Raw genomic sequence first — 144,179 nt, 5'->3', positions numbered from 1 at the left:
AGTTTTTCAGCGCTAATGCTGTGTTAACATTTTAAGCTTGCATTTTACTTTAAATATCTGAGTTAGCAGGTGGTAGAGAATTACTGAGGCCATGAAGTAGATAATCTATCAGTTAAGTATGGTGGTGATTGGAAACATCGCACAAATAAATCAAGCAAATTAACAGTCAATAAGGCTTTTTGGGCTATTTTCTTATTGTTGTCTGCAAAAATCTGAGAAACATTTCTTTGCCCTGTTTATTTTCCTAATCTTTTTGTCCTTAATTTCAAGAGAATTCAGTGTTCAGAAACTAGTAGACGTTTTCGAACAAGATATGTATAGCTGGTCTTCTTCTGAGGTTCTGTATCATCTAATGTTGGCTATAAGCTTCTTGTAGGAACTACAGTTGTTGCTCCATAGATGACATTGCGAGACTATCAACTATTTGTGTAAACATGTAATGTGTGTAAACTTTTGCAAGCATAAACTTCGTGTAGCAATGTTTTGTTACACAGTGACAAACCAGAAAAGAGCAGTCGCATGTCTAATAGGTCTAGAATCAATGTGGTCGAAGAGGTAGATAAACCCGTGACGCATTCAGTCATGCTCACATAAATTAACCAGGAATATCTTTACATCATTATTATTATTATTATTATTATTATAAGGTTAATAATACAGAATGCCCCAAAAGTCTCCATGCAAACTATATATTATATATTATTTCAGTAAGCTTTTAAAAATGCCTTTGACAAAATAAGCATGAAAACCATTCTCACAGCTCGATCAGAAAGCTGACGCAAGGTTGTGATGGACTTTTACAGGAATCATGGCAAGCATATCACACATGACACTTTTTCCAAAATGGGAAAGTCGGGCAAGATGTCTTTGTGTGTGTTTACAAAGGAATAGCAATCATGTAGGGGATTTTGCTAAAGCGCTTTAATTACCCCTATGTATGGAGACTTTTTGGGACACCCTGTAGTGCACTTTAACTCTCAAGCACCTAAGAACATTCTGTACTGCAGAGGACTGGTAGTGTAAATCATGTTTTTGGGAATATATTGTACGATAGTGATATGTCTAGGTGATTTAATCTTTGGCTACTTATTCAGAGCAATGTCTTTAAAACCTTCTAGGTCTAACTTTTCTTTCTCGTTTTCCTCTTATGCTCAGAAAACCCTCCCTTCTCAGAGGCCCCATACTTTGCTGACCAGACAGGCGTGTTCGAGTACTTCACAAACTTCTCAGATCCAGGGCCACACAATGTCACGTTACGTCAGGTGGTCAACCAGCGTCCAGTTTCGTGGGGTTACGACGCGGACCAGACCATCACTGTCATCGGAGACCACAGCTGGTTGGTTCCTAACACATTAAACATGGAGCATGTTAAAGCAGTAATCTGTATATTTAATAATTTGCTTTTTATGATTATTAACGGTCTCAAAGTAGTGCTGGTGTGTCATTTGTAGGACAAAATGTCATCAAAATATTTTCTGATATAAGGACAAATTTTTTTCAGCCTTTTTTCCATATCTTACTACCTCACAGTGTTAATGTTCTTCTATTTCATATGCTCAGTTTTCTGCTGATGTCTTCCTTTTTATTTGTTATTTGCTTGGATCTGCAAAGTTTGATCCATTGCTTACCATTTAAACAGGCAAGACATATCAGTCTCCTGTGACATCTACCTTGAAACTGAGAACGGTGGCGTCTTCGTCGCTGCCAGGGTGGATCAAAGCGGGGAATCGGTCCGAGGATCCAACGGCGTATTTTACTGGGTTTTTGCAAATGGCACATACAAAGTGACTAATGATATAGGTCAGTGACTAGTCCTGTATTTCTTACTTTTTCACCTACAGTTCAATGTGTTTAAGAGCCTGAAATACTGTAAGAGAGCTTTCTTCTTGTTTAAGGTGGAAAAAAAGTTCTTCTTGAAGGATTGTCAGGGACAAGGCCGGGTATATGGCACACCCTCACTCTCACAGTAAAGGTAAGAACTTTTATTTATGAGAAGATATACTAGAATAACTTAAATAAATAAATCTGCACTTTTTATATCCTACAATGTGATGTTTTTCTTTAACAGGGTAATAATGCCATTGGAATGCTGAACGGTTTTCCTTTATGGAAGAATGCTGTTGTTGTTCAACCCATGAACGGCTGGGCTGCGATTGGAACCTCCTCCTTTGAATTTGCACAGTTCGACAATTTTCTGGTGGATGCGAGCTGATTCTTTTTATCAAATACATATCCACCATGCTGCCTCAATACACATGCTGCCTCCATATCCTGTCAGACATGAATGCAGTATGAGTGCATGGTAAATATGTATTTGAATATAACCATATTACTACTTTGGGAAATCATATTTTCTAAGAACTAAAAGAAAATCATTGCTACCGACCGAATGATTGTGATGTTTTTAACAGATGGGAAGATTTGGGAACACTGTTTTTGTAGTATCTGTGAAAATTTTATTGATTTGCTGTTGTTTTTGATATATTGCATCTAAAAATATGAATAAACTGAATTTTCAAGCCTTTGGTGTGTGTATAAATGACTTGCAAATGCAGGGTTTTGTATAATTATTACTAATGTTATGTTAAATAATATATATTAAGTAATAGTGATCATTTGGACAATCTTGGAGTGTTATGATGATGATAGTAGTAGTAATAATAATAATAATAATAATAATAATAATAATAATAATAATAATGATAATTTTTTCATTGAAATGAAATGGGGGAAAAGTATTATTATTATTATTATTATTATTATTATTACAACAACAAATGGAAACCAATCACATGGTCCTCCAAGTGCACCACAGTCATAACCTAGCCATAACCTAGATATATTTTGATCTCTATCTAAAATTGTGTGAAATTTTAACTTTTATATATTCGTGCTTTATGAATTAATCGACTAAAAAATGAAGCTAAAAACCACCTAGCATTGAAACTAGCATTTTCTCTCATGAAGGAAGAGATTAGTTCCGCGTAGCAACCAGCACGCGAGGCTAACAACTTGCTTAGCAACGGGGAAAATATGGCAGACGAACGGAAGAAGTTTCAACGATCCAAGCGGATTTTTATCAACAAAATAGACTCGTACTCGTCAAAATACATCGCACAGGTAAGATAAGAAATAGTTCAAGTGTTTTTAAGTGAAGTTTTTTTTTAATATGAGGATGTTATTTGTCCTATTTTTCCACAGTATCTGTCTACTTGCGCTGCTGGAGAATCCTTAGAAGATCCCAGACCTGGAGAGCGCTTTCAGATTGTTGGCACTGTTATCAATAAAGATGAGAAAAGGAGAAGATTTGCTCTGGAGGAATACTCGGTACGATTTTAAACTGGAATAAAGCTGTTAAGAAGATATGGACTGGATCGTTTGTTGAATTTAAAATCTACACTGATCAGGCATAACATTATGAACACCTGCCTAATATTGTGTTGGTCTCCCTTTTGCTGCTAAAACAGCTCTAACACATCATGCACTGTCATGCATTATACACCTTTCTATCAGAACCAGCATTAACTTCTTCAGCAATTTGATCAACAGTAGCTCGTCTGTTGGATCGGATCACACGGGCCAGCCTTCACTCCCCACATGAATCATTGAGCCTTGGCCGCTCATGACCCTGTCACCGGTTCACCACTGTTCCTTCCTTGGACCACTTTTGATAGATACTGACCACTGCAGACCAGGAACACCCCACAAGAGCTGCAGTTTTCGAGATGCTCTGATCCAGTGGTCTAGCCATCACAATTTGGCTCTTTGTCAAACTCACTCAAATCCTTACACTTGCCCATTTTTCCTGCTTCTAACACATCAACTTTGAGGACTAAATGTTCACTTGCTGCCTAATATATCCCACCCACTAACAGGTACCATGATGAGGAGATCATCAGTCATATTCACTTTACTGGCCAGTGGTCATAATGTTATGCCTGATCGGTGTACTAAAAAGTCATTAACTAGTAAGAACTATGTCCTTAGGCCTTAATTAGGACTTGTTGTGATCAAGTCGAGAGTTGTCATTATGGATTGTCAGATTATGCATATGATTAATTAACTAAATATTCAAACATGTGCTAAAACTACAACAACAATATCTAGATTAGACAGAGGCATTTTGATAACAAGTGCTGTGGACTGATAAAAAAATAAATATAGACCTCTTTGGGAGCAATCACCATTAAAAAGTGGCAATCGTTTAATGAAATATAAACCTTGAAAGCTTGTAAGGATTATGCTTTGGGGTTGTGTTGCACAGAACGGATCCGAGTAAAAATCAACAAAATTCATAAAGGCTACCGTATGTGGCACAGTCAGTCAGAAAAGTCACGCAGAAAAGAGATCGGCTTTGACAGGGCGGTGATCCAAATCATACCTCAAATTCCCACCATTAACTACTTCAAGAAAAGCAAGGTGAAGCTTATGGAGTAGCCCTCACAGTCCTCAAATCAATTCCTGTAGCAGGAATAAAAAGACTATAGTTAGCTTGTTGCAAAAAGTATTTGTAAGCTGTGATAACTGATACAGGGGCTGTTACTAAGTACTGACTTTTCCAAACATTTGCAAATACCACAGGTGCTTGCAGGAAAATGTTATATTTATATAAATATTGACTGTACCGAAACCAGTAAATAAATGAAATGCTAGATATCATATATCTACTGGTTACACCACAGCCTCATAAGCCTGAAGGAAACGTTTGTTCAATACACACACAAAAATGTATAATGTTTGGTGAAATCGCTTTGTCCCTCTGGTGTCACATCCTAAAGTATGACAATCTGCTTTATAATTTTAATATATATTAATATATCTTACTTTATATGACCAAATATGGACAGTCGTAATAATGCTAATCTTGTGCAGGCATGTCACATCCATAACACAGCAGATAGCCATTATTTCACCCTTCCAACCTGCTCATTTCAGGCTTTAAAACGAGACGAGCTTCTTCAGCACCTGATGGATTGTGATATTATTGTGTATAACATCTCAGAAGATGCTGAAGCGATTGATGAAGCAACATGGGTTGTTTCAGGTGACATCTCCATATTTACAGGATTTATTAGAATGAGCTTTGGTTTATGTAGTGTGTAACGTTGCTGTCGTTTTTCTTTATCACAGCCCTCCACAGTGAAATCGAACACTTTACATTTCCCAAGATGTTTATTTTGGTGTCAACATTGATGACCTGGGCAAAGACTAAACCAGCTGATCCTGTAAGTTCTGTCACCACAAAAATCTGCATTATTTTATAGGTGAAGTATCAGTTACTTCTAACATTCTTTATTACAAGCAACAATCACAATCACAGATTTCATTCTTGCTCGAATTACTTCTATTAGGATAGTCCTGAAATTCCAGTCATGGAAGAAGACTATACACGGAAGAAGCCACATCCAAACTTCAGAGAGCATGCTAGTGCAGAGAAGCTCGTACTGAAGTTGGGGAAAACGGTTAGAAATGTGCCAGATTCATGGTAGAGTTTGTCACAGTTTAAGCTGTATGTTCATTTTTCTCACTTTTCTCGGTCAGGAAAAGACCAAGCTACGCACTTATGTTGTCGGTGCAGGGATGCAGTATGGCATGGGAGAAAGCATCTTCCACTTCTTTTTTAAGGTATTATAATTTTGCATGTGAATATACACTATATTGCCATCTGCCTTTAAATGCACATGAATGTAACAGAGTTAGCCCACCCTTTGCAGCTATAACAGCTTCAACTCTTCTGGGAAAGTTTTTCATAAGGATTAGGAGTGTGTTTATGGAAATTTCCGACCATTCCTCTAGAAGCGTATTTGTGAGGTCAGACACTGATGTTGGATGAGAAGGTCTGGCTAAATCTCCACTCTAATTCATCCCAAAGATGTTCTATCTGGTTGTGGTCAGGACTCTGTGCAGGACAGTCAAGTTCCTCCACACCAAACTCACTCATCTATGTCTTTATGGATCTTGCTTTGTGCACTGGTGTGCAGTCATGTTGGAACAGGAAAGGGTCATCCCCAAACTGGTCCCACAAAGCATGAAATTGTCCAAAATGTCTTGGTATGCTGAGGCATTAAGAGTTCCTTTCACTGGAACTAAGAGGCCGAGCCCAACCCCTGAAAAACAACACCTGAATTCAATGATTTGGAGGTGGCCCAAAACTTTTGGCAATATAGTGTATTCCTCCTTTCTACTTGGCAGCTCAGTATTAAAGTGTAGCAAAATTGTTAAAGGAAAATAATTTAATGCTGGAAAATTTAATTACTTCTTCTAATTGATTCTTTGTAAATATCATGTAAAACACACCCCCACACTAAAACCACAACAACAAATCACAAAGTTTATAGGGAAAGTGGGTCCTTGTTAAAGACAAAGAATTATACTTTGTCGGTCTGTTATCTAGCAAATATTTTACTTTCTTATGTTATTAGTGTGAGGAGTGATTGATTTATTGGTTGATTGAATGATTGGTTGATTGATTTCCACATTTCTCAGCCCTCACTTTTTATGGTCTCTCAGACTGACACACAACAAGCAGGCAATTTTCAATAAAGAACTATGCTTTACATTTTTCCATCAACTACATGAGCAAGTCTGTGGTAGTTTCAGAAAAGATTTTCGAAGAGACAGACGTCCAGTACTCTTGTTAAATTTATTGTTTGTATTTTTTTTTACCTTTTGAAACTGTTCCTTTAATGATAGTAATGCATTCTTTAGGCATGCTGGCTTGGTGAGTTGAGCAGCATCCCGATGCCAGAGCCAGGGACTAATATCATTCCTACCATCCACGTCCACGATCTGGCTGGGTTAGTGGAATAAATATAGTTCATGTTTATTAAAAACCTGAATAAAGATGTTTTGTATGTTGTAAATTTTGATCTGTAGCACATTCCTGGCTTTTATGTTGACTATGTAATCTGTTTCTCCAGCGTGGTGCAAAACATCATCGATCACAGACCCAAAATGCACTACTTAATTGCTGTGGATGACTCCCATAATTCTTTGGAGGAAATTGTAAAGGTAAAGGCCAAGTGTAAGTTGTGTCTTCTAAAATGAGCTAATTTTCTCTCAGTCACCATTACCCTCCATCCTCTAGGCCATCGCATATGTGCTGGGTCCTGGAGAGGTTCAGAATGTCCCTAATGACAGTGTGCACCTTACAAAGGAACTTACGGTACAACTTTATAGACAAGATTCACATAAGAGTAAGATTTATTTAACTGAATCTCGTACTTGACCGTTTTGTATCGTCCTGTCATTTCCCTAAGCGAGCCGATCTAGCTTGCCTAAGTGTAAACCTCCTCATTGAGACAGTTTTGCTGAAGAGGAGGCTGAACGTGCGCTGGGTGTGTGAATCTGGACTCGTTAAGAACATCGACCATGTCGTAGAGGAGTACAGACAGATCAGACAGCTCCAAGTAAGTATATGACATTTCACTTGTATATATTTCACATACACATTGGTGTAGATAATTTCATTAACTGCCTTCTTTCTAGCCAATCAAGATTTGTCTCCTCGGCCCACCGGCTGTTGGGAAGAGTTCAGTCGCAGCACAACTGTGTAAACATTACAAACTCCATTATATTGGCGTCAAGGAGGCAGTTGAAGAGAAAATAAAACATTTGGTAAGTGTGATTGTTTTTGTTTTAAAGTGTATTTTTATTTCAGCAATCAGGACTAATATTGTGTTACAAATGATGCTCACGTGCCCATTGTTGGCACTTTTGGTGGTGCACAGAGGTCAGCATGGGCACCCTGACTGGTTTGCGGCTATGCAGCCCCATATGCAACAAACTGTGATGCACTGTGTATTCTGACACCTTTCTGTCAGAACCAGCATTAACTTCTTTAGCAATTTGAGCAACAGTAGCTCGTCTGTTGGATCGGATCACACGGGCCAGCCTTCACTCCCCATGTGCATCAATGAGCCTTGGCCCTCGCCCATGACCCTGTCTCCGGTTCACCACTGTTCCTTCCTTGGACCACTTTTGATAGATACTGACCACTGCAGACCGGGAACACCCCACAAGAGCTGCAGTTTTGGAGATGCTCTGATCCAGTGGTCTAGTCATCACAATTTGGCCCTTCATCAAACTCGCTCAAACGAGTTTCCTCAATCCTTACGCTTGCCCATTTTTCCTGCTTCTAACACGTCAACTTTGATGACAAAATGTTCACTTGCTGCCTAATATATCCCACCCACTAACAGGTACCATGATGAGGAGATAATCAGTCTTACTATATGCCTGATCGGTGTATGTGTATTGTTCATCTAGGAGGAAACGCTTCATCAGAGTGAGGAGAATAATGACACTGAGGGATCTGTACAGGCGACTCAGGAGCAGCTCAACACTCTGAAGGATGCTCTTTCCCAGAATCAAGGTCTATTTTTTTCTCTTTATATAAAATAGATTTTTAGATCTTGTATTTCCGTTACTTAAACACTTAGAGTTTTTAGCCAAGCTAAAGACACGATTTGACCAATCCCTGCATGTTGGTACTCACCTCACACAGCAGGTCTCAAACCAAACTTAAAACTCCGGCCAGATTTTAAAAAAACACTTATTTTTATCATAAACATATGAATGCAAGTACGAATGTCAATCACCTGTAAATTATCAAGCATGTCCAAGCATGTCTACAGGAAAACAGAGCCTACGACTCTCACAGCTCACAGAAAATGTGAAAACCAAATACTCATATCAGGGAATTAGATGATATGAGCTGCCCTGTAATTACCCTAAAATAAAGAGTTTCCTCTACTCATGACCCACTCTGGACTTCTTTACCCACTCGCTAGGTCCCTTAAAGCTAGGCTTAAACGCTTTGAAGCACTCTAGATGAGAGAGGGATTGTGTTTGAGATAAATACATGTAGGGTTTAAGTTTACTTCCAGTGAAAGTGGAGTTAACAGTTTGAGGGAAAGTACAAAAGGATCACAGTTCTGACTTTACTGACTTATTTGTTCTCTTCTGAAGTAAGGTGAGTCATTTAAACCATGTTTAGCTTCTAGCTAAGTTTGTGTTGTCTAGCGAAAACGGAAATTCGGTCCCAAATATAACAAACACTACAGAACAATCATGATTGGATGCTCTTTGCTCATGGATGGATCTTATCAACTTATATCAAGTAGGATTAAATAGAATGTAGTGTGTGTGTGTGTGTGTGTGTGTGTGTGTGTGTGTAGGTCAGTTTGAAGACCACAATATTTCACTCATCATCAGAGAGAAGCTTCACTCAAAGCCGTGTAGAAATCAGGGCTTCGTTTTGGATGGCTATCCCTGTACACACGAGCAAGCTAACAAACTTTTCAATGGTAAGACACTGAAATACTTAGGCAGTGACATATCCTTTAGAAATTTCATTTTACATTAATTTAACACATTCACCATGTCTCAGATGAGGAGAAGGAAGCAGGGAACTCCAGATCTCATTTACTGCCACATGATGACAAGATATTACCAGGTTTGAAGCATCTCTTTACTGTTTAGATTCTTAAAGGAAGCCACTCAAGCCACAAAGCTAATCTGTCTAATATGTAATGGACGTTTATTGCTTCAGCATTGTTTAAGCTGCATTTCTCACATATGGAAAAACTTGACACCTTTCTTGTCAGCTATATTAGCCTTATTTCACTAGTGAAACCATGAGAAATGGCACTCTTTCTTCAAGTTTGTGATGCATCAACAATCTAAGTGGAATATCACAGCTTTATTTAAAACGAACCAGCTAATTATATCCTGCTGTGCATGTTCCTCCCAGAATATGTCTTTTCACTCGATGCCACTGATGAGTTTCTGAAAGAACGAGCCCGGGGCCTTCCACAGTCTGTGGCAGAGGAGATGCACTACACCCAGGATGAGTTTGTACAGCGATTGTCCATCTATAGGGATGCAAACATGGAGGAAGAAACAGTGCTCGACTATTTCGACGAGCTGGAGATCCACCCTGAACACATTGGTGAGAATATTGTCTGAGGATATTATCAGAGTAACAGATAACCTTTGATGGTTTTTAAAACCTGCTTTGTTTTCAGTAGATAATAGAAAGAAACTCTGAAAAATAAAGTATGTTTCTACAGTGAAACAGATAATAGCTAAAGCATAAGAAGTCAATCGCAAAAATAAACAAATAAGAAAATGAATGATACAAACGGCGGAAGGTGCTGCAGAGGTTAACAGGAAGTGTTGAATCTTCAGAGATCAGTAGCGTGAATGACCCTGAAAATGAAGCTGTGATTAAGAAAATAATCGAAGTAGTGGGAGGCCCGAGGAACTACGGTCCCACACCTGAGGAACAGGAGGAACAGGAGAGGAAACATGCTATGGAGAAGCAGCAACGCCTCATGCAGGATGCAGCCGAGCGTGCACTCAGGGAAGCTGAGGAGGAGACCAGGATGACTGCTCTGCTGGAGGAATGGGTAATTCACACACTGCTATGGGTGAAAGATCACTGGCATAAAACAGCAGATCTAATTCCATATCAATGGTGTGTTGAAGCTTTACGCAGTTTAACATTTTAATGAATTAATAAATTATTCAAAATGTCCATGCAGGCTGAAGCTGTTGTGTCCCTTATAGAACAGGAACATGATGGAGGTGAAAAAGCAGGAGCATGAGTTACTGGAGGCCCGCTCACTTCCACTGAGACACTACCTGATGAAGTATGTCATGCCAACTCTCAGAGAAGGGCTTGTGGCATGCTGTCAGGTGAAGCCTGATGATCCCATTGACTTTCTGGTATTTATTTATTTATTTTTCCCCTCTTTGTTAAACTTTTCTATATTCATAGAATCGTGCTTCATTATAAACTGTGTGTGTGTGTGTGTGTGTGCATTTCAGGCTGAATATCTTTTAAGGAACAACACAGAAGAGTAGTTTTCCCTTCACGGGACCTCCATTGTTTTTTAATCTAACACACTGCACAGTTGCTTTAATTCAACTCAATTTAATTCAACACAACTCAATTTATGTTACTTCTATTACAAAAATAAATACAAGTTTTCTCCCAGCTTGTGTACTTTGAATAGTTTTAGTGCAGGTAGCATGTCTACTCTGGAAAGTTAAATGAAAACTAGTGCAGTTTAGCCCAGTGGTGAGCTGGCATCCCATCCAAGGTGTATCCTCACCACACAACCAGTGCTACTGGAATAGGCTTTAGATCCACCCTGACCAGGATAAAGCAGTAACAGAAAGTGAGTGAGTAGCAGTAGTTTATGTCGATCAGTTGAAACTTCACAATTTGGATTAACGAGAAACTTTTTTATCCAATCTGTAATTTTCTTTCAACCCAAACGAATGGGTTATTTTATGGCTTATTTTATTTTATCTGTTTATTTCTGATATAAATCATTACATTGTATCCCACCTGTATTACAAGCCCTTGTTCACAACCACTGTAGTGGTGAATAGCGTTGTCTTACCTGACGAGGTGGCCGAGTGGTTAAGGCGATGGACTGCTAATCCATTGTGCTCTGCACGTGTGGGTTCGAATCCCATCCTCGTCGGATGAGATGCTTTATGCTCTCACAACAGCTTCCTTTCTGAGACATTCAGACATGAAGCTGATGTAATGTGATATAGTGCGAGTTTGTCCATGTTTATTTGTTGCCTGTCAGTTCTTGCAGTTCCAAGATATGATTTAGCCTTTAAACCATCGCTTCTGATTAGTATGGGACCATCCTAGAAACGCCTGAATCTCCACAGAGACAACAAATTAAGCTCAGGATTTAAGCAGGGACCCCTGATACCACTAATGCAAAATGAACAAGAACAAGACAAGGCTGAAAACTCCAGCATCATTTAGCACCTGCTGATAATGCAGAATGAACAAGAACAGGGCTACATTTAATTACAACTCCTGTTGACAAAACATGAACAACCTTGTAGTTTGTGTATGGCATATGGGGTTAAACTATATGTGATTCTGTTATGTTTTTGTTTTATAATCCATCCATCCATCCATTTTCTATGCCCGCTTTATTCCTAATTAGGGTCATGGGATCTGCTGGAGCCTATCCAAGCACACATTGGACGAAAGGCAGGGGTCTTTCACAGGGCCACACATATAGACAGACTGTTTCATAATCCTTTAATAATAATTATAATTATAATTATTATTGTGGTATCACAATGTTGCAAGCGCTCACCAGTAGGTGCCAACTGTGGACAAGGTGGCCGAGTGGTTAAGGCTCTGCACGCGTGGGTTCGAATCCCATCCTCGTCGGATGAGATGCTTTATGCTCTCACAACAGCTTCCTTTCTGAGACATGTAGACAATGTGATATAGCACGAGTTTGTTCATGTTTAGTTGTTGCAGTTCCTAGTTGTGATTTGGCTTTTAAACCATCACTTCAGATTAGTAGCTCCTAGAAACATCTGACACTCCAGGATTTAAGCAGGTACCACTGATACCACTAATTTTAATCCAGTTTACAATTTACAGCTTTCACACTCCTGTTGACAAAACATGAACAACCTTGTAGTTTGTGTATGGCATATGGGGTTAAACTATATGTGATTCTGTTACGTTTTTGTTTTATAATCTACCCATCCATCCATTTTCTATGCCCGCTTTATTCCTAATTAGGGTCACGGGGATCTGCTGGAGCCTATCCAAGCACACATTGGACAAAAGGCAGGGGTACACTACAGGGGTGGACAGGTCGCCAGTCCCTCACAGGGCCACACATATAGACAGACTGTTTCATAATCCTTTAATAATAATTATAATTATTATTGTCGTATCACAATGTTGCAAGAGTACCAGTAGGTGGCGCACGTGGACGAGGTGGCCGAGTGGTTAAGGCGATGGACTGCTAATCCATTGTGCTCTGCACGCGTGGGTTCGAATCCCATCCTCGTCGCTAGCTGCATTTTTAAATCCATCAGTTATATCCAGAAGTGATCAAACTCATTCTACAAACTCGGATTGCTGTTGTCATTTGCCTAAATGTGAGAAATGTGTTTGTTGGCAGGCTGTGTCAAATAAATAGTTTTTACTTTAATAGGAACACATACACCCACAAAGTGCTTTCAACTGTTACCTGATGTCAATGTCACATGGTTCCTCAAAGTTAGAAAAAAAGAGAAAATCTACAGCAGCAGCCACATGATCCACATGGACATGACACTGATGTTGATTAACTCTGAAATGCATGCATGAAAGCTATGTGCACTGGCACCAGGAAAACCGAAAGTATTGAAATATGTGGTTTTTGTTTTGTTTTGTTTTATAAAAAAAAAAAAAAAAAGGTTCTCGACGAGGATGGGATTCGAACCCACGCGTGCAGAGCACAATGGATTAGCAGTCCATCGCCTTAACCACTCGGCCACCTCGTCTTGTGAGCGCCTTATGCGGTCGTGGATCGCCATCTACAGGTGCGTCATAGCTACTTCACTAGTGTTTCTTTACGGTGGACAGAAACACTCAAAAAATAAACGAAACCAACCTGAAAAGTTTAGAAATATTTAAGCAATCGCCTCAAGAAATTAAGGACATTAAACACAAGCACTTATGATACAAAATACTTTGTATACTCTAAATTGCCCCTGGATATGTGTGTTTCTATGTGCTGGACTTGAATCCCAGAGGGGGCGCTCCCAATATACCTTATTGTTTGGTCAAAAACCACTGCGTTCCTGATCAGAGTAAAGCAGTTAGTTCAGTAGCCTTCTACTCATCACTGACTCAAACATTTTCAGCTTTTCTTCAACAATAGTTTCTACTTTGCGAATGAGTTCATCTTGTATATATATCTGACACTCATGCTGCTCCCCCAGCAGACCAAATAGAGTCTGCTTATCCCCTTATTGTACACAGCACTGGTGTTTGTCTTCCAGTCCAACCTGTTTTATAGAGAACTTACAGTGCTTGACAATTCATTCCTTCAGATCTTGTCCTTCTTATATATTCCACCATTTCCTGGTCTTATTTATGGAATATATGATTCCTGTTACATCACCCCACCAAGTTATCCACTAGTTACCTGTACTCCAAATCCTGCCCAACTCTAATAAACCCCTCCACTGCATTTATCAAATCATTACTGTGAGTGAAGACTGTGAAAGGCAGTTATTGCAGATATTTAAGTAGAGGGCAATATGTACCACATCCTAACCTTGACTAGTGGATGGACTGGAAATCTGTTCCTAACAAGTCCTAACGAGTGGTTAAGGAGGCTTGCAACAGAGTAGTGAAGCTTAATGTAGTCTACTATTCAGTTCGAATGCAATCTTACGAGAGTTTGTTCACTTTTAATCATTGAAAATAAACCCTGATATTGTGTCGTGGCCTTTAAATGACAAAAGAAAAGGAATATGTGGAATATGATCAGATTTAAAATACCATATCATGTAAGTTTACATAAAAATATAAAAAAAATCAGAAAGTGATTTAATTGATTATCCTAAATGTAACTTAAAAAGGTTTCTAATAGGATCTAGTTTTACATATGGTGTTGAAAATACACAATCGAATCATGTTGGATTTACGAAAACAATCCATATTAATGAAACTTTACTTATGTGGAACTGATGTATGTACTGAGTCAATTCAAGAAGCTTTTTTTCAGTGCACATATGCCTAATTTTTATGCCTAATCTCATTTTGAAATGCCGCCATCTAACGCTGACAAGTTGCCACTTCAGTAGTACATTAGGGTGTTAATGGTCAAATAAGTACACTATATTGCCAAAAGTTTTTGCACACCCATGCAAATCATTGAATTCAGGTGTTGTTGCAAGATCCATAAAAACATGCATGAGCGAGTTTGGTGTGGAGGAACCTGTTCAAACAGCTTTGGGATGAATTAGAGCAGAAACTGCGGGCCAGGCCAAAACTGGGACGTCTGCCTTTACATGCACATAAATTTAATATGAAGTTGGCCCATATTAAATTCATGTGGTGTTCTATCTGGTTGAGGTCAGGACTCAGTGAAGTTGTCTTTATGGACCTTGCTTTGTGCACTGGTGTGCAGTCATGTTGGAACAGGAAGGGGTCATCCCTAAACTGTTCCCACAAAGTTGGGAGCATGAAATTGTCCAAAATGTCTTGGTTTGCTGAAGCATTGAGAGTTCCTTTTACTGGAACTAGGGACCAAGCCAAACCCCTGAAACATAACACCTGAATTCAATCATTTGAAGGGGTGTCCCAAAACTTTTGGCAATATAGTTTAGCTAAATAAAAAGTGAACTACGACCTCGAGCCGCAACTGAATTTGCAATTGACTCTGGCTTTCTAATTGTCTGATATCACACTAAAAGATGGTACTGCTTATTTTTCTAAACCAAACACACCGTTTCCTCATAGTTGTTTCCCAAGCAGAATCAAGACAATCAATAAAGCTTGCTTTCCGACGAGGATGGGATTCGAACCCACGCGTGCAGAGCACAATGGATTAGCAGTCCATCGCCTTAACCACTCGGCCACCTCGTCTGACAATGGTTGCCCACTATTTATAAAACTGCTGAACAGCAGTTCAGGAAGGGGTCATCTCCAAACTGTTTCCCCAAAGTTGGGAGCATGAAATTGTCCAAAATGTCTTGGTATGCTGAAGCATTAAGAGTTCCTTTTACTGGAACTAAGGGACCAAGCCCAACCCCTGAAACACAATTGAAATTTAAATAACACCTTACAGTGCTATTCAAGTGACAATGTGTTGCCAGTAGATGACTATGTTTAGCAATTAGGTAACTGTTGTGCTCCGCATTAGCATTCGACTAGATACTTAATGTCTCCTGCAGGAAGCTGTTGTGAGGTCATCAGAACTGATATAGCTATGATTCGTCGCTAGATGGCAGTAGATATTTATTAAACGTTCAACGTGTGTGGACGAGGTGGCCGAGTGGTTAAGGCGATGGACTGCTAATCCATTGTGCTCTGCACGCGTGGGTTCGAATCCCATCCTCGTCGGAATACCTGGTTTTTGACCACATCACAGTCTCTAGCTTTCGATGCATAAAGATCAACAAACTTGCAATATGTTACATTCCATTTGAAATCCAGACTACAGGAAGCTCTACTTTACAAAGCACTAGCATAGCCAGGAATCACAATGTGCATCTTTTATCAAAATAAGCCATAACTACACCTGCTTGAATGCAAACCACCATTTAATCAGAGCATAAGCTTGTATGTCATTGTAAGCAATGTTAAGAACATAACAATAAGAACAGCATGAGCACGGCGGCAACACCATTATCAAATCAGCAGGGCAGTATGTAAACTGTCCTATATATGGCTCAACGGCCACATAAACCACATGAAATGAGCAACAATGACTATACAACTACATAGTAGGAAAATGTAGATTGGCTTACTTTTACACTGTTGTGTAGGGGAGGTACACACTGGAGAATAAAGTGCTGCTGGTGATGGAGTAAAAGGTGAAGGAACACTAGCAGAGCTCCTTACTACTCGAGCTTCATGGCTCCTGAACATCGGAGTTATCTTTCTCCTCCGGCTGCACACAACGTCTTTTTGACACAAACTTTAGTAAGTTGCTCTGTTTCATTTTAGTTTAATGTGTAACTAAACTTCGGTGACCCTCTGTGCTCGGTGTGGAGGGAGAGGGGCGGCATGAGCGTAGAGACGTTTCATTCTTCCTCAAAACCGGAGGGCGCTCTCATGCAGAAAGTGCAAAAATTGACTCATAGAAGTAACATATGACGTGCCAAAAACCTAATACGGACAAAGGCATGTATAAAGGCATCCAGCAATCACCGTAGTCAAAGCAATCTTTTCTGTAGCAAGCAACTGACTGGGTGGGCCTGACTGACAGGTGGGTGGGCCCAGGCCCACCCGTAGCTACGCTACTGGTACAAAGTAGGTTTGCTGAGCTTCTGAGAAATCCGTATGTAGTAAAAACATTTCAGATTCTGAAACCGACATGAACATCTGACATTAGTAACATGGGAGGAAAAGGACAGTTGATTGTACATGGTTACCCCAAGGTTTCAAGCTGTAGCCGAAGGGGAGATAAGGGAGTTGTTCAGAGATATTGTGAGATCCTGGGCTTGGGATGAATCATCTGGGATGACCAGCAGTTCAGTTCTCTAGCCTATAGCTCCTGGTGCTTTAGAAGCATAAGGGCAGCTTTATTTCAGCAGGTGGCTTTTCCTATCTGACTAAACCAAAGATCATCATGCAAACTGTAATTAAATGTAGCCTTGTTCTTGTTCATTTTGTATCAGTGGTCTCAGTGGTCCCTGCCTAAATCCTGAGCTCAGTTTACTGTCTCTGTGGAGTTTCAGATGTTTCTTCTGGATTAGGTGCCCCCCACCCCAAATAAAAAAACCCAAATTACCCATAAGAGTGAATGAGTATGTTTATATGATGTCCTGGTGTCCCATCCTGGATGTATTGGATTCAGTGGTCCCGGTATAGGCTGCAGATCCATTGCTGAGCTGAATAGGATACAGGATGAGGATGAGGTTCCCATTTGTGTCTGGTTCCTCTGAAGGTTTCTTCCTCTTACCATCTAAGGAAGTTTTTCCTTGCCACAGTCGCCCTCAGCTTGCTCATTAAGGTTTAGAGATTCATACAAATAATTTGAAATATAAGTCTAATATTAATCTTGAGCTTTTTGTCTGATATTAATCTTAAACTTTTTGTCTGATATTAATCTTGAGCTTTTTGTCTAATATTAATTTTGAGCATTCTGTCTAATATTAATCTTGAACTTTTTGTCTAATATTAATCTTGATCTTTTGAACTATATCTGTTATGTCCATTGTTAAAAGCGCTATACAAATAAAATTTAAATAAATTGAAATGAATTGAATCAACACAAATGTGTGTGTACCACTGTAAGGGTGTACTGGGACATGGCTCTCAGTGTGTGTGTGTGTGTGTGTGTGTACCACTGTAAGGGTGTACTGGGACATGGCTCTCAGTGTGTGTGTGTGTACCACTGTAAGGGTGTACTGGGACATGGCTCTCAGTGTGTGTGTGTGTGTGTGTGTGTGTGTGTACCACTGTAAGGGTGTACTGGGACATGGCTCTCAGTGTGTGTGTGTGTGTGTGTGTACCACTGTAAGGGTGTACTGGGACATGGCTCTCAGGTGAATGTGTGTGTGTGAGAGAGAGTGTGTGTGTACCACTGTAATGGCGTACTGTGACATGCCTCTCAGGTGAGTGTGTGTGTGAGAGAGAGAGAGAGAGAGTGTGTGTGTGTGTTCCACTGTAATGGCGTACTGTGACATGCCTCTCAGGTGAGTGTGTGTGTGTGTGTGTGAGAGAGAGAGAGAGAGAGAGAGAGAGTGTGTGTGTGTGTGTGTGTGTGTGTTCCACTGTAATGGCGTACTGTGACATGCCTCTCAGGTGAGTGTGTGTGTGTGTGTGAGAGAGAGAGAGAGAGAGAGAGAGAGAGAGTGTGTGCGTGTGTGTAAACCACTAATGGTGTACTGTGACATGGCTCTCAGGTGAGTGTGTGTGAGAGAGAGTGTGAGTGACCATATGGTGTACACTGTTGTAAGTGAATGTAATTAAAAATATTTGTTCTTGAACACACACTTGAATTAGCGTATTGTTAATTAGCGTATGATTTTTTTGTTTTTTTTAATGACGCCCGGCCATCAGAACATCATTGGCTAGTCAAAGAACGAGAATCACTCGTCGAATGAGTCAAATGATTCATTTGGGATTCGGCTCTTATTGATGAGCCACTTGAGCCGATGAAAAGAGCCGTAGCATACACGATTCACTGAATGGATCGTGAAGCTGAAAAAAACTCCCTGATCTGACTCCCAGCCAATCAGAGCGCACGCAGGGCGAGGCTTACGTAGCACGGGCGGGGCGTGTGTTCGTGTTGTTGCCGGAGCGCCATGTTCGCATAAACAAAAGAAATCGTTTCCACACACCTGTACAGCTGTGGGCTTTCACACACAGAACTGACCGCGACCGGACACACAAACAAAACGGAACAAAATGATTAGAATTAACCCAAGAGGCTGAGAATAAGACGAAGCCATTCACAATGCCTTTGTGAGTATTCGTGTCCGTCTTCAATATTAGAAAGTTGATAAACCCGGGATTGACGAGGCCTATGTTAACTTCGGTTAGCTTAGCTTAGCATAGCTTAGCTTAGCTTAGCTTTGTTTAGCTGCTACTACTACTCTAATCGACTGAAAACCAAAGCATGGTGCTAATATTCCCGCATTAAAATATATACGCGTTTTATCACGCGCGTGACATGCTATCGTGCACTCAATTGAAACCTAACGATAGTTTTTCTAGCTTAGCCTCCGAATGCTAACTAGATTTGGTGTTGACTAACTGGACGGTGTGTTAAAAATAACAACCTTTCAGGTATTTACTGCACCATGTTTAGCACAATAATGTTGTTTTCTCTGCTCTATATGGTGCAATCTTTTCCACAGTGAGCCTCAAGGGACAAAACTATAGTTAGCAAACATGGAATTAAGCTAGCTGTTCATTCAGAAGTGGATTTAATTGCATATGTAAACATTTCCTAATAGACACAGATACTGTTTCAGTCCCTGCAAGGGTACAGGTGATTAAAAATGAAGTGCAAAGAAAAGTCTAAGACATAAAAGAAACCAAACAAAAATAAAGACCTGTTATTAAGCGGTATTTAACTCCACAGCTTGTCTACACAGGGTAGGTCACTTTGGTTATTTTTAACCCCATGGTTTTCAGGCAGTGGAGAAAAAGTCTTCTAGGTTTGGATTGCAGTTTATTCACTTGTTCGTGAAATAAACATTGTCAGAGAGAAAACGGTTAAGTCGTACAATATAAATAAATCAAGTGATTCAGAAATGTCTTCTTCTTGAGACTAATATTAATAACCTCATTGTTATTATGATTATCATTTCTTCAGTCCAATTATGAATCAGGCACAACCAGCTCAGGAGACCCTGAAGCATTATGGGATCACGTCGCCCATCAGCCTGGCTCTGCCGAAAGAGTCGGACCTGGCGCAGACACAGAAACTGGTGCAGGCTCTGAAGCCTTTCGGTGTGTTTGAAGAGGAGCTGGAGCTGCAACGCAGGTGTGATTTAATCTGTAAACCTGCCTACCTAGGCGTGATGGGAATCTTTAGACCCCCTATATGATTCAATAAGATGTCTATTACATTGCAAATCTTGTATGATGGAGCTTTTAAATGACATGCTTGTTTTCCAGTTCTTTTGATTCTTCTAATCTGCATAGTGCTCCTATACACTATATTGACAAACGTTTTAGGACACCCCTCCAAATCATTGAATTCAGGGGTTGATTTTCAGCTGTTGGGCTTTGCCCCTTAGTTCCAGTGAAAGGAACTCTTAATGCTTCAGCATACCAAGACATTTTGGACAATTTCATGCTACCAACTTTGTGGGGACAGTTTGGGGATGACCCCTTCCTGTTCCAACATGACTGTGCACCAGTGCACAAAGCAAGGTCCATAAAGACATGGATGAGTGAGTTTGGTGTGGAGGATCTTGACTGGCCTGCACAGAGTCCTGACCTCAACCTGATAGAACACCTTTGGCATGGATTAGTGCGGAGCCTGTGAGCCAGACCTTCTCGTCCAACATCAGCGCCTGACTTCACAAATGCGCTTCAGGAGGTCAGGACTCTGTGCAGGCCAGTTCCCCCACACCAAACTCACTCATCCATTTATGGACCTTGATTTATGCCCTGGTGTGCAGTCATGTTGGAACAGGAAGGGGTCATCCTTAAACTGTTCCCACAAAGTTGGGAGCATGAAATTGTCCAAAATGTCTTGGTATGAAGCTGAAGCATTAAGAGTTCCTTTCACTAGAACTAAGGGGTCAAGCCCAACCCCTGAAAAACAACACCTGAATTCAATGATTTGGAGGGGTGTCCCAAAAACTTTTGGCAATATAGTGGAGTTGATGTCTGAGTTTGTACATCTGCTAGCTACACATACACAGTAGCTTCCTGCTATATATTTTGCTAGAATATTAGTTTATCACTCTAACTTGGTCAAACCATGCCTTCTTGGAACTTACTTTGTTGCCAGGGTCGCTGTCACGCTGGAACAGGTTTGGGCCTCTTAGTTCTAGTGAAGGGAAATTGTAATGCTACAGCAAACAAAGTACAAGTGTGTACTTTACATAGTAATCAATTTCTAGGTTGTTGGGAGAATTTATTTATATAATAGGTGGCAACCGGAAAAAGATGATTGTGTTTTCTCTGCACAGAATCCTGGTTTTGGGAAAACTGAACTCACTGGTCAAGGAGTGGATCCAGGACATCAGTAGATCCAAGGTGTGGTGTTCGAAAGAGGTGTAAAGATTTGAGGCTGTGAATCTGCTAGTGTGTTAATATAATATGGGAGTAGAATGTATCTTGTGAAAAAATCATTAACACACAAGCTTGATGCACATCTCCAAAAGAAAATACACATACCCCTATTTTATTCTTCTTGGTTTATGGAACGTAGTGAAGTGACAACTTTATTTCCTTTATCTCGACAGAATATACCTCCATCGTTGATAGAAAATATTGGTGGAAAAATATTTACGTTTGGCTCCTATAGGTTAGGAGTCCATACAAAAGGTGAGTTGGCGATCAGTATCACACACCTGTAATTAGTTTTTCCTCTTTCATGTCTTTTTAGTAGCTGTTAAAGTCAACATGGTTTGTCGATTGACTTTTCATACTTCTCAACTTCCATACTTCTCACCTTCCAGGTGCCGATATAGACGCTCTCTGTGTCGCCCCTCGCCACGTGGACCGGTCAGACTTCTTTACCTCTTTTTACGAGAAGTTGAAAGAGCAAGAGGAGGTCAAGGACTTAAGGGTATGCTCTTAAAAAGATATAAAATAAACATGTGGTAATATATATTTACACTCTCTCGTCATCAGCAATTTGCCAAAAAGACAGCTCTTAATTTAGCATTGAATGACAGCATAATTTTTATCCTTAATTATGTATTTTAAATTTGGCTGTGGATCAAAGCTATTTCTATCATTAACTTTAGGAAAGATACTGTCGTTTCCTTCACCAGCCTCATCTTAATGCGACAAAAATGCAGCTTGTACTGTGACATCTGAAAGCGGCTAATGCCAGAAACGTCTCCTTACAGAAAGCCTTGTCACATCAATGATTTTTAAAACAGCATCATAGTTTGTTTAGATTATGTACAGCGTTCAACATACCAGTGAGCAAACTGTTACTATAGAAATAATAGCATTTTACAACAATAATAATAAAGCTAACGTTTGTACAACGTGTAATTTGAGTTACAGCCGATGTTGCTGTCAGAGCTGCAGATAGAAAAAAAAATGATCAGGACTAGTTGATCCACTAGTGCTGATATTTAGCACTATTTTTAACTGGGACTGTTAACCGTATTCATCACTCTGTGTTCGCTGTTTAAAATTGCAATAGCGATAGTTCATTACACTGAAACCATTATTACACAAACTGCATGCTGTCCATTAGTCTGTGCATTGGCATGGCAACACACACTGCTCTGTCCAGCTGTGGCTTCCTTCTTTGGGAATTATTTCCGTTAATGGAGCAAAAACAGAATGATTTGACCATGCTGTGTCTGAAATGTCAGTTAGTCAATATTAATTTCTTGTTTATAGAATTGTTGAATAAAAAGCAATATTTCATGTGCAGTTGAACTGAATCTCAGCACAGATGGGATTACTTGTGATTAACCGTCATTAGATAAACTGCGATTATCCATCATTAATCGTCATTACATTTACTTCTGTACCTAGGCTGTGTTGATATTCAGTACAACGCCACTATTGCTGGTGTAATATTGCTTAATTAACGGCACGTCACATAAAATCTGCTTCACTTTGTCTGTTTCGCTCTTCAGGCTGTCGAAGAGGCATTTGTCCCAGTGATTAAACTGTGCTTCGATGGCATCGAGGTATTTCGGTTCAATCAATCATCAAAATATACGGATATTGTAAGTATAACCATCAGTCTCTGACGTGGTTGTTTTTAATCCTTGTGTCAGATTGATATCCTGTTTGCTCGGCTAGCTCTGCAGACCATTCCAGAGAATCTGGACCTGCGGGACGATAGTTTACTGAAGAATCTGGATATCCGCTGTATAAGGAGTCTGAATGGTAAACGATTTGCGTACAGACTTTGATTTGACCACACGAAACATCGCAGTGTTTTATATCAGGTCTGTTTGTCCTGCTGTTGTGCCGATCTTTGTGTTCAGGATGCAGGGTGACCGATGAGATTCTCCACCTGGTGCCCAACATTGAGAATTTCAGACTTACTCTTAGGGCCATCAAACTGTGGGCTAAACGTGAGTCTTATTTATTTAAGTTCTATTTTTTTTTGTATCATCAGACTACAAGGCTGGTTAAAGTTATAACACGGATGTTTGTCCTATTGAACTCGGCGTACTTTGCTCTCCAAACTGCAGTGCTGATCTAAAAGCAACACAAAAGTGAAGGTCCATAAATAGGTCCAACTGCGATTAAAATCTTTTCCAAAGTGTTTTACAACTGAATCTTTCTGCAGTAGACGAACGTTTCTAAATTTCTCATTGTAATTTAGGTTCCTTTAGCAGAACCTCTACACACGCAGTGCGTGAGCAATGAACAATACACATATAGTTTACAGGGTGTTTGAATTTACATGGCTATTATATGTATAAAGAGTATGGTGAATATGTTTAATATTAATTTTTATTTCAATAATGTGTGATTATGCATAACTTGTATATCACATAGTTTTCATCAGCAATACAGAAAAGCTGTATTGCAAAAATAGTCATAACTATAAAACTATAAAAACTATAAAAATATTTAACTAAAAATTATAATAAAAAAAGAGAATATTTCTTACAATTTTAAAGATTGAAATAAGTGTTAACATATAAGTTTCTGTCAGTCAGTTTACATAAAAATCTGGTAAGATATTTCTTATCTTAGATATTTCTAAAAACTATTGTCACATTATTTAGTACTCCACTCACTCAGCCCTACTGATGGAGATGTTTGTTCATGGAAAGCATTCATCTTTATTATTATTTCCGCTGCATATTACTCTACTAGGAATTTAGTTATCCTGTAACCTAAAGGCACCTTGCATGTAGACGCTATTTCATAGTGTTTACCTGTACACAGTCACTGTTTAATGATATCAGACCACGTCTTTAGGAGAAATTAATGCCAAAGATCCTGTAATTTCTGTACACGTTGCTTCGCTGTGTAAGTTGTAGCAGTGCTTAGACGACAAAAATAATCCAAATACCCCTCTTACACGGCAGTAATATTGCCAAAGCAGTTGAAAAACTGCTGTGTTTAGAAAGGATGAGTGCATTAAAAGCAGGCATGCTGCAGCATTTTACACTAGGATTTAGGCCCTTTTGTTGGCTGAATAGTTTAGCTTGCATGTGCAGCTTTACAAAGAGTACTTTAGAAAACAGCAGCAAAATAGACAAAGGTTTTCTGGAAGCTTTATTAAAGCACAAATTTGAAAACATCACATTCACACAGTACCGCAATAGATACTGTTACATATGTGTGTTAGCTTGGTAACATCTAAAAAAGTAATGAGTTGTATAATATACCACAGTATTCAACAAAAAGCCTCTACATTGGGCCATGGATCCCTCAGTAGACTGCATTTTGCATTTGCACTTCGGAAATAACGACTCGACACGACGAAGGCCGAGTGCACGCTACATGATCTTTCACCTGGAGAGGCGACACCCCTTCGCCAGATCCTGCTTTCTCAGAAAAATAAACATCGCCACTGTCTATGTATGTGGTTTTATTTTGACCGTACCAGCAGAAATCATGTTGTGTAGTCATTGAGCTCACAGAGGGTTTTCTGTCTTGGTGAATTCCTCTGTTGTTGAGGATTAATATTGCGTTAGAATCTTTGGTTTTAACTGTATACAAATGACTGTTTCCTAAAATTACATGGGAAATCTTTTAGACCGTTTGCTTTTGTTGTCATCAGCATGTACATTTCTGTTAAAGGTCACAACATATATTCAAACATCCTTGGTTTCTTGGGCGGTGTGTCATGGGCGATGCTGGTGGCGAGAACGTGTCAGCTTTACCCCAACGCTGTGGCTTCAACCCTCGTGTACAAGTTCTTCCTTGTGTTTTCTAAGTGGTGAGACCTGTTTTTTTTCCTCTTTTCTTACCTAATTAGGGATATCCTAATTTTATGGATCCTAAATAATTTGTATCCAACCAAGACTCTTGTTTTCTTGTGTGTCATATTTCCCCCAAACTCTCTTTTTCATGTATTAGGGAGTGGCCTAATCCGGTCCTTTTGAAGCAACCAGTTGAGTGCAACCTCAACCTGCCAGTGTGGGATCCAAGGGTATGAATCTTCTCTTAAAATGAAGATCTATAGACTCATAATATCTATCATTCCTACCAAAACTGGAAGATAAACGTCATTCGCAATTCCTGCAGGTGACACCGAGTGACCGGTACCACCTCATGCCCATCATCACACCAGCTTATCCTCAGCAAAACTCCACCTACAACGTGTCCGTGTCCACCCGCAACGTCATGGTCGAAGAGTTCAGACAGGGTCAGTGACTTTTTTTTTTTTAACATCAAATCTCATTTCATATAATTGTGTTATATTGTAATTGTGGACAGCTAAACACAAAACAGTACAAACATTTAGTGTGCTGTATATCTGCTTCAACTGCAGGACACTTTTCGCCCCATCCCGATTAGCCGTTAATTTAGAACCTTTAATATTACAGTTATGACATGGCAAATGTTGACACTGCTGACTTTAAACAGGTTGATTAATTTCAGCTTCATTACAGGTTAATAGATTTATTAAATAATCCACCAGGCAAGGAAAAGCTCTAATGATCTTACCCTAAATTGAATATATTTGAAGTCTGGTGAGCTAATTAGCTGGTTAAGTGCGTTCACGTAGATGAGGAGAACAATGTTTCATCATTAACTTCTTACCAAGTTTCTAATGCAGCACTTCATGTTTCCTCATATTCTAAAAAATCGACAAGTCATTAGCCAAAGTTTTGAATGAGATGTGATGTTTAGTCTTCAGACTATTGGATTCCAGCTAGTATCTTCATTTTATTTATTTATTTTACTTATTTTTATTTTATTTTTTTTTTCCACGAAGCGACTGTTACTTTATAAAAGGCAAGTTACAGTTTATGACACCTTTGTACTACACTTCATTGTTTACATACCCGCAAGTTCCTCCTCGTTCTGAACAGATTGTCTGTTTGTAATTCATTTAAAATAAGCAGTTTAAGTGAAGTTACGGACTTGTGGTGTGAAATCTGTTACGTTTACACATGCATTAGGGTCCAGAAGTCTGAGAACACTTTTTAAAAAAACCTTTTGCTTTGCATTCCTTTCTAATTTAATACAACAATTTTCAGCATACTCTAAATTGGGACACTCCCTCCAAATCATTGAATTCAGGGGTTGTTCTTTAGTGGTTGGGCGTGGCTCCTTTAGTTCCAGTGAAAGGAACTTTTAATGCTTCAGCATACCAAGACAGTTTCATGCTCCCAACCTTGTGGGAACAGTTTGGGGATGACCCCTTCCTGTTCCAACATGACTGCACACCAGTGCACAAAGCAAGGTCCATAAAGACATGGATGAGTGAGTTTGATAAGGAGGCGCTTGACTGGCCTCAACCCGATAGAACACCTTTGGGATGAATTAGAGCGGAGAGTGTGAGCCTGGCCTTCTCGTCCAACATCAGTGCCTGACCTCACAAATGGCTTTTTGTGGAATGGTCAACAATTCCCATAAACACACTCCTAAACCTTGTGCAATACCTTCCCAGAAAAGTTGAAGCCTGTTCTAGCTGCAAAGGATGGGACAAAATGTAAAGGCATATGTCCCAAATGTCCCAGATGTTTTGGCAGTATAGTGTACCTTATGTTACTGAAAATGATTTGTGTAAAATAAAGACTGAATTTGAGCATGGAGAAGAGATTAGAAATGAGGAAATCTGACGTTTTGTACATTAACATGGTCATTATCAGAAATTTTCATACATTTAAATTAAATGTCAAATTTCAGAAGTTTTAATATTAAACATGAAAGATTTTTAATTCAAAATTTTAAAAACTTCTACATTTTTTTTTAAACAAAATTTTTTTGTGAAAATAAAAAATAATCCCATATTTTCATTGTGGTCTCAGACTTTAGGACCCCACTGTACATACCAAATAAAGACAGAGTTAAAGCGACCTCTGTTTATCCACAGGGCAGCTCTGCATTCAAAACTAATAGCCCAGACACAACATCTGCTTGTTCCTTGTGCCTGAGTTACCGGTTGGTTAAACATAGTCAACTTCCTCCATGTACAGCTTTGATTTTCCTGTGTGTGGAATTGTTAGAAATGTTAAAGTCAGGCTTCCTTCAGCGCAGTAGGAACACACACACTCGTCCAAAACCAGCCTTCTCATTCCAAGCAGTTAAAAATTTGCATTTTTAACTGTTCACTGTGGTTCTTACCTCCAGGTCTGGCCATTATGGATGAAATACTGCAGAACAAAGCAGACTGGGCCAAACTATTTGACTCTCCAAACTTCTTTCAGAAATACAAGTATGTATTTAGCTGCTTATCCTGTTGTATTTACGTGATGAGGTTACACTATTTGAATAAAGATTTATTTTTCAAAATAGCACACACACCACCGCCTTTGCACTCCTTCACAATTCTCACTTGCATCCTATGTTGTGTGGTGATACAACCTGAATATATACTAAATAAAAGAGTAATTTATACTAACACTTTGCAACGGTACACATCTACTGTCTTAGCTTTTCTTAGCTTTACATTTCTGTTAATTCTGTTGTAATAATTCTGTTAGACCGACACTCATTATTTTTTTAAATAACTGCATTTGTCATTCCTAAGGTAGGTATATGAAAATGAGAGAGAGATTTTTATTGGTATTTTCTTGTCTTACAATTGTCTATAATAAAAAGTTTTTTAAGTCGTTTTCACACTTGTGTTTTTTTCCGGATATTCGAGCCCCAGGTTTGGTAAGATTGAAGTTGAAATGTTGTTTTTGGTGACAGGGAAACGTTTAACCGAACCTGCATCAGGTGTTGAAGAGGTCCACGCTCTGGGCCACATGCAGAGTTACACAACTGGTTTAATGCTACTTCCAGTTTCTACTGTTACTTCCTATTATTTATACATTTATTTCCACACTTTCATAGGACCAGAGCACCATAATGAGCTCGCTTTTTTTCTCAATTCTGCTGAGAGCGTAGTGAAAAATGCGTGTCTCATGCTCTCTTGCATGAACAAAAACTGTTCTTTATCCATAAAGATTAAATGTCAGAGCCAAAATAATAATAATAATAAACACCGAACGAACGATCATAGTGCCTACCGTTTTACAGACTTGAGTGCTGAAATGTCATGTCTGGAATTGCATGTTCACTCCACTGATTAAGAAGTCTTCTATGTCTGGGGTTTACAATCTTTTCCACAAACGGCTGGTGTGAGCACTGGTTTCCGTTCCAAACATGTGGCTCGGGCTTGGCTGGAATGAAAGCCTGCACCCACACCAGCCCTTTGCTGAGAAGATTGGACACCTGGTTTATGTGAAGGCAAACCTGCAATTATGAGCCTGGCCCGGCAATCAAGCCCAGAATCGCTCCTGGGTCTGGACTCAGGTATTCGGACCAAGTGTGAAAACGTCCCAAGTTTATAATTTCTACACTGTATTTTTCCAGTCAGTGATTATCTTTAAAAAAAAATATAAATAACGTTTTCTTTTTATAAGCATTCAGTAGGCAGGGTTTTTTTAAACTAATGGCTAGATTAATAAAATAAAATTAATGACGTGAGATTAAAGTATTTCAGTTAAAAACAGCCTAAACTAAGTTTTAGAGAAGTAAAGGTCACCGAAGCAGTCCATTTTATTTCCTCCTGTGTTTCATGTTTGTCTTTTCTGTGTATTGTATTGTGTTTTTCTGACTATTTCACATGTAATGAAAACGACTGTAGCCATTGTTTTTAAAGCTATATTCCTGAACTGTACACAGTTTGCGTTGCTCTAATGCAATGTTTAAGAAATATAAAACATTTATAGATCTAATAAGGACAATTATAGGTTCTATTTCAGCACCTTAAATCATCACACACACTGCTGAAAGACCATTTTAGGATCATTATGCACTGTTATGTATATAGCAGTGTCCGTGTACATTTGGGTGAAATTGTGTACATTTCACTGTGTTAATGTCTTTGGTATTGAAAAAGAAGGTCAGCTTTTCTAATTGTCTCTAGAAAATGTAATAATTCAACCAACAATAATCTGATGTAATTGACGTACTAGTTGATTTTTTTTTTTGTCTAAATAAGCAGCATGTAGATGGTGCTGTCGCACCACAAATGAACCTACTTATTGACTTTTTTAATGTTGTGTGTTGTGTGCACTATTAACATCTCCAGGTTTTGTACTAATGCTGTGATTTAGACCAAATCAATAGGATTTGTATTCACTCCTTAAAGATCAGCGGGATGAACGTAGTTAATATGATGCAGCTTTTGGGTAGAGCTTTGCAATGACGATGTTTCTCTCCCCCCCTTTTTTTTTTCTTTTCCAACTTAAAATAAATGTTAATGTGAAATTGTGTACTGTTTTATTTTTTCCAAATGCTCTCGACGCTCTTGATTTTCGTTGTTCACAAAGGACTGAGAAGTGTCCTATAGCAGCAGTTTTTATACACAGCGTTTTTTTTTGTTCTTAATGGACAACACTTTCTTTGCTTTTGTTCACTTTCTATCAGTGCTCCATTGTTGAGTGAGGTTTGTTTAGAGGAAGTATCTGGAATTGAACTGTATCATTGTTTAGACACAGATATTTTTGAGAAACTAGACAGAAGTGAGATGACAACAGTGTAAATGCTTTTTGTGAATGCTTACGTTAATATTTCAGTCATATTTGTTTGTTTTTTGGAAAGTTTTTTTGGGTGGATGTGCTTTTTTATTTTTGTCTTTCCTACCTGAATAGATTAATTGTGCTGCATCAGAGCATGTGAGTTAGGCCTTTGATATAACCCCTGGGCTTCCATAGACTTCCCGGTGTTTAGTTAAATGACCTCTGTCTAAAGGATGTAATGGCATTGTTCTTGTTTTTATGTTCCAAGGCATTATATTGTGTTGCTAGCAAGTGCGCCCACTGAGAAGCAGCACCTCGAATGGTGAGTAGACCCATGCTGAGTCACACGATTGGTATGATGAGCCTTGATAATACCTTGCACACTGCATCCAGAGAGCCTGTGCAGTAACGCTCTTTATAAATAGATTTACGTGCCGACTTTTAAGGATCCAATTTCCAACAGGGTCGGCCTTGTCGAGTCCAAGATCCGAATCTTGGTAGGAAGCCTGGAGAAAAATGAGTTCATCACTCTCGCACATGTGAATCCACAGTCGTTTCCAGGACCCAAGGAAAGCAATAAAACGTGAGTGCGGCAGATTAGCTTTACTGAGGAGAAATTTCTGAGCATGTTGGAACTTTTGGCTTTTTTTGTGACGTTTGTGTACAGGCCAGAGTTGAGCACAATGTGGGTCATTGGTATCGAATTCAAGAAAATGGAGGGGTCCGAGCTTCTTAACGTCGACTTGACGTACGACATCCAGACGTTCACAGACACGGGTAGGATATCCTGTTATGTATTTGTTTGTTTTTTACTGTGTAGCAGCCATCTTGTGTACGCGAAGCTAAAAGCGTGCTGCTTTATTTTTAGTGCCTCTGGCAAAAGAAGTTTGCAGAACCAGATTGGTTTCTGCTGATATTAAGATCTCTGAGATATCAGACTGATCAACTAAAAGTGCTGAATATATATTAACAGTACAGTATATTTACATTATACTGCAAGCAGAACCCACATTTTGAGAAGTGACTTGCTTTTCCAGTTCTAGATTTGTTGTCATAAAATCTAGAAATCGAAGATAATTTTAGTTTTAAATTGTGGAACACACCTAATATTGGAGGAAGAAGAGCTTGTAGTCTTATAGATTGTCAATAACTTGTTAATCTTTGCCTTATGAATGCAGTGTACCGTCAGGCCATCAGCAGCAAGATGTTTGAGTCCGACAAGAAAATATCGGCGATGCACGTGAAGAGGAAACAGCTTCACCAGCTCCTGCCGGACCTTGTTATCCCGAAAAGGAGAAAGGCAAGCAAAAGCCTCTTCAAGCCTTAACCATATGGTTTTGTCAGAGATGTCAGTGTTAAACCTTTGCTGTCATGCTCTGCACTGTAGCATTCAACTGAAAGCCTGCGTGCTGTGAACGAGAGCAGTGTGGACTTGTCACTGGACAGCGATAACAGCATGTCCATCCCCTCACCCACCCGCACCCCCAGCGCTACCAAGACACCCTTCTCTGCCAGTCCTCACCGGTGGGCTCCACACACACACACACACCCCAAATACTCACAATGTTTCAAAAAACTAAATCCTAGAAGTATTCTGACAGGCTGTTGTTCATTCATTTCCTACTCACTTGCTCGTCATATACTTTCTTTTCTTAAATGATCTACAGAAATCATCAATTTTTTGTAGTTTACTTTCTAGCTCAGATCATATATTTTAGCACAATACCAATTTTACATTCTGTAGATGTTGTTGTTTCACTGTGAACAACTTGTTTGTGAAGATTAAGTTATGGTTATGTTCACATGTTCACAGCTCCACAGGGACCACTGCCAGCTCAGATTCTCAGGGGAAGGTAAACACCTCAGGAGGCACACATACTGCTGCAGGTATGTGTTCTTGTGTTCATGTCTTCTGACATTTCTGATGCTGGCTGTATGCCTCGAATAAAAATCTGGTTAGATGCACTAATGTCTTCTTAGCCAGATAGATACAGTGATTTGAGTTCACATAGTTTGGAGTGTGTGTGAGAGAGAGAGAGAGAGAGAAAGTGAGTGAGAGAGAGAGCTCACCTAGACCTAGTGTCTTTTTTCCCCTGATCTCTGCTGTGTTGGTTTGTAGCATTTGCAGCGATATGCCCCTTAAACTGACGCTTTTCTGCTTTGTCCATCACACCAAACATGAATAAAACTCACCCAGCAGAAAAGCCAATTCCAAGGATGTGAACAATGCACATTGCTTTTCATAGCACTTATTTTCACTTTGTGTTGAATTTATCTTGATGAACCCTGTGGATTTATGAGACTCAGTCTAGTCAGCTGATATACTTTGCTGGGACTGTAGTCTGTATAGTCATTGGATAAGATGCTAATTTGTAAGCACTGGTCACCCCATACTTTTGTTACACTGTTGACTGATGCACATCTTGAAAAGTATAATCTTCTCGTCCACTGATATACATCACAGTTTTTGTAGTAATTTTTTTTAAAATTCTCTCTACATGCAAGGACTGTATTGTTTCACATTCGGTCACTATAATGTTTTATCCTCTGTTACAGCGTGTCTATCAGAGCCTCATGCACGGAAGAGACCGGCCTCACCCCTCCATGAAGATAACTCCAAGAAGCTCAGATTGCAGGAGGTACAGTAAATGCAGAGCACTCCTACTTGAATACTGGGAATATATACTTCTGCTCAGTTGTTTTTGCGTTAATGGAAAGTTTCGTTCTTTAATCTGAACATACAGTATGAATCGATTTTAGGTTTTAAGGGTAATGTTTTCATCGTGCACTAAAAATAAAATTTTGCTTGTTTATTCTTGTTTTTTAAAATTAGTTTATGAACATTTTTATAACACAGTATTAACATTTTTGTATCATCCTGTGCTCTGTAGCATTCAGATTTGATTGAGAGCAGTGTGGCCTCGCCTGTGGACAAGGATAACAGTACGTCTCTTCCGTCACCCACTGGCGCCTCCAGGACAGCCTTCTCTGACGGTCCTCACCGGTGAGCAAGACACACACACACACACACACACACACTTTCACTTGACAAAATGTCGTGATCTGAGAATCCTGTTTTTTTTTATTTTTTTATAATTAATTAATTATTTTATTTATTTAATTAATTAATTATTATTATTTTTATTTAATTCAGGAAACATTTATTTTATGAAATGTTAAATGTTTGCTGTTTTTATTTGAAATATTATTGGTGGAAACTATATAAAAACTAAATTATATTTAAATATATTTTTACAGTATATGAATAGTGGTTGTTAGAAAGAGTTTTGTCACAAATGTGTGAAGTATATCTGACTCACTCCAGGATGCAGAGATTTAGTAAGCATTAAATACTGAATTTATCTGACTGAAAACTGAGAAATGGTTTGGTTAAGGAAAACTCTTGTTCTGATTGGCCGGTGCAATATTCTCCGAATTTTCATAAATCATTGAAATAAAAAGAGTCAGAATTTAGGCAGGTATTTTATATATTCATTTAACATTTATAAATTAACTAAATAATGCAGGCTGTTTTAATTTCTCAGTTTTTTTCAATTTATGCTTTGTGTGCTTCATATTTCTTAGTAAAGCTGAAATCTTTTTAGTTTCATTTTCCTTCCTGGTATCCTTAAGGAGCTTTGAGAAGTATTTTTAATTGTATGGAGTAAATAATAATCTCCGTTATTCCGTCATGCGTACAGCTCCACAGGGACCACTGGCAGCTCAGATTCTCAAGGAAAGTCGGACACGTCAGTAGACGCACATCCTGCTGCAGGTATGTGCACTCAACAGCCTTGTATTATTTGTTTCTTTACTACAATGTATGTATATAACATGACTCTGCTCATATACAACAGGTAGACCACAGTGTGTAATGCTCACTGTTCTCTGTTACAGCATGTCCATCAGAGACAAAAACCCCCAGTCCTGCTCAGACAAGGAAGAGATCGGGCTCACCGCTCCCTGATGAGCAAGCCAAGAAGCTCAGATTAGAGGAGGTAAAGCTGGAGTCCATGTTAAAAGTTTTTGCACTACAGAATACGCTTCATGTGATGCATATAAATGTCAGTTTATGGAATTAATTTTAACTTTGTCACATTTATTTATGTTTTTCTTCAGATCCTTATATAATGAATATTTTTCCATGCATCATTTCCCTATAAATGCAATAAAATCATTTTTTTCCAGGATTCTACCTCAGATTCGGTGGACCAGGCTGCTGATTTTTCTCAGGTAGATACATCTGTTCATTTTCTCAGGAATATGTCACACCGTTAACAAATGCGAAACACTTCTCAGAACCGAATTCCTTTTTTTGACGGTGCTAATTGTTTATTTGATGCAGGCTAGCGATTTCTCTGCTTTAGACGGAGAGGTGAAAATAGAGACAGAAGCAGCGGTGAGTAGACATGTCTTTCTGTGCTTATACGAAATTTTTTTTCCAGCTGTGTTGCACACGTTAAACCCGCTGATATATCTTTTGTTTATTATGCACAGGAGACAGATACAGAAGGGCAGATACCACCATCTCAGGTATTGCATTATTTAACTGAAATGGTTAAACATTCTGTTATTTTTGTGTGTGTGTGTGTAAAGTGGGACCCAATTAATTCATTTTTTATCCTAATTGACTGTAATTGGCAAGCTTAAGTAAAGTTGTCTAACTGTTAATTGACTGGTGCATTAAATCATGCCGTAAGTGGAAAGCGTTTGGTTGCATACATATTCATGTATTGTTTATTGGTTTTAGGAGTTTAATTGTTTTTATATTTAGCTTTTAAATGATATACTTTAAATGAAGTTCTCCAGCTCAACCTTATTTTGACCCTAAAAGAAAATAGGTTTATAATAGGCGATATGAAAGAAAAGGCCAGAATTTATTAAAAATCTGCTGAAAAATTTGTAACTGTGATATTCGACAATAAATTAGCTATTATTTCGAAGCCCTATCACAATATAACCCATTCCACTAACCCTTTTTTACGTGGTTTTCATTATGTTTTTCAGAAAATGTCCAGCACTGATCTTTCTGATGTCCCTCTTCCTCCGGCTAACCCCATCCAAGTGGTGAAAAACTCCATAAAGCTCAGACTGAGTAGGTAGAATCAGTTAGGCCTCTACTTCAACCTGCCTTCACAATAGCAAGCAACAAACTGACAGTCGATTTGAAATTGCTGTGAAAGCGTACGACATGGAGTCGCAAATTCCGGCGACAGGGTGTAAATCAACGTTTTAATTAAGATTTTCTTAATCTTATGCGATTTAGTTCGGACAGCGTAACGCGACAAATTCAGACGAATCCTAGGACGGATCAACAGGAGTGGACAGTACGAGGTCCCACTGATCTCTCAACTCGATGGAAGAAAACTGAAGGGCTCGTACTTACCTCAGTAGTAAAATACAGACAGTGATGTGTAAAATTACACAGTAAACTGTTTATAACTCGGCTTGATATAATCCCTGCCCGTTAGAGACGGTTGAGGTGGCATGAGCGACTTGTCACTTGCTAGTGTGAACACAGCATCGGAGAGGCCAGACCAAAGCCTGTGGCTTGCTAGTGTAGAGAGAGCGTTAGAGAGGCTAGACGAGGGCCCTGTAGCTGCAGCGTGCCTCATAAAGAGGACCCCTAGAACCGGGCCCCGACGCAGCATTTGACTCGATCCACCAGAGGGCGACACTGCGCTTCTTTAAACTCCCTGCTGACTCTACCACCACTCCTTGCCTCCACAGAGAAAATAACAGAATAAATTTTTTCATGCACTCACAACCTCATTGTAACGACTAGACATGTCTCTGTATGAGTTTGTGTGCAAGTTTATTCCCATCCTTCCTGTATGTTCTCCGACACGGATGATTTCTTTGAAATGAGTATGCTTTCCATTTCTGTGATTCTCTTTTTTTAAGGTGGAATATTTTAAAGAGTGGGAAGCCAAGCCGCTGTATATGAAGATTATATAGAGATAAGGATGATCTAAATGGCATCAGGATTAGTAAACAGAATATAAAACATTAAATAAGATATTTGACCAAAATAATCTCTAATCTGAGATTATACCAGGGTAAACATCTCGTCTTGAAAGCATCGAGAGGGTCGCTATAACATCAGGTCTAACTTGTAGATTTTTTTTGTCTTCTTTTACCTTGTGTAAATTCATTATTATGAAAATGAGAGGGGGGGGGTGCATTTATTTGCTTTGGGCATTTTCTTTGTATGTTGGGATTTTTTATTACTAATCTGAAGTCAGTGATGCATATTTAAATGCATTTTGATCTAGAATTATTAGTACATAAGCCCAAACATTTTCTGTCGTAAGCTCTTGGCCGTGATGAGATGGAAATCAGAGCGGTAGCATATGAAGCTTGGAATTAATGATTAGTTTTTGAAGCAGAAGGATTTAGTTGATTCATGAGATGTGCACAGGCTTTTCTTATTCAATCTTTCACTGATACGTTAAGAGATTTGTTTGTCTTAATTATCTTTGTAAATTGTGTGGAGACGCAACAGTACAGCTGCTCGAGGAACGCTGTTTATTCCACTATGTGCAAAAGCAAAAATCTTTTGGTTTAGTCCTGTCCTCAGTTCTTACTTCTCTTCTCCTCGCGGGCTTATTTGTTAAAAAAAAAACCAAAAAAAAAAACCAAGCTGTTGTATTTTCTTTTTCCACAAATAAAGGTCTACAAAATTCTAAAGCAGTGTTGTGGTTTAACACCTTAAGACAACACTAAAGACTCTTAGGGCATCTGGCACACGCCCATATCTCACCTGGATACTGTACATTTTTTACCTGCCTACCCAAGTGCTCCTGATTAACAATCTGCTCACAGAGAACCTCCTTTGTATTACGTTTGTCTTTACTCGTATACACCTGTATACTAAAATAATTCTTCAAGGGCGTTTTCTGGTTCCTGGGCCTCTGGTTTGTTGATCTTAAGCTACGTCTGGATTTATGTGAAGATATATAAACACTCTGGAGGTCGAGTCATGTCAACTGGACTTCTTTCTAGTTAGATCGAAACGCTCGGATGAGTAGCGAAACGTTTCGATCTAACTAGAAAGAAGTCCAGTTGACATGACTCGCCTTCCAGATAACCTCACCTGAGAATCTTAGACACATTTAAGCCCTATACGAATACTTGATAAATAATCAAGCTTAAACATTTTTACTTTACCTTAATAAGAGTTTATCAGCCTTGAAGCAGGTTTGCATTGAAGCAGTATAGAACTAATATAAATGTCTCACACAAAACCTAGATTGATAGCATATGAAATAAGAGATTTAAACCTATATATTTTGGGCTCCTTTTACTGAAGCACAGATCACATTGTACATATAGTTAAAAAGTGTCCCCTAATAATATTTCCCCCATCCTGTCCAGTCTTGGTGATTTCAGATTCTTGTTCTTGGCTGATTTCTGTTCTTGGTTTCATCATGTTGTGTATTCTGACATGTACACGTGTTCCTTTTAAAGTGGCCAGTGAATGTCTATTGTGTTACAAGGAATGAACACTTAATTGGCTGTTTTGTAATCTGTACGCCCGATAAGACAGAAACTCCACCTCCTCGACAATTCCCTTTAAATCTTCATTGATCTTAAACTAAATGCTAGAAATGTCCACTCCTAAACATCTGCTCCTGCTTTGATTCTTTATTCTTTGGGTGTTTCTTGAGTGTGGACGTGTCATCCAGCTATGGACCGAGAATTGACATCACGTCACCTGTAACTTCTTACAAAGCCTGAGTTTATAACAAAAGAGTCCACGGATTGGTCAATATGCAAAAAAGGAAATCTCTGGGAATTAATAATGAACCCAAACACTGCAAAAATAAAATAAAAATAACAGAAATTAAAATCTGTCTCATGCAGTTCCAATGATAAATGACTGAAATCTAATCTAGGCTGGAACACTCTAGATCATGGGCCTCTATAAGATATTTAAAACAGGCAAAAAAAAATCCATTCAAATTTTCCTGTTCAATATGATTTCATAATGTTCGTACAACTCGGGGCAAATGCGCCACTTCTAAAAAAATTCCCATATTATATATTACAATTAGAATACAATGTAATAGCATTTCCATCGGCCGAAATGAAATAGAGCTCTATATTGCGTCTCAGATCGGGAAACTTTTTTTTTTTTTTTTTTTTTGCATGCTGCAAAAAGATCTAATTGGATAAGGAAACTGTCTCAATTCATTCCGAAAAAAAAAGGCATGATGAATTTTCCATCTGCAGCTTCAGAGACAGATTTCTTTCTGAATGCCTTTTTTAAAAAAAAAGGATTGGATTGTTGCTAAGTAACGCCTCTTTTTACATCCTACTTGGCTGGTTTCTTAAAGTGTTTTGGTTGAGCAGTGATTCTAGTGTGCCACTCTGGGTATATTTGCCGTTTTGGATTTTTAAAAATCATTCCCTGGGCTTTTTCCACCTTTCGATGTGCCCGGTTTCTGTACCCTCCAGGTTTGAGTCCTCAGGTGTAGGAGTGGACCCTAGCTGTATGTCTGAGATGCTTTTCTGCTCAGTATGATGGTTATTTCAGTTACTCTAGCCTTGCTGTCAGGTTGATCTGATCTCTCTCAACAGCAAAAGGTTTTTTGTCATGTCCACAGCCAAGGAAATGACACTGTATGGTCATAGTCAAACCCTGACCATCTCGATCTGATCTGTACATAGCCATAGCCAGGGAAATGACACTGTATGGTCATAGTCAAACCCTGACCATCTCGATCTGATCTCTACATAGCCCTAACCAAGGAAATTACACTGTATGGTCATAGTCAAACCCTGACCATCTTGATCTGATCTCTACATAGCCATAGCCAGGGAAATGACACTGTATGGTCATAGAATATACCCTGACCATCTTGATCTGATCTGTACATAGCCATAGCCAGGGAAATGACACTGTATGGTCATAGTCAAACCCTGACCATTTTGATCTGATCTGTACATAGCCATAACCAAGGAAATTACACTGTATGGTCATAGTCAAACCCTGACCATCTCGATCTGATCTGTACATAGCCATAGCCAGGGAAATGACACTTTATGGTCATAGTCAAACCCTGACCATCTCGATCTGATCTGTACTTCCATCAACATTCTTCTTCAGAAGTTAATCTAAAATCTTTCCCAAACTCACAGCGAGTATCGCTTGACTCCTGCTTTTCTTTAAACCAGTTTTTTTTCTGTTCTCTGTACCCGTTGTCATGGGTGTCTTTGTAAACTGGCAGCTCCGAAACAGGTGATAAAAGAATAACCTTCACATTAACGAACCAGTCGACACTAAACTGTTGGTGTGTTCAAAGAGAGATGCCATGTTCCTGAAATGAAAGGGTTGTCTCTCTCCTCGTCCTGATCAAAAAATGTGGTGCGTCTAAAAAACACATCACACTCAGCGATGGACTAAAGCTGCTAATGAGAGCAAAGGATCATGGGTAAAACAAGTGATTGCTGCATCAACACTATTTCTTGATGCTATAAAACCCTCCATTTTGAAAGCAGGACTTCATGAGCGTCTAACATGAGGTTCAGTGGTGTCCATGGTGAGCTGTTTTTAGTCATAGTGAATAGAGAGGGTGGATTAATATTAGCTCAGAATGGCACGCAAATTATTCCTTTTGTGCTTTCAAACATTCAAATGATCATATCCCAAGGCCTATGAACTTGGTGAGACCTGCTCTTCGGGTTGCTTCATTAGGACGAATTCAGCTTGATGATGGAGTGTGTAATTCAGGCTGGGTTCACGATAACAGTGTGAGCTAAAAATATAGCAGTTAGCGAGAACCAAGTGACTAATGGACCTTGTTTGCTTTACAATGGTGACTGGTGTCAGTGCTACTTTGAACTGTTACATCAGAATCCGAGTGAAATTGATTCTTTTGATTTGTTTTGTGACTTGGTTTTGTTTTGCATCACACTGCATGTAATTACATTTCAAGTCATGATTAATGTTGCTGGGTTTTGATCCTGAGCTCAGGCGAGAGTGCTGGGTCTGGCTTTATTCAGGGATTTGTAAATACATGACGAAATTATACCGGTCAGGCATAACATTATGACCTGTTAGTGGGTGGGATATATTAGGCAGCAAGTGAACATTTTGTCCTCAACGTTGATGTGTTAGAAGCAGGAAAAATGGGCGAGTGTAAGGATTTGAGCGAGTTTGACAAGGACCAAACTGTGATGGCTAGACGACTGGATCAGAGCATCTCCAAAACTGCAGCTCTTGTGGGGTGTTCCCGGTCTGCAGTGGTCAGTATCTATCAAAATTATCCTTTAAGGAATGTAAGTTGTGAGGTAAGGCCCATGGAGGCAACTTACAGGACTTAAAGGATCTGCTGCTAACACCTTGGTCTCAGATAACACAGCATGCCTTCAGGGATCTAGTGGAGTCCATGCCTCGATGGGTCAGGGCTGTTTTGGTAGCAAAAGGGGGACCAACACAATATTAGGCAGGAGGTCATAATGTTATGCCTGATCGGTGTATGTTTATGTGATGGTCAGGTGTCCACAAACTTTATAAAACTCATTCACTGTCCAGAGAAACCGATCATTGGCAAATGCATGTAGAAATAATAATAATAAAAAAAAATACCTGATCACCCGAGTAGAACAGAGAACACTGATCCAAGTCATAATAATAAATTACTAGAATATTCTAAAAATATTGAACTTTAACAATGGGGGTCACATCCAGTATTATTTTTTTTAAAGTAAAACACCGAATATAAAATTTACAGTAAGGCAGCAGTAATTTACTGCAAATATGTGATTTGTGCAACATACTCAGAGTAAAGGGGTGTGATATATTAGATACCGGTTTTTGTGTAGATTCCATATATTACACATATTGTAAGTTCAAAACAAAATATAATCCACTCCATCTGCAGTTGCTCACTTGGCTGATGCTTTTCTTCCAAGTGATTTACAATTGAGGCGGGATGCAGCTGAGCGGCTGGACTCAAGGACCCTCGCTCAAGGACCGGTTTGGTGTTGGTGGGATTTAAAATCACTCTGTAAATCAAAGACTTAACCTCTGATCCAACATTAATTCTCTTACTGGCCTTTTGAGAAAGCTACCTTTAGCCCAAAAGTGATTTTGCCTTGATTTGAAAAGTTTAAGGTTAACATCAGATTTGTCCAACAAAAGCAAAAACGTTTACCTTGAATCATGTGCTGCATGATAAAATCACGGTTCCTTCTAGTGCCTTAAAGAGTCTCTCTCTCTCTCTCTTTCTCTCTTTTCAGTCTCAGATTTTCAGATTTTTTGGTTTAATCTAGTCATTAATAGAAGCTTATAATGACGGTTTTGCTCTTTCAGAAAGAGCCTATCTATTGAACATGGTGAGAACCAAATCAAACAGTTTCAGAAAAGATTTCACATGGAACCCCTTAATGGTAAGGTTCTGTGGTGTTTTATGTAGCACCAGGGTTCCTGGAGGAACGCTGTTTCATTTCACCGTGAACTGCATCAGCTATATACGGTCGAAATAACAATATAAGCCTCTTGGCTGTTTAACATTCACAGAGCCTCATGACTTTCCAAGTGGAACCCCCTTCAGAAAGCTAGAACCATTAACTATTTATATAATCTTTTAACACAGGGTTGCCCTGTAAGAAAAGGGTAAAGGTTTAGGGTTAGAGTCAAGTCTATATAGAACGCTAGAACGAGTGTTGCATGTTCTATATTAAAACCATGGACTAGTCACTGAACTTTAGAGCCAACCTAACAGCTGAGAAAAAGTCTTAAATACAATCCTTGTAGAAATCTGGAGCAATAAAGAAACCTTCTTTGTTATTTTCCATAATGCACTTTGGTTCCAGTATCAGAAACACAAACCCGTGACCTGTCCCGAGACTGTGTGCTTCCTCTTCACAAGCGTTTCAGAACCTTTCAGAACAACAGAACCATCCTCCATCTTGTGTGCTGCTGATCACCTCCATGCTCTGAACCCCATGGTCACACTCTCCCCACTGCTCACAAGGGCTAATTAATGCCTTGATATGCAAATGAGCACAGCTGCCAAACTGCTGTACGTGATTTTTCTTTTTTCGGGTCATTTGTCAGCAGTGCAATGAGGCTCCGAGCTGGATGATGAAACAGACTGAAGCGTCACTGTTTAGCCTCAGAAACCTGAAAGCAAGCAACGCTGAGACTCCCAGGATCATGAGTTAGAGACTGTGTTGTTGTATAACAGTCTAGACCATCAGAAGTTCTTGATTTTTCAGCTCGGGGCTCTGTTCGTAAGGGTGAAGCAAGTCACAGACACCTCAGTGGCTCTGAACACACAGTCAATTAACCAAGCTCTCCGGATCGAACCAGTCTCCAATCAGTCCAGCCGTGCGTTCGGGTCACGCTGAGGCACGAGACAGGAGTGTCTTGCTATTTCAAAATTTCTCTTTGTGGATAAGAATGGCTAATAACAGTGCTTTCAGTGTCATATTTGACATGACCAGTCATTGCAGTAATTACAATCATTACCGGTCAAAGGATGTCAAGTTATCCCTCTTTAAACATAGGCCGCTCGAGAAAATCAATTATTCAATCAACAAGGACCCCCCTCCTTCACTGCATTCAATGGGGTGAATGAAGTTGGTTCACTTAATTTTAGGGGCCACGGTGAATGTGCCACGGCGTAGACCTTTAATTTCCGAGTCCTCGCTTTCCATTCAGCGGAATGTTGAGTTAATTGTGTCGATCAAACGAGGAAAGCTGAGTCTTTTTGTGAGTTCGCTTGGAGATCAAGTGAGTCACACTTCCTTACATATACCTCCCTCTCTCTCTCTCTATCTCTCTCTCTCCCTCTCTCTCTCTCTCTCTCTCTCTCTTTCTGTCTCTGCTCCTCATGACCATCAGAATTGGCAGGATGTAATTTAAGTGCATAGGCACAAAGACCAAATGTCAAGTAGATGGGCGATGCGTTCAGATTTAAATGTACCAGCACTTGCTTCATTCAGGGTGTGTAATTAGGATCACTGCTACAAAGAGGAGAGTCAAGAGATCACAATGTGGTTTAGATGCAGGAGGAACAAGACAAGCCGTCAAGTTTGTTTAAAGAAGCATGAAGGCAATGCAACAATAGAGATTTCCTACATATTTTCACGTCGAAGAGGTAAAAAGGTTGCAGTGTTTCCTAAAGTACAGATGTTACCTGAAAAAGCCGCATTGTTTTGATTTTTCCACACTAAAGTCTTTCCAATACTCATTCCAGTTAGTATGAGGTGTCTGGCAAGCTTATCGAATCCTTATTGATTTTCCATGAGACCCACGTCCGTCCATTTCCGAATTTCAAGCCAGAATTTGATGTGGATGATGCATTCTGTCTTGTCTCTCTGAATCTCATCGAAAAGTTTTTTTTATAACCTGACCTCCAGCACTCATTTTATATAAAATCCAATGGAAGGAAGTTTCAGAAAAATCAAATCCAGCATTTTTTAATCCCCTGATCAGTTGTTGGAAAGCGAATAAATAGTCTAGTTAATGACTGGGTATAAGACTAATGGCAAAAACAACAAGGTGTCTGTTTTTTGGACATTCGCTCATATGCAAAGCATCTTGATATCTACGATTACATACAGTTCAATCACACATGCAAATCAAATTCTCTGGATTTCTTTTTCCCCTCCAGAGTCACAAACAACCTCCTCGGATACTGTAGCAGTCTAATCGAGCTCAGATGCTTTTTTTTTTCTTCCCCCCTGTAAATCAAGGTGAAGTGTGAAAGCACTTTTAATTAAGAGCTGTAGGTGCTACAGTGTTATTTATTATAGAAAGACTGTGTGAGTGTTGCAGCTGAGCCTGAGAAATAGCCCACCAACCAACAAATCTCCAGTCGTCGATGAACGGCGCATGAGAGTTAACACAAGATTTTCAGGAAAAATAAAGACGTGTAATTTCGAAGTGTTCAGCACGACACTGTCACTGAGTCACTGAGGCACTGAGTCACAACGGTCTGACGCAAAAAGTGAGATTTGGGTGAATTTATTTCATATGGAAGTGTGTTGAATTTGAATGCTGTTTACATGACAGTAAATTACTTCATGTACAGGAATAAATGTAGATTGATATAGATAATCCAGATTCAGATACTCTATCAATCCCATAGGGGAATTCATTTCTACAGTCGTCCCATCCAGAAACAAACGGCAGCAATCAGACATCAGTGCATCAGTATCAACGTGCCAGATCGATGGGACAATTTGCTGGATTATCTTAGTAGATTACTGCCTTAGAACTTGATAGCAGAAGGAATAAAGGAATTAACATATCTTTTAATTTTCTGGGCTGGCATGAAGTGGCACCAGCCTGAGGGCATCATTGAGAATTCCCTAAAGAGTACATGGTCAGAATTCCTCGTATTCCTTCAGTGAATGATGATAAAGACACTTTAGCTTTGATATCATAGTGCATGACGGATATTCTATCTATCTATCTATCTATCTATCTATCTATCTATCTATCTATCTATCTATCTATCTATCTATCTATCTATCTATCTATCTATCTATCTATCTATCTATCTATCTATCTATCTATCTATCTATCAGCCAATGATCACCAAAAAAGAACAAACCAGTATGTTAAAAATTATGATTATTTTGTGTAAATCATTTCTAATAGGCAACAAGGTGATTTGTCTGTAACTCTGTTACCTTTGAAATATTCCTTCTATATATCATCGTCGCTCGTGAGGCCTACACCAGTAGCTATGTATAGATGAGCATCAAATAATCTAACAGTTTTGTATCACAGCAGATTTAAGCATCATTAAATATTACATTGATTTGGTATCGTAATCATATCACAGTAGATTCTGAATATCTAACTTGATAATCGTATATCGTATCATGGTGTATGGAATCCGGAGCATTACACCTCTATGATACTGTAGGTGGAGCGAATGAAAGGACAATCTGATGATGTAAACCGAGTGAAAAAGGTCTTGTGATCATTTTGCCAGGTTTAGTGATGTCACCTGCGTCCATGAACCATAAAACCCGAAAGGTGGGTTGTGAAATATCATACACATCATCTTCAAGCGAAATCTCCAGTGCAGCGCCTTCGCTGTCTGCCATGCAGGACGTCTGCACGCGCCATTGTGCTCCAAGCCCTTTTCCGTTTAATTAGATTTGTAAAAACAATTTTTGGAGAGCTCCCATTCTGTAAAAGCTCTCAGGGGTTAAAATCAGCTGAGCGCTTCTTCTTTTCAGCTTTCTTTTCACCGACGGAGCATAAATTATTTAAAATTGTGCGACCTTTTATCTCGCCCCCTTTGAAGGCAGCAAATTAAAAATGTAAATGGGCTTCCTAATTAATATGCAAATGCATTCATTCCCAGTTAACAATTAGCAATTAAACCTGCACTGTCTAGAAAGAGCACCAGGCGAAATTAGCAACTTATTTTTGCATTTGAAAAACCTGACACAGACACGTTTGGCTGAACAAAGTGACTTTTCGAGAGGGTTCGGGATCAGACCTGTGACATCTCCACGGTGGAAGGGGGAAAAAAAAGGGAAATAAAATCATCATAGCTCAGACCTGTGCAGCCTTCTTCCAGTGTGGAGCAGTTAAGCTTATGTGTATTTACTATAGGTTTATGATGAAGACATAATAATGTCAGGATGAGGATTAGCCAAGCCTGAGCTCCCTTAGTGATCCACTCACTGGAATTAAAACATGCGTGCAACATTAAGTGCCTGGCCTCATAACTAAAAATAATACTAGAAGAAGAATTAACACGGGGGTGGAGCATTTCATTAATTTACAGATTAATGATGCAGAGTAGCTGTAGCTTGTTATTAAAGCGCTATTTCTGAATTACAGCTCTGAGAGGAGCCCCTCGGGACGAACGTGTTTAGTCACTGCTCTCTGCTTAAGCTAGCGAAGCATCACGTTCTTTACCACAGGAGGTGTGTGTGTGTGTGTGTGAGAGAGAGAGAGAGTGAGAGAGAGAGAAGAGAGAGAGAGAGAGACCCTGGCATTTCCTCTAGTGGATACATGATGTATATATTCACACCATTTCTCCTCATCTGCATTCTACATATGTCATCATGTTACAGAACTGGAACACACACTCCATCGTTATTTAAAAAAACCCCTTCTACTATAACAGTTTATTTTACAGATCCTCTTTTCCCATCTACAGATTTAGCGATTTGCCTTTTTGCCTCTCATCGAAGCTAATGAGATTAAATTTGTCGTTTTTTTTCTCCACTAATTGAGAATCTGTATTCGAGTATATCCTGGAGAAAGATGTTATAAGTCTGTAATTACTGTGTAATAACTCATACACTGCAAATCAACTGTGGAAAGGTTTATTATGCGTCAGTTCTTGGTCATGTAGCCCATACATTTCAGGCAATGTTAAAATTTTTATTTTATTATTTTAATTTCATTTAATTTTATTTTATTTTTGCAAGCCAGTTAGAAATTAAAACTTTAATTAAAAATAGACTAAAAAAAACAACGACAACAACAAAAAATAATTCTCATGCCTTGGGGTTTCCTCAACGTTTTCTGGTTTTCTCCCTTAGTCCAAAGACATGTCTTGTAGGCTGATTGGCATCTCTATATTGTCTGTAGTGTGTGAAAGGGTGTGTGAGTGTGTGTGATTGTGCTCCGGGGTAGACTGGCATCTTGTCCAGGGTGAACACCGTACACTGAGTGCCCCGGGTTTCCTGGAATTGCCTCCAGGTTCTCCATGACCCAGTAGGATAAGTGTTGTAAAGGATGGATGGATATATGGAAGGATGGATGGATGAATGGATGGATGGATGAATAGAAGGACGGATGAATGGATAGATAAATAGTAGGATGGGTGGGTGGATGGATGGATGGATGGATGGATGAATAGAAGGACGGATGAATGGATAGATAAATAGTAGGATGGGTGGGTGGATGGATGGATGGATGAATAGAAGGACGGATGAATGGATGAATGGATGGATGGATGGATGGATGAATAGAAGGATGGATGAATGGATAGATAAATAGTAGGATGGGTGGGTGGATGGATGAATGGATGGATGGATGGATGGATGGATGAATAGAAGGACAGATGAATGGATAAATAAATAGTAGGATGGGTGGCTGGATGGATGGATACATGGATGGATGGATGGATGGATGAATAGAAGGATGGATGAATGGATAGATGAATAGAAGGATGGATGGATGAAGATTATTTTCCATGTTAAAATGAATTTGAGCCACACTGTGTACAAACACCATCACTACATATAACTGTGTATGTCTATCAGTATATGAAGTATATGAACCCTCCAAGTGGAAAGTGTGGAAAAATTGATCCCAAAGCTGTAATCAATCATCTGAGACATGTTTACTGCCTACATTTTCTTTCTCTAGAGCTACAAGACGAACAAATAAGTGAAGCTCAAAGCCAACAGTTTATTGTTGTGCAAACAGCATTTAGATAGCATCACATACTCACCACAAATAGGCGTAATGCCTTGCTTTCTAACACTCTATGACATGCTGTTTTCTATAAAAACCAACCAAAGGACGCTGAGCAGCCGCATCGTCATCACGAAGCTGGATCCTCTCCATCTTCTGCATCAGACTCGAGTCAGAGGCGTGGCCTAAAGCTTGAAGGCAGGGATATATGTCAGAAATGTTAAAAATCACATGATTTAACTATAGATTTCACGTTAAATATTATAACTCAAGTTTTTGCATCACATCACCCTGTTATTGATTATTATCGAATCCTGGGGTGTTTTATTGCTCTTCGGCAATTTGGGAATGATTACACTTTATAACGTAACAAATCATACTTTTTATTCCTGTATAGTTATGTTTGATGCTGCGTAACATCTGTGAAGCAAGTTCCTGTTCTCAGCGACTTTATAGTAGCTTTAAACAGTCCCTTACAGGCCTCTTTCTTCTCTCTTTGGAGTTAACAAGACCAAAACTTGTATCTTATCATATTTCTGAGAAACCACAAATTGTAAACATCTCCGTCCTGAAGACTTCCCGGCTAAAAAATGTTCGTTGAGGACTTTGTGATTTTGCGAAATCAACAGAAACAAGCAAAATCAAGCAATCAGAGGTATTTTTCAAAATGATCAGATTTTCTGCAGCTTTGGGCCGAGACGTGTCGTGTGACGGCATCACAACACGAATTCAGCCAAAGCCTTCTTCGATTCACGTCAAACAAGAGTACAGCTCTCAGAGAAAATAATTACACATCTCTTCACTGGTAGAAGAATCTTGTGCTTGCAATTTTGCCAGTTTCTTTTGCGCATAAAATCTCCGTAAGTTGCATCGCAAATTTTAGAAAAAAGCCACAGCAAAATCAAACATTTTTTAGCAGCAACAATAGCAAAACCCTCTTGAAAACACGGACTGAAGACTTCATCAAAATGGCTACAAAAATCCTCCTCACAAAAAATGTTTTTTGGATCCTATAATATGGACCATCAGCGATACCCCTACATCCCTATGTACGTTGCTGTTACTATAGAAACGATAAGATTTTACAACAAGCACGTTACAACATATAACCCTGTGATCAGTCTCACAGCTGGAACAACTGTCAGAAGAGCTGTTATAGAAAATGAATCAACACCTTCTCACTGTCAAGAATTCAGCAAGTGCTGTGGTGTATCCTTCATTATAACACTGTCCATTTATCTCCAACGTTAACCTTGTAGCTGAAGAAAGTGAAGAACACCGAGTCTGTCTTGACTACTAGGGTCTATTTTTTGGGGGTGAAAAGAAGTAGCTGGCTGTGATTAGCTGAAGTAATTGTAATTAAAGTTTAGATTTGAGTTTTGGATAGATTAAAGCGCAGTGCATGGAGAAGTTGTCATTTTTCCATCTTCACTCGCACTGCTGTTTTTGTTTATCCAGTTACGGCTCGCAATTCTCTGATGGTTTGCCCTTTGCTGTTGTGTCTTTGAAAAAAAAAAAAGAAAGATAAGAGTATGTGTGTTTTCGGTACACAGTGGCAGAAGGACTGAGACATTTTGCTCGTAATTAGCGCGGGCCTCTTGATCAGACAATGCGACAGGGTTCATTAACACTGTGCTAATTGCCAGCCTCCTCTTAAAAAGTTTTCACTTCATGTTTTCTTTCTTCCCCCCACTTTTCGTTCCTGGTGGAAGGAGGGGGAGGTGAAAATGAGCGGCTCAGTCTTTTACAGGAAACTCTATCACTTGGCTGAGATTCCCACTGTGCCAATATGGTGATGCAATGCAAAGCAGAGGCTCTGCCGTCACTTCCAGCGTCTAATCCTCCATCAATCTGTTCATTTGTTCATTCAGCACTAATGAACTCACGAGTGTCCTTTTTGACAGATGTTCCCCCTGCTTAGGTCCATTGTAAGATGAATCTGTTTTGTACGCTTTGACATGATGCTGCGTGCTGCTGGGAGTCTCGCGCTCTCTCTGGACTCCAGGCGTCAAGATGACAGAACAGAAAGGAGAGATCACATATCGTCTATGAAGATCACGGTTCCCTATACTGTACATTCATAAGACGACTTGAATGAACAGATATGAGAATGGAAAACAAAGCAAAAACAATTTAATCACATGTTGGTCTCATTGTCATGTTAACTAACCAGGGTGTAGACAGCACTGCAACACTTTAGAACGCTAGCATGATTTGATAGCTGGTTTGCTGATTCGGCTGCTTCATGTTAATTGTTTTCTTTATATTCTATTGTGAAAACCCTGAACTACATATCACTAGACTTTTCATTCACACGATGAATTCATTCTCTTCAAGCAAACGCTATCGAGACAGAGATATAGAGATAGGATTGGGACGAGACCCGAACAAACACTCGATCCAAATCAAAAACAGAAACCGAAACAACACGGAGCGGTTCAGGAATCATCTGGCAGACGCAGTTACACACTTATTTACGTTGGAGTTCAGCGCGCAAATCGAGGATTGCGTACCGAATTTCTGTACATCCAATCGGAACTAGGCGGAGTTTGACACAGTGTGTCTCAGTGACGCACGGTTCTGATCTTGGACTCAGTATTAAGTCATGCTTATATTTATTTTGGGCTTTAAATACACTAGAAAATCTGCAGAAGCCAGTATTAAATACATGAATATAACACTATTGACTAAATAATTAAATAATAGTATCATCCCATGTCTTAACCCTTTCTACCAGTACATAGGCTTTTTATTCTTCCGGAGAAATGAAAATCTTTTAATGATTTTTAATCAGTATAAACAAATGAAGTATTTTATCGTCACAAGTCTGATATAAAATGAGTCTGTTGGCTTTCAGTGTGAGACTGAAACAGTGTCTGTTTCAGTGTGTTTTTCCCTCTGTTGGGTAACCTTACACAGAATTTTAGTGGTTGAAGGTAACACAAATTGTAGACGCTTATGAACAAGCACTTGGGGCATCTCAGAGAGCTGAAATGGGTTCGATATCAACATTTACTTTGAAATATTTGCGTGGAGAAAAACCTGTTGTTGTTATAAATATACAGTATATTGCCCCTAATAGGCTAAGTAAAAACATAAATGACAAAGAGATTCACTGCTGAACACAGACACAACCAAAACGTACCCAAGTTCCATTTTTAAGCCTCTCGTAAAAAGAGTTAATCTGAGGATTTCTTTTTATGAATAAAATGAAATGAAAAGTGAGCTGTAAGGGTGGCATGTTTGCCTGGTCAGCTTATCCTTCAAACCGTGGGCATGTTTTATGTAAAGGAAAGCGTATCAAGTGAGTAAAAGCCCTGGTGTTGATTTATTTAACAAGTCTATATATAGATTTAAACATGGAATAAAATCGCCAATGTGCACAATTCATCTAAGCCCGTAATAAATTGTTGACTTGGCGCAATCAGCTACGATGTGAAAAAGGACATTTTTTGCTTTCTACAGAGGTTATAGACTTTTCTCTGAGGGAACCCTTGTGTTGCACACTTTGGTGTAAAACAACCACAAAACAACACTGTAACCCCGGCTAGAGGGAGAACAAAATGATGCTGTAATCTTACATTTCCCTTCCTAATACTGAGTGAAACTGTAAATGTGGATGAGAAATGTTTCCTAGACGTTAACCCAACGGATATCTTGCGAGCCGGTTAATGAGCGATTAGGGTCAGAGCTCGTCTTTGTCCCTTTTCCCTCTGCATATCTCTGATCAGCAGTGACGCAGGTGCAAAATTGGCTTCTTCCCGACTCGTTCCCTGTGCTCACATCAGCAGGCGAGTCTGTCACACGAAACAATGAGTCAGTACATTAGACAGAGACCATCTTAGCGCAGAGGTGATATAAAAATGATAATTGTGCACAGTCTCTAAGGAATCCATCTGAGTGGCTCTGTAATGATGGTCTCGCTAATGTACAGTATACGCTGTCAGATACAGCGCTAATGTACCAGGACTTTTGGATGTTACTTAAGTAGACTGTTTACTGGGTGAATATGGGGTGGCTGGACTTTTAAGCACGGCTCTGATTGACATGATTATTTCATATCAGTTTGAACTAAAGAAATACAGGGTGGTACAGGGGTACAGCGGACAGCATTACACTGTTATTATGATTCCATTCGGAGCTCTTGTTACTCTCTGTGCAAAGTTTTTATACCAGTGAGGCTACTCTATAGATCTTTTCACACTTGAAATAGTTAACTCTGGGTGATTGTAAACTCCGGGTAATCAGAATCTTGTTATCTTATCTGATATTTCACACTTGCCATACTTTACCCAGGGTTAACAGTATATCCTGGCTGTTTATAATTTTGACATTTCACACTGTACATTCATAAACCCTGGCTTCTGATTTGCATTTTTGCTCCATCGACATCTATGATTGGATATACAGCGCATAACTGCTTAAAATAATGGCTTGTCTCATACTTTAGAATCAGCTAGGGAGAAAAAAGAGCAGGTCTGCTGTTTTAAGCTGGTATTTGTCAGGAATTGGGTACAAAATCCAGACCCACATGCAGGGATAAAATGAGAAACTTGGGATTTATTAAAAAAAAATAACATAACTACAAACACATGGAAACACTAGAGAAAACTAGGCAAGTGAAATACAAAATAACGAACACAAAACACAAAACAAGCAGAACCCAGGAGACAAAACCAGGTAACAAGAGACAAGGACTCTGCAAAAAAACAAGCACAAGGCAGCAGGTATATATAGGGAAGGTAATTAGTGAGACATAAGGAACAGAGGCGGGAAAGGGAGGAAGGATTGGGTGGGACAAAACGTAAACAGAAGCACACAGGAACATAACATAAACTTGTGGTGTCAAGGTGTGTGTGCAGGGTGTATTGCAGTGGACTGCTGTTCCATCCAGGGTGTATTCCAGCTGTTAAAGGGCTCTGAGACCCGTACTAAGGTAAAGCGATTACTGAAAGCTGAAAGTGAGTGACTAAAGAAACAGACTAAAGACCAGCCTTCATTAAAAACATATGGAAGACAGAAATCCCAAATCACAGGATGAGGGAATCTGTCAGAACATTCTTCAATCTGATTGGCTAAATCCTGTCCACACCCCCTTCTCATACACTATTATTACTACAAATTCAGATTCATATGTTACCCCAGTCATCTAAATTGGTAAAATGATCCACTGCTCAGTTTTACAAGCTTTTAAACCTGGAAGAAAATTACATTTACAATTCAAGCACCTGTTGACAATTTCTTTACTGTTCAGACTCTATCTATTTATTTGCTCTATCATGCCTCTTCTCTCGTACTCATCTTTCTGTGTGTTGCTGTTTTCTGTATTGCAACTATTTTTAAAAAATGATTTTGCATCTCCATGTTTTCCTACCATAATTTTATTTATTTGACTTTTTTATTTTTATTTTTCATGATACTTTACTCTTTTTTTACCAACCTGAAAATGTACACTATATTGCCAAAAGTTTTGGGACACCCCTCCAAATCATTGAATTCAGGTGATGTTTTTCAGGGGTTGGGCTCTGCCCCTTAGTTCCAGTGAAAGGAACTCTTAATGCTTCAGCTTCATACCAAGACATTGGGTAAACTTTGTGGGAACAGTTTGGGGATGACCCCTTCCTGTTCCAACATGACTGCACACCAGTGCACAAAGCAAGGTCCATAAAGACATGGATGAGTGAGTTGTGGTGGGGAGGAACTTGACTGGCCTGCACAGAGTCCTGACCTCAACCTGATAGAACACCTTTGGGATGAATTAGAGTGGAAACTGTGAGCCAGACCTTCTCGTCCAAAATCAGTGCCTGACCAGTGCCTAGAGGGATGGTCAAAAATTCCCATAAACACACTCCTAAACCTTGTGGAATGCTTTCCCAGAAGAGTTGAAGCTGTTATAGCTGTAAAGGCCCGGCCAACTCCATATTACATTCATGTGCATGTAAAGGCAGATGTCCCAAAACTTTTGGCAATATAGTGTATATTAAATATTATTTAAACATAAATAAATGTAAATTTTTATTTCTACAAAAGCATAGAATGCTAAAGTGATAAAAACATTCTCACAATTGGTGTAAATTTAATTGAAAAATATTCACAATTTTCAAAACCTAAATAAATGATGATATTTATTAAATATAAAATAATAAATGATGACATTTAGGTCATTTTCACCCGAAAGTAAACAGTTAGTAAACAAAAATGTTACAGAAACTCTTAAATCCCAAATTTAATGCAATTTCAGTCATGCTTTTACATTTTATCTCTCTTTCTGAACACACACCTGTCATTGTGAGCATCACCAATCTACATTATTTTGTGCATGCTTATTTCCATAAAAACTGCTAATGCCTTTAATTATATTTTGGGGATTTGGAAATAAATTTCCTAGCTGCCTTTTTAAATCAGAAGTGACCGTCAGGGTCAAGGGGACATCCTGCTGAGTAGTGAAGAGAACATGAGGTTAACTATATGCTAATGTAACTATGTTTTTTTTTTTTTTCCTTGGGTGTAATAATGATGGATTCTCAGCGGAGTCTGGGTGCGTGTTAGTGTTTGGTGAGCGTGGATATGAAAACGGCTTCATCTTTCTTTCAGTCTGATGCGCTGTAACGACTTCTAAGCTCTGTCAAACATCACGCCGCCTCACGCTCTCCTGAGGGCTTCACGACACCTTCTCTTTCTCATCCAAGGAGAATGAAGGAGAAACCTGCTTTTCTCTTTTCTTTTAATGTTCACTCTTCTGCTCCCTCCTCAGACGTCTGCGTTAGCCATGACGACTTTGTTAACCGACGTGCTCGATCAGAGCCCGAGCGACGCACCTCCGCTCTGCTTTTTACTGCTTCTGATTGAAAATACAGCTCTGATGAGTGTCCTGGTGTCTCGAGAAAACAAGCTGTTCTTGAGAGTTCGTGCTTTTACTTTGATGGTGTTCAGAAAATTTCTTTTATTAGGGTAATAAACCATTAGGCTTGTAGATGTCAGGACATAATGACCTGTTATAAACCACCCAGAAACTGTGCTGGCTAGAAAAGCTAACTCTATAGCAGTTTTTATTTATTTATTTTTTAAATAAACATTACCTTCTTAAAAATTCAGTATACAGGGTTGATCACCGCGCTATCCCTCTATATCCACTTTAGCGTTTGATGGTGTCTACAGAGCTTAGGCTGCCTAAAAAAAAATAATAATAAAAAATAAAACAAAATAGCCTTTTATTTAAATAGGAAAATAAGTTAAAACAGGAAGGCTCCAAATGTTTCCAAAATAAACTGTTATAAATAACTGCTGCTTTAGTAATAATGATAATAATAATAATAATAATAATAATAATAATAATAATAATAATAATAATAATAATGTCTTTATTTTCTGTAGTTTTTCACTGAGATGGTGTTAAAATAAATGTCATCCTGCAGCAAGTCCTCAATTAAGTTAAACTTTCTGCAGGGACTTTTTGTAATAGTTGAAAGTATTTTTAGATTCATACATTTCAGTAGAAGCTTATAAACCACTTTAAATGCTTTAAAGAATTCAACTAAGTATTAAATATGATCTTTAGTCTCATGTCTAAGATTATTTTCTAAATTCAGGATTGAAATATTACTTCACTTTTATACCAGATAGTTTGGTTTCTTCTTGAAATAAATCTTTGAAGCATGAATAAAAATGCTATATTTTAAATATATGTATTTATTTATTTGTTTATTTATTTATTGTCTAAATGTATGCGTAGTTATCATAGTGTTTTAAGAATCATATTAGAAACTTCCACCCTTTGCACTTTTCCGGCACTTAAGTCATTCCAGCTCACATCCCAGATCATCACAAGTATGAAAATCTAAACTAACTTGTACTTACATGAGCCATCATTCAACTAATCACTGAACTCCTAACAACCAATTACTAATCACCGTTGTTCCCAACAACCAATCACTGATCACCATTGTTCCCAACAACCAACCAACCATCATTTCCAAGGCTGAAACACATCTTAACTCCAAAAGACCAATCACTGAAAACTACTTTTCCAACAATCACTGTTATTCCTAACAACCAATTCCTAATCAGCATTATTCTCAACAACCAATCACTGATCACCATTTTCAAATGCTGTTCCCAAGGACCAAATGCTGGTCACCATTACTCCTAACGACCGATCACAACCAATCAATGATCATAACTCTTTTCAACAACTAATCACTGCTTATTACTGATCACCGTTGTTTCCGAGGATGGAGCACTGGTCACCATTACTTCTAACAACTAATCACTGCTCATCACTTTTTCCAACAACTAATTATTGAGCACCGTTGTTCTCATCGACCAATCACTGCTTATCACTCTTTCCAATAACTAATCACTGATCACCATTGTCCCAATAATAATAATAATAATAATAATAATAATAATAATAATAATAATAATAATAATAATAATAGAAATTCAAGTTCAAGTTTCAAGAGCTTTATTCTCATATGTACAGTAGGCCCACACACTAGGCCATAAACAATCACTGACACCACTGTTCCCAGTGACCAGTCCCGGATCATCCTAATGAACAACATTATTTGCCCCACCCACACACCGAGTGTCTCTCAATAGACATTCCAGCAGTTCTAGAAGTCGATGTGTATAAAAAATCACATCCAGCTATACTGTAAATCTCTTTAAGCTTGTTCGTATTCCCGTGAACGCTGTGTGATGAATGTTCACTTGTCCATCGTAACACTATGAGCCAGGATGACCTCAACATCTCATGCTTCATAAGTAAGATTAAGACTTGAGCCAACATCACATTACAAACTGTACCTCTGTGAGTAACAACTGCCAACGCTCGGCAATGTTCACCTCCAAATTTCTACAATTAAGCTTTTGTTTACACCCCAAAAAGTCATATTAGGAGAGGGAAATTTAGCGTAATTATTCATAATTCCAACGATTCGAGTGTAGCTACCTCATTTGCCTGCTTAATTCTGCCTTTTAATTTCTTGCATACATTTGCACATTAATTTTGCCCATTGTCTGCTGTGAGGGGTTGTTTATTCTAAAGAAAGATTTCCTGTGCGATGTTTTTCGCCGGAGTGCGGCCCAGTCGGGTGGCGCTCCAGCTGCGAGTGGTGATGATTTGTTTTGTCCTCATTTACAACCCACCGCTTTAACACATTTACTCCCAGCTCTCATTTTTTACACGCAGCGAGAGGCATCAGCCACCCAATAATTGTCAATCAGTTAGTCTAGTCAGTCAGTGAAACTGTCAGTCTGTTCCCTCACACTCCTTCACTCACTCGCTTTCCCTCATTTTCTCATTTTCTCTCTTTCACTCACTCCATATCTTACTCCCTTTCACTCAGGCTTGTTTACTGACACACACACACACACACACACATTATCTCTATCCATACTGCACTCATTCATCCACACACTCTTTCATTTATTCACTCATTTCTCTTATGTATCTATTCCCTCACTCATTCACTGGTTTTCTCTTTCTCTTTCTACTCTACTCTAAACCTCACTCCCACATCCATACATTCATTTGTACAGTTACTCATTCATCTACATTTCTTTCTTCTTCACTCGCTCACTCACTCACTCACTCACTCACTCTTATCCTCACTCACTCACTCACTCACTCACTCACTCACTCACTCACTCACTCACTCACTCTTATCCTCACTCACTCACTCACTCACTCACTCACTCTTATCCTCACTCACTCACTCACTCACTCTTATCCTCACTCACTCACTCACTCACTCACTCACTCTTATCCTCACTCACTCACTCACTCTTATCCTCACTCACTCACACACTCACCCACTCTTATCCTCACTCACTCTTATCCTCACTCACTCACTCACTCACTCTTATCCTCACTCACTCTTATCCTCACTCACTCACTCACTCACTCATATCCTCACTCACTCTTATCCTCACTCACTCACTCACTCACTCTTATCCTCACTCTTATCCTCACTCACTCACTCACTCACTCACTCATATCCTCACTCACTCACTCACTCTTATCCTCACTCACTCACTCACTCACTCTTATCCTCACTCACTCACACACTCACCCACTCTTATCCTCACTCACTCTTATCCTCACTCACTCACTCACTCACTCACTCTTATCCTCACTCACTCTTATCCTCACTCACTCACTCACTCACTCACTCACTCACTCTTATCCTCACTCACTCACTCACTCACTCACTCACTCACTCACTCTTATCCTCACTCTTATCCTCACTCACTCACTCACTCACTCACTCACTCACTCACTCATATCATCACTCACTCACTCATATCCTCACTCACTCACTCACTCTTATCCTCACTCACTCACTCACTCACTCACACACTCACTCACTCTTATCCTCACTCACTCACTCACACACTCACTCACACACTCACTCACTCACACACACACTCTCACACACTCACTCACTCACACACTCACTCACTCTTATCCTCACTCACTCACTCACACACTCACTCACACACTCACTCACTCACACACACACTCTCACACACACTCACTCACTCACACACTCACTCACTCACTCTTATCCTCACTCACTCACTCACTCACTCACACACTCACTCACTCTTATCCTCACTCACTCACTCACACACTCACTCACACACTCACTCACTCACACACACACTCTCACACACACTCACTCACTCACACACTCACTCACTCACTCACTCTTATCCTCACTCACTCACTCACTCACTCATATCCTCACTCACACAATCACTCACTCACACACTCACTCACACACTCACTCACTCACTCACACACTCAATCACTCACTCACTCACTCACACACTCACTCACTCACTCACTCACTCACACACTCACTCACTCACACACTCACTCAATCACTCACTCACACACTCACTCACTCACACACACACACACTCAATCACTCACTCACTCACTCTTATATCCTCACTCACTCACTCATATTCTCACTCACTCACTCACTCACTTATATTCTCACTCACTCACTCACTCACTCAGTCACTCATATCCTCACTCACTCACTCACTCACTTATATTCTCACTCACTCACTCACTCACTCATATCCTCACTCACTCATATTCTCACTCACTCACTCACTCACTTATATTCTCACTCACTCACTCACTCACTCATATCCTCACTCACTCATATTCTCACTCACTCACTCACTCACTCACTTATATTCTCACTCACTCACTCACTCATATCCTCACTCACTCACTCACTCACTCTTATATTCTCACTCACTCACTCACTCACTCACTCTTATATTCTCACTCACTCACTCACTCACTCACTCACTCACTCACTCACTCACTCACTCAAACACTCACTCACTCACACACTCACTCACTCAATCACTCACACACTCACTCACTCACTCAATCACTCACTCACTTACTCATATCCTCACTCACTCATATCCTCACTCACTCACATCCTCACTCACTCACTCACACACTCACTCACTCACTCATATTCTCACTCACTCACTCACTCACTCATATTCTCACTCACTCACTCACTCATATTCTCACTCACTCACTCACTCACACACTCACTCACTCACACACTCACTCACTCACTCACTCACTCACTCACTCATATTCTCACTCACTCACTCACTCACTCATATTCTCACTCACTCACTCACTCACTCATATTCTCACTCACTCACTCACTCACTCACTCACTCACTCACTCACTCACTTACTCATATCCTCACTCACTCACTCACTCACTCACTCACTCACTTACTCATATCCTCACATCCTCACTCACTTACTCATATCCTCACTCACTCACATCCTCACTCACTCACTCACTCACACACTCACTCACTCACTCACTCATATTCTCACTCACTCACTCACTCACTCATATTCTCACTCACTCACTCACTCACTCATATTCTCACTCACTCACTCACTCACTCATATTCTCACTCACTCACTCACTCACACACTCACTCACTCACACACTCACTCACTCACTCACTCATATTCTCACTCACTCACTCACTCACTCATATTCTCACTCACTCACTCACTCATATTCTCAATCACTCACTCACTCACTCACTCACTCATATTCTCACTCACTCACTCACTCATATTCTCACTCACTCACTTACTCATATCCTCACTCACTCACTCACTCATATTCTCACTCACTCACTCATATTCTCACTCACTCACTCACTCACTCACTCATATTCTCACTCACTCACTCACTCATATTCTCACTCACTCACTCACTCATATTCTCACTCACTCACTCACTCACTCACTCATATTCTCACTCACTCACTCACTCACTCACTCACTGATATCCTCACTCACTGATATCCTCACTCACTCACTCACTCACTCATATTGTCACTCACTCACTCATATTGTCACTCACTCTTATATCCTCACTCACTCACTCACTCACTCACTCACTCACTCTTATATCCTCACTCACTCATATTCTCACTCACTCACTCACTCATATTCTCACTCACTCACTCACTCACTCACTCACTCACTCAAACACTCACCCACTCACTCACTCACTCACTCACACACTCACTCACTCAATCACTCACACACTCACTCAATCACTCACTCACTTACTCATATCCTCACTCACTCATATCCTCACTCACTCACATCCTCACTCACTCACTCACACACTCACTCACTCACTCACTCACTCACTCATATTCTCACTCACTCACTTACTCACTCACTCACTCACTCATATTCTCACTCACTCACTCACTCACTCACTCACTCACTCACTCACTCACTCACTCATATTCTCACTCACACACTCACTCACTCAAACACTCACTCACTCACACACTCACTCACTCACTCACTCACTCAGTCACTCACTCACTTACTCATATCCTCACTCACTCACTCATTCACTCACTCACTCACTCATATCCTCACTCACTCACTCATATCCTCACTCACTCACTCACTCACTCTTATCCTCACTCACTCACTCACACACTCACTCACTCTTATCCTCACTCACTCACTCACACACTCACTCACTCACACACTCACTCACTCACACACACACTCTCACACACACTCACTCACTCACACACTCACTCACTCACTCTTATCCTCACTCACTCACTCACTCACTCATATCCTCACTCACACACTCACTCACTCACACACTCACTCACACACTCACTCACTCACTCACTCACACACTCAATCACTCACTCACTCACTCACTCACTCACACACTCACTCACTCACTCACTCACTCACTCACTCACACACACACACACTCAATCACTCACTCACTCTTATATCCTCACTCACTCACTCACTCATATTCTCACTCACTCACTCACTCACTCACTCATATTCTCACTCACACACTCACTCACTCAAACACTCACTCACTCACACACTCACTCACTCACTCACTCACTCACTCACTCAATCACTCACTCACTTACTCATATCCTCACTCACTCACTCACTCACTCACTCATATTCTCACTCAATCACTCACTCATATTCTCACTCACTCACTCACTCACTCACTCATATTCTCACTCACTCACTCACTCACTCACTCATATTCTCACTCACTCACTCACTCATATTCTCACTCACTCACTTACTCATATCCTCACTCACTCACTCACTCACTCACTCACTCATATTCTCACTCAATCACTCACTCATATTCTCACTCACTCACTCACTCACTCACTCATATTCTCACTCACTCACTCACTCACTCACTCATATTCTCACTCACTCACTCACTCACTCATATTCTCACTCACTCACTCACTCATATTCTCACTCACTCACTCACTCACTCATATTCTCACTCACTCACTCACTCATATTCTCACTCACTCACTCACTCACTCATATTCTCACTCACTCACTCACTCACTCACTGATATCCTCACTCACTGATATCCTCACTCACTCACTCACTCACTCACTCACTCATATTCTCACTCACTCACTCATATTGTCACTCACTCTTATATCCTCACTCACTCACTCACTCACTCACTCACTCACTCACTCACTCTTATATCCTCACTCACTCACTCACTCATATTCTCACTCACTCACTCACTCATATTCTCACTCACTCACTCACTCACTCACTCTTATATCCTCACTCACTCACTCACTCACTCACTCACTCATATTCTCACTCACTCACTCACACACTCAATCACTCACTCACTCACTCATATTGTCACTCACTCTTATATTCTCACTCACTCACTCACTCACTCACTCATATTCTCACTCACTCACTCACTCACTCTTATATCCTCACTCACTCACTCACTCATATTCTCACTCACTCACTCTTATATTCTCACTCACTCACTCACTCACTCACTCACTCTTATATCCTCACTCACTCACTCACTCACTCATATTCTCACTCACTCACTCACTCACTCATATTCTCACTCACTCACTCACTCACTCACTCACATATCCTCACTCACTCACTCACTCATATTCTCACTCACTCACTCACTCACTCATATTCTCACTCACTCACTCATATTCTCACTCACTCACTCACTCACTCATATTCTCACTCACTCACTCTTATATTGTCACTCACTCTTATATTCTCACTCACTCACTCATATTGTCACTCACTCTTATATTCTCACTCACTCACTCACTCACTCACTCTTATATCCTCACTCACTCACTCACTCACTCACTCATATTCTCACTCACTCACTCACTCACATTCTCACTCACTCACTCACTCACTCACTCACTCACTCACATTCTCACTCACTCACTCACTCACTCTTATATCCTCACTCACTCACTCACTCATATTCTCACTCACTCACTCTTATATTCTCACTCACTCACTCACTCACTCACTCTTATATTCTCACTCACTCACTCACTCACTCACATTCTCACTCACTCACTCACTCACTCACATTCTCACTCACTCACATTCTCACTCACTCACTCACTCACTCACTCTTATATCCTCACTCACTCATATTCTCACTCACTCACTCACTCACTCATATTCTCACTCACTCACTCACTCACTCTTATATTCTCACTCACTCACTCACTCATATTCTCACTCAGTCACTCTTATATTCTCACTCACTCACTCACTCATATTCTCACTCACTCACTCTTATATCCTCACTCACTCACTCACTCACTCACTCACTCACTCACTCACTCACATTCTCACTCACTCACTCACTCTTATATCCTCACTCACTCACTCACTCACTCACTCATATTCTCACTCACTCACTCTTATATTCTCACTCACTCACTCTTATATTCTCACTCACTCATATTCTCACTCACTCACTCTTATATTCTCACTCACTCACTCACTCACTCACTCTTATATTCTCACTCACTCACTCACTCACTCACTCACTCACTCATATTCTCAGTCACTCACTCACTCACATTCTCACTCACTCACTCACTCACTCACTCACTCACTCACTCACATTCTCACTCACTCACTCACTCTTATATCCTCACTCATTCATATTCTCACTCACTCACTCATATTCTCACTCACTCACTTATATTCTCACTCACTCACTCACTCACTCACTCACTCACTCACTCACTCTTATATTCTCAATCAAACACTCACTCACTCACACACTCACTCACTCACTCACTCAATCACTCACTCAATCACTCACTCACTCACTCACTCACTCACATCCTCACTCACTCACTCACTCACTCACTCACTCATATTCTCACTCACTCACTCATATTCTCACTCACTCACTCACTCACTCACTCACTCACTCACTCACTCATATTCTCACTCACTCACTCACTCACTCACTCACTCATATTCTCACTCACTCACTCATATTCTCACACACTCACTCACTCATATTCTCACTCACTCACTCATATTCTCACTCACTCACTCACTGATATTCTCACTCACTCACTCACTCATTGTCACTCACTCATATCCTCACTCACTCACTCTTATATCCTCACTCACTCACTCACTCACTCACTCACTCACTCACTCACTCACTCACTCACTCACTCATATTGTCACTCACTCTTATATCCTCACTCACTCACTCACTCACTCACTCATTGTCACTCACTCTTATATCCTCACTCACTCACTCTTATATCCTCACTCACTCACTCACTCACATTCTCACTCACTCACTCACTCACTCACTCATATCCTCACTCACTCACTCACTCACTCACTCATATTCTCACTCACTCACTCTTATATCCTCACTCACTCACTCACTCACTCACTCACTCACTCACTCACTCACTCATATTCTCACTCACTCACTCACTCACTCACACACTCAATCACTCACTCACTCACTCACTCACTCACTCACTCTTATATTGTCACTCACTCTTATATTCTCACTCACTCACTCACTCATATTCTCACTCACTCACTCACTCTTATATTCTCACTCACTCACTCACTCACTCACTCATATTCTCACTCACTCACTCACTCACTCACACACTCACTCACTCACACACTCACTCACTCACTCACTCACACACTCACTCACTCACTCACTCACTCACTCACTCACTCACACACTCACTCACTCACTCACACACTCACTCACTCACTCACTCACTCACTCACTCACTCACTCACTCACTCATATTCTCACTCACTCACTCTTATATTGTCACTCACTCTTATATTCTCACTCACTCACTCACTCACTCACTCACTCATATTCTCACTCACTCAATCACTCACTCATATCCTCACTCACTCACTCACTCATATTCTCACTCACTCACTCTTATATTCTCACTCACTCACTCACTCATATTCTCACTCACTCACTCACTCACTCACTCACTCACTCACTCACTCACACACTCACTCACTCACACACTCACTCACTCAAACACTCACTCACTCACACACTCACTCACACACTCACTCACTCACACACTCACTCACTCACTCACTCACTCACTCACTCACTCACTCACTCATATTCTCACTCACTCACTCACTCACTCAAACACTCACTCACTCACACACTCACTCACTCACACACTCACTCACTCAAACACTCACTCACTCACACACTCACTCACTCACTCATATCCTCACTCACTCACTCACTCACTCACTCACACACTCACTCACTCACTCACTCACTCACTCAATCACTCACTCACTTACTCATATCCTCACACACTCACTCACTCTTATATCCTCACTCACTCACTCACTCACTCACTCACTCACTCACTCACTCATATTCTCACTCACTCACTCATATTCTCACTCACTCACTCACTCACTCACTCACTCACTCATATTCTCACTCACTCACTCATATTCTCACTCACTCACTGATATTCTCACTCACTCACTCACTCATATTCTCACTCACTCACTCACTCACTCACTGATATTCTCACTCACTCACTCACTCACTCATATTGTCACTCACTCTTATATTCTCACTCACTCACTCACTCACTCATATTCTCACTCACTCACTCAGTCACTCACTCACTCACTCATATTCTCACTCACTCACTCACTCACTGATATTCTCACTCACTCACTCACTCACTCACTCACTCACTCACTCACTCACTCACTCATATTGTCACTCACTCTTATATTCTCACTCACTCACTCACTCATATTCTCACTCACTCACTCACTCACTCATATTCTCACTCACTCACTCACTCACTGATATTCTCACTCACTCACTCACTCACTCACTCACTCACTCACTCATATTGTCACTCACTCTTATATTCTCACTCACTCACTCACTCATATTCTCACTCACTCACTCACTCACTCATATTCTCACTCACTCACTCACTCACTCACTCACTCACTCACTCACTCACTCACTCACTCACTCATATTGTCACTCACTCTTATATTCTCACTCACTCACTCACTCATATTCTCACTCACTCACTCACTGATATTCTCACTCACTCACTCACTCACTCACTCACTCACTCACTCACTCACTCACTCACTCATATTCTCACTCACTCACTCACTCACTCATATTCTCACTCACTCACTCACTCATATTCTCACTCACTCACTCACTGATATTCTCACTCACTCACTCACTCACTCACTCACTCACTCATATTGTCACTCACTCTTATATTCTCACTCACTCACTCACTCACTCATATTCTCACTCACTCACTCACTCACTCACTCATATTCTCACTCACTCACTCATATTCTCACTCACTCACTCACTGATATTCTCACTCACTCACTCACTGATATTCTCACTCACTCACTCACTCACTCACTCATATTGTCACTCACTCTTATATTCTCACTCACTCACTCACTCACTCACTCATATTCTCACTCACTCACTCACTCACTCACTCTTATATCCTCACTCACTCACTCTTATATTCTCACTCACTCACTCATATTCTCACTCACTCACTCACTCACTCACTCATATTCTCACTCACTCACTCACTCATATTCTCACTCACTCATATTCTCACTCACTCACTCACTCACTCTTATATCCTCACTCACTCACTCACTCACTCACTCACTCACTCACTCACTCACTCACTCACTCACTCACTCATATTGTCACTCACTCTTATATTCTCACTCACTCACTCACTCACTCACTCTTATATCCTCACTCACTCACTCACTCACTCATATTCTCACTCACTCACTCACTCACTCACTCACTCACATTCTCACTCACTCACTCACTCATATTCTCACTCACTCACTCTTATATCCTCACTCACTCACTCACTCACTCACTCACTCACTCACTCTTATATCCTCACTCACTCACTCACTCATATTCTCACTCACTCATATTCTCACTCACTCACTCACTCACTCACTCACTCACTCATATTCTCACTCACTCACTCATATTCTCACTCACTGATATTCTCACTCACTCACTCACTCACTCACTCACTCACTCACTCACTCACTCATATTCTCACTCACTCACTCACTCACTGATATTCTCACTCACTCACTCACTCACTCACTCATATTGTCACTCACTCTTATATTCTCACTCACTCACTCACTCATATTCTCACTCACTCACTCAGTCACTCACTCATATTCTCACTCACTCACTCACTCACTCACTGATATTCTCACTCACTCACTCACTCACTCACTCATATTCTCACTCACTCACTCACTCACTCACTGATATTCTCACTCACTCACTCACTCACTCACTCACTCATATTCTCACTCACTCACTCACTCACTCACTCACTGATATTCTCACTCACTCACTCACTCACTCACTCATATTGTCACTCACTCTTATATTCTCACTCACTCACTCACTCACTCACTCATATTCTCACTCACTCACTCACTCACTCATATTCTCACTCACTCACTCACTCACTGATATTCTCACTCACTCTTATATTCTCACTCACTCACTCACTCATATTCTCACTCACTCACTCACTCACTCACTCATATTCTCACTCACTCAGTCATATTCTCACTCACTCACTCATATTCTCACTCACTCACTCACTCACTCTTATATCCTCACTCACTCACTCACTCACTCATATTGTCACTCACTCTTATATTCTCACTCACTCACTCACTCACTCTTATATCCTCACTCACTCACTCACTCACTCATATTCTCACTCACTCACTCACTCACTCACTCACTCACTCATATTCTCACTCACTCACTCACTCATATTCTCACTCACTCACTCTTATATCCTCACTCACTCACTCACTCATATTCTCACTCACTCACTCACTCACTCACTCACACACTCACTCACTCACTCACTCACTCACTCAATCACTCACTCACTTACTCATATCCTCACTCACTCACTCACTCACTCACTCACTCTTATATCCTCACTCACTCACTCACTCACTCACTCACTCACTCACTCACTCACTCATATTCTCACTCACTCACTCATATTCTCACTCACTCACTCACTCACTCATATTCTCACTCACTCACTGATATTCTCACTCACTCACTCACTCACTCACTCATATTCTCACTCACTCACTCACTCACTGATATTCTCACTCACTCACTCACTCACTCACTCACTCACTCATATTGTCACTCACTCTTATATTCTCACTCACTCACTCACTCACTCACTCACTCATATTCTCACTCACTCACTCAGTCACTCACTCACTCACTCACTCACTCATATTCTCACTCACTCACTCACTCACTGATATTCTCACTCACTCACTCACTCACTCACTCACTCACTCATATTGTCACTCACTCTTATATTCTCACTCACTCACTCACTCACTCACTCATATTCTCACTCACTCACTCACTCATATTCTCACTCACTCACTCACTCACTCACTGATATTCTCACTCACTCACTCACTCACTCACTCATATTCTCACTCACTCACTCACTCATATTCTCACTCACTCACTCTTATATTCTCACTCACTCACTCACTCACTCATATTCTCACTCACTCACTCACTCACTCACTCACTCACTCACTCATATTCTCACTCACTCACTCACTCACTCATATTCTCACTCACTCACTCACTCACTCACTCATATTCTCACTCACTCACTCACTCACTCACTCACTCACTCACTCACTCACTCACTCACTTATATTCTCACTCACTCACTCACTCACTCACTCACTTATATTCTCACTCACTCACTCACTTATATTCTCACTCACTCACTCACTCACTCACTCATATTCTCACTCCCTCACTCACTCACTCTTATATTCTCACTCACTCACTCACTCACTCATATTCTCACTCACTCACTCACTTAGTTCCTGCATAGCTACCCCTGAGTTGTTGAACAATACTGTAAAGCGTAACTGTTCATGTTAGCAAAGCTAACCTTTTATTTTTCTGCCCGGATGTACCTGAAGACCCAGGAAGTGTAAGCATGACATTTTATTGTAACTGTTAACATAACTGCAGCTCCATGACCAGACATATTTCTGCATTTTTGACCTCAGAGCCGTGCATCTGGTAGCTATGAGGCTGTATTTTCTCTCTCATTATTTACTATGTTCACATTCCAGGTCATAGGAGTATTAGATGATGACACGACATGCTTACAAATGCAATACACTGCAGTGTAAATGCTTTTTAGGTTTTTTGAGTGTTACTGGAGAATAACATGAGGCATTCCTCCCGGTCCGTTTTTTTTTTTCTGATCAAGCCTTGCTTTGCATTCGTGTCTTTTTCTCACGTAACGTTTTCATGTCAGGAACGTGATGTTCCTTTGAGTGTGTTTGTATGTGTGTGTGTGTGTGTCTATCAGATTTACATAAATGAGTTCCCAGCATGCCTGCACCGCTGCCCAGGTGTAAGGCCATTTGCATATAGCAGTGTGATAGGGCTCCCCAGGGTCCCCTTAGCGCCTGCTGAGCGAGTAGGGCGTCGGTGGCGTTACAAATGAATTCAGTATTAAAATCAGATTCATGTGCATCCAGTTTCATGTACGGAGGCTAGAAAGCATTGACCGGTTAGACTTGAGATGAAAACGCTGCCGTATAACGAGGGCATGATTGGTAAATGCTAGGATAAATCACCTGACAAATCCATTATGCCGATTATATGTGGAGGAATATGTAAACGCTGCGGATCCATAATGAGTGTCATTGTACTTTAAATCAAATAGATAATGGTGAACACTTCGCTCTGCAGTTCATGCCCATCACTATGACTTGTTATGTCATTCTCATTTCCCCTTTACCTGATAAGAACATCGTATGCATGCGCTGGACATGGCTGCGGGCAGCACCGGTCTTACACATTACCAAACCGATCAGCTGCTCACCGCCACTGGCAGTGTGTGCTATCTCAGACAGCGAATAATACTGATAATACTGTATTCTCAGAACATAGCTCGATTCTGCGATACACAATATGAGTTCATGTGTATTAGGTTTGCTTATAAACTGCCAGTCAACAGTGGGGTTGCTAAAAAACCCTGTTAGATTATCCTTTATGTACAAGTACAAAAGTGTTTGTTTTATTTTTAAACAATCTTACAAAACAAATATAATTAAAATAGTATAATATTGTCTACAGAAAAAAGTATTTACCACTGAAAAGGAAAACAAATTTTAAATATTTAAACATTTAATCATTTCATTATTTTAAAAGTATATATTGAGTTTTAAGGTATATAATGAGTTTGCTTTATAACAGCCCAGTGTTCCTGGTTCGATCCTGAGCTTCCTTCAAGTTTTCCGGTTACCTCCAACTGTCCAAAAAATATATACTTAGGTTGATTACCTAAGTGTGAATGTGCCCCAAGGTGTGAATGTGTGGTGTTTGTGTATGTGTGTATGCTGACGTGATGAACAGGCATCCCATCGCGGGTGAATTCTCCCAACTCACGCCCACTATTCTCGGGAATACTGAGAACATCCATCTATTCTCCTGCCCTAAAGTGGACACCGTTATGGTTCAAAGCCTCATCATAGACATCACTCTCCTTGCACCATGAGAACGTCACGCCGCTACCGAGCTTTACTTTATACGTCGCTCCGCCTTTGTGTTCCACTGAGGACGTCATTCTGCATCCTTGCTCGGCTGAGGATGTCACTCCGCCTCTTTCTCCGCCTCCTCATCTCCTTTCTTTGCATAGGATGTCGTTCCCACCTCTGGCTCTCCACTGGGCATCAGTTCCCTAATGGCTTTGCGGTTGCTGTCAGTCCGCTCTCTGTCTCCGACATGGTAGCGTTGAACCCCTGGCTACGATACCCATCATCCATAGCACCTCACCTGATTGCACACCACAGCTGGATTCAGTGACCACGACATGCTATATGATCACACTCACAACAGCTGACATACAAAGCTTTCGTTCATGTTTCCTACTTCTGGTTTTGACCCATTAGCATCTATACCATGACATACTGTACTATCCAGTGGAAAATGCCGAAAGAACAGAAGCTTCTTAAACCTGGCAAGACTTGTTGTGTGTGTTTTTTTATGGCAATACACTGATGACTGATGTTCTGTTAAGACCCATATTGTTCAGAAACACTTCTGTCTGTCTATACCCGGGACATATGCGGCGTCTCACTAGGCATTATGTTACTACAGATGTAAAAAGAATCGTGCACTTTGTCATTTCACTGTCACATGCCGGTTTTCCATGGCATGCTGGCCACAGCTTTTGAAATCCTCGGAGGATAACCATTTAAATGTTTATCCTGATTCCTCTCTCAGGAAATGTAGAATCATTTCATAGATGTGCTCATTAGCAGACGTATTGTACCCAGCCGGTTCAAACAGCTGACTGTTCCCATATTGGCTTTGGGAGACGCCGAAGAGCTGAGCGTGCCAGCCTGATCCGGAGGTTGTAGCTGCGTGCCAGGCGGGATACCCCACGGAGCCGCTCCCAGATAGGGGCCGATAAGTGTCATTAAAGCCGACCGACCCATTATAACCCCCACAACCAGCATGGAAATATTCCGTAACGTAATTACATTGAGTTTATTAAGTAGCATGACATGATTTAGAAAGAAAACCTGAGAGCAGAGTGGCATATGCAGCATGGGAGACGGAAAAAGAGGCTGCTTGATTGCCCTGAGAGCGTCGAAACGACGAGTTATAGGCCGAGGCATTGATATTAACAACATCAGTCTCCGAGTGTGCGCCTCTAAGCTCGTGTTATTTGCTTAATATGTTCTGCTCGAAATCTGCATTGTCTGGGGCCATTCAAGTGCGCAGAAAAGAGAGATCAATATAATAGGTTTGGCGTCGAGCCAAAACGATCCTGACAATGTGAGAGTCGGGCTTTCGGAATCAGCCGCGCATATCCATGCATTTTTTTGGGGGACGAAGCAGAATGGGGGTGGGGGTGGAAAGGATGGAAGGAGGGAGGGAGAGGGATGAAAATAATTTGGTACGCAATGCCAGAATGCAGGAGGCACAATGCCCAGGTCTGATGGGATGGGTGCCACATGAGCTGGCAAATTGGCTCAGGCGATCAGACGCGCAGCTCCATTCAGGAGGCGAGATGAAAGTGAGCCAGGCTCGGTGATTTCCCTGAACTGATGAGCTCGCAGGGATAAAGCACGGCCGACGAAGACCTCAGAGAAAACTTTCCGCCGTACACACTGATGTTACCTCTGCAGCATGCCATGTTATCTTTTGCAGATGTTCCACCGATTCAAAATCAATCAAGTTCTCCCAGATTTCACTCATTTGTAGAAGTCTAAAGATTATCTGTGTTCTGTGTGATTAAGCAAATTCCTCTGTAACTCTTTTATTGTTTTTTTATGACATGACTGGGATAGTTTGAAAGGGTTCGTAATTGGCTTGTCACTGGAAACGAACAGATTGCCTGTTGAATTATTTTTAAATATTAATAAATAAATAAATAAATAAATAAATAAAAACAGAAATATGAACTGCAGCCTAATCTTAACTTGTAGTTCTTAATAATAATAATAATAATAATAATAATAATAATAATAATATAAAAAACTAATACTAGGCTATAGTAGTAGTGATTTTTATATAACCAGGATAAAAACTCACTGAGATAAAAAAATAAATTTTAAAATAGTGTGACCTGGCCAAGAAGGCAGCAAAAGACACAACAACAATTAATATGTCAAAAAATAAACAAAAAAACATTTTAAACATATAGTATATAAATCAAATATTGTAGAAATGTTCAGCATGGATATTAATAAATAAAGATAAGTGCCATGAATTTCTGTAGTCTTCCTGTAAGTTGGTCCACATTGTTGAGGCATCAAAGTTTTTTCCAGCTCGAACCAAACACAGCTGAGTAACGTCCTTTGGACAAAGACGGTAATATGTATTTTTTACGCAGATAATGGATGTATAAGTAGCTAACAAGCCACATATTGCTTTAGAAATAAAACAGTTCCAGTGCAGGGAGTGCAGGGATGGCAGTTCAGCCTTAACATAGAAAGAGCAGTGATGAGCTGTGATGGTCACAACCAGTTACATGACATAAGACACTAGGGAAAAGTGTGTCTAATTTATTTATTTATTTATTATTTATTGCTGTGTGGTGTGTGTGTGTAATCTATTAGCATAATCAAATATGTGCAAAAATGTTACAGACTATAAAACAGCAAATACTGTATTATATATACTATAGCATATAGTTATAATTGGCTATAAGTGTTATTAATATGATGTAAAACTGATGATGACGATGATGATGATGATGATGATGATGATGATAAAAAAGTATTAGGTTTAGAGGAAGACTTTAACATCTCCAGAAAATTAATGTAATTAAATCATTTATTCACTGATAATTGATTGAATGATTGAGATAAATTATTCTTGCTCTCCATCACTATACCGTTCTTAACAAGAAATTATTCTTACACTGAAACCTGTCCCTGGATTACGATGACTGATATTACTACTGAAGATGAAATAGCGTGAAAATTTTTTTTTTTTATTTGCTGGTTTCTATTAAATTAAACACCTATTTAAATCCCAGGTTAACTGCTGACCTTCCCAAAATTCTCACCCTGCTCTCTCCAATACTTCGATGTGGACTCCAGGGTAAGACAGCGATTAATCGGCACAGCGTGGGGGGTGGGGGGTTGTGTGTTGGGGGGTAAGTTCCAGACCATTGCGGCGCTCTGGGTGAATTTTCACTGGCGTGTTCAGGGGCCCTGTGGCCTCCTGGAGAGCAGCGGCGAACGCCATGGGAGGAGCAGATTAAAAATGACAATCACGGCATGTGTGTCGTTCCCCTCTGCAGGAAATGCAGGTGTCTTTGTTGAAATATGCTCACGCTACAAAAGGTTCTAATTATCTGCAGTTATTTTGTCAGTTGCTGGCGCAACGTGGCTCCCCCGCTTAGCTCATCTTCTGCCCTGCCTGCCGAATTTTACTCACTCCTTCCGCACGTTTTGTTGTAATCGAAAACGATTCAAATGCACTGAGTAGCTGCTTTACAGAACGTAGCGCCCTGTCTTTCTCAGACACACACACACACACAGAGTTGTTCATAGTTGCTGTGTCTTTAGCCTGGAGATGGGTGGCACTCTTGGTTGTAATTTTACGTTCATGCCCATGCACAGATGAACAGGGAAACATAAAAACAATGATGCATGGATACACCATGCCATATATTACACAAGACACTTTTAACAGGAGTGGAAAGCTTTCTTTGCTTTGGATCGCTCAAGCAAACTGAATTTTATCACAGTCCTAAAACTGTGAAGTCTTGTGTCCCTGTCCTACTTTATTTCCTGTCTAAAACAAATAAAAGATAAAGCTAGAAGATAGATAGAGAGGTATAGTTAATTTTGTATTCATTCCGCAAACATTTTCAGCTAGAAGTAAGAAAGTATCCAACCCTAATCACGGAATTGTTCAGGTCACTAAAGTCTCTCTTCGGGTCTGGTAAGCATTTGCTTAGCTAAAACCTAAACCAAAAAGGTGACAGGACAAAGATCAACATTAAAGATGAATTAGAGTTGGCATCACACTGGACACTCAAGATGATTACACGTTTACGTTTTCTCAGAAGCTTTAACTGGATAAGTGCTCTACCTACAGCTGTAATAATTTGCTTTACCTTAAATAGAGCTCCTCAAGGTTTTTCTGAGATAGCTTTTAGCATTTAGACATTAGGCACTGTTATCCAGTAAGTGTGCTGAATCTTTGTTAAAACGAATACACTGGTCAGGCATAACATTATGACCGAGGTGAAGTGAATAACACTGATTATCTCCTCATCATGGCACCTGTTAGTGGGTGGGATATATTAGAGTCAGCAAGTGAACATTTGTCCTCAAAGTTGATGTGTTAGAAGCAGGAAAAATGGACAAGCATAAGGATTTGAGCAAGAATGCCCAAATTGTGATGGCTAGACCACTGGATCAGAGCATCTCCAAAACTGCAGCTCTTGTGGGGTGTTCCCAGTCTGCAGTGGTCAGTATCTATCAAAAGTATCATTTAAATCCTGTAAGTATCCTTTCAATACAGGACACAAAGGATCTGCTGCTAACTTCTCTGTGCCAGATACGACAGCACACCTTCAGGGATCTAGTGGAGTCCATGCCTCGACGGGTCAGGGCTGATTTGGCAGCAAATGGGGGACCAACACGATATTAGGCAGGTGGTCATAATGTTATGCCTGATTGGTGTAAATAAATAAACTAGAATAAGTAGGTTATAAAAAGGCTAAAACCTTAGTGTTAGTGCGAGAATACTTTTTTAATTAAGTGCTGATTTATATTGTTTTTGTTTACATGTCTGGCAAAGAGTCTGGAATCGAGACAGACAGGTGGAGTCGAGGCTTGACACAGGGGAACCCTCAGGGAGGTTCAGGTCGAGCCGCGCCTGCATGAGGCTCAGCTTCCTGAAACCTTTCTATTTAGAATCTTTAAAAGAAAGCCCTGAGACGCCGGGTTCGAGATAGATGCTGTAACTGTTCTCTCAGAGAGACGGACTGAAGAAATGTTTCCACTGTTAGATGGAGACTGTAGTAATATACTGTAAAAAAATAGAATTCAATTTAACATTGATTTAAATTTCTAATTAATTCCTGTTTTAAATCTCCTATTATTATATATTATTAACAATACTAATTCAAATCAAGGAGGCATTTCTCTCTCTCTCTCTCTCTCTCTCTCTCTCGCTCTCTCTCTCTCGCTCTCTCTTGTTATCTTCCTCTTTCTTTCTTTCTTTCTTTCTTTCTTTCTTTCTTTCTTTCTTTCTTTCTTTCTTTCTTTCTGTCTCTCTCTCTCTCTCTCTCTCTCTCTCTTGCTCTCTCTCTCTCTCTCTCTCTCTCTCTCTCTCTCTCTCTCTCTCTCTCTCTCTCTCTCTCTCTCTCTTTCTCTCTCTCTTTCTTTCTTTCTTTCTTTCTTTCTTTCTCTCTCTCTCTCTCTCTCTCTCTCTCTCGTTTTCTTTCTTTCTTTCTTTCTTTCTTTCTTTCTTTCTTTCTTTCTTTCTTTCTTTCTTTCTTTCTTTCTTTCTTTCTTTCTTTCTCTCTCTCTCTCTCTCTCTCTCTCTCTCTCTCTCTCTCTCTCTCTGGTCTCAGCTTCCTCAATTACACCTGGAGATATATGAAAAATGAAAACAGCATCCCTCTATCTTACATTTGATCAATTTGTTTAAATGTACTGGATCCCCAATCAGTTTCTCTATGATCTTCTTGGTCACCTGAGCTGTGTGGAAGAAGATGACAGCTGAGAGGAATACTGAGGGAGGCGCAGCTCAGACGATATCAAATCAGTTATATAGTGTCTGCAAACAGGTTATTAGAGAGCATCTATACCTGGTACAGGAGGAGAGACGTAAACATTCCACATGGTAAAAAACCAACGCACACCTTACACTAAGCGTCCTGTTGCTATGAATTACGTTTCTTTGTTGCTTCATTTTGTCCTAACAGTATGCCAACTGTAGCTCTCAAGTGATGAAAAGCGCTCATGGAAAGAAAAAGAAGAAGAAGAAGGAGAAAAAAAAAACCTCAGCGAATATATCAATATCAAGGCACATTTAAATGACTGTTATTTTCTCTGCTTACACACACAGCGCTGCTGTAATCATTTACATCTATGCGTTTGTCAGAAGCGCACACTCGACAAGTGCAGCACAACTCACACCAAGTGCAGAGCTGATAGAGGAACGCTACAGTTACTGAAAAAACAAAATCAAACATACACAATTTTCCATCATGACCTGACACAGTAATCTCAACTAAAATCCTGCCCATAAATATATCATTTTAATTAAGAAAATCTTGTAAAACAAACAAACAAACAAACAAACAAACAAACCAGAAAAAACAGACAAAGATCTATCTATCTATCTATCTATCTATCTATCTATCTATCTATCTATCTATCTATCTATCTATCTATCTATCTATCTGTCTGTCTGTCTGTCTGTCTGTCTGTCTGTCTGTCTGTCTGTCTGTCTGTCTATCTATCTATCTATCTATCTATCTATCTATCTATCTATCTATCTATCTATCAAATATATACGATTATTATAAGTAGTTAAATATGCCTAGAAATCAAGTTTTACTCTTATAATAAGAAACAGTAGACAGATTTGACGAGGCTCAAGATGTTTTAACTTGCTAAGGTAATTTTCTTATTGTCTATCAGTCTGTCTGTATGTCTGTCTATCTGCTTGTCTATCTATCTGTCTGTCTGTATATCTGTCTATCTATCAGTCAGTCTGCCTTTTTGTCTATCTATCTATCTATCTATCTATCTATCTATCTATCTATCTATCTATCTATCTATCTATCTATCTATCTATCTATCTATCTATCTATCTATCTATCTATCTATCTATCTATAAATACACTTTTCTCTTATTCACTCCTTCCCCTCAAAAGCTATTATATGGTTTGATTTATTGGAATAAATCTGGGTTTGTCACCTCAGTACTAAACACAACCAAAAAACCCCAGACATATTTAAATAAAAAATTCACTATTCAAATAAAATATATTACTTTAATAATATATTTCCTGTCTCAGACTTTTGGCGCTCACACCTAGAGGGTGGAATGATACCAAAATACATTACAAGTGATTCCAGGTTCCCAAGATGGCTGTTGTTACGTTACAGCGTTCAGCAACATAGAGACGTTTATTCATGTTTCTGATGTAGATGATAAGAAGTCACATTGTGTCTTAAAGCATGCCAGCATGTCTGAGTGATGTGTCTGACGAAGAAGATGTTTAATTAAAGGGATAGAAATAAAAAAAAAAGATTGTCTGTATTTGGTGTAAATTTGTGTAAACAATCAGACGAATGCTGATTTGTTTTTGTAACAAATTTTAAGTTGGCTATATAGTCTTTCTTTCTCTCCCTCGCTCTCTCTCTCTCTCTCTCTCTCTCTCTCTCTCTCTCTCTCCCCCTGTTACTCTATAGAAAAGGTCCAGTCAGGTGTATCTAAGGTTCTTCATGTACCGAGGAGTGTGTTTGTGTTTGAGAGGATGAGATGTGGCCCATTGGGGGCGCTGCAATACACACTTTAACTGTCTCACACCTCTCACTACACTGTCTTTTCAGTTTGTACAGTACTGATGAGCCTCAAACACACCTGCACACACATGCTCACACACACACACACACACACACACACACACACACATATTCATAAGTTCATCTCCTTGTTTTTCTCAAGCAATATCCAATTTTACCCCATTGCCACGGTGAGCATTTACTTTCTTTACATTTGCAAAATATACATTAAAAATATGAATCCAGATTTTGGTCTGCTTACTGAAATCATATATATATATATATATATAGTAGGAAAATATGTCTATAATAATATAGTGTGTTTACTTTATGTTGAGATATTATGGAGCTTGCTTTCTCTGTGATTTGAAGTTCACTATTTATGTCTTTTATTTATTTATTTTTTTTAAATTAACTAATTAATTTATTTATTAATTTTTAAACAAATTCTTTTAATTAATTATTATTTTTTTTAACAGCTAATCATTATTACTGTGCTTCAGTAAATTCAGTGCATTACATTTGACGTCATTAGCACTTGATTAGTCATATTTCTAGTAAGTTCTTCTGCCTTTGCTATATTTCAGGTACACACTGCCATTGTGAAAATGTATATTCTTAATTAAACTCCTCTACTCCAGGCTGAGTAGAGTTCATTTTCCTCCCGAAGTTACATCCTGAAAATGGCCAGCTTGATCAATCTGAATGGAAAGTTTTATTATGGTTATTATTATTATTATTTAAAAAAAAAAAAGAAGAAAAAAGTTGAAACTTTTATATTACACCTCAAGTTTGAGATAGATGTATTTAATGAAATATGAATGCCAAGAGAGCAAGAGGACGGAGAGACTGGAAGCAGAGATGGAGTTCAAGAGGTTAAGAACAAACAGAGGAAAAGTGGAAAGAAAGAAAGAAAGAAAGAAAGAAAGAAAGAAAGAAAGAAAGAAAGAAAGAAAGAAAGAAAGAAAGAAAGAAAGAAAGAAAGAAAGAAAGAAAAATAATAAAAAATTTACTCTGAAACCTCAGGAAATTGTAAACGTCAATATTTAATTGGACAGAATTGAATAAAATCAATAAAAATCTTAAAGAAAAGTTATCAAAAAAAAAAAAAAAAAGGCATCATAGGTGGAAGATCAACCAGAATAACTAAATAAAGAGAAGGAAATGAATCCTTAAAAATCATTAATGCACCATCTTTTCTATGCCACATCCCTCAATCTTTCTGCATCTCAAGAATTATGGTTTTAATATTCATAACTTAAGAGAGTGAGGAATGAACGTGGCGTTTCAAAGGTTCAGAAAAAGGCAGGTGAAGTCGATCAACTGAAAGGAAATCTACACAATTAGAAAGGAGAGACAGCGACGAGACAGAAAATAAAAACAAATTTGGGACTCACAAAGGATTTCTAAGCTCAGCAAACGGCAGCCCTAAACATTAACGCTGTGAGGACATTAAGCCGAGGCGTTTAGACGCTCAGGCCAAGACGAGGGTGATAACGGTGCAGGCTGTTTGCTGTTTACCACACAGCAGTGTGAGGAGCCGCCGAGCTCCTGCCTTATTTAACATCAGAACGAGGACGTGATGGCTGTGCCTCCAGCAGAGTGCTCTCTCTTTCCTAGCATTTGATCTCATATTGTAATCCCAGGTTTTTTGAATAATTTATGGGAGATGGCGTCTCGTTAAACACTAATTTATACACGTCTCTGTGAGTAGAGTCCGGAGAGGTGCAGACACAATACAGCAGAATTCCATAATAATAATAATAATAATAATAATAATAATAATAATAATAATAATAATAGGCTTTAAGCAACAGAATTCAGCTCTGCTGTAATGTAATAATTGTACTTGTGGTTTGAGTTATAATGAGCTATATTTAGAGAGCAGCTGCGTAAGAGCGTACATGTGTTTTTGTGTATTAACTCAACGCTCACGGCAGATACAGTAATTCCAAAACTCACAGATTTACTGACACATTTCTCCTGCAATAAATACAGTAGTCTTTTTTACGGCTCGGCATACGACTTCTTCGGATTTCGGCTTGCATTTGCATATTAGTTGGGATACACAGCATACAACACTTTCCACCGAGGCGACGTGTGTATCATAAGCCAGAAATGAATTCATTCATCATGTTGTAATGCACTCATAAAGCGTTACAGGCTTTATTACAGTCAGAGGTGTTATAATTCATTTATAAACATCACTGGACACCCGGATGTATTTGTAACATGTTATAAATGGATTATAAGCTTAGTATAAGAAAATATTATTATTTTTTAGAAAAACATTAGTAATGAGTATGAGGCTTTTTAATTCTACAAACAGTGTTTATAGTAATATATCTTTAATATAAATTCAAGCTGGGTTTGCTTTGTGTATTATGTTCACATTAGATTATTTGACAGACGTATCATATCATAAATATATAATAATTGATAAGTTGCAAAATCAACAGCGTTTTTATTCCTCGTGACAGACACAGCTCTAAATACGTAACGTGATCATCTTTATTTATGAAAGAAAAAATAATCTAGTGCATAACTCACTGTACACTGTGGCTCAGTTTCTTTGCTGCTGCAGATAAACATCAGTTCTGATGCAGCGTGTTAACAAAATATATAATAAATCTCCCTCTCAGTTGTAATTATACATAGTTATATCAATACGAATAACCGTCTCTAAATACATAATTTCCTGATAATTATGTATCCATAAAGTTAACACTTCATTTCCAGCGATTCACATTTATTTGTCAAGATGATTTGGAGGAGAAGTTTCCTAAACATTAAAAAATAAATTGTATGCCATGTCTCCTCACTTCAGTGCCTGTATTTTATTTTTATTATCATTATTGTTATTATTTGAGATTCATAAAGAATCCAGGAATTATATAATTTATAAAAAAAAAAAAAAATAGAAAAAAGAAAAATAGAAAAGCACACCCAGCTGAATGAACTCATCTTGTTTTATAATGATGCCACACTTACACAGACTTCTCATTAAATAACATTAGCGAGATCACAAAAGCACACAACGATGCGCATACAAATGCAGCACATCATAAACACCTAAAACTGAAGGATTTACATTTTGCACTCAACATCCAGGGCTGAGAGGGAGAGAGAGAGAGAGAGAGAGAGAGAAAGAGAAAGAGAAAGAGAAAGAGAGAGAGAGAGAAAGCTCTTGATGACTTTTCACAGCTTTAGATTTGAGTCGATGCTGCCATGCACGGGGGTTTTACTCATGCGCTTTGTTAGCTCTTTGCTAACTCTTTGCAACAGCACATGCCGTCAAAGAAAAACTCTTCCGAAATGTTTCTTCAGCCTTGAAAAATGATGAGATTATGTGCAGGGTAAAAAAGAAAAAGAAAAAGAAAAGAAAAGACAGATAGCGTTCATGTTTAAATTTCACACACAGGCCAAAAGAAGAAGAAGAAAGAAAAAAAAACTAGGAAAGATCTTTGTTGGAAATGTCCCGCTAAGTTGCACAAAAATCAAGAGTAAGATCGAAAAATAATGAAATCTAGATTAGCATTTTGATACAGGCTGTTCTTGCACATCATTTTTGCTTCAAAGAAGGGAAAGATAAATGATGGTGCCATTAAAAGTGAACTAATTAAGGAATGCTTCTTTTAAAAACTCATTAACGGCCATCTCATTTACATAATGATGCATATTAATTAAGTTTTAATGAATCCGAGCTTCAATCAAGTCACTTTTTGGCGGCGGAACAATTTTGACGAATGAAAAAAAAAAAAGAAAAGGAAAAGGGAAGGCGACAACAATGCTCTGAAATCTGTTTTTCATGTCAAATAACGGCGAAGATATCTTCGTTTCTCGAAAAACACGACATTCACGTCTTGTTTGTTGTCGTCCTTTCTAAGATATTGTACAAAGCTGCATGTTAATTACTCAAAGGGAAACATGTTCAAGGCCATACAGAAGCTCCTGTGGGAACATACATACAGTATAGTGTGCACGTGTGTGTGTGTGTGTGTGATTGTGAACATGTGTGCAAAAAAATAAGTGTGTGATTCTTACACTAATGTTATATAATATGAGGAAAGAGGTTTGGGTGTGTGAATTCATTAAGAGGAGAAAAAAACCCCATTTAATTACATTGACATCTATAATCCTAAACCTTCAGCTGGTGTGATGTTATGATTAGTACTACTTATATCATTTTATTAGAGCTGCTATTTAACTGCTATTTACTTCTATCGTTTTATTAGAACTGATATTTAAAGAATGTTTTGAGTTAGAGACACACACACACACACAATATCATTTTCTCTTCAAGCCTTTTTTGATGGTTAGAAGAAAGTTCTCTGTGTTAATCTAGAACCTAGAACCCTGGAATCTAAGGTTTGTCCATCTCAGGGAACTTGTAAGCATCAGATGGTTTCCCTTTCAATGAGGGTTCTAAGTAGAACTCTTTTAGAAAATGGAACCTGTCCAAAGCTTAATGTCCAGGGTGTGTCTTTTGTGTGTGTGAGTATGTGTGTGTGTGTGTTTTGATAATGAAAAGACTCTAAATGTGGAAACATCAGCCTTTTGCCTAATTTGGAGTCATTTTATTCTAATATGAAATATCTTTGGGGGACAAAAATGGTAATAAGTCCATAATATAAATATTTCAAAACAATATAGGTGGGGCTAGATTTACATGTTTAATTAGCGTATACATTAGCACGCTCTCTCTCTCTCTCTCTCTCTCTCTCTCTCTCTCTCTCACTCTCTCGCTCTCTTTATCTCTCTCTTTCTCTTTCTATATATATATATACACTACCAGTCAAAAGTTTGGACACACCTTTTAATTCAATGGTTTTTGTTTAGGGATTTATTTTCTACATTGTAGAACAATACTGGAGATTTCAAAACTATGAAATAACACACATGGACTTAAGTGATCCATATGTAACAACAACAAAAAACAGTCAGTTGTTATTTTAAGACACGAAGGTCAGGTGTTCTGGAATAGTTCTGTTGCAAGAACAGTATTGTCAAGTGCATTTGCAAAACCCATCAAGCACCATGATGAAACTGGCTCACATGAAGACCATCCCAGTAAAGCAAGACCAAAACTGACCTCTGCTGCAGAGGAGAAGTTCATTTAGAGTTACCAGCCTCAGAAATCACCAATAACAGCACCTCAGATTAGAGGCGTTATGAAGGCTTTACAGAGCGTCAGTAGCAGACATATCTCAATATCAACTGTTCAAACGACATTATTGTGGATTTCGGCCGCCTTCAGCATTGTTTTCCAATGTAGAAAGAAATAAACATCAGGAAAGACCATGGAATTAGAAGATGTGTCCAAACTTTTGACTGGTATATATATATATATATATATATATATATATATATATATATAGTGGAATATATTAGACAGCATGTGAAGACTCTTGAAGTTGATGTGTTGGAATCAGAAAAAATGGGCAAGTGTAAGGATGAGCTAAATGACTAAGCTAGATGACTGGATCAGAACATCTCCAAAACTGCAGCTCTTTCATGGTATGCAATGGTTTTGCAGGGGTACGAACCAAATGTGATCCAAAGAAGGACAACCAGTGAACCAGCAACAGGGTCAGGGGCACACAAGATGCTCAGTGATGAACAAATTGCTGCTAAAGTTCATGCTGTGTATGATAGAAAGGCTCTCTCTCTCCCTCCCGCCCTCTCTCTCTCTCTCTCTCTCTCTCTCTCTCTCTCTCTCTCTCTCTCTCTCTCTCCCTCTCTCTCTCTCTCTCTCTCTCTCTATATATATATATATATATATATGTTGCTATATGTTGCTGATCAGCATCTCATCTAATGACATGTCTTTTTGTCTTTTGTCACAACCTTGACATCACTGTTCACTCCTGCGCATCTCAGCATCTACTCATCTACTCGGTGGGTTAGGGGTCAGTGACAAGCGTGTAAATGAAACGGCGAAACAGATGCTTGTTAATTAGGAAAAATGTGACTGACACGATTTGATGAGCGCGGCTACATTCGTCCCGTGCCACACAGCAGCTGTTGTCACACGCGCCATGCTGTGGGCTCCTTTTTCCCAGAATCCCACTGGGTCGCTGTGCCCTGCCAGGCTCGAGCCGTGCCAAAAGCAGGCTGCATGCAAACACTGAGTACTCCTCCTCTCTCACCTTCAACACCAAACTCCTTCCCTTTCTAACGTGTAGAAGTGGCTTCCTGTCTCTCTCTCTCTCTCTCTCTCTCAATCTCTTTCTGTCTCTCTCTGTGTGTGTGTTCACACTTTGCTGTATAACTGTGTGATTTTGCTTGTTTTTTTTCAGCGTGCCTTTTTTTAGCTAAAAATTAAAAAAAAAAAAAAAAAATCGGTGACAGTTCTTCATTTTCATCTCTCATACACAAGTAGATGATGTTCTTGTCTTTTTCAGGGACACTTTATCAGATTCTATTGTTTTGATTGTTCAGTAAGGATGAAGTTATGCATTATGCTTATCCTTAATTTTAAGTTTTTAGTCTTTTTCAAACCAGAATGTTCTGTAAGGCCTACAAATGCAAATGCAGGCTGAAAAAAAAAAAAATGAGAGAAAAGAAAACGGGGCCTTGCTATTTTATATATTCAGTTCTGCAACAATGGAAACTTTCTTTAAAAGGGAAAAATAATCAAATGGAGGAAGTAAGCATCACAGGTAGAGCCGTATCTGGGGGCTCTACCGTACAGATGCTCCTCGCTTGCCTTCTTTGAAGCATTTAAATAGGGCATGTGTGTATTTCAGTCCGGCATCCCCCCTCCTACACCTGGGACTTAAGGTGTTTCAACAATAGTGTTTGGCACTGAGAGAGAGAGAGAGAGAGAGAGAGAGAAACCAGAACCACTTTTCTGTTCTGCTCAAATCCCACCAGAGCACACTAAAGGTATCAAAACAAAGAAAAAAAACAGAGAGAGAGAGAGAGAGAGAGAGAGAGGGAAATAAACCCAAACGCTTGCCTGATGAATAATTTGAATGAGGAAATGAAGCAGTATGAAGTAGACACTAGGAAAAGGATAAGACCGGATACAATTAGGTCAGCATACACAATGCACAGCTTATCTCTTGCTGTATAAGCTCTTTCTCCTATCTTATGAGCAGTTAAATCTCAGATACACTATATATTTCCTCTGGCACAGTCTGATTGCCCATGAGTTCAATTCTGATCATGGTTGGGGAGATGATATAGTATGGAACAAATAATATTCCCAGTTCTAAGCATCACTTCTGTCAGTTAGTGATAAATAAGGGCTTGAGATGGAGGATAGCTGGGTAAGCAAGTCTCATGCTAACTGATCTTTGCTGAGTTTCCCATCAGCATGGCAAAGTTAAGATCATGTGAGAGAGAGAGAGAGAGAGAGAGAGAGACAGAGAGAGAGAGTGTGTTCTATATTATCCTCGCTCTACCATTTTATGATGATTTTTGTGCTGTGATGCTTTTGGGTAACTCGACAGGTTTAAAAAAGGTTAGACTGTGATACATAAGGAGGAAAACATGACAGGGAGAGCTGTTCGAGCAAAATAATCAATGACAGCAAGCAATGATGTGGCCTGACACAGAGCAGAGTGACTCTCAATAGCCCCAAAGTTGATTCATTTCAATTTTGGATTTTCGTAAGTTTATTACTTTTATACTACATCAAAATTAATCACTGATTAAAGATGAATCAATCAGGTTTAAATGTATTATTCAACACTGCATCATGCTTCCTGTCCTTTTTATAGTTTTGTGGGACATCTGTGAATCTGTGCCTCCCTCATCATGTCGTTCCGGCTTCTGGTTTTTTTTTTTTTTTCCCCGTCTCTTGCAGTGAATAAGACAAAAACTTGTCATATTATAAAACCCCTTTAAAAAAGTAGAGTATCATGTCAGAAAGCCTAAAGTTACATTTACTTTAAGTTACTTTTACTCCTCTGACTTTTGATCGGTGCTGAGAATGAGGACTCCTTCCATAAATAATTGATAATAATGTAATAATTAAATAATAAAAATAAAAAATAAACATGCCCTCACAGAGAATTTCACCCTATCAAAAAGTTATACATTTTTAAAAAAATCAGATCATCTAGATTGTCAGGATAGAGAAATGTTCATTTGTCAAACGTTCATTGAACATTTGGCATGAAGACATAAATAAATGATGTTAAATCTATAATGAAATTACACTTTAAGTTGCTTAAAAGCTCTTGGTTACACAACTCCACTGACTATATACTGTTGTCGAAAGAAATGATTTATAATCACACACTCTGATGTCACCGAGATGAGGATGAGGTTTTGAGTCTCTCCAGGTTTCTACCTCGTATCGTCTCAGGGAGTTTTTTCCTTGCCACTGTTGCCTCTGGCTTGGGGACCAATCCGAATCAAGGATTCAAGATTGCTCTGGAATAACACATAAATAATGTTCTTCAAATGTTCCCACTTTAACCAAAACCAACATAATGGTTTGTACTAAAATGTTGAACTAAAACGAAAATTGGAAATATGTGCAAGGTTTTAGATGGAACAGAAACTCAATGTTCAATATCTTTAATTAATATTCAAGATTCTGGGCCATGTTAACTGCTTTGTACAAAAAAAAAAAAGTCAGATATCCTCCATGTCTAATCTCTCGTTTTGTAGCACGTGTTCAGACGACGCTCGGATGGATTCGATCGGAAGTTTTTGCACAAACTTGTTGAGTCCATGAGGCTCGAGTGCACAAAAAAGAGGACGAACAAAGTCTCTGGAAGTCACGTAAATATATCACAGATTCTACTTTTCACTCAGGGTGTTGCCATTAAGATCATTTGTACTGAAAAGTGTTGAATGTTGTTCTATTCAATTAAAACAGAATGTAAAATAGAAACATTTTCATTAGTGTTTCTCAGACTTTTGGGCCATAACTGTATATTAACATCTAGATAACAGATGAGAGGAATCAAATGTTCCTAAAAATAATAATCAAAAAACATTCTGATAATCTAATGTTTTTATCTGAATGCACTTTTCCATTCAGAAAATTTTCCTTTTAGAGACCCTTTTAGCTAAAACTGTTAACCATTGCTTGGTTAATAGCCCTTAGCATTAACAAGTTCTGTTCTAAATTGGCATGGCTAAAAAAAAAAAAGGGGTTCAATCTACATTTCTTTTCCTAAGTAGAAACCATTTACCCAGCTCAGATCTGTTAATTATCCAAAGAACCCTTGAGGAAACACTTTTTATTATATATACCCAAAGAATATTTAGCAACTGTGAAATAGTTTAGGACTTTTAGGGAGAAATAGTGTTTTTAGATCAGAAAGATCAAAGTTAAGACTTTCCAAAGAAGCACTGAGGAGCCCTGAAGTGTGGCTCAGCAGCTCACTGACCTGAAGGTGGTAAGTTCCAACCCCAGGGCTGTCTAAGAGCCATTACTGGAGTTCTGTACTCAGGTTTGAACTCTCACGCTCTTAGAAAAAGGTATGATGCAGAACACTTACGGCTTCTATGAAGGCTTTTTGAAGGTTGTGTGTATAACCTTACATACGAGTGCTTCTCTATTAGAAAAGGATCTTCAGCTAGACCTGTTTAAAGATACTGAAAACCCATAGCTATCAATTCTAAGAACTTGCTTATAAGGCCAACAAATGCTAAATTAGACAATGAAGTCAGATATAAATGAAGATCTGAGGCGTCTATCTAACACGGTACATGATAGAAGCTCTCGTCTGCTGGTCCATCTCAGTTTCCGTATCAAGTCGATCTCTCTGCTCAGAGCTGTGTGGGGGAAAAGTTGGAGGCGAATAAAACTTTTCCAAATTGTCAGTTCCCTGACACAAAGACAGAAAGAAGCAAGTCAACAAAGAGTCTCTACGTATCGAAAGCCCCAAACAGGAAGCAGGGCCTCATCTTGAGATTGCAGTGGCACATCTCCAGGTGACAAATATGTCAGCGTCGAAAAACCCCATAGCACAATTATGCCACCATCGCTCTGAGAGTGGGCGATAGAGGGAGGGAGAGAAAGAAAAAGAGAAAGGGAAAGTGAGAGGGGCGCCGCTTTGGTATGAGAAAGTCATCACAGCCCATGGCTTACGCTGAGAGACAGCCCAAGGGATGCAGCACACTCGTATAACAAAGCTTTCCTCCATTTTGAATACGGCTGAGAGCGTTCCAGCTAAATCTGCCGGGCGCGCTGATCCCTTGGCGGCTGCGACTTCCTCAGGGACCTCATAAAAAGACATTCATTACGGGCAATGTTTGCACATATAATGGGCTTCTTGGGGGGAGAAATGAACAGGACCGGGCTCAATGAATTTAGTGCTAAACACACTCCAATAACAATCTGTTTCATTTATGTTGGTAATGATTATATGTGCAATATATTAGGAATATTTGAATCTAGTTACACCAAATCACCGCCGTAGTGCCGGTTTGTTTTAGTGTACTGTGATTAACAATAAGAACGCAGCGTCTGAGACACTGGAGAGAGCAAGCGGCGAGAACCGGAGCGTGTGTTCATCTGCAACTAGGTCAAACCAGCAAAGGAACAAAACACAACAGACCAAGAGTTTGTAGAAATCATTACACGAAAACAAACTTGTCACTCACTTGACATTCTGTTTTGCCTCCAAAGCAAAGTATAAGGGGAAAAAAAAACAAAAAAAAAAAAAGCAGAATCTCCATTGCAAATCAGCAGCATAGTTGTGAAGTTGGCTGTTTGAAATGCACATCAAATCAGCAGAAAAAGCCGGCGCGTACCTTGTCACTGACATCTGGGGACATATGAAGTTGCGAGGCTTTGTTTTCAGCTTGGCGTGGGGGTGGGAATGGTGGTGGTGGTGGTGGTAGAGGTGGGGGGGGGGGAGTCTGGAGACATTCATAAAAAATACATACGACTTTTAACTTCTAAAAGAGCATACACAAATCCGTGCATTGCTAGAAGGACAGGGAGAAGGTTACTGGGAAACATTTTGCAGAAATGAAAAAAAAAGCTTATAATCTAAGTAAAACAGGATGTTCTGTATAAAATGATGTCCGTTTATGAAGCCACGGTTCACCTTTACGGAGATCTGTAGAGCTCGCTAGGACTTTGACTATCTGTTTCTCAATGGTTCAGAGATTTATAGATAACTTACAGAGCTATGAGGTATGTCTCAATGAAATATTATTTATTTATTTATTCGGCTTCAGGGTGGCGGTGGATCCGGAGACTATCGATATAGGGAATATAGCATGGATGAGATTCCCATTCATTGCAGGGCAACACACACACACACACACACACAGACACACACACACACACTAAGGGGGATGTAACATATCCGATGCACCTACTGACACGTTTTTGGGAAGTGTGACAAAACCAGTGAACCAGAAGGAAACCTGAAAATACACAAAGAACTTGTAAAGCTCCACCCAGAGAGTAACCCAAGTGAATTGAACTGGGGACCATGGAGTGCTAACGTGACAGAAATATAAACTGATAAGGAACTGATTTGAATGTAAAACCACTATTATGTATACAGTATATATACTTGGAGTCTGTGAGCCAGGCCTTCACATCCAACATCAGTGCCTGACCTCACAAATGCACTACTTCTAGAGGAATGGTCAAAAATTCCCATAAACACACTCCTAAACCTTGTGGAAAGCCTTGGGATGTCACTGAAGTTCATGTGCATGTAAAGGCAGACGTCCCCAAACTTTTGGCAATATAGTGTACACACACACACAGACACACATATACAGTATCTTAAAATTATATAACTTAAATTTAGCTACACTACATCTGGCATATTTGCTTTTAATATGTCTCTTAGCTTTCCATTTTATTCATTTATTCTCTATTAAATCTCTAGAAATATATAGATTTGTATCAGATCTGTAGTGAAATACAGTGAAGGAGTTGGTTACGTAAATATAAAGTACTATTATAATATAAGTGTGTTATATACAGGTGTGGGGGAGTCTGGTAAGGATTAAAGCACTTGGTGGTGTGCTGTTATTGGAAAGTAATCAACACCTGGGTGGTATGACATTGCTAGGCAAAGAGCAAGACTTTTATTATCCCAAAGTTTCCACAAACACAAAATCCCAAATCTTATACCATAGCAAATGACCAATTATTGCAGTTTTGAATCTAGTAAAGAAGAACATCTTCCTTTATACTTGCAGCTTGTGGAATGTCTGCGAAACAAGTTAGTTCCTGTTATCACTAACAGCTATAAAAAGTCCTTCACTCACCAGCCACTCTTTTTTTTTTCCTCTCTTGAATTTAATAAAAGAAAGAAAAAAATACCACACACAATTTGTCATGTTACCAAGAAACTGGAAAGTCCCAGGTCCTCTGTCCTGAAGACTTTCCCGTGATGAAAAATGTACTGATTGTTCTAACAGGTTGACACAGGAGACTCTTTCCATATACGTTAACTAAACATCTCCTTACAGAATGCTTCATCGTATCAGTGATTATATGTTTAAATTTATTAAATAATGTGTTGATAACGCAGCATGACTTCCATAAAACTCTGGAAACGAAACGTAATACAAGCCAAGTTTACTTTATCAAAAGTATATGAACAAAACCAATAATGAACGATGAGGTAACAGGGATTTAAAGTAAACCATAACAGGGAAATGATCAGGGTGTCATGGTGGCTCTGTCACATATACCTTCCTCTGCATGAAGTACCACAAGTACCTCAAGTGCCCAAACTACTTTTTGGTGAACTTTAGCTTCCAGAGATATATCTCACTGTCCGCCATGTTATATACAGCAGTGAAGGAAGAAAATAAAGAAAGCTAAAGCACTTTGAAGTGATTGGCGGTTTGTAGGATAAAGTGACTGAGCACCTCACCAAGGTCACATCCAAGGAGAGCACAGCCAATTACTATGCAGATCAGAGCTGGATGCAGTTTAGGGGGATTGCTCCGATGCAATCACATTAGCTGGCCAGAGAGGAAGCGGCTGTCTGACCTCAATCACTGGAGGCTGAAGAAAAGGAGAGGGGAGGAGAGGGGAGGATGGAGGAGTGCGAGGGCCGTTCTGTTTTCTCTCCCCTGAACCACTTTTCTGTCATCTTGGCCATGCACGTGATTAACAAACCAAACAATACAGCAGAGCTTGTATGCAAATTCCCGACAATGGAGGGGAGTGTACACAGGGACTGATTTAGCTTACAGATTTTTTTTTTTTTTTGGCAAAGTAGAAAAGCCTCAGTGCAGCAGAAAGAGACGGCATAAAATGGGTCACACTCATAGATTGCATTCAGTATGTTTATGGGGCAATTGCTTAGTCTAGCACTAATTTAATATAATTCTAGCTTGTGATATTGTTCAATCAACAGAACAGTCACTGTACACCAGGAATGTAACCCAATACGAATATATTCATCCATATTATATGCACTTATATAACACATATGAATAAAAGGTGGGTGGATTTTACTTTCACACAGTGAGCTCTCAGATATGAGAGTCTCGGGACAAAGAGAGTCTGTGTTCATTAATGTGAATGCGTGGCATTACATCAATTACATCATCCTTAGTAAATGTCTGGTCAGGGTGACAGTGGTAAAAATGAGACTAGTAGTTTGTTTATGTTTTGAAAAGTAAATCTGTTAGAAAATATCATAAACTTGTACAAAAAACTGCATTAAATCCCCAGTTATAACCAGTTAGAAACTGATGGAGCATTGTTTGAACCTAGAATTCACGCACCTAGAATTTCTACCTCTGCTTGCCTTCAGTGTCTTTTTGGTTTCCATCGTCGTAGTGATATGTTTTCCGTCGTCATAGTGATATGTTTATATTTAATTTAAAAGGCCATACCAACCTGATACACTAAACAGACACAAGAAACAAACTGTGGCATTTCTAATGTGCACCTTAATACTATTTAAACCTGTTTGGCCATTGATTTTGTTTATAGAGAGTATTTTTCACTCAAATTTTGAATGTGGAATTATTGTTGAAACAGAAATTCATCCATCCATCCATCCATTTGTTATCCTTCCATTTTTCCTGCTGATGTTGCAGATTCCAGCTCCTCCTAGAGTTAAGATTTAAGATTTTCCTTAGCCATTTCTGAGTTCTAATCTCTCCAGCATGTCACAAGATCTCTGTTCAGTGAGATGCCCCTAAAGGAACTCTATCAGGAACCGATCAGGGAGCATCGATGTACGATGCCCAAACCACCTCAACTGGTTCCCCTCAGTTTGGAAGAGCAGTTACTCTACTACGAGGCTCTCCCTAATTGGCAAGTTTCTCAACGTATAATGTAGAGTAAGCTACATGAATCCCTTAAATTAGCCAATAAACAGAAAACTTCACCAGAAACATCAGCAAACTATTACTGTGACACTCTTTTTCCGATTCTTGTGAATAAGCTGGAGTCTCTGTGGATGATAATGTGGCTCCACTTTAAACTTTCATTTATAAATGAGAATTTCTGTGCTAACTATTTAAATGTAAGAAAATGTAATAAGAACAAATACTTACCATATTCACATCTTTGTAAGAAGAATTCTGAGCTTTATCCCTTCCATCGAAGCATCGTTCAGTGTTTGGATGACACTCGGATTGATCTGATCTAACAAATGCTTTATCAGAATTTACACAATCTTATGGCGTGTGTGTGTGTGTGTGTGTGTGTGCATGTGTGTGTGCCAGCTCAGACTCACACTGCCATCAAAACAAACAGAGGATGTACCTATAAATATTCTCACAAGTTATTGCTGATCATATCATATGTAATGAAATTCTTTGTGGTAAATTGTAAAAAAAAAACAATGCTAAGCATGTCCTTTAAAGCTCTCAGACTTTTGGACCCTGCTGTATATAAAGATTAAGTAAATATGTATAGTAAAGGCTTTGGGGTCAGGACTTTCTTTTTCTAAAAACATTCCCCTCATAGCTCCAATGCAAATATTATACAAACATAAGACACCAAACATGTCTAAGTCCATCAACTGCATTTGGGGTATGTCTGTAAAAAATTGTGTAAATTTGCTTTTCCTGTCAGAACGAACTCTCAGTAGTTTTAATGGATTTCTCTTCACTTTTAAGTCAGTTTGTAGATGAACAGCTGACACTCAAACGTTTGTGTGAGTGAAAAGGTTATACAATGAGAAAAGGTTTAAAATAGACATTCCAGGAGGGTTTGATCTGAATCTTCAGGGTGTGAGTATATGTATATAAAACAGTTGCTCTGACTGGGGCAGTAGTGTGTATCATTGCTGTATCTGTGTGAAAGTTCTTTGCATGTCCTCCTTGTGTCAGCATTGGTTTGCTCCTGGTTCTTCAGTCCAGTGAAATCTAATCCAGGGTGTATTCCTGCATCATATCCCGTATTCCCGGGATAGTCTCCATGTCCACACTGAATTTGAACAAGACACAAATGACTGAGTGAGCAGGTTTGACTGAATACAGTGCAAAAAAATCTTAGCAAGTGATCTCAGCATCCTGAATCTAGTCAAAGTTACCTACTTATCTATGATGAGATTACAGTGACATATTACTATTATGACTATTAAGCCTGTTTCTAGATATGTGTTACTATCTATCTATCTATCTATCTATCTATCTATCTATCTATCTATCTATCTATCTATCTATCTATCTATCTATCTATCTATGTCCCTGACTGCCTTCCTGCCTATCTATCTATCTATCTATCTATCTATCTATCTATCTATCTATCTATCTATCTATCTATCTATCTATCTATGTCCCTGACTGCCTGCATGCCTATCTATCTATCTATCTATCTATCTATCTATCTATCTATCTATCTATCTATCTATCTATCTATCTATCTATCTATCTATCTATGTCCCTGACTGCCTTCCTGCCTATCTATCTATCTATCTATCTATCTATCTATCTATCTATCTATCTATCTATCTATCTATCTATCTATCTATCTATCTATCTATCTATCTATCGATGTCCCTGACTGCCGTCCTGCCTGCATGCCTGCCTATCTATCTATCTATCTATCTATCTATCTATCTATCTATCTATCTATCTATCTATCTATCTATCTATCTATCTATCTATCTATCTATCTATCTATGTCCCTGACTGCCTGCATGCCTATCTATCTATCTATCTATCTATCTATCTATCTATCTATCTATCTATCTATCTATCTATCTATCTATCTATCTATCTATCTATGTCCCTGACTGCCTGCATGCCTATCTATCTATCTATCTATCTATCTATCTATCTATCTATCTATCTATCTATCTATCTATCTATCTATCTATCTATCTATCTATCTATCTATCTATCTATCTATCTATGTCCCTGACTGCCTTCCTGCCTATCTGTCTATCTATCTATCTATCTATCTATCTATCTATCTATCTATCTATCTATCTATCTATCTATCTATCTATCTATCCCTGACTGCCTTCCTGCCTATCTATCTATCTATCTATCTATCTATCTATCTATCTATCTATCTATCTATCTATCTATCTATCTATCTATCTATCTATCTATCTATCTATCTATCTATCTATGTCCCTGACTGCCTGCATGCCTGCCTATCTATCTATCTATCTATCTATCTATCTATCTATCTATCTATCTATCTATCTATCTATCTATCTATCTATCTATCTATCTATCTATCCCTGACTGCCTTCCTGCCTATCTATCTATCTATCTATCTATCTATCTATCTATCTATCTATCTATCTATCTATCTATCTATCTATCTATCTATCTATCTATCTATCTATCCCTGACTGCCTTCCTGCCTATCTATCTATCTATCTATCTATCTATCTATCTATCTATCTATCTATCTATCTATCTATCTATCTATCTATCTATCTATCTATCTATCTATCTATGTCCCTGACTGCCTGCATGCCTATCTATCTATCTATCTATCTATCTATCTATCTATCTATCTATCTATCTATCTATCTATCTATCTATCTATCTATCTATCTATCTATCTATCTATCTATGTCCCTGCCTGCCGTCCTGCCTGCATGCCTATCTATCTATCTATCTATCTATCTATCTATCTATCTATCTATCTATCTATCTATCTATCTATCTATCTATCTATCTATCTATCTATCTATCTATGTCCCTGCCTGCTGTCCTGCCTGCATGCCTATCTATCTATCTATCTATCTATCTATCTATCTATCTATCTATCTATCTATCTATCTATCTATCTATCTATCTATCTATCTATCTATGTCCCTGCCTGCCGTCCTGCCTGCATGCCTGCCTGCCTATCTATCTATCTATCTATCTATCTATCTATCTATCTATCTATCTATCTATCTATCTATCTATCTATCTATCTATCTATCTATCTATCTATCTATGAAATATACGATTATTAGGCCATTCTTTAGACATATTTTACTATTTTTAAGCTTGTCTCATTCGATTAACTTCTTTCTAGAAATAAATGCTCAAAATATTATGAAAATATCAAGCTTAAAGTAGTAAAATATGCCTAGAAATCTCAAGTTTAACTATTATAATAACAGTAGACAGATTTAACTAGGCTCTTTACTAAGATCTTTTAACTTGCTACGGTAATTTTTTTTTTTCCTGTGTAAAATTCAAATCACAGGTTTATATTACTGTTATATTAATAATGTTTATTATTTCTGTAGTAAAAGATAAATCATGGGCTGGTATGATAGATGCTTCACATAATTTAAGAGGTATAATAAGCACCGTGTTATAGAACAAAGGAAGTTATCTGATGAATGTTCTGTAAGGAGATGCTTATGTTACATTTACGGAAGGAGTCTCCAGTCGTAACAGCTGGAGGTAAAACTGTAAATCTACGTTTTCTACAGTGTCTTCAGGACAGAGGTGTTTGTGTGTTCTGGTTCCTCGGTAACATGACAAGTTTCTCACTGAGCTTCCCTCATCTTTAATGACTTTCCTGTAACAGTACTCCGCATCCCGGGTTTATTCCTTACATAGGCTTTCTGTAGACACTGAAAATACAATATCAACTTTCATTTCCAAAAGTCGCTACGTGGTAGAGTGAGAGATTTTAGCATCACCTCTGTAAACACAATCATAATCAGGTTGGGAGCAGTCTATCATTTCTGATGTGTGTGTGTGTGTGTGTGGATATATTCCTCTGTTCTGCTTCTGTGAGTGTAGCGCAAAGATGTCTGATCATCATGGCCGAAGTAGAAAATGAAAAAAAACCCTGAAAAAATAAAAAAAAATAAAAAAAATCTCACTCAAGCCTGGTGTCCCGTAATGGAATCTGCATGGCGTGCATACATAAATCACAGGACGTTTTCATATGCATAATGTCTTCTCATCCTGTTTCTTTCCAGGAGATGAGAATCATTGAGGGGGAGGGATGGAGGCTGAGGTTGAGGGGTGGGGTGGGGGGGGTTTGATATGGAAAGGATTTTTCTTTTTTAACCCTCCTTCCTCCTCCTCCCCCCCCCATCCTACCATTCTTTCTTTTTCTTTAAGAAGAAACTGTCTTTAATGCTTCTAATCTATTGTGCTGACAGCGTAGCAGTGGTGAGATGTTGCGATGGGAGATCGCGAGGTGTTTGGCAGACAGCTGCTCTTACTGTATGTGTGTGTGTGTGTGTCTGTGCGAAAGAGAGAATTTGAGAGAAAGAGAGAACGAAAAAGGGAAGAGGGGAAAGAGAAAGAGAGAGAGAGAGAGAGAACGCCTCGTCTCGAGCATGTCCGTGGGACTTTTGGGAGATTTGAGAGAAGACAGGCTTTTTTCTCTCGCTTTCTCTCTCCTCGCGGGCTTTGTTATGTTAATGCGCCTGGATGTTGCAAATTCATAGTGATTTTTCATCTGGCGAGTGACGGGAGATAAAAGGGAAGTGACGAGGTGTCTTGATTGTCCTCAGTGTTGGGCTGTGACTGCTAACAAGGCTGCACATTGTACTGATGCCATTTTCAACCACCCCCCATTTGCATCTCCAAGCCTGCACTTTATCCTTAACCCCCGCCTAAAAGTTTATGCCCCCTCATTAGACGAAGCAGCGGTGTAAGATTAAAAATGTGGCAACGCTTTTATTTCCGAAAGGCCTCTCTCTTACACGAGCTGTAAAAGCAGATGTTACTGAGCATCTGATGCTATATTTATTCCTCTGCTCTGGCGGCGACGCCGGCTTTTTTTTTTTTTGAATATGAGCTGCTATATCAGCACAAGGTAACCGTCGCTTAATGACATTTGCATTTTTATCTTGAGAGATTCCTCAAACGTTTGCGTTATTGAGGATTTATGGCGACACTCTTCGCCCCACATTCCATCAACTTCAATCATAAAGGCGGCACTCCATAACTCAGCGCAAGATGAATCTGCTGGCCCCTGGAATAATTAAATAGTGGATTTTTTTTTTTGGATACGGATAAATCATTTTGTTTATGCACGCCTAGGCCTTGAACGCGGTGTCGTCTCCGGAATAGAAAGCTGAGGTGAAAGTTAAGTGCGGTTCATTATCAGGAGACGATTTTTTAATGTCTGTAAAACCAACAAAGTGAAGGTGACGGACTATCAGTGACATGGTTACAACTCAAAAATAATTTGTAACCATATGCTAACAGATGCTAATAGGATAACAAATTATGTGTAATTGTTCCTTAGACCAGGTGCGTCCATCATCATTGCTTTGGAATGAGGAGTTTAGCCCGGTGTCCCCTCTCTGGACTGAACACACAGTGAGCGAGAGTGCGGGTGTGAGTGTGGTGCGGTGAACACACAAGAGCTCTCACAAGCAGAATAATTACTACACCCCTGTGGGATTGTTTATGGATGTATAGGAAGATAATGCACCGATTAATAATACATGCGATTTAATTCCTGCCCCCACTGAAAGGCAGAAATAGCAATGGAGAAATAATTAAGAATCCATTACAGTAAAATGATACATCCTCCTTACCGTTGAGGACAAGCTGCAGTGCAATAAAGGGAAGACTAGCTGAAGCTGAAGGAGGATCTAATCGTGTTGTTGTGGAGAGTCAGGCGAAGAATTTTAGGAAGCCTAGATAAAGAGCTAAAATTGGTGCTAGGTACCAGAATATCTTCTGTGTGCAGTTAAGCTGAAACTCTGAGAGCATTTCGATGCACTCTTCTGGGCACTGATTGATTTTCATACATGTGCTGGCTCTTGTCAGCAACCCCACCACTTAACGAGCTTAATTGTTTTAGCCAAGGACCATTTGTTAATTTGCACGGCGGTTTGGACGATTGCCCCCGATGAACCACCCCACACCCACCACCCACCCAAAAAAATCTCCTAAATAAAGTGTGCGAGCGGCGGGCCGTCTATCTGATCTCGCTGGCATCCTTCATCTCTCTTCATCTCCATTCTTTAATGAGAAAAATCATAAAACTGTCCTTTGCATTTGAGAGGATGCCAGATATCGCCCTTGTGCTTAGCTGCTCGTCATCTGTTCTTTGTTGCAGTGCTGAAATGATTCGCATGAAATAACGCAGAGACGTTCGCGTGAGCCAGTGGATCTTCAATAAAATAAGCAAACACGCAAAAGGTTCATCGGCTGCCACCTTTGAGTACCCGAAATCCCTCTTCCAAATTCAAATGATGATGCCCTCTCAGAGTCTGAAAAAAAAAAGAAAAACACGGGATGTTTTTAACGATGGGAAAAAGATCAAGCTGGCTTTTTAATAGACAGGGATTTGAATATTCAAATGAACATTTGACTGATCTTTTGTTTGAGTCTCTTTCCGTCTCTGGTTATTAGACCGAGAGCCTGAAAACTTTCTGGTGTTTTTTTGGCGAATTATTCCACAATTGACTTTACACCATGGGGAACTTTAATCACGGTTTGTTTGCTTTCACTCATTTCCATTTAGTTCTCTCCAAGAAACTGTGAGTTGAGGTTTTGAGCAAACTTTGGAGTCTTACAGCTCCAAAAGGCTTTTTTTTCTGGAAATCGTGATTGTGTTTACAGAGATATAATTGGGGCAGCTCCTGTAAAATCTCAATACTACAATAAAACTTTTGTTTTCAGTGTTCTGTGGAAACGGTTACTTTTCTCACAAAACTTTCATGGTTTTAAACAAAGTTTCAGGGTTCTTCATCCGTTCAGCTTAAAGGATGTGTGTGTGAAAAAAACACCTCATCTATAGTAGTTTAATGTGGTTCCAGTGAGATCTGACTGCCCAGAGAGCTTCATGGATGTCCTTTAATAGTCCAGTCTGGTTCATAAAAGACATTATTAGTCTATATTTTGGTGATCTGCCTTGATTTGGCCCTAAACATGCATCTGTTTTTGGTCCATATAAGTTTTGTCTGTTTAGTTACAACAGTTGTAACACATTTTTGAAAACTTTCACTCAGGCAGAAATCTACGCCTTTTTCAACTAACAATGATGGTTTTTTATGTCTTTAAACTAACCAATTGGAATAAATCTGTTCATTTTTTGACATCTTGGTTTACATAGATATTTTAAGACAAACATTTGAGAAGACCGATGGTTAAAATTCTTAAAACACTGGAAAATAAGTATTGCAAACATAAGCTAGCTACTGTCTGAGGCTAAAGATTTAGTTAGCTTAAATATTGAAATATTGTCTGTTATTCTAGACATGGTAAAGGCAAAGTTACGATGATAAAAATGCTAAAAAAGTTAGCATTAACCGCTTACCGAACTGCTTCCTTTTTGATCATCAAAAAATCTGTCAAGACCTCTGAACTCTGAGCTATCAAATTTCCATTTTGATACAATTACTGAATATTCAACAGATAATCTGTTCATATAGAATATTTCCTTTTAAAAAGAGTAAACTAATTGTCCTTAAAACAATCGGCAGAATTCTCGCTGCAAACAACAAAAACTGAAACAAAAAAAAACAAACAAGAAAACAAAAACAAATGACATGTCAGTTTGGTCATATTTCCTAGCATTCACCATCTTATGAATATATTTATCTTGTGTCTCTGTAAAGCTGTAAAACCCCAACCTTCATTATTAGTAAGTGCATTTGCATGGCGATATGTCCAGACAGAAATAATGACATTGTCAGGCAGCACAAGGTTGATAATAAAAAAGACGGATCCTGCCGCCTCCCAGCCCCGCCGCTATGATGAGACCAAGTTCACTGATGTTGAACAAGTGAATTTTGTGCAGTGATTCAAATAAGGACATCTCGCCCTCAGTTCTGAGATGAGTTAAACAAACCAAGTAATAGAAGCAGGCTCTGTATTAATTATGCCTGAGAGCTCTGAGATTCTGTGGAGTCTTGTTGGATGTTGATGGGGGGAATTGCATACTTCACAGCCGCTGCCCTTCTGATGGTAGGTTTGGGGGCTAACAAATTGATTGATGGATCGCTATTTGCATGTAACTAAAAGTAAGAATTCCGGACGCATATGTAAAACTGGAACGGCAGACTCGTCACACGATGTGAAGAAAAAGCTGGCGGCATGTGAACCCAAACCCCATCAGGGTTGATCTTGAAAATTGGAAATGCAAACTTTTGCGGTCTTTTCATGCTTCTTTACGTGTTTCTGTCGCTGCCTATTGTGTGTTGTATGTATGGAACGATGTGCACTACCCTTGACACCCTTCGAATATGGCTTTAATATAAATATGGCCTTATGTTAAGCATAAAACAGCCTCCATTATGAGATGAATCCCATTTAGAATATTTGTGAATTTCTATGCACTGCAATGAAATAAGACTTGAAGTGATTTTTTTTTCTCTTTTGATGCAATAAGACCCGACCTTCCAGTGTGACAGAAGATAGAGTTGGCAATGAGTTGACAAAGATGCGTGCTGTCTGTGCAGTGTTGATCTATTGAGGCGGGGACTTTGTCCCTGGGCAATGCAATGAGCCGTATCTACATAAATGGTCTGGTCCGAGGGGCTACGCTGCTCAACACACACCCCATATAGGATATATGGATTTAAAGGACATGCCAGGCGGTCCTTCCCCACCTCCATCTCCACCTTCACCACTTCAACCCCAAATCCATTTGAATATGGAATGCTGATTTATGACGTTATTTGGTTTGTGTTCTGTATGCAAATCCTGGAGGCCTCATTGGGCGTACGCATAATGAGATTCTCAGGGTCGTCCCTCTCGAGTGTCACCGCCCCTTGGCCTGCTTTTCCTCCTCTTCCTCCACACGTCGACTGCTTAACAGTTCCCGCTCCGAGTGCACGGGCTTTATTACCATCATGCTAATTATGGATTTAGTCTGTGTGTGTGTTTAATAATTGCCTGCTCTCAGGGCATTCAATTGCCGGCCCGCGTGGGAATGAAATTGATTTTTAAGACATTAACCGATTGCTTTGAGTGCCCAGATCTGAAAGGATTTGAATAATTGGTGTGCGTGTTATCTTTATGAGGCGTTTGTAAGAGGGTATATTCGGAGGGCACTACTTAATGCAGTCAGGAGAAAAGGGAGAGAAGTTAGCTGTTTTTTTCCCTCTCAGGTTTTTTTTTTTCTATCAGAAAGGAAATCACAGTGTCTTGCTAAAAGAGCGTAACACTGTACAGTGATAAAGCGCATTTGTTTCTGGAGTCGCTTTGCACATGTTTGCTTCTTTGTGGGTTTTGTTGTTATTGTTGTTATTGTGATGTCGTCTGGTTTTTGGTCATTGGTGGTTTGTTTGCAGGTTGATGACTGTGTTTTCGTTATTTGTTCCATTTTGGTTCACACTGCTTGGTCCTTCAAGCTTCTTCCTGTTTTTCTTCTTCTTCTTCTTCTTTCTTTTTCTCCTTCTTCCAAATATCACTACTAATACTACAAACACATTCATTTTAACATTTCCCAATGAAAAGAAATGCAGATTGGACTAATTATTTTTTTCCTCCATGATCGTTCATGATGTTTCTTTTTTATCACAAATATTTATCACAAATAGTTCTTACACTTTTTGAACTCGATAACGCAAAACCTAACTGAGGGCCACTGTCATAACCTAGCATCAGGTTATAGACATTAAAAGATGATAATATTTAACACAAGTTCCCATTTAATGAAATACCTGGCTTTTTTAAAAAAACAAAAAACATTTTATACAAACGAAAGCGAACCGCATATTTCTGAATTTCTTGAAGAATTTCTTTGAATTTCTTCAAGAGCTATGAACATATTTGAGCTCAGCTTTAAGTAACACATTATTGCCTAATAAACTTCAGGGGAACGTGTTACATAAGGAATAAGAACCATATCCGATTCATTAGATCTCTTTTAATCAGGTATTAATCTGCTTATACATACTTGCAGTTTCAAATATCTCTAAATCCAGACAAGAACCTCACATCTTCATGCCATACATGATTTTACAGTAAAATATTTAGCAAATTTGTAATATTTTCAAAAGGCCTAATGCCTATTATCCAGTAGCTACACTGCAAACAATGTGAAATGATTAGTGTTAATATCACGTTATAAGAGTGAGGAGAGGAAGTGTGTAATCATCTCCGTTTCCCTGGAGTTAAAGAGGTTAAACACTGCTAGAGGACGCGATGGAGAACATTCCTCTTTACAGCATTAATATCTGAGATGACGACTACAGCTAGTGTATCCTGAATGCTGGAACTGATGGATGGTTTTTGCTCTTCTAGGAGAATACGCTTGAGGAAACTAATAAACCTCCTTTGATACTCTTGTACAAGTTAAAACCCATCGCCTTTATTTAATTCCACATGCCTAGCAGTAAGATTTAATAATGAATCAACGGAACAGAAAGCCTATTGTGGGATGCAGTGAGGAATTCATTTTTTTTTTTTGTTGCGTGGAGGAGAACGCGGCTTCGTTGCGGATCAAAGTGTTTCTATGCGGCCGTCGTCCACTAACTGCCATGTTCACGACAAAACTAACGCGGGACAATTTTCGCCGCCTACATTTATCAGCCGTAGTGTGTCAGGTACTTAAAATATTAAACGTCTGAATAGCCAGCACCAGGGTAATCTACCGCATCAATATTTAACATTCCTTTATGCATGTATGCTGAATTGTCCAATTTCATTAAGGTCATTTGTCAGGCCTCAGGCTGCGCTGAGCGCCGGAGATTAGCAGGCCGGAGGTGTCCACTCGCTCACCCGGGCGCTTACACCTCCTCTCTCGCTCATTCACTCACTCACTAACTCACTCAAACCTCTGCTCTTGTTTACACTGGCTCACTCAGTTGCTCGTACCTATATGGCTCACTCTCTCACTTGCTCAATCACTCACTCACTCACTCACACACTCACTCACACACGCTTACCCACTCACTCTTATTCGGTCACTCTCTAACACCTCATTACTCTCTCCTCGGTCACTCACTCTCTCACTCACTCACCCTCACACACTCATTCATTCTTACTTGTTTCTGCAGTCACATATTATTTTGCTCTCTCACTCATTCACTCACTTAGTTACTGCCATTTTCACTTCCTCACCCATTGCTACCTCACTCACTCACACAGACACTGTTACTGTTAATCCCTCACACCTCCTCTATCTCAGTGCATTAATTTCTTGGTTTCTCACTTATTACCTCACTTACATGCTCGCTCACTCACTCACTCACTATCACTCGCTCACTCACATTCATTCACTCTTGCTCACCTCTTTACTTTTCTCTCTCTCTCTCTCTCTCTCTCTCTCTTTCTCTCTCTCTCTCTCTCTCTCACACACACACACACTCACTTATTTACTTCCTCTCATCCATCCTCAGTTGCTCACCCACTTATTTGCTCAACCACCTATTCTCACTTTCTCCCACATACTCACTGTTTCCCTTTGCTCTCTTACGTATTTAACTTAATTACTTACACACTGACTCATTTGCATGGTTACTTAATGACTTGCATTCTCACTTCCTCCCTTCATCACACGCTCACTCACTCACTCACCTGTACACTGTCCTACTTCACATGCGTGTCACACGTGTATCCTCTTACTCCTTTACTGCCTCCCTCCCTCATTCCCCCATTCCCTGAAACCCTCCCTCCCTCCCTCACTCACTCATTGACTCCCACCCTCCCTCCCTCCCTCAGTCACTCCATCCATCAGTCAGTCAGTCACTCACTCACTCACTCACTCAATTACTCCCTCATTCCCTCCCTCCCTCCCTTCCTCATTCCCTCCCTCCATTCCTCATTCACTCACTCACTCACTCACTCACTCACTCATTCTCTAGTTCTATCACTCTGCCTCAGTTACTCACACATCTATTACTTATTTGCTCAATGCTGCTCAATCAGTCACCCAATTACTAATTTGATCACCTACTCTCTCCCTCATTCAGTTCCTGCCATAATACGGCCACTTCTTCCCCCGAAAACTGCATAAATGTCATTGTAGATTAGTCATATTTATGCAATATACATAATTGCATGTTGAAGAGACAACTAGCATCACACATTGATTTCTTTCACTGAAGCAGACGTCCGCTGCTACCCTTTGTCTGTACACACTGTAGCTTATATCAAAATACTTTACATTCATTCAATTGGCACTTAACAAGTGACGCAGGTTCAATCCAAGGATACAGCTATGACTGGAGGTATCTTCGAAGTTGTAAGTGCTATACAACCGTGTATATATAATTCAATGCAGTGAGCTACGAGGTAATAAACAGTACGTGAGACGCAGGCCAACTTTGATTAAATCTGTTCAGAAGTCATTTATTCCATGATCGTCAACTTAATATTGGAATTTGTGATTTCTTTTTACATTCCATTCATTGCATTCTTTCACTCCCTCACACTTTCTTACTTATTCGTCTCACTCGTTCTCTCTCATTGTTCAGTCCCTTTCCCACTTGCTCCCTGATAGATAGATAGATAGATAGATAGATAGATAGATAGATAGATAGATAGATAGATAGATAGATAGATAGATAGATAGATAGAACTTAATTGTCACTTCATAGTACAGGTACTTGCACTGATCAGGGATAACAATATGAGCAGTGACAGGTGAAGTCAAAGTTGATGTGTTAGAAGCAGGAAAAATGGGCAAGCGTAAGGATTTGAAAAATCGTTCCTCACACAAAATAGATATAAACAAAGGATAGCGTTAACGTTTCTGGCAAGAAAAAGGTTGCAGCAACGTCGTAGGAGGGTTAAATAAATGCTAGGTGAAAATGTTCTCAGAACATAACAAATGAAACATTCTTGAAATGATAATTTCTAGCATCTGGCAAACACCCTTATACACTGCGACTTACATTTATCTCATTTTATACAACTGAGTAACTCAAGGTTAAATGCCTTGCTCAAGGGCCCAGCAGTGGTAGCTTGGTGGACCTGGGATTTGAACTCACAACCTTCTTAAACATTAAGCTCATGAAATGTTCCTAAAGACAGTTATTGGGGGAAATCAGAAGTGAATGGACTTTAGGTCTGAAGTCTATTCACCTCTGATTTCTCTCATAAACAAGGCATTTCCACTCACAGTACTGCTACTCACTAGATGTTTTTTGTTTTCGCACCATTCTGTGTAAACTCTATGTGTTGTGTCCCAGGACAGGACTGCTTAATGCCATGCTCAGAGTCGCTGATGTATGAAACTTGTGAAGCTTTTGAATTGTGTCTGTTTGCTGACTTGCAAATGTTTTGTGTCTGTAGATGACCTGCATGTCTGCATGGATATACAGATGTATAGGTGTTCCTAATATAGTGGATGATGAGGTTATATAATAAAACACCCAGGGACAAAGACGACCCAACAGCTACAGCTATAATAAGGGCAGACGATTTAAATGAAAGAAACTAAGAAAACAAGTAACAATAGGATTGATTCATTTTAATATCAGAAATTAATTGCCATTGATGTAAGTGATGATCGTTTAAAACATATGCAACTGAGCTTTCATCATACAAACCTCATTGACTCTTCAGCCCCTTTCGATGCCTCCTGTATCTGTTTACCCATTAAATATCACTCAGAGACATTTTTGAAAGGCTGACGACTCTGTCCGGAATAGTTTCTCTACAAATATTCCAAACAACGTTTTCAAAATACAGGATATTTGTCTGCGACGCTTTCTTCTGAAATATGTCTCTTTCATCGAGCACTTTATTTCAGGCCGAGCACCTTCGAGGCGTGACATTTTAACGGCCCTAATTCTCACGACACACATCTCCATGTTCTCTTTACGCCAAGGTGTCATTTTCATTTCAAACCTGATTTACCAATTTGTCTCTGTAACACATACCCATTTGCATGAGCGCCATTTCTCTATATGCAAAAACGCAATGCAGAAAGGGACCGGCGTTGCAGGGCTATTTTCTTGAATCTAATTTGACGCTTTTGAGAGGAAAAGGGCCTCAGAGGAACATCTGTACCGCTTGTCCTCGCCGTACCTTGGTGACGTCCTGATGACAAGTGTTTTTAATATGCATGGTGCAATTTCGCTATTTCGTCCACTGACGTGAGGGAAGTCGGTAATATTAAAACACCCCTTCTTTATGATCATTGCTCTACAGAGGAGAATGGGCCTCTATATAGCAGCTAGAATGCACATTCTTTTGTACAATTTGACAAACATTGAAAATGGAGGTTGATGGTTGTCTAAGAATGGCCAAGAGAGAGAGACAGAGAGAGACAGAGAGAGAGAGAGAGCGAGCGACAGAGCAAAGGAAAAAGAGAGTGATCAATGTACCAGTTGTCAGCAGTGAGGTTGGGTGAGGCTCAGGGAGTTGGCATGTCTGCATGATTTGGGTGTTTGTGCGCCAGATTTTTCACTCCACTGGTCCTGTCACAGCAGCGCGTCGCCCCACGCCTCCTCGGCCTCGTCCTCATCCCAACACAGCCCGCTGCCACTCAGCATGAGGAGAAGGGCCTTCCATATTTCCCAAACCTGCTGCTGTGTGGAAAGAGGCTGACATCCAGAGGGCACTGCCTCCTCCCCCCCTTCTCGCTTCATCTTTCCTTCCCTCAGGTCTCAGCAACGCTCTGAACATCTCCTTCCACACCCCTTCCCACCTCTGCGACTCCTTCACTTTGTTTACAGCTAATCAATCTCGTGACGCCTTTTAATCATACGCACAGCACTAGCTGCCGCCGTAGAGAAGGTGAATCATCGTTGGATCATTTTACTATACAAAGAAAGAGAGAGAGGCTGAAAGAGAGAGCCTTACTTCACTCTATAGACAATATAAACAGCGCTCCAAGTCAAATTATGTAATGCAATTCGAAGTGTTCAAGTAGCGTTTGACTGTAACGTTCAGATTCAATCATAATACCCATAGTGCATGTATATTTACATTTACATCACCTGCCGTGTGCAGAAATTTATGACCTCTTTAACAAAGCGGTCGGGATAAAAGGAAGTAGATGATAAGCAAGCTACAGACATTTTTGTAAGGAGAGCCACCTATTTCTGCCTATTTCTATAAGCATTAGCTTATGATTGAATCTCGTTCCTTCCAATATGTCAGATGAACTGATGCAACACAGTAGATAGAAACAACAGCTAATGCAGTCACTGCGATGTTTTCTTATATTTATTCCTGCATTTACTTCAACTTAGAATACAGTAACTCGTCCTAGAAAAAGTGGATGTCACTCAAATTCCCAGATAACAGAAAATGTTAGTCAAACATTCAAGCAATTACACTTATACTGCCAAAAGTTTTGGGACACCCCTCCAAATCATTGAATTCAGGTACTTCACAGAGTCCTGACCTCAACCCGATAGAACACCTTTGGGATGAATTAGAGAGGAGACTGTGAGCCAGACCTCTTCGTCCAGCATCAGTGCCTGACCTCACAATGGCGCTTCTAGTGGAATGGTCAAAAATTCACATAAACATACTCCTAAACCTTGTGGAAAGCCTTCTCAGAGGAGTTGAAGCTGTTATAGCTGCAAAGGGCAGGCCAACTCCATATTACATTCATGTGCATGTAAAGGCTGACATCCCAGTTTTGGAATGGCTCACAGTCTCCTCTCTAATTCATCCCAAAGGTGTTCTATCAGGTTGTACAGGCCAGTCAAGTTCCTCCACACCAAACTCACTCATCCATGTCTTTATGGACCTTGCTTTGTGCACTGGTGTGCAGTCATGTTGGAACAGGAAGGGGTCATCCCCAAACTGTTCCCACAAAGTTGGGAGCATGAAATTGTCCAAAATGTCTTGGTATGAAGCTGAAGCATTAAGAGTTCCTTTCGCTGGAACTAAGGGGCTGAGTCCAACCCCTGAATTCAATGATTTGGAGGGGTGTCCCAAAACTTTTGGTAATATAGTTTATTTGAAAGTAAAGAATGTTCTAAAAAATCTTTTAAAGAATAATGGTTTGTTTCACAACGTCATTAGAACATTGCTCAGACAATATAGTCAGCTAGATACACAATAATGTTATGGAAAACTTTAGTGTTAACGTTTCCGGCAAGAAAAATGTTTTAGCAACGTTCTAGGAAGGTTAAATAAACCTTAGGTGAAAAAGTCCTCAAAACTTGACAAATGAAACTTTCTAGAAATGTTTCTAAAGATGCAACATTAAAAAAGGTTCTGCTTTTTTTCATAAATTATTAGTTAAGTTAATCTTTGTAGAAATTTCTACACCTCCAACACCAAAAGCAGATGGTGACGTCATTTAACATCACGCTGGAACCCTGAATTAGACAACTCTTCTTAACCCAAAGTTAAAGGTAATAAGACAAAACCTACAGATACATTAATTAATCATTAATTCTCTTAGTTAGCAAATAGAACAATATGTGTTTGAGATTCTGTAATAAGTGATAGACTTTTCAGCTGCAGATATCACAACTGAGTGGTGGGATTGTTATTCACTCCAATTTGCAGTCTATGCAGATGGGGAGATGAATCTATTTTCAGATGAGGCAAGCTCAGCCATTTTCTTTGTTTATACATCATTTTTTAAAGCTCCGAGCACAGGAATGCTTTGTGCTTGGAAGCGAGAAATGTCAAGTAACAACTTTCCACAGAATGCTGCTGCATATGCTCCAAAAGACTTATGGGGGAAACCTTTCAGGGCCAGGAGCATCTTGGTCATGCTCACTAAAACCAGGGCAATAAAATACATCTACAGACTGACCACAGACGACATGCCATCTTAGACATCTTTATATGTAGAAACCAGTGCATCATTAAACCATTAATGTTGTTAATATATAGAAGTGAGATTACACTCACTGAGTGTTTCCCATAGACGGGGAACAGGATGTGTCTTTGAGTCGGAATACTGAAGTCAGTATCATTTAAACACATCAGTTTTACAGATTTTATTAGGCAGCTAGCTGAAACTTGCTAACCTTACAGACTTTCTGAGGTATTCATTCATATTCACTAATGCAAATATAAGCTAATATAGCTTCTGAGAGAATTTCTAGTCATATTTAAAGACATTCATAATCTTCACTGCTAACACTAGCCAGCTAGCTAACATGCACTAATTTGACAGAGGGATTTTAGTTGTAATTCTCAATATCTTCACTGCTAATGCTAGCCAGTTGGCTAATATGTGCTAACCTCAGAGGGTTTCTGAAGATCATATTTATAAACAAGTTGGGTAATATAAACTATCCTGACAGGATGTCTTTTTGTGAAGAAATCTTGTAATAGAAACCACACAAAAAATACTACAAAAAGTGGAACACTTTGGTCCAAATTGGTCCAAGTTTTCATGTCTTATGTTTAATTTGCCCTTTGCTAGCAGCCCTGGTAAACAAGCTAACCACAATCCTACATTATATGAACTTGTTTCTAGTGCTAACAATCTGTCAGGCTGTTGTTTTTAAGAGTAAGCCCAAAAGCTAGCATGTTGATTATCTTTTTAGCTTGCTGTTTGGTAGTTAGAACAAAATACTGCCATCTTTTTATGCTGTCTTTTAAATTGGTCATGGTGCAGAGAAAAATGATTCTTTAAAATAATAAAAAAAACGGAAAGGGAGGGTGTCTGGGGCCTCAGGGGATTTCTGAGGCAGAAATGAAAGCACTGGTTGTAGACTACAGCCCACCTAAAAATGATTAGAAAATGATTTTCTACCAGTTTAAGATAAGTTGATTAGTCTGATTGTTTTTTCGTTTAACCAGCTCATACTAGCAATGATGATAAAAATACACCAGAAATTAAAATAATAGCCATCAAAATATGAGTAAATGAAGCTACCATAAATTGGGTAACCCACATAAGCTGAAAAGCATATTGAACAAAAAGAAATTTCCACCAAAGCATCTTGAAATGTTATTCATTCTGCCTCTCGGGAGAAACCCTTCAAACTTTGATGTAGAACCTTACAACAGAAAGCGATTCAATTAGAAGTGTTTTAGGAACCAGTTACTCTCCAAAGCACACTTGAGGAACCCTTTTTTCCTAAGAGTGTATACCTGGAACGTTTGATCTGGGCGTGTAGCCCAGTAACAGTAAAGCACAGCTCCAGTTTTTGGTGCCAAAAATTCCAAACTTGTGCACTGAATAAAGGCCCAAACATCCATGCAGAGCTGAACACCCATGGTGCAGATCGAATGTGAGATGTGCCACGTACCACCCACAGTTGGGAAACCCCAGGGAATACAGTTAACCACATCCCTTGGACAGGAACACACAGTTGCATAGTTTGTGAATTAGTGCTCAGTGTCTTTCAAATATAACAATGCTGTGTATCCTGAAGCAACTCAGGCCCATCATACACACCTGTAAAGCTTCTTCTCCTTCTGAAAAGAACCTGACTGATATATTGTTCAACAGCATTTCACTTTATGACAGTAATATCCATCCAACCTTCCTTGAAGTAAGGTGTGTAATTTTCTCTCTTATCAGCCTGCTTTTTAAATACGTTCATAATGGACTCTGGTCTTCTTCTTCGTCTTTGTCGTCCTCAGTATTCACCCTCAGGCTTTTGTCTCTGATCATCACATCATCGCTTTATTCTGAGGCCACGTCTCCAGCCAATTTGCATAGCCTCAGAACAAAGCGTGAACGAGGATATGAGGACCCTTCTGAATCCCATTTCAGTGCATCAAAAATCAGGGGGGAGGTGGCGCTGGTCACAGTCGCCCAGAGGTCTACTGCAAAGATCTTTATTCAGATTGGAGTTGGAATTGTTTATCACAGTGACAGAAGCATGCCATGGCTGAGATAAAGGCGACGCTCCATCACGAGTCGCCTGACAGCACGAGGACATGCGCCCGCGCACCAAATATTATTAATAGATGCTGACTTGATTTGCTACGATTGCTGCGTCGTGGTATGGCTTGATTGCGGCCTATGAAGTCCTGTCCAAAGGGTAAGCGATTTTTCACAGGCTGACAGAAGTCTGGAGACGGCTTTTCTTTCCGTTTCAGTGGTGCTTCTTTACTGCAGGAGCCGCTGTATTCGGTGTATGTGTGTGTTTTGAGTCGTGTCAGACACCAAACGATGAGGATATGTTTGGACAAGCGTGCACTGCTTTTGTCAAGTCTGCATTGTGTCCTAGGAGCCATTTGGATGCATTGTGTACTCTAAGCTATGACTAAGGATCATACTTTGAGGTATTAAGTGCACAAAATGAGTTCTAATTGACTATCAGTGGAGCTACAATACTCTACAAAAACACTGAATTTAATAGTTGTTTATTCTGCCAACACTCTTTTATCTGTTAATCTGTACAGAGAAATAAAAAATACTCAAATAAAGAGCACTTCTGGCCATGTACAACTCAAACAAAATCCTAAAAGTACAATGACAAGAGGTAAAGTACTAAACATATAGTATATCATTTCCCCAAATGCATATCATATAATATATTTATCCACGAAAAAGCATGAAAATTTGTTCTAAACACTGTACATAGTAGTTACTCTCAGCCTCATATGTGAGTCGCCCACAGGGTACAAAGCATTTGATATATTTTATACACTTTTCTGGCCCCAAGCTTCAGAATCATAACCCTGATTGGCTCTCAACACTTCTGTTCTCCAGTTTCAGAAGGAAAGAGAACCGTGACTAAAGGATTCTATGGACTAAGATATAGCCACTGGATTTGAAAAAGTCTAGTCTTAAAAACAACAACGAGATAATCCCTCTGTCATGACATAGAGGGCTGAGAGAGATGTAATTGCAGCAAGGAGTCATTTTAGGCAAACAATCTTAAATCACGTAAGATCACGGTCAGTAACAGGGTTAGATCAGGAGATCTATAAACTGGATTCAATGGATGAAGACAACACAAAACCAGGAAGCTAGGTGACCAGGATAACAGAACACACTTGGTGTTTACTTTGCAGAGTCTGTGAGTAGGAGAGCCTCCTTTAAGCTGTGTGTGTGTGGGTGTGTGTGTGAGAGAGAGAGAGAGAGAGAGAGAGAGAGAGAGCATGTGATGTGGACATAGTGGACATGACACTTATGCGTTTAACAGCAGGATGAAAAGAAAAGAAGTTTAATTACTTTTTTCCGTAATTAAGACGTTCTTGGCTATTTCTTCTGTCACGACACTGGAGGTCTGGCTTACAAGACAAGATATTACCGCTCCTTCAACCTTATGTGAATAATGCAAACAATTAAAAAGAGAATAAATGTTGTTAAATGTTTTATGTGGCATTGCTTCCTATCAATATAAACACCAAATTCTCTCATAGATCATAAACTAAGAAAGGTTTCCTCACCTGCTGCATTCATTTCCTGCTGGTTTGTTCTGTTGGTTTGTATAAACAGAGGCGTGATGAACACCTATAGATTTTTGGGATCGGCATTTCTTTAGTGAAATGAAATGAAATATTACAGATAATTCAGCACACATTCTCAAGAACTGAGATATAACAGGATACTGATAGTAATACTATAGTCATATATACCAACCTCTTTGCTGAAGGTTGAAATTCAGATAAAAAAAAAGATTTTTTTTTCCACAAGCAATTTTAATTACATGTAAATACATTAAACAAATGTATTCTCTCGCTGTTTTTATTACAGCAGTACTGTTTTGCATGTGCTAGACCTTCATGTAAACACTTTTGTAAATTAGGCCCTGAAAACATCACATCAAAGCAACAAGTAATTAACGCTTCATCTGAGTAACAAATCTTCCCAGCATTTTACCACCAACTACATAAATCATCTGTGCAACTGTTCAGCCTTGTGTGTGTGTGTGTGTGTGTAGGTCACTATAACATGACATACAGGTGTTTCTCGCTCTCGTCTGAGGAGCTTCACGACTTCTCCTGAAAGTTAGGGTTGAATTCTCTGCTGGTTTATGGTACAGTTAAATCCCCAAGCGTAATGAATTGCTAAAGAAATTACGTGTCGTAATTATAGTTGAAGTCTAATAAGCTGAAGTCAAGTCATCTAAGGTCCAATTCATGCCACTCCATCACTGTAGTTTACATAAGAGTTCATTTTAGTCGGTCTTATCCCTGTATAATTATTTGTTGAATTATTAATTCTATTGTACAGCACTTTGGCAGCTCTTGTGGTGTTAAAAATGTGCTTTCTGAACAAAGTTGACTTGACGTGACCTTAGTGTTTGTTCCTACAGTAACATGAAGGAAAGAATGACATGGGGGCATGGTGGATTAGAGGTGGTTGGGGATTTGATTTCTTACCTTCTGGGCTTTTCTCCTTAGTCCAAAGTCATGTGTTGGTGGCTGATTGACATGTCTAACTGGTCTGTAGTGCGTGTGAAGGAGTGTGTGCGTGATTATGCCCTGTGATGCCCTTCCATGGTGTCCACTGCCTTGTGCCCAGTGTCCTCTGTGACAGACTACAGGCTTCCTGCCACCCTGTCTAGGATATGAGGTACTGAACACGGATGTATGTATGGAGAAAGAATAACATAAAATTTTGTATTTATTTAAATTTAGAAAAAATGTTCACTAAGCAAGTTAGTTCCTGCTATTACTTACAGGTTATACCTGTAACTACACCAATCAGGCATAACATTATGACCACCTGCCTAATATTGTGTTGGTCCCCCTTTTGCTGCCAAAACAGCCCTGACCCATTGAGGTATGGACTCCACTAGATCCCTGAAGCTGTGCTGTGGTGTCTGGCACCAAGATGTTAGCAGCAGATCCTCCATGGGCCCCACTGCCAACATACAAGACTTAAAGTATTCTTAAAGGACTTTTAGAGCTGCAGTTTTGGAGATGCTCTGATCCAGTGGTCTAGCCATCACAATTTGTTCCTTGTCAAACTCTCAAATCCTTACGCTTGCCCATTTTTCCTGCTTCTAACTTTTAACTTTGTGGACAAAATGTTCACTTGCTGTGTAATATATCCCACCTACTAACAGGTGCCATGATGAGTGGTGTCCAGTTGCAGGACATTTTTCTCTCTGATTTTTATGAAAAAACAACAAAACACAAAGCTCTCTGTCCTGAAAAATGTCTTTCGGTGAAAATAGGAAAAACTTTACCTCAGACTTATCCAAACACTCCTTCCAGGATTCCAGGACATCTCCAAACAGGGAATTTTACTGAAAACAGAGCTCCAGCACCTTCACTTTTTACTACTTGATATACAAGTCGTAGACAGCTACACGATGGTTACACAAACAACCCTGAACATAATGTTTTATGATCATGTTCTTCTCTGTTTTTTACAGATTCATGATTATTCAGAGTCATTTGCCCAAGTACATACTTAAATCCTTTCTGTATTTTCATAACTTTCTACATAAATCACATAACAGTAGATTAAATATTAAGTCGAGTAAATTAATATAAAAGGTGTTTTTTCTGCTCTAACATTATCCAAAGTCATTTGAAAGCATTCCATCACATGACAGCCTAACTTGTTAGACCATTTGGGATACTCAGATGAAATTGTTGTTAATGAGCTTGCTAGCTAAATCAAGATATCTTCATAAAAATTTCATGTTATAACTAATTCTATTTGGCTAACTAGCTTTTTTGCTGTTGTCAGCTAGCCAGCCAGCTCCTGTTATAATGTACAATCTAAACCGAATCAAGTTTTCAAATAAATAGAATGAAAAAATAAGGATAGCAGAACGGATGGTCAAAACAAACACCTATCACTTGTTTATGGAAATGTTTTATTATAATGCTGCTAAATATAAACGTTTTACTGTATCATGTGTCGTGAATCAGAAGATATTTTTGATGTACCACTAATACCAAAACTGACAAACAAGAACAGGAAACGTAACACCAACGTTAAACAGAAATCAGAACAACAAAACCAAACAGGCATGAAACAATTTTAGGCTAAACCTCATGTCTACAATCATTTGACTGGATTGTTGCGTGTGTCTTGATGATATTCATTAATCTAATTTTAATTTTACAAATCCTGTGACATATTCAAAATATTTTAACGTTCAGAGGTTAGGGGGGGGAAAGTCATTGCATTTTGATAGAGGAGTGTGTTTTTTTGTGTGTTTTAATTAATAAATAGTAATGAATTGGAGCAATATTAAAATAACAAGGGGAAAAAATATCCGTACGGTCTGTGAACATAATTGGTGTTAGTAAAATTTAAAAAGTTAAAGTCCTTGGGACATAAACAAATAATCCAAAAAGTAAGAATAAGAATACAAAAATAGAATAAATAAATATATAATATAATATAATAAAAACATAGATATTATATATTCTATTTTTTATTCTTATTCTTATGTTATATATATATATATATATATATATATATATATATATATATATATATATATAGTTATATATATATATATGTATGTATGTATGTATATATATATATATATATATATATATATATATATATATATATATATGTATATATATATATTCCTTATAACTAAAAATAGATCAACTAGTTAAACAGTAATGTGTAATGTTCCCCAAGAATGCCACTAAAAGATGTATGGCTTTGCTAATGGACTGTTGAGAGGTGACTTAGATTCAGGGGGTACAAGAGGGCATCAGCAGTAGCGATCTCGCTCCGAAACCACTTTCTCAACGGTAACACCTCACTCCTTGTAATGGCACGTAATCAGATTACTCCTGAGACCAGAACCGCGCGGAAGTTCTCAAAGCAGCTTGTGCTGTGGAGCACCTGGGTGTCTAACCACACATGCAACTCTGACGGCCTCAGGAGGGGCTGCCGAGAGTCAGCTTTTAGCGCTGAGCTGAGATCAGCAGCAGGGTTTCCGCCACAGTGTGTGAGAGCGAGGTTTGATCACGAGGAGCCGGTTCGACGTCAGCGACTGAGGCTGTGGTTAGAACAGTGCTGCAGAGAACCGTGACACGGCGCAGCTTTAACCTCACACAGGAAGGGAGCTTTACTTTATCTACACAGCCGCCTGCACTCGCACCCGCACGGCCAGAGCGGGGGTGTCACACCTGCCACACACACACACAAAGAGAGACAGAAACTGCTAGGCAAAAAGTACAGAAAGAACAAAATTAGCAGAAAGCACATGTTTAGCAGTGTGTTGCGTAGGCTAAAGAAGGTCAAGTGACACAAATAGATGTGTAAGAATGAAAGAATATTTAAAGTGATACCATACACAACAAATATAACAAACATCCCAGCCTAAACATCCAACTCTCTAAAGAATAAAGAACATAAAAAAAAAAAAAGCAGAATCCATCTTTTTTAAGGAAAGTTTAATAAAAGTTGTTATGTATTAAACACACATAAAGAAACAGAAAAAACAGCTCACACTATGATATGTTATTTCTGAACAGAGAAGAAAAGAAATGAAAAGAGAGTGAAATGTACACCACAGACTTTGCCACACTTGAACAGTTGTATTTCATGTCTTCTCACTTTCTAATGTCTTCTACACCAAACTAAACACTCTGACACCGTCATTAAAATAAGCTCTCGCTAATTTTCCGATGTGTTTGAACACCAGAGGCAGGAAGCTGCAGTCTCATACATCAGAGCAGCAAAGTATCCGTTTGAGAATTCTCTGAATTTGTCACGCATAATCACTCACTCCAGATATGACAAGATCAGCAATCCGACAGCAATACGATTCGCTCATGCGGTCTGTGTCACTTGGCAGGCTTTATTTGTACGTAAACACAAAAGGCGAGCTTTGGACTCTGTGCTCCATGTCCCTTCTCGTGTGCAGGGCTGCGAGTACAGCGTGTGGCTCGGGTTGAGCCGTGTGAACTAGGTGCCAGACCACATCTGACGAGCTCCGCGTAGGCCGAGAGATGCCTCTCTCCATCTCTCCCTCTTTCTCTCTTCCTTCAGATCCCATCGATTCGGCTGCCATAAGTCATATGTGCCGTGATGAGCTGTGGTCTGAGAAAGCACATATGGAACGAGTGACGAGGTTTAACATGACCGCCCTTAACGAGGGGCGAGGACGACGTCGAAAACATGGGACGAAAAACAAACGTTTTACTTCGCCCTCTGCGCTAATACATGTCAGATGTGTGGGAGAGAGAAGGGTGTTGATGTGTGAAGGGCTTCAGATTGGACCTGAGTGACTCTGAAATGAGAGATCTCACAACTTAAACAGCAACCGATGCCAGACGGGAAATTTCTCTGAATGTGAAAGCATGTGAAATGGTGCAAACATGTAAATATGTTTACGACAAAGGACTACTGAATTCTAAAATCTGATTGGTCAGAAGGTGACGGTGAATTTTCCTATAACAGCAGCTCTGAAGGAAGTTTCACCATCAAGTCAATTCAGGCAGAGCTAAAAAACTTTAGAGTAACTTTTTCCAGTTTCTCAGTAAAATGATAAATTGCTAGGTTATATAAGAGGAATAAAACATTGCAATAACAGAAAATTAACTTTTAAAAAAAAAAAAAATTATTTTTGCAATTTTGTGTTTGTCTTATTGACACAAAAAAGATGAAACATTTATAGCTGCTAAAACAGGAAGTACCTTGTCACAAGGACAGTTCACAACAATAGATATAACCTGCAACCTGTTAAACCTGTGTATAAGAGGAAAAAAAACACTTTGGGATGTGCTGTTATTGAATAAAAACAACAACAAAACAAAAAACAAAATGCCAAAAAAGCACCCCAAAAATGTAGTTAAACTCTTAGCAATCATATTAATTATAATTTATTTTAATATTATATTTTTTACTTGGACTTAACTACACTAGATATTTGTAAGCTTGCTGTTCCATTAATCAAGCCATTTGGCTTCTTCTTCTTCTTCTCTTTCTTCTTCTTCTTCTTCTTCTTCTTCTTCTTCCCTATTTCACTTTCTGCAGGAGCACATTTCAAGTAAATATTTGTCATCACTTCATTTTGATACGACCCGCAAACATCTGCATACGATTCCTCACGTCTGACTGGATCCCAGTGTGTGCAACTGAGATCTTCTCATTGGAGTTTGGCTATAAAGAGACTCCCGTGAAGACTACAGTGGACTGAAGACAGCGAGTCATGTTGAAAAACTGTTCAATATATGAAACGAAGAAACGAATAAAAGGCTATAGACGTGACATTATGTCATTATGTCATGTACGCATTATGTTAATAAGGTAAATGTGAATGAAAACCTTCTCCGAGGCTCTGTTTAATTAATGAAAGCACTGGATATTCAGACGTACTGCAAATATCTAATATTAAACGAATTCATCATATTAAAGATCTTATTATTTTATAACGGTATAATTTTGATAAACATTCTTAGCTTATGTAATGAAATGGGATCGTTTCGTCTTCAAGTGGCTAATGCATGCACTTCGGGTTGTATCAATTTGCTCACAAGACTGACTTTCAGGCTACAGTACATCACACTGCAGGTGCTAAATTACTCTATTAGCATTGACTCCTTCCTGTATTTTGCACCTTTAGATAGAAGGATGCCTAATTGCATATTCATTCATGTTAAACACTCAAAACGGACAGGACGTGCTATTTTATTTGAAAGACGCAATCCTCTGTAGACATTTTTTTTAACTATATCAAAGCCCATATCAGAGCCTCAGCATGTTTCTTCTATACTTCTACATTATCACATGAAAAAATATTTATAGATGTATTTGTTTTACTATATTATTCATGAGAAATATGCTTAGAAATCATTTTTTAAAAAAAAGTTCTTTAGCATTTATTTGTATGTATTATATATATTTAATTTGGTTTTGGTCAGGGTTGCGGTGGATGTGGAGAATATCCCTGGATCACTGGGTATAAAATAAGATTAAGATTAAGATTAATAAACAGTCTGTTTGAGAAGCCAATCCAACTCAGGGCATGACACAAATATACTGATACCTACTTATTCTCACCTCGTCTCACACACCTCTGTAAGTCACGCGAATGTAAACGATAATGTACTTATTTACATCCAGGGATGATTTAGAGTAGCCAGGGAACATGTAAAACTTCACACAGGCACAGGCTTAGACTCAAACCAGCAACTTTTTTGCTTCCAACCTTTTTAGTACTCTTTGAAAAGCTTTTGGATTTTCTCCCTGGTAATATTTGAAAAAACAGAAAAGGTCATGGCAAACCTTTTGGCTCCTCATGACAGTTTTTTTTGCCTTGCTTTGCCAATTGCTTTTGTAGATGAAATGAAAAATAGAGGTTCGTTTTCATTTTTGTTCCCTTCAAAAACCATGAGGGATGTAAATGTTTGTCCTCATGCATAATTTGGCAAAGGGCTGGACACCCGAGGATGAATTGAATTAAGCTGAAAACAAAGAATCGTTGATAAAAAATAAATCCGAGCACGATGTGCAGTGAAAGACAGGACGAGGAAGAAAAAAAATAATCACAAATAAGAGGACAATGCACAATAAAAGACAGGACACTATACCAAAGTGCTTGTGTGCCACAGACCTCAGGCCATGACTCATAATGTAGACTATGTATACTCTTAGGGCCAGGAGTGTGTTCGTACTGGGAAAAGTCATTGAGTTGTAGTGCACTATAAAGTACTGCTGAGAAATAAGCGACTGTTCCTGTGGAGGTGGTTAAATGATATGAGGCAGTGTGCGGTTATCTGTCATTCCCGTTTATTGCAGCAGTGTTTTTTTGATATGGAGCCACTTTACAGACGTGCAGGCCAAAGATAGAGATGGCGCTTAAGATGGGACTCAGAAGTGTCAACAAAATAAATAAACCGAGACATGTTGAAGTAATTATGGGTAAACTCGCTTTGGCCTGGAGTGCTGATTTATCACGTCTTGGCTGTGTTTCTTCGAGGCCGCCGGTGCTGTCCTTCGCTCCTCGGTGTGAGAGCTCGAAAAGGACTCGTCCCTTGGCAGAGCTCCTTTGAACGCTAAGTCCCCTTATTTGAGCCGAGTGGATTCAGATGGCTTGGCTGCAGCTCAAAGGCACACGGCGCACTGGGTCAACGTATTACTTCAATAAACGAGAGGCGCTGATGCTCTCAAGTGTGGTGCCTTTCAATCACCCAGCGAAAAAGCTCCGAGCACCGGGTCAAGGCCTCGGAGCTGGAAGAGAACAGGACCACAAGTTGTCCTGTTGAGTCTGCGTTAGCCCTAAAAAGTCTCAAAGTCTGCAGCTGGATTCGAACCAAGACATGCTGTAAATTGGTATCATCTGGTACACTAGGGAATCCCAACTCTTCTTTTTTTCTTTCCTTCGTCCTTTCTTTTTTCTTTCCTTTCCTTTCTTTTTAAACCAAATTGCTGTAAGATGCGACTTTCCACTTTTGGTTAGCAAACACGTCGTATCCCACGGTAAGCTCTGTCAAAATTTCAATACAGCCTATTCTTTCAGGGGGATTATAAGGCATCCTGAAGCAGGGGAGAAAGCAAACAATCAAACAGCTGCAAAGTTAGAAAAGTGCTCGGAGTAATCTATCTTCTGTCATTATTTTGCTAAACCGGTTGCGTTGCCATGTTTACTGACATAAACACATATTTGTTTGCTTAGTTGATTACCCTTTAAAAACATTGGCTAACTTTTTAGAATTCTACTTTCACTAAAAACATGACTTTTTCCATATAATGTTTTTCATATAATCTACCACAGAATAATAATAATAATAATAATAATAAGCTAGCTACAGAAATCACACCATCTCGCCAAATGATCCATTTACATTTTCATACAAACTGATTGCTTTGACCTTTATAAATGTTTGCTGTAATGTTTGGGGGTTGTGCTTGATCATTAGAAGATTACATGATTAAACTATGAATGAAGACTGTACTTCGACACTGTAAGTAACATTTCTCTGAAGCATTCTCCAAACAATTTTACCTTTTTTATTGTTTTGAGTTTTAAAACTTGGCAAGATGATCGAAACGAATGCTTGCTTAGTGTCTCAGCAAACCTGTTTTCCCACAGGATCTAAAGGAAACGTTATCAACATGTCAGTCCAGTGGGAATATTTCTACAAGTTAAAACACAATGGGTGAAAAAATTCAACACCCTGATTTAAGTTCAGCTTGTGTAACTGGTTGCTGTTTTGCATGTCTTTATCGGTCTAGTGGCTCAACTACACCTCCCAGCTTCAACGGTATTTTTCAGAGCCCTAAAGTTGTGTAACATAAACATAGCAAAGCACCGAGAGGTTAATTTAGGGTTTAATAATGACTAATTAATGTGCCTCAGTGAGCAGGACAAGCAAACAATTCAGACTCGGGCTTAATTCATACCTCTGGACTTCACACTGTACGAGTGGACTGGAAAAGGCTTAGAGACCTGTTACACTCTCAGTTTGTCAGACCACACACACACACACACACACACACACACATGGCTGTGAATGTAGCCTTCTGTCTCTTATCCAAATTGGGGATCTGTCCTCAGATGCATATCTGTGATTTTACAGGCTAATCCAATTTTCGCTGGAGCTCCTCTCTCTCTCCTCTCATCTGGTGAGCACATGTGCTGTGTGTGTTTTGATAAGAATAATCTCAAGCACATCAGCTTGATTGGGAGGTCTGGTGGCTATTGGCTAAGGCAAAGTATATGTGGGGAAAAATAAATAACCAGTTTGTACATTTGATTTAATTAAAAAAAAAGTTTGAAAGCTTAAAACTATATTGTCCTATTCAAAGGAAATGAGCAATTTAGAAATTTAGATATCTATCTATCTATCTATCTATCTATCTATCTATCTATCTATCTATCTATCTATCTATCTATCTATCAGCTAAATTGCATAATTAGCATTGTGAGGATGAGTTAGCTAGCTGTGATCATTGAATTACCTAGCTTTGATCATTGAGCTAGCTGTGAGTGTTGATTTAGATGACTGTAAACATTGAGTTAGCTAGCTATGAAGACTGACTTAGCTAGCTGTAAAAATTATGTCATTTAACTGTAAACACTGAGTTAGCTAGCTATGAACTCTGGGTTAACTAGCATTATCATAACATTTATTAGCTAGCTGCAAACATTAAGTTGTAATTGGAGAGTTAGCTAGCTGTAATCAGTGAGATAGCTAGCAGCTAGCTGTAATCAGTGAGTTAGCTAACTCAAGCACACATTGTTCATTGTGTAAACTTATTTAATCATCATAAACCCAGCCAAACTGTTCAGTATCTCAGATTTGCTTGTGTGGTTTATGGAACCATTTTCTTTCTCACATAGTTTAGTTAGTTGATGAACTACATTTGGGGTAAATGGAGGATTGTGTACATTACACATGTGTCTGAATTAGGTACTATTATTTATAAGGTTTAGTGTTATAACATGTATTAGAACTGCCCATGATGCAGTAACTCATCAAGATACTGTATCTATTTTTGTGATGAAACATTTTCACTTTCTACACTGACCAAAACAATCACTCTGCATGCTAAATAATGAATAAATAAATAAATAAATAAATAAATAAATAAACTCACCAGAACAGTCACTCTGCGTGATAAATAAATAAATAAATAAATAAATAAATAAACTCACCAGAACAGTCACTCTGCATGATAAATAAATAAATAAATAAATAAATAAACTCACCAGAACAGTCACTCTGCATGATAAATAAATAAATAAATAAATAAATAAATAAATATAACAAATGAATAAATAAATAAACAAACACACTCACATAATGTTTTAGTGTCTAATAAAAGTGATCATCCGGAAGCTTCTGGAAATTTGCACCCTCATACAGTAGTGACGAATGTAAAAATATATAGAGACCTGATACTTTTTAAAAATGATATACCAAGACATGATAATCTCATGATTGCAAGTTTGTAGGACGTTGCACCGCATGCCAATGGAATGTTCTGAATGGTTCGGTTTAAAGCAGGGTTGAGTTAACACTTGCAGCTTTAATTAAAACTTAATTCATACGAAACCCAACAAACTTGCTCCCACTCATGAGAATTCCTCCAGCAATGCTCTGTGCAGTATTGGGTTAAAAAAGAATGTTTCATGTGATCATCTGTTTTTGGACTGAGTGGACTTCCCTTTCACAGGCTGTGATTGCCGGTCCTGTGGCCAAGGAGAACTTTTTCAAAATGTCTGTGGTTCAGTGTTTAGGAGAGCAGAAGGGAACAACTTTTAATAAACAATCTAATGGGTCCCATACGTTACCTCTCTCACATCACGCTTTTATTAGAGCTCTCCAGTAGAGGCAGCAAGCATGCACTAAGCACAAACACACACGCACACACACACACACACACACACACACACACACACACATACATACATACATACAAAGAGAGAAAGGGTGTGTGTGTGTGTGTGTGTGTGTGTGAGAGAGAGAGAGAGAGAGAGAGAGAGGCAAAGAGAAAGAAAGAATCAGCTGATAATTAACTGCCGTCTGAATATTTATAGGAAAAACATTATGACTAAATTACTTTTGTAGTCGGTTGTTGACCTTTGAAACACGTTACTGTTTTCATGTTGCACTGTTACCAACGAAACATTTCATTTGGATAGGAAATAACCCTTGTGACTTCAAAGGAATGGTTAAGAGAAAAAAGACGAATTTACACAAATCCTCCACTTATATGCAAAGTACATGCTGAAATCTTCACACAATCACCTCAAACGGTGTTGAGTTGTTGTGTAATCTCAGGTTTCTGACAAAGATGCATGTAGTGTTATCTGTAAAAAAAGATGGTAGTTACTGTAAATAATATTTATTCATACTATAAAAATTGATAACAGTAATGATACTTTGTTTGGTATCTCTAGGTCAAGAGAAAAAATTTTAGAGAACAACCTATAGGTGAAAAATGCTTATTACCATATAGTATACTGCATTTAAATTTTCTTTTAGTTAAGTTTAACTTTATTTGTCACATATACATTACTGCACAGTGAAATTCTTTCTTCGCATATCCCAACCTTTGGCGTTGGGGTCAGAGCGCAGGGTCAGCCATGATGCAGCGCCCCTGGAGCAGGGTGGGTTCGGGGCCTTGTTCAAGGGCCCAACAGCGGCAGCTTGGCAGTGCTGGGGCTTGAACCCCCAATCTTCCAGCCAACGACCCAGAGCCTTAACCACTTGTTAAAAGAGTACAAGATTAAAAAAAGATGTTAATACAATGAATTCATTAAAGCAAGCATTACATTTCCAAATATCTAGACAGCTAGCTTTGTTTTTTTTTTATCAAGTTACCAAAACATTTGGCAATATAGTGTAACTATTAGCTACCTTCTATACCATTACTATACTGTTACCATTTGGTAACTGTCAACAACTGGTCTAGCTTTAGCTCTTTATCAGCCTGAACATCAACTTTCCAGTGACAAGTTGGTTATAAGACATACTTAATATATTGAAATAGCTAGCAAAAGTAGCTAGCTAGACTAACAGTTCACCATGGATGGTTTTACTCATAGCTTGTGTGGTTTGTAATATTATTAAAGCTCTGAAGTTTACTGGCAAACATGTGGGCTGTCCAGTAGATATGAGGCTCTTTGCTGCTTGGGTGGCTTCGGCATCTAGTTACAGAGTAAAATGAATGAAGTTGTTTGAAGCTACAGCCGTGTTAGCTATACAGTAAGACATTTTAATCTACCAGTACTGTGAATCGTTTCTGCCTCCTGTGTTAAACTGGATTGAACAGTGTATATGATTGTACACATTAAATGAATTCTTTACAGTAAAAACTTGAACCTTTTGCTCTTTGACTGCATTTGAATTATGTGAACAAATGGGTTTTCTGTGAATCATTTGATTATTACATTTATTAAAACCATGCCACTGTATGTACTGTACAGTATGTATATATATATATATATATATATATATATATATATATATATATATATATATATATATATGTATCCAAGATATTCCTTCCTTCAATCTTTGGCAAACCTTCCCAGATACTTTTCTCTACAGAGTGATGGCTTGTCCCACCATGAAGCTCTACCTTTATATGTGGTTCAATCTGTACACAAACTTCATTTTTGGATTAAATCCGAACAGAACCCTGTATTGTTCTAAGCTTCCTTTGCTGAATTTAACAAAGCTGGCATATCCACCACTAAGTCATGGAAGGGAAGCTCCACTGTTATTAAGAGCTTTATTTCTAATTGATAAAATGACTCATAAGTATGATGTCCTTGGATGAAGTTTGTGAGTTGATGATTTACCACTTTCCTTTTGTTGAGTTCTTTACATGCTCTACAATTAAGTCACGTATCCTTGTAATGGTTGGAGAAAATGCTAATTAAATCCATAATGTAAAAACAATATGAAAAAGGGATTTTAACTATGAAGTAGTTTAATCACAATTACAAGGGTAGCTACGCAGGTGAGTCACATTAGGGTTAATGCCAATTAGCAGGACGTAGGCGTTGTAAAAGAGCTCAGGCGGATGCTGGTGAGGTCCCCCACCTCCCCAGCAACATGAGGCAACTATAAAACATCATCAAACATAATGAGAATACATGCTAAAAAACATTCAAACCTAAACTTAAGACTTTAAAATGTAAATAGCTAAATATTTATATTTTAATATACTCAATAGTATAAAAAAATTACGATTAATTGGTGGGGTAAATTGGAAAGTTTGTGGTCATGGCATTTCTTTCCAAAAAATTTCCTACCTCCATACTGCTTTGTATATAATCACAGAAAATCCAAGCAATTGCACTTGTTTTGTTAAAAATTCATATAGAGATTGGCTTGACAGAGCTACCACCTCGAAAATTACCAAGCAATCTGGTACATTTCAGGTCCATTTAATTCCATTTTATTTGAGCAATTTTAATACTGGACCTTGTCAAAAAGAAGGTTTACAGAAATCAGAATGTTGGTCTAGAGCCTAAATGAGTAAGCCAGAGTCGGACGGAGGCAAAGAAAAACAAGGAACTAGAGTTAAAATGGAACCTGTGCTCATCTGGATGACACCAGAGACTAAGATTATAAATTGTCCTTCTCCAACTATATACGTTGACAGTGAAACAGTATAAATTGGGTTATTTATTATAAGGATAAGCACAGGACAGTCTATATGAATACAGCAGCCATTCTTGTGTACAAACTCACAGTATCCAGGTGAAATCATCTACTGACACATGGATAAGCCTTAAGCGTAATTTTTTTTGAGTATGTTACTGTTTTTGTCCTACCACTGGTTGGTTACTTGCCAGTGAAGAAGAATTGAATGGTTGTGTGACTGTATGTTGAGCTGTACATTTAATGGGTTTATCACTTATAAGGCAGAACTAAACTGTGGTGTTGGTGTAGTTGAGAAAAACAGTTCATTTTACTCAGATTAGTTTAGCCAAATAGATCAAATTAATCACAATTTTTTAATCACGATGTCAGAATTTGAACAATGTTTTAATTCCTGCAAAACCATCATACATGGTTCTAATCATGGTAGACTTTTTGTGAAGTAATTATACAGCCCTATAGATCATAATGACATTTATGAAGGTACTCATACTGTCTATTATTTCAGTCTAAAGTGTAATTTAATGAACAATTATATACTATTCAAGTAAGCACATTCCCTCAGTTTGTCCCTGACTATGAGCTTGTAAAGATCTTCAGTAACCAGTATGGATACCAGTATCATGTTGTTGTGTAGTCTGTTGCTCAAACATCTCAGACTCTCCAGGTGTCCTTGCAACTTCTTACACAGTTATTTCAACAAGAACATTCCTTACATTGAGAAACCTTTCATGACTCCTTTCATGATTCTGTATGAACAAAACTACGCAAGAAGCTGATTTTACAGCAGGGACACAGTTCAGAAAACAACATAGACAAGGTCAGTGCACAAACATGCCTGATTGGTGTATGGCACACAAAACCTGAATAAACGAACAACAAACAAACCTAACGTAGTCTGATGAAACAGCATCCATAATACATGGACAAGGACGCAGGCTGAAATAGCCAGACATGACATGGAGGTCATCAGTAATTAAATTTGATAATTGTGCTGCTCTGTCAAAAACAAATCATATTATTAAGAATGTTTATTATTTAATTAAACTTAACTCCAGAACTTAAATATCTATAATAAAAAGCAATAAATACATAACAATATATATAGTATTGTGTAGTAGTAACAAAAAAATATATATATATAAATATATATTAAAAAATATAAACTAATATATTATAATATATATTATTATAAAATAAATATATAAATATTTCTTTATTTATTTTATAAATATACAGTATATATAATATTATTATATAATATTGGATTATTGGGATTTGGATTCATAATGCAATCTGATTTTGGATGGCTAGCTGTGTCTCAGTGTTATATACAGTATATTATAGCACTCTTGGGAACTAGTGTAACTAGGGTAGCAGGGGTAGAAAGGGATGGCATGTCCTGCATGTTCATAAATCTGTGCACTCTGATGCTGCTTGGGTATTTGGGACAATCTATTATATAACATTATTTTGAATGGTTTGAAATGACATGAAAATTTTTAGTTTTTCTGTGATTGGGTGGTGCTGGGTATTTTCTGTGGTGATGCTCTTCTGCCAGGCCTGTAATGCAGGAATTTTCCATTGCTGCTTGTTTTGAAGGCTCCTCATTCTCCTCTTCAGTAGGTTAAATTCAACTCCGTCTGGTTCAGGTTGGGTTACAGACTTGGCCATTGTCAAACATTCCATCGTTTAGCCTTGTGGTTTCGTTAGCCATATGTTTTGGGTCATCGTCCAGCTGTAATATAAAGTGCCATCTCCTCAGTCTTAAGGAATTTGGATGAATTTGAGATATTAGTCTTTATAAGGTCTCCCATTACTGCTGGTAGCAATCATATCATCAATAAAGACAGGTTCCACTGGTAAGCATGCATGCCCTGGCCAAAATAAACATAAACATAAATGATGTGTATACTTCTGAACTGGTTGTTTTTCTTTACACCTTTCCTCATTTAATCGCTCTAATTTGTCTAATATCTCTGTACGACCTCAGGTATTTCATAATCCAGTCATTCTGTATTTTAGGATCTTTCAGTGGTTTGTATGTTATCATAAGCATTTGCTGTCATGTATTTGATACATATATGCCTACATCTTGGATAATGCTCTTGATCTGTTTGACAGCTTGTCCTCAAGATAAGTGCTATTGTTCTCTACTGAAGAGCTGTCCAGTGGGCAACCTCACAACTTAACTCAGACTCACCAGTGCATTTCTGCTTTTTAAGACTGTACCTTGTATTATTTTCATGATGACCTGCTTTACTAGCATTAAAACTCTTTTGGTTTTCACAGTGACACAAAAACACATTCAAGGATCCACATATTCACAAGATCTAAAAGTCTAGACTTTCTGTTAGCTCTCTTGACATACTGACATTCAGATGGTCAAAACCCAGCTGAGTTCCCAAATAACCAGGCTCCCAAAATAAGAAAGCAAAATTTTCTTATTTGGTCACCCCACATATTGAAGTGTTATGATTTCGGTTACCCAAGAGTTCCCATTAGATTACACATTGAAAAAGAGTTCCTATTGGGTCAGCCATTTAAGAAGAGTTTCCATTGGGTCACCCACTGAAGAAGAGTTCCCTATTGGGTCACTCACTAAATAACAGTTCTCATTGGGTCATCCATTCAAGAAGAGTTCCCATTAACCAATATAGAGGTGTTCTGATAGAATTGCCCGATGTATAAGAGTTCCCGTTGGGGTTGCCCAAAGTAGAAAAGTTCCCATTGGATTGCTAAATGAGGAGTTCCCATTTGAGTGCCAAATGTAGATGTCTTCTGACTGGGTTGTCAATTTGTAAAAAAAAAAAAAGAAGAAAAAAATTCTGACTGGACCTCTAAAAGTAGAAGAGATTCGATTGTCCAGTATAAGATTTCCGATTGGGTTGCCACATGGTGAAGAGTTCTGATTGGATCACTAAATGTAGAAAAGTTCTGATTGGGTCGGCCAAAGTAGGTGTAAGTACCTTCAAATAAAATCTGATGGTCTGCATGTTCAACTTTCAACACATTTGAAATAAGCTGAAAAACAAAGCCAAAGCAACAGAAATGATGTAAATGTCCAATTAAACAATACACACAGCAAATACTAACATTTAACCTATTACGTTAAGTGGTCCCAGCTGTAAACTGACCTCTGTGCTGACCCAGGACTCATGGTACCAAAGCACTTTGGTGTTTTTATCCTCTTCCATCTGATTTTAAACCTCTCAGCAATCTCTAAGCAATCCCCTCCTTCATCAGAGTGAACTTAGGCCCTTGGCCAGACATGCAGACACACACATTAACAATCTGGCAGGCAGATCATGGCCCTCATGCCAGAGCATGTTGAGAGCCAGGGCAGCCTACTTGCACTGTTTGAGCACGTCACTCATAATCTCCTGGCCACTGTTGCTGATAACTCAAAATGACAATATAATGAAGGCCACAGAATGGCATACAAGAGTACAGCATTTTACAATCCAGTGAAATATCAGCCAAAGTACTCCAGGGTAACAATGGATACTCTGAAACACATGTGATGTCCTGATCATTGTTTTTTTTTTAATCTCTAAATAATGGGTACCATTTATGCCAGTGACTCATTATTTACATTGCCCTGTTCACACATTACCTTTTAGCCTACGGCTTAGATATAAGATAAAACTTAATTAGCTAAAAGAACTGCCAAACCAAATGTAAAAAAAATAATAAAATAAACACAGACAGATCGTCTTGTATTTTTCATTGGTTCTACTCAAAAGTGCATATGCCCAGTACACAGTAGAAATGCAGCAGTACCCCACAAATATATTCCATACAGAGGAAATTCACATTTAAATTCAGTAACCACTTAATGCTGAGTTGTGGTGAATCTGGAGCTTGTCCCAGGAACAAAGAAGGCAACACAATAGATGGGACACTGGTCCATCGAGAAGCACCATGCAAACCAATGTGCAGTTTAGTGTGGTTAGTTACTTAGCAGCATGTTTTTTCAGCAAGTCTTGGGAGGAAACTGGAGACTCCAGAGGAAATTTCACACAGCCAGTAACCTGAGATCAGGATCGAACCAGGGACCCTAAAGCTGTGAGATGGCATTGCTACTTGTTACTCCAAGATGATGCCTAGTTTTTCAGTTGAAAAGTAAATTTAGCGCCATGTTAACAAATTTGTTCAAAATTCGAATATATATCATTGTGATGAGTTAACAGTTGAGCTACTTAATTATATAGTGATAGTCATTATGATTTAACTTTTAAAAGGTTGGTTTAGTTGAAAGTAATGTTTAATAATCCATCCATTCATCCATCCATCCATCCATTCTTTAAACTGCTTATCCTGCAGGGTCATGGGGAACCTGGAGCCTATTATAGCAGACTCAGGGCACAAGGCAGGGTACAGCCTGGACAGCACACTCACACACCCATTCACACACTACGGACAATTTAGAGATCAATAGACTATGTGATGCATCCAAAGCTAGCATTTTCAATCACATGATGTGGTAAAGCTTCCAAAATTCAGCCATGTCATTTGTCGACGCACTGGCTGGATGCACTCATCAATCGCCAACGGTGAAAGTTTGGTAGCATGTGCAGCCACTCGGTCTGCTATGAAAAGCCCACAAGATGGTGAAACACCATACATCTTACTGTATTAGCCCTTTTCAGCACTCCCCCCTGCCACATTTGGGCATTGTTTGTGAGTAATTTAAATCACTCACCCATCCACACTTCCTCCAGGTCTCAGAGGGGAGGGTGCAGCTAAAGTGGAAATGGTGGATTAATTAGGGAGACTTCCCTCCAGGGAGGCATTAGCCAGAGCAGCCTCTGTCGAATGGGATGCATTAGCTGCTGAGCCCTCTGGCACACTGAAGCCTCAGCTCGGCCCAGGTAATTAATAAGGCCCCGGTGCAAGTGACGAAGACTTATTTGGAGCTTATGGCCTCAAACGGTCTGCAGCTGCACCGAGGAGAATTGGAATAAAGCCTCATTCCACCTCTCCAAGTTAAACGCAGGCCTGACTCTAAAGCTTGCTTGGTTCAGTGCTATTTTCTCTGCTGGTTAATGCAGCAATGAGGCATGGACGTACGCTGATATTAGAATTAGTGTTTAAGTGACTCCTTTGGGGTGCTGAGCCTGAACTGCATCCTGAGGGAAAATATACTCTGGGATATTAATCCCATTAATACTACAGAATGAATTGGTGAGCTAGTTCTTCACATAGCAGATTGAAAGCATTCAAAGCCACAGCTAGTTCACTGATCTGTCCTTGGCTCCACCATCACAGGGATTCAGTGGGGAAGCAGGGGATCTGCTGACATGTGGGATAGGATGGTCTGATTAAAATATGGTGGTTAAAAATGTAGATTTTGTGCATTGGCCCACGCATTTAGGCACAGCAAACCTAGCTATCTTGAATCTGTTCTTCAACAAATAATAAAGATTTAAGGGGGGAAAGTGAAGGGCTATGGACATGTGTCTTGGATCAGAGGTTCAGAAACACCTGGCTGTGGACACACATGGGGTCTTGGGTCATTTGGTTCTGGGACAGAGCACTGTGAAACCACGGATTCAGGCTTCCTTCAAGCGGAGAAAAGACTCCATATTAGCAAATGAATCAGAAACTAATTAACTAGTAAACGTTAAAGAGAGGTGACATCAGGCTAGTTAAGGTCTGATCTAGTCAACTAAAGTAACTATATAGCACAGTACAGTTATATAGCATCTCATAACAAGTGTCTTTGTCACATCTTGTCCCTTTTGATTAGGAAAACTTGCCTTTCCTCTTAAGCTAGTTTTACCATGTAATTAAGTGTCACACTCCACAAGACGATCCTAATAAAATCTTGGCCGATCAGTGATCACAGATTGTGCAATAATGTTATCCATATCAGATTAAAGAATCAAGATCTTCTAACCATAAACCTACGATATAAAATGATTGCATTGTGTTCACACTATGAATCAGCATGATCTGTACTTGTGTAGAAAATGAACTTGCATAAACTAGCTTGCTTCAGGGTTAGATGGAGGACATTTTGTTCTGTTCCTGCATGTTTAGTTTATTTTTCAATACAAATGTGTGTTTGTTGCTGTGTTTTGGGTGTTTTTTTTTTGGGTTTGCATAATCGTCTTATCGGTGGCTTTAAGACAAGCACCGGAGTACCTGTCAGATTCTGAGATTTTAATCATAAATTTATGAAACTGCCAGAATTTGGGTCTCAATCCATTAAATCAGCTGCCAGTGAACACATCACGTTATGTGTTCTCTACTCATGACGCTACTTTTTTTTTTATATATATATATATATATAACTTTTGTGTACAACAGCAAAATAAGGCTGAATATGGTCATCCATCAATATATATATATCAAATATAGTTTTTGTGAACTGGACAGTATCAGCTTTTGGACAGACCAGTATAGAGCTAATGTCGAGTTTGCTAGCTTGTGAGCAACATTTAGGCAGCATTTAATAAACCAGTCAAGCAAAACCCCAGTAGGATGCTAGTTAGTAATCCGCAGTCCAACCATTTCGTACAGACCACATTTTTTCTATTGATTCACAATTAAAAAAATAAAGGGTGCCAAATGTGCAGAGTTAAACTTCAGTTACTCACAAAGTGCACTTTTCCTCAGGAGCGAATTCCTTTTGTTGTAGTGTCCTCGACCATTTAAGCGCCATTTTTCCTCACACCAATTTTGCTCACATTCTGTCAGCTGGAGGAAAAATGATGGCCACCGTATTTCAAAAACAATATTTTCTGAATGAAAACCATGCTAGCAAGAAGACTGGCATTTATAGACCTTAGACACAACCAGAAACAGCCCAAACCAGCTTTATTTGCTGGAAACTCATAATGAGTTTGATGCATGACTGACAAGCTACAAAACCTGGTGTCAATCAAATGTGGCATATAGGACTGCAAGTTCCTCATTCCAGTGTGACAAGACAAGCATGAAATAATAACATGAACAATAAGCGATGTGCAGCTGCATGTGTCTTCAGAATAGGTAGTGAATACAGAGTCTGTGTGAAGTGCTGAAATGTTTTATTTGAATTCCTTTTCAGCATCAGATCTGCAGAAGTCCAGTTTACTGCAGTAGATTTAACAAGGGTTTACTCTTTTCTTCTTCTTTTTTTTTCCAAGATCATGTTTGGAGGAGAAATAAAGGCGGTGCCAGTTATCCTCCTGGGGTGTGGCAGAGGTATAGTTGGGTGAAAGTTTTGACTCATGGTACATTCGTTATACACACTGAAGGAAAGCGAATACTTGCTGAGATCACAGATACGGCTGTCAACTGTTCCCTGCTGTTTTTGTAGTGATCAAGGCTTTGTTATAAACTTGGAAATATCCGCCCAGTATGGAATCAACAACAAATTCAATTATGCCTTCCTCTCTCTCTCTCTCTCTCTCTCTCTCTCTCACCATGATGTGCTCGGAGCAAGCCGCTGAACATATGCTCAGGGAAGCCTTCTCGCGTACCCATTTGCTTTCATTTGTGTTTGTGTGGTCAAATTTAATCAAGGAAGCATCTGGGCCCGTTTAATGGGAGTAATTGTCCTTTCTGCACGCTTGTGTGTGCAAGCGCATGTGCGTGTGTGCATGTGAGCCTCCTGCGTTTCGCGAAACAGCTTGAGGTCACGCTCGGTGTGCATGCATGGACAGTACCAGAGCATGTCTAGGCATCTATCTGAGAGGCTATTGTAATAGCCAACATCAAACACATTCCTCTGTGGTTTGCTAATTATGCTGCGGCTTAACTTGGCACCGGCGTGAGAGATCCTCGCCAAAGTCGATAAATCTGTCCACAAAGGCTCGTCCTAAGCGTAATAACAACCCTTGGCACCCAGACCTCCCAGAGGGACAAAATAGGCTGCTCCAGCCTTCAACAGTCGCCTTCCTCCCTAGCTTCAGGCAGCTCTTTCAGGCTTTCAGGTAAGTGTTCTTTCTCTTTTGGGAGAACACACTCCAAGCTGGCGCTGTAGCCGTACCAGACCACCATCCAGAACGTTCTCTGGGGCCCGAGGCTCACCGTTAAGCCTGCTTCTTCTCCTGCTGTCCGCAGGAATGCGCAAACACTTCAGCACCAGACGCGTTACATGCTAATACCACTGAAGTATTTGTTTGCCTGGGATTTTTTTCCCTCACAACTCTGAACAATGCTTTTACTTTTCTTTGTTTTCTTTTTTTTTTGGTGGAATCGCACTAAATGGTGTTTACCATTTCTGCTTTTTTTTTTCTATTTCAACATTTTTATAATCCGTCACCTCAGTTGGATAACCTGATCACATCCACATACTTTCCTGCATATTTGCCTCACCATTGGTTTGGTGAGGTTTCCTGTCTAACTTTCGAGCAGAGCGTTTCAGAAGAAAAGGTGACTTCCTTGATGCTGTTTCTACCCTATGCATGCAATGTTTACAAGCGAGGCAACAGCCATGCATAATAGCAGCATGCAAGCCGGGTGTACGTACTCCTATTTTACCTACACTATTGTACCAATAATCCCTATGGAGAAAGAGCCTTCTGTTCTCTTGTTCTTCATAATGACCCCCTGGTCCCATTAGTACCTTTCTTCCCATCCATCCAATTCTTGCTGTTACCAGGTTAGTACCGTAGGTGGATATATCCTGGCCGATTTACACAAGCGTCTGGATGGATCATGTGGTAGTATAGCAAGCAGAAGATGATGAATATTAATGATGGGGCCTTTTAAGGTGTTGGGGTCTAATTAAGGAGCCCTTGTTATGCTAACGTTTGAGTTGTCCTGCGGGGATGTGAATGGAGACGAGGCCTCTGTGCTACCCCCAGTGTCGTGTTTAGCGTGGCCAATGATCACAGTGCCTGCTCTGTGTGTTTGAGATCGTTAACGCCGGCCCCTCGACCTGCAACTCCCGGACTCTGAAGTGGCTTGGTGGTGGCCTCCAGCTGTGAGGCTAATTAGAGATGCGTTTTCATAGCAGCTCCAGATGATAGGCTTTAACAATATCCGGTGAGGATGAGGAGGAGAACTTCTTTTGCTGCATGCGACACCAACTTGTCTCCCACTGTGTAGATCAACTTTAAAATGCTTTGGGAAGGATTTCATTTCATTTGCTCATACTCCCCCAGCACTACTCACAGTCCCACTGCTCGAGCTAAACTTTGTGATTACAGGGATGCGACGCCCTCCCTCTGCGTTGCCTAAGAGAGGCTCCAGGCTTCTTTCGGCTGCTCAGCTCCTGCTTTGCCATCTCCGTTGGGAATGTGCTTCATGTCCTTAGCCTCAGATGCTATTCCCCATGGTGCTTCCCTCGCAGCACCTGCCTCACCTCTTACCTCTCCCCCCTGCCACCTCTCTCTTCCCTGATCTCTCCTTGTTGTGCATATGCAAAGGAAGGCGACGCAGCCTCAAACGAGCAGCGCCCCTGACAGCCTCATCAATGCCGTTGACAGAATAAGGACAAGATGATGATCTGAGGAGGGCTTGCATGGTAAGGTGCAGCCTCACAGCGGATTCATCAAGCCACCTGACGTGCCTCAGTTCAGATTTGCCTTCGTGAGTGGCTTCCCATGAGAGCTTTGGCCCTTTATCTTCACGTCTCTGTTCCACCATGACGAATTTAAATTTCAAAACAGGAAACTTTCAATCCGAGCAGGATCAATGACGATTGCGCCTTTATCATTAAGTTTACCATAAAGCAGTGGCCACACTTGACAGGAGAGAGAAGATGTGTAGAAAGGTGATGTGTTTTTTTTCTTGCTAGTGTGAAGCCACAGTTCCTTGGAGTGTACCGAGGTTAAAACTAACATCTAAAGTTATATTCGGCAAGAAAACATAATAAAAAGAAAGATGTCAACAACTTGAACATAAACAGTTGTTGAGGTGTATCTTTATGTCTAGGTCTGCCTATTTACTTACACTCATTAGCCACATGAGTTTATAACATACTGTAAACAATAGATATACAATTACTAGTTGATACTCATCTATTCCCATGCACAATATTTTAGCCAATGAAAAAGGACAACTGTAGAGCCACCAGTGACCAGATATTTTAAGAAATGGACCACAGACCAGACAGTGATTCAGATACAGTGCTGATAAATGAGGGTGTGTTTCTAAGCACACAAGTAACTTTGTTGAGTCATATCCAGGCATATATACACAGTGTTTTAGAAGAAGCCTTCACATATACATTACAGAACAGTGAAATTCTTTCTTTGGAGGTTGGGGTCGGAACATAGATTCAGCCACGATACAACGCCCCTGGAGCAAAGAGAGTTAAGGGCCTTGCTCAGTGGCAACTTGGCAGTGCTGGGGCTTGAACCCCAACCTTCTGATCAACAACCCAAATACAGTGGAACCTCTGCATATGAATTTAATTCGTTCTGGAGGCGAGTTCTTAAGGCGAAAATTTGTATTGCGATATAATTTTTTCCATAAGAAATAATGTAAATGCAGATAATCCGTTCCAGCCACTGTTACCAATATTACCAATTTCCAACACTATAATCATATTTTAGCATTTGAAAACAATCAAAACATTTAGAAAAGACATGCAAATGAAGCAAAATATAAAATAAGTAGACATTAAACCTCAATTAACCTTAATTTATGATTCCTCTTGCCACCAATCTGTCAACAAATGTGCGAAAAATCACGAAGCATTTGAACGCATGCCCAAGGCAACGTTGGTATTGTGTGTTGACTCGTTCGAAACAGCTTTTGCTGACAAAAAAAGAATCGTAAAAGTGGTAAACTCGCTTCGGTTGGCTTCGTTTGACTTTTCACTGACTAAAAACAACTTTTGAGAGGCTCCTGGATGTATGCACAACTTAGCTGGTGTTTGGTTCGGTTTGGTTTGATTGCTTGATGCAAAATTTAAATTCTTAAGGTGAAAAATCATAAAGGAAGGCATTTGTGTTCCACTGCTTCTGCTTTAGTCAGAACTAACGCCAAGAAAACCTATGCTTTGACTTCGTCTTTGGTCTTAGCAATTTAGAATTAGAGACTTATTGGTACATGCCAAACTAACTGTTTTTTTGCTCTTTTAAGACTGGAGTCTCACTGCACTGTCCCAGCCTGTGGGGTGGCGAATGTTCCTAGACTGCAAGTGACGCTTATCTGATCATCCCTGCAGGCCAGAGTTTAGATTATCAACCGGTCCATTCATCACACCTAATCGACTGATTTGTATCTCCTTCGCTCTGCCTGTGGATGAAGTCTGTACTTACTGTGTTACTTCAGTTCCTTTTATGAATAATGTCCTAACACTCATCTTTCTCCTCAATGAAAGCCTACTTCTCAGACAAAAAAAAAAAAAAAAATAATGGAAATAACTAACTGCAATTATGAGGTGATGCTATCTGTATATCTTGGAAATCCCTACACAAATTAATTATAGCTTTTTTTTTTTTTTGATTGGTAGCCACTTAGACTTGACCAAACAAGGCCATCCAAACTCCTCAAAAAACAATGATAAAATCTAATGACATTACCTAATAGCTTTAATTTAACATAAACGTCCCGCATTTTAGCTGCTTATTAAAGCGAACAAGCTCCCACAACTTAATAAACCGAGGCTGTGTTGTTGTAAGCGGCTGTGACAGTAACGGAGCTGACACAGGCACCGAGTTTCCTAATGTCCCCCTGAGGAGAGGTGCACGAGGGGAAAAACAGTGGCTCATCACAGCTGGAGCTGTGTCAAGCATCATTTGCCTTTTCACATGATTAATTTGATTTTAATATCTTAAATTGAGGGCTGATTAATTTTGATCACATGCTAAAAACAATACACACTCCATTAATTAAAAGTTTTTGGGGACTTGTTGGTGCAAAGTTTAACCGTCGCAGCCGAGCTACGTGATTTATTGACGTGCTTTAAGCTTGCCACTGCACATGAATAACTCGCAAAATTGCCAGGTTGTTTCGGGGCACTAATTGTCAATCATTTTTGTTTTCCCTGAGTGTTTTAGAAAGCGAAAAGTTCACCTGGGGCTCTGATCGAGGTCGGTTTTCTTCCCCTACCTAAGGCCTTGAGCCAAATACCTGCACAGAGAAGATTTTTTTTTTTCTTTTTTACACAAGAAGCCTGTCAAACCTGAAGCTAATCCCTTCTCAACGCTAGGTAAAGTGTCCAGGAATGAGATCTCTCTATTTATGTGTACAGTATGGCATTTCATCCTTTACTGAAGCACCTGAGCATGACCTTTCTTGGAATGCACAGTAAAGTCTAAGGGGACACTGGAAATGTTCACCTTTCCTGTCCTGTTGGTTTCAGAGCTGACTATTTCCAAATTTTAGGTAAAAATCGTCTGCTAGAACTCTGCTTTCTGGCTTTCATATCATAAAATCAGTTCACTGGGATAACTGAGCTCTGAGCAGCGCGCCACATTTACCAATGATATATTATAGTGTCTGAAGTATATGGCTCGATAACAGGAGTTTCCTGCCTATAAAAGTGGTGAAGAAACTCTTGACAGTGAAACTTTCACTGCAGTGATGACTGGCCTTGAAATGTATGAAGCAAAAACATGGCATTTGTCTCCGTAAGAACAAATGGGTGGACTGGGAAAAGTATGCCACGAAGGGCCCAAGGGCGCCGTGAACGCAGCTCCGCAACAAACCCCACACGCTTCCTTCTGCGCGTGGCATCTTCAGCAGGAGGGCTGATTTCCTACATCATTAATTGCTGAATAGATTGCTTGTTGAATTCTTAATGTGTTGCCAATGTGTGTTTGTCATTACCGGGTTGGCACGGAGCAAATGGCGCAGCCTCCACTTACATGGCCTTGATGGATCTCCAGAAAAGCACAAGACAAAGGCGAAGTCTGTTGTTTGCATGTGACTCAAGGTGCAGTAATTTTTACAGCTCCTCTCATGCCATTCCTCCCCCCCCATTCAGCCGGTTTTATACATGTATATGAATAACAGCGAGGGCGATTATGGATATTTTATTGTTCCGAGCGAATATGTTGGCAATCGACCCGGCGGACTGGGACAAACGCTGCTTAACCGGAAGACTCATTCTAGTTCTTACCTGTAGGAGTCGAGCGACTCGGGATTCATTTTAATGCAAAAGCAGAGGGCTTTCGGTTTAATGCATATTCAGTGACTTTGCATGTTTTAAGCTCTATGCAAATATTATTGGATTTTGAAAGGATTTGATGGATTTTCCATGGATTTTCGTGCACAAACGTTGGCGAAAAATAGAGTGAAATATCTGTGCCTTTTGTGCAGAAGATTTGCAAGTATGATCAATTTTAATGAAACTGTTCCCCCCACCATAGAAGGAAGAAAGATTGGATTTCAAACTATCATTAATCGTAGCCCAGGCATCATATACACAGGATCCAGAAGAGGGGGGAAAAAATCCAGTTCCTTTGCACTTATTTCCCCTCATCATTTTGGTAGAATAATACAGGCCATGTTTTATGGAGTAAATATAAAACTCCTGTGTTTTATTGTCTGTTTACAGGGAAACTGAGTGAGTGAACAGGATGTTCTTGCTATTTAACATTATTGTTAATGATCCTAATAGCTCTTTCTGTTATTATAATTATTATTATCCTTGTCACAATGCAATGCCTAATTCCAAAAAAAATTCCTTAATATTTTTCCCTTCATATGCCTATATCTTTGTTATGGGTTTTGTAAAATCCTCTCTAACCTTGGCCTTCATCCATCTCTGCTCTGAAACACAATACCAACAAAAGCAAATCCTTGAGAGGGGAGAAAAAAAAAGAAAGGAAGGAAAAAAAAAACTGGGAGCCATAATGGCACGGCTCAGACGTGTGTTGTGGGCGTGCGTAGACGTGGCGTAGAGCAGACGGGGTCTGCTCTATGCCGACCCTGGCGTAGAAACGCGACCAGGGCCTGGACGACATGTCTGCACTCGGAAAACGATGCTCCCGACTGAACGGCTGCCTGAGGGCTTCCTCACTCGTGTCCACTGACGGACACGACTAATTTTGCTTTGTGTAAACTGTACACACCTCCAGACACAACGAGACACCACGTCCTCTTTCATCATTCCAATACTGATGTAGACACGAGAGAGAGTTTATTACTGTGCAGTTTGTCTTCTTAAAGAGGCAGCTTGTCCAAAAAAACGAAATTTACACAACTTTCTTCAAACAGATTCGATCTGTCCAGACAAGTTTTGGTTTTCTGACAGACCTGTTAGGTTAATGTTGCTAGCAGGTAAGAAAAAAAATCTTAGTCGTTAGTTTAGCCTCTTAGCATCAGACTGCATGTCTGAATCATTACATGCTTGCTTTAGGGAAAAAAAAAGACTAATTGCACACAGTTGAAGAATTGAATCCAATCAATCTCATGATTAACAAAAAAATACAAATCAAATCAGAATTAAATTCTCATCAACATCTTTCCATTTTCAGCCAAAAACAAAGAAAATTCTCATTTCATGGAGAAGATTCCAAAACCAGGTGCTCGTGTGGACTGTTTGCTGTAAAAAAGCTCTTATTTTATGGGAAACATGTAAAATGTCACCTAATAAAACAGCATCCTTTACTGTGTCATTTTTTAGACAACAGCGTACTATAAAGCCTCAAAAAATGACAAAAATGTTAGAGATAATGATTTCAAGGAGGTGTATAATTTAGATATGATACTAAACTGGTAGCTAAAACTTTTTAGATATGGGATAAGCTATATAGATTCCCTCATACCTTCAGATTATATGGAACACCGCTACTGAGAGGATCTCATATCTTTAGATTATTTGGCACATCCAAAATATGTTTAAAAAAAAATTTATTTTAAATTGAGAAGACCACATGCCCCAGAACACCTTGCCACCTTTGTCTCTCATAGGATTGTTTATTCTGCAAAAAAGATGACCCCCAAGTTATATAGGATCATTTTAAATAAAGCTAACAATCTCAGATAAGTTTAAGGGTCACATCAGCTGACTGAATGTACAGACCTTGAAATCACCGGATTCATTTTCTTTACATCTTCTCTCTCATCTTTTATTTACTGTTGTGCCACAGCACTATTGAGTTCTCGATTCGGATTGGTCAGAAAGTCTTTTTTCAGTAACAGTAGTTTCAACATTATTCATTACACCATCACAACGTTAATAAAGATAGTTCCAAAGCAAATCACTGGGCTATATTAACACGCTTGTTCCAACACAATACATTTCTGCCATTTGGCAGATGACCTTATCTAGAGTGACTTACATTTTATCTCATTTTTATACAACTGAAGGTTTAGGGCATTGCTCAAGGGCTCAGCAGAGGCAGCTTGGTGGACTTAGGATTTGAACTCACAACCTTCCCATCAGTAGTCAAAGACCTTAATCACTAAGCTACCACAGCTACCATAAACAGTATTGTTTCTATAGTAACGGTTTATTTACCGGGATGTTTATTAACTTAAATGAAAGGCTCCTGTGTTAGTGCTTTGTTACTGGAAGTAAGTTTATCATAATGTACCACAGTGTATCAGTAACAGTGTATTTGGTTTATAGTTGCTATAGTGTAAGTGATAACAGGAGTTTTACTGATGTTCAGTAAATGGAAAAATTGTCAGCTTTGGAAAGTTAAAACTCTTCAGGAAATGAATATGTTCCAGGAAAATTTGGTTTTATTATTTTTCTATAACAGCATGCCCCCATCGTGTTTGTTACCTCATGCATAACGCGAGAGAAAGAGATGTGTTCTCTGTAAAGATGTTTAATGCTACAGACGAGGGTTTTTGTTGCATAACCAGCGTGACACTCTAAAGGGGATCACACAGAGATTCTAAGTGCTTGCCCTTTTCTCCAAAAAAAAAAGTGTTTCAGCTCACCCTTGTTGTGGTTTTTACCGTGTCTGAAAGCCACTTGTGCCATGGCAGCGTACCATGAGACAAACATGATGGATGTGTTTTGTCTCGAAAAACAGCCGCCGTTGTGTTTATCTGTCAACGGAAAATTGTTGAAGTTAAGAAAAGTAGGACGAATGATGAATGAAGACGTTGTTCAAACGTCTGGCGTTAATGTCAAGCGGCGACGATGACACGGAAAAGCTCGAAACCTAAACTAACGCTCATGTAGGATTGTGATCAGTGGTGTGATCTTCTACTTATAGTGTACTTAGGAGTGCTCAATTCTCCTTATCTGTTATAGTGAGGTGTTTTGTATTAGCTAATATATCACATATATTAATGCTTTTCATATACAGCGTGTATATAATCATGTCACCTAAAATTATTAGCATCTCTACACGATTAGATTTACGGCTGGTTCTGTAGGGCTAAATGCACCGTGGGTGAGCTGCTGGGGGCAGAGTGGTTTCGTGGTTTGTCTCACACCTCTGGGGTTGTGGGTTTGATTCCCACCCCCGTGCTTCAGGGGTTTTCTCTGGGTACCCCAGTTTCATCCACAGTGCAAAGACATGTGCTGTAGGCTGATTGGCATCTCTAAATTGTCTGGTTTGGGTGCGTGGGTGGGATTTTGCCCTGCAGTGGGTTGGCACTGTGTCTATGGGGTGCTATGTGGTAAATCAGTGGTTAAGATGCTTGACTACCGACTTAGAAGGTCGTGAGTTCAAATCCCAGCACTGCTAAACTGCCACTGTTGGGCCCCTGAGCACGGTCCTTAATCCTCAAGTGCTTAGCTGTATAAATAAGATAAATATCCATGTTGTCCTAATCAGCAAGTAGGCATGATGCAAAGTTTTCCAGTACCAGTACATTCTCAAGCTACTTTTCATCACTAACATTTTTTAAAACACTTTGTGCTTCATGGAGATTGACTTGTTACAAATCTCTGGCACTCCTTCCATAAATGTTAAACCTAAATAAACATCTCCTCACATATGAATGATAGAAATCTCACCATATGAATGATAGTTTGTATGTTTTTCATCTCATCATAATAAGCTGTCAGAGCTGCGGTTATAGACAATTAATCAACACCTTCCAAATTATCACTCAGTCACTCATTTGGTGCAGCAGTAGCTCAAGTGGTTAAAGCTCTAAGGATTTGTTGATCAGGGTTCAAGCCCCAACACTGCCAACCTGCCACTGATGGGCCCTTGAGCAAGGCCCTTAACCCTCACTGCTCCTGGTGCGCTGTATCATATCTGACCCTGTGGTCTGACCCCAACCTCCAAAGTTGGGATATGTGAAAAAAGAATTTGCTGTCATTTATATGTACAAATAAAGGCTTTTATTGTATTCTCTGATGTATTTGCTTTATTCTGGTCAGATTCATCGTGCTTCCGGAGGCTATCCCAGGAACACTGAAGTGTGAATACACCCTGACTGTCCATCACAATCTGACCAATCGGATTTGAGAATTTGAGATTTACATTAGAGATACTATGTGTACATATCAAACTATATTTTTGATATTCCTTGTTTAAAGTCACATGTAGGTTACTCTGCTAAACTCAAAGAAATCTTGTATGTATTGTATGAATTATAATCTTGCATGAATCCATATGTCACATGATTTCTCATTTAGTGTTCAGTTGCACCTCACAGGCTAAGAAATAATCACATGCTTACTGTAACTTCCAAGTTGCTGATGATCTAGCTCTTTAACAACCTAATTAAAAAAAAAGTTGGGCTTACTTCTTTCCTGGGCTTTAGCTTGCTAGCATTAATAGATCTTTTCCTACCGAACTAGCACGAGCATGTGTTTATAGCCGAGTCACTCTGAGTGTCTGTTAAATGCTGAACATGTAAAAACGCAGCTATTAGAAGTGTGAATGTTAATATTTACAGTAGCTGATGTGTATATGGTGAGCTGTTTTCACTGCTAAAGCTGTAAGAATGTTTGTGCTAGCTTTTTATGTTACTAGAGGCACAATTTCAGAAGCCAGACATAAGGATATGTCTTTGAACCCTAGCTTAGATGCTGAAGGTTGTTTTACTTGTATTCTTTGTGATGTTATTTACAGGTTTTTGGGCTTGTTTAGATGATAAAGAGGTGAGCGTTAACGTGGGCTGTTTTCTGATCACACACACACACACACACATACACACACACACACACATACACACACGATGAAAAATCTATTGTCTGCTAAGTGTCTTTTTTTTCTCTTCCATTGTGCTGTCACCCTATCTTTGGATCAAAAGCCCTCGCCGGCCGCGGTTATTTACATTTTAAAATCTGCATTTTTCATATATATCTGTCTGCCACTGGTTTTAATATCGCCGACGTTTCCCACGACACCTTTTGTTTTATTATGCATTATGAATTTCTTCTTCTCTCTCCTTCATCTTCCCAAATCCCCGTCCCCACGCCGAGGCTTATGAGGCCAAGTGTTTTATCAGGAGGAGGGGAGATTTATCATTTCAATCTCATTTCAATAAATAAAATAATCTCTCTCCTCTTAGAAGTGACAGCCGCTAATGCTATTTTGTCATCATCGGACTGAAACTTGAGGAGGGAAGGGGGGCGAGGGGGAGATTCGTGGTGGTGGTGGTGGTGGAGATGGTGGAGGTGGGGGGTCCACTTCACTACACTTCAATTCACTTCTTCTAGCACAGGGGTCACGGCTGCAGGAGTTGGCCTTTAAGAACAAGCAACTAAAAGATCTGTAGGAGGATCTGAAGTGGTGCAACGCTGACCTTGTTCCTGTTCTTGTTCTTTAAACGGCCCTCATTACAAGCACATGGAGGCTCTTCAGAAACGTCGCTGTCACCGCAAAATGAACGCGTTCAGAAACAAGACCGTCCATCGGAACGCCATCTTTTATTTTAATTGCTAT

At 39.3% G+C, this 144,179-nt stretch overlaps 3 protein-coding genes, 2 long non-coding RNA genes and 5 other non-coding genes across 14 annotated transcripts in view; 7 read left to right on the top strand and 3 right to left on the bottom strand.

Moving 5' to 3' along the window:
• The window catches only part of galca (galactosylceramidase a), a 9,566-nt gene extending 7,044 nt beyond the window's left edge, over window positions 1-2,522 (top strand). For both annotated transcript variants that reach the window (XM_058379540.1, XM_058379541.1), the window contains 4 exons: window positions 1,156-1,336; window positions 1,640-1,800; window positions 1,896-1,972; window positions 2,069-2,522. In XM_058379540.1, the coding sequence (XP_058235523.1) occupies window positions 1,156-1,336; window positions 1,640-1,800; window positions 1,896-1,972; window positions 2,069-2,212 (563 nt within the window). In that variant the 3' untranslated portion in view covers window positions 2,213-2,522. The remainder of the gene's footprint in view (window positions 1-1,155; window positions 1,337-1,639; window positions 1,801-1,895; window positions 1,973-2,068) is intronic.
• Window positions 2,523-2,992: 470 nt separating this feature from the next.
• ak7a (adenylate kinase 7a) lies at window positions 2,993-11,386 on the top strand. 2 transcript variants are annotated; one of them, XR_009203514.1, is made up of 18 exons: window positions 2,993-3,120; window positions 3,202-3,327; window positions 4,936-5,044; window positions 5,131-5,225; window positions 5,352-5,462; window positions 5,542-5,625; window positions 6,709-6,797; window positions 6,921-7,011; window positions 7,088-7,165; window positions 7,260-7,409; window positions 7,489-7,617; window positions 8,269-8,374; window positions 9,180-9,308; window positions 9,392-9,457; window positions 9,755-9,952; window positions 10,192-10,412; window positions 10,548-10,731; window positions 10,834-11,386. XR_009203514.1 is itself a non-coding variant. In XM_058378667.1 (18 exons), exons 1-18 carry the CDS (start codon window positions 3,034-3,036, stop codon window positions 10,867-10,869), a joined length of 2,064 nt encoding a protein of 687 aa, XP_058234650.1. In that variant the 5' UTR covers window positions 2,993-3,033; the 3' UTR covers window positions 10,870-11,382. The 2 variants fall into 2 exon arrangements, 1 of the variants encoding a protein (XP_058234650.1); XM_058378667.1 differs by having other exon boundaries at window positions 10,573-10,731; window positions 10,834-11,382.
• A 30-nt stretch (window positions 11,387-11,416) lies between these two features.
• Window positions 11,417-11,498, top strand: trnas-gcu (transfer RNA serine (anticodon GCU)). The gene has a single exon. It is a non-coding gene; the product is annotated as a tRNA-Ser (tRNA).
• A 1,277-nt stretch (window positions 11,499-12,775) lies between these two features.
• Window positions 12,776-12,857, top strand: trnas-gcu (transfer RNA serine (anticodon GCU)). Its single transcript has one exon. It is a non-coding gene; the product is annotated as a tRNA-Ser (tRNA).
• A 393-nt stretch (window positions 12,858-13,250) lies between these two features.
• Window positions 13,251-13,332, bottom strand: trnas-gcu (transfer RNA serine (anticodon GCU)). Its single transcript has one exon. It is a non-coding gene; the product is annotated as a tRNA-Ser (tRNA).
• Window positions 13,333-15,345: 2,013 nt separating this feature from the next.
• On the bottom strand, window positions 15,346-15,427 carry trnas-gcu (transfer RNA serine (anticodon GCU)). Its single transcript has one exon. It is a non-coding gene; the product is annotated as a tRNA-Ser (tRNA).
• A 395-nt stretch (window positions 15,428-15,822) lies between these two features.
• On the top strand, window positions 15,823-15,904 carry trnas-gcu (transfer RNA serine (anticodon GCU)). The gene has a single exon. It is a non-coding gene; the product is annotated as a tRNA-Ser (tRNA).
• A 2,883-nt stretch (window positions 15,905-18,787) lies between these two features.
• Window positions 18,788-35,867, top strand: papola (poly(A) polymerase alpha). 2 transcript variants are annotated; one of them, XM_058378969.1, is made up of 26 exons: window positions 18,788-18,976; window positions 19,833-20,003; window positions 21,163-21,229; window positions 21,439-21,520; window positions 21,655-21,764; window positions 22,801-22,854; window positions 22,945-23,056; window positions 23,158-23,247; window positions 24,935-25,073; window positions 25,214-25,286; window positions 25,382-25,502; window positions 27,437-27,521; window positions 30,086-30,139; window positions 30,281-30,400; window positions 30,485-30,594; window positions 30,996-31,117; window positions 31,205-31,341; window positions 31,631-31,704; window positions 32,374-32,456; window positions 32,709-32,821; window positions 33,519-33,592; window positions 33,727-33,815; window positions 34,006-34,050; window positions 34,163-34,216; window positions 34,315-34,350; window positions 34,825-35,867. In XM_058378969.1, the coding sequence occupies exons 1-26, from the start codon at window positions 18,969-18,971 to the stop codon at window positions 34,918-34,920; spliced, it is 2,319 nt and encodes a 772-aa protein (XP_058234952.1). In that variant the 5' UTR covers window positions 18,788-18,968; the 3' UTR covers window positions 34,921-35,867. The 2 variants fall into 2 exon arrangements, with proteins under 2 accessions (XP_058234952.1, XP_058234950.1); XM_058378967.1 differs by having other exon boundaries at window positions 18,789-18,976; window positions 33,715-33,815.
• A 41,562-nt stretch (window positions 35,868-77,429) lies between these two features.
• LOC131345605 (uncharacterized) lies at window positions 77,430-118,091 on the top strand. The gene is made up of 3 exons (XR_009203506.1): window positions 77,430-77,534; window positions 85,969-86,082; window positions 117,389-118,091. It is a non-coding gene; the product is annotated as an uncharacterized LOC131345605 (long non-coding RNA).
• On the bottom strand, window positions 115,029-132,284 carry LOC131345603 (uncharacterized). Of its 2 annotated transcripts, XR_009203505.1 has the most exons (4): window positions 132,081-132,284; window positions 123,414-123,569; window positions 123,109-123,170; window positions 115,029-115,536 (listed from the first exon to the last, which is right to left on the bottom strand). It is a non-coding gene; the product is annotated as an uncharacterized LOC131345603 (long non-coding RNA). The 2 variants fall into 2 exon arrangements; XR_009203504.1 differs by lacking the exon at window positions 115,029-115,536 and having other exon boundaries at window positions 122,090-123,170.
• Between the last annotated feature and the right edge of the window lie 11,895 nt (window positions 132,285-144,179).

Source organism: Hemibagrus wyckioides, linkage group LG25 (genome assembly GCF_019097595.1).
Source record: "Hemibagrus wyckioides isolate EC202008001 linkage group LG25, SWU_Hwy_1.0, whole genome shotgun sequence".
NCBI lineage: Eukaryota > Metazoa > Chordata > Actinopteri > Siluriformes > Bagridae > Hemibagrus > Hemibagrus wyckioides.
The sequence above is the reverse complement of the archived record's forward strand: the minus strand, read 5'-3'. Positions and strand labels throughout refer to the sequence as shown.

Excerpts from the sequence above, each read along its gene's own strand:
- ak7a (XM_058378667.1), top strand. The coding sequence starts at position 3,034 with ATGGCAGACGAACGGAAGAAGTTTCAACGATCCAAGCGGATTTTTATC. Across the intron at positions 3,121-3,201 it reads CGTCAAAATACATCGCACAG|TATCTGTCTACTTGCGCTGC; the intron begins GTAAGATAAGAA and ends ATTTTTCCACAG. Across the intron at positions 5,463-5,541 it reads TACTGAAGTTGGGGAAAACG|GAAAAGACCAAGCTACGCAC; the intron begins GTTAGAAATGTG and ends TTTCTCGGTCAG.
- papola (XM_058378967.1), top strand. Across the intron at positions 25,287-25,381 it reads TGCCAGTGTGGGATCCAAGG|GTGACACCGAGTGACCGGTA; the intron begins GTATGAATCTTC and ends CAATTCCTGCAG. Across the intron at positions 27,522-30,085 it reads AACTTCTTTCAGAAATACAA|GCATTATATTGTGTTGCTAG; the intron begins GTATGTATTTAG and ends TTATGTTCCAAG.